We start from the raw sequence: 144,179 nt of genomic DNA, 5'->3' as shown, positions 1-144,179 counted from the left end.
AAAGCATGGAGCCTGACCAGACTGCGCAAATGCGCAGGCTGGTCTGGATCCATGCTGGTCGCAAACCCACTATGTTGGTTTTCTCATGGCACGGCTCAAATGCTCATGCTCAAATGGTACCCCGTGTTGATAAACGTTTTTCCCGTGGTGATAAACATCTACTGCTGTCACCCTTTCTGTTGAGTCACTATGTATTCCACATTGAAGTCATCGCAATATGTCAAAATTATTGCATACGTAACCAGTTAACAGAGCAAACTTATTTCTTGTCTAGAAGGGTACATCTTCCTTCAGATCAAACAATATGACTGTATTATGATCACTCGAACATATTCTTGCAATCTTTTTAACTTCAACGCACTTCCTGAAAATACTGGGAGTCATTCGTGAAATACGTATACTATGTTTATTTGGCATATACTATTTGCGATGATTTTCTCGAAGCAATAAATTCTTGTCTGAAAGCTATATGTAAATGTCCATATTTGCAAATAACATGAATAACTTAACTTTTTTACTGTATATTGTTCACTTATAGAATCTTGCATGCGTTACTTTTCATATTAAACTGATTAATTTAACGAGTTAAATAAAAAAAGATACCTACTTTATCATTTATCTCAACAAAATTAACTACTTTATCATTTATCTCAACAAAATTAATTAATTTTCCTATGGAAACACACATTGTATGCATTTTATCTCCTGCTAGCTTATAATTTCTTCTTTCGTACCTATAATAGACAAAGTCCATTCAACCAACGTCTTCTATACGTGAAACCACATCAACCTCACTATGTTGTATCACTAGTGAAATATTAAAACTAACTTTTATTTCACTACCATGATGTCCAACAATATATATACCTACTAACTTCTCGTTTGCAATACAGCGTCAAACGAACACAAAAACCTGTATTCAACTCGAATTTGATACGGAAAAATAACGGGTTCCTTTGCTTGTGACGTCAAATATGACATCAGGTATGATATAATGATGGCGTCTTGATGTTCTATGTGTCAAAACAAAAAGTTTTTGTAGTTGAAGAGTGTTTAGTCTTGTTTACCCAAATGTTCATGAAAGTTTGGCTAAGATAACACTACAGATGGGTACTCGTATATTTAATGTCACATTTCTAAAGACTTAGTGTCATTGAAAAGTGCATTTGTAAAGCTACAAAATGACACCTTGCATATGTAGTTGTACAAATCACAATGCCAAAGAGCTGGTCGTGTGATGGGGCTCTTCTGTTATATTGCAAAGAAAGTGCTTTGTGAAATGGTCCATCCTACCGTTTAGTAAAATTTCCTGGTCCCGCATTCGGGTCAAAAGCCACTACTTTCTATGTACATATGTTTTCACTATATATCAGAAATGTCCGTTTTTGGCCATATGTGTTGTGTGTACTGTTGCTTATCTCTTCAATGTCACATTTCTAATGCCTAGTGTCGATGGAAAGTGCATAAGCCTATGTACAACATGATATCTTTCATTTGTATTTCTAGGATCACAAGGCCCAGGAAAACCGCGTGTAGGTAAAAAAAAGGCACGGATGAAATTTAAGCTTGACAACTGAAAGAGGGAAGATCGATTGGGTACAATTTATCCGAAAGTTGGAGCAGCAGGGCCTCGGACACACGATCCTTGGTTTTACATTCTGGCGTCTTACTACTGGACCGCTTCATCCGCTCCTCAACACTCGTATGTATACACCCAACATCACTTTGACTCGACCAACGCCATGTTTATCAGTGATATTTGCGGGCTATTAGTCTTAAGAAGGGATGGGACTGATTTAACACAGTTGCTAGAGTATTCGAAACTAGTCTTAGTATATGCTAATACCGCAGTCTTCGACAAAAAATGGTTTTACGGGTCATGGCACTTAGCCAGTTATACAATTACATTTAAGGAGCTATTACCAATTTTCTTAGCTCTCGAAATCTGGGGTTCCTCCCTTAAGAATAGGTGTCTCACTTTACATTCTGATAACGAAGCAGTAGTCTACATCATTAACAAACAAAGTTCTAAAGAATCAGCTGTCATGACCCTGCTACGTCGTCTAGTTTTAACATGCATGCGAAACAATATCTTGGTTAAGGCCTGCCACATCGCGGGGAAAAGTAATGTTTTACCCGATCTTCTTTCCCGTTTACAGATCAACCAGTTCCATCATTTAGCACCCGACATGGAGGCACAGGCCACTGTTGTTCCAGACCATTTACTAAAACTGGACTGAACAAGTCAGTATATAGGATTCTACGGAATGGTTTAGCCCCTGCAACAAGGCTAAGTTACCGCAATGCGATTAAACAGTACAGGAGGTTTCATGATACATTTTACCCTCATCACAAGCTCTTCCCTGTGTCTGTTGACAGGTTGGCCCAATTTATAGCTGTTTCTCATGATATGGGCCTGAAACCTTCTACCATTACATCCATGACATCAGCACTTTCATATGTTCATAGGATTCATAAAATCCGACTAAGTCATTTGTGGTTAATAAGCTGATATACAGTTTAAGAAGGGCCCAACCAGCAGATAAACGCAAAGGTTTTACTCCTTCCTTACTTAAACAGTTGTTACATTCATTGAAGTCACAAAATTTGACCCGCCATAATAGGCTACTATTCTCAGCCATGTTTTCTTTGGCGTTTTTTGCGCTGCTGCGAGTAGGAGAATTTACTGTTACAGCAACTGGTTATTCAAATTTAGTACAGATGGAAAACATTACATTCCATAAGACCAAGGGTCGGGTTCAAAAGCTCGTAATCTCGATGCCGTTCTTCAAACATTCAAGGGGCAAACCTGCCTCGGTAACGGTCCGCACTTCTAAGGATAGGGATATCTGTCCAGTAAAAACATGTGGAAGTACTGCTCACTACAGGGTTTTACACCAGGTCCACTTTTCCGCTTTCAAGGCGGTAGTGCCGTTCAAGCTTCACATTTTAGATCTGTCCTGAGGCAATGTGTTGTCAGTTGTAACCTCAACCCTAGCCTATATACCACACATTCCTTTCGTATTGGCGGCGCAACGTTCTTTGCTCAGCATAACTTGCCCACAGCTGAAATCCAGAAAATAGGCCGATGGCATTCCAAGGCTTATCTTAAGTATATCCGTCCATAGGAGCCCATATGTCGTTGTAAGAGTCAAATCTCTGCAGTCATAATTAGTCCCATGTTTACCATTCTGCCCTCAGTATAATGAGGGTCATCCTATTTATACCTTATTTCCATTGTTTTTCATTTGCAGGATGGTCTGACTGAGGCAGCCATTTTCGTACCTACATTTATAACGGTCATATTAGAGTCTATAGGATTTCACAACATGACTCTTGGACACTCAGTTAGGGAATCTGTTTCCTTCATCAGCTTACAATTTTTAGTACCGGGTTGAACTGGCTTAGGCAGTCAACCCCGTAATGGACATTTCATATGTTCGGTGGACCGACTGAGGCGGCCATCAGTTACAGCGGGTAAGAGTTGTCAAGTTGTCTACTTATACCTATATATATATATATATATATATATATATATATATATTGTTTTTTACATTGGCGGGATGGTCTGACTGAGGCAGCCATTTTCGTTAATACATTTATAACGTTTGTCATATGTGAGTCTGGGTATGATTGAATAAATTTCCCGATTTTCAAACAAAATATCTACTATTTAACAAGGACAGGAAAACTGGAAGCCATCATAAATACGTTGTATATATCTTATCAGATACTTAATGCCTGTACGTTTGAGTTGAATGCACTTTTGTTATTTGTTTTAAGATGCAATAACTCTGACTGCCTTAATTCCAGCAACATTTGATAGAAACCATTATTCAAACGGTTTTATTCCTTAACCATTACTGACTTGCATTAAAAATAGTAAGCAGAACAATGCATCCAATTCATAAATCACAGCCATTTAGTACTGATGACTGGTTCAGGAATTTAACTTAAGCCTCACCCATTAACACTCTAAATTCATTTTAGGATAGAAAAATTAAATCAATGTATGGTTATCACAAATTGAATTTGTGAGATAAAAATCTCATTTGAAGATACGACACAAGTATCAAAAAAGTTTCAGGTCAGTAGTCTGTCTTGGAAATGTGTGACACTATCAGTAATAAAAATTAGTCTCCTGAGGAAAAGTTCCATGACTCGGCAAAATCTTCTCCATAGCAGATCATCAACACAAGTATCAAAAAAGTTTCAGGTCAGTAGTCTGTCTTGAAAATGTGTGACACTATCAGTAATAAAAATTAGTCCCCTGAGGAAAAGTTCCATGTCTCGGCAAAATCTTCTCCATAGCAGATCATCAATAATATCTGTTTATTTGTTGACGTTAAAAACTAAGAATATGCTTTGTTCAGACTGGTGATAGAGAGAATTTATATAAACTAATCACCACCACAATATACCAGACAAATTACGACAAAGCGCCTAGGAGTACAAACGAGCGTGCACATTCCACAACGAGTTCACTAACCCAACAAGACACAATATACCAGACGACAAAGCGCCCAGGAGTACAAACGAGCGTGCACATTCCACAACAAGTCCACTAACCCAATACAATTAAATTCGATGCTGCTTTATATGCACACCCGAATTGTTCTGCACATTCGTATTGATTCAACATTTGCATGTATACTCAAATCTCTGTTATCATGTCTCACAAATCAGTAGTGACATTTTAGTCTTTTTAACTGACTGGGACCAGAGAAGTTATATTTTCTCTCTCTGAAGGTTATATATAAGGAAAAAAGATTAAAGGAAATGCCTTTCTACTATTACATAGTTTAATTGTGTAAAATTACAACATAAAAATCTCAACCGGTTTCACCATTAATATGGATCTTCAGGAGAATGTCGTCGTCAGGCAACGACGTTATTAATAATGACGTCGCTTATGTAAATAATAATTCTAACACGACCCGATTCCTTTTCCTATTAAACAAAGAAGGCTGAAAATTGTGTGTTATTATACAACAATTCATTTCCCTGACGTCACAATTATTACGTCATTGCATCAAACGGCATAGCGCCGCGCTAGGAAAGAAGCAAGTAGAAAACAGCAAATAGAAAACAGCAAAATTTTATTAATATCTAATGGATGTTGTCAAGGATGTACTTTAAAATCTTTGGTAACGTGTTAGAATCGAAATAATATATCTCATTTCGTGATTTGCTCTTGAATAAAATAATTTTGTCGTACAGATGCGTATTATTATATCACTCGGGCTGCGCCCTCGTTATATAATTCTCTCATATCTGATCTCCATACAATGATTTTATTCAGCAACAAATCACAAAATGAGATGTATTATTTCTTAAACAATGTAATATTCTTATCATTGAAAAGAACATAAAATGTGAAATAATGCATAAATTGAGTTATTCCGCTAGTGTAGGCTCTGCAAATAATTAATAGAAGCAGTTAATATTTTTTTAACATTCAGAGATGGTGAAATATGTTTCCTTCACCTTCCGAAGGGTATTATCATTTTACTTGTGGCTTAACAAATGGAAATATGTAGAATTTTGGTGTACATCGTTTTGCATATCTTGCTATATGTCTGCTTACTGGAAGTATCGCTGTGTCTGCTTGCCTTATATGTTGTTGATTATGAAGTGTTACCCTGTTTCTTTAGATTGATGGGGTCACGTATTCTACATTCTTAATTTCGAAAGTTGCTTAAAACTTTACTTTAAAATATTTGCCGTTTTTAAATGCATATGTGTTCCCTTCTAAAATATGAGGGCATAATCCACAGTTTCCTCTATTCGGTATTCTTGTTTTTCGTCGTCAAATTTTGCGCGTGTTAGGTTTGATTGTATGGAAGATTATATAGGAAAACCTATCAATCTAAGATTTTAGACGGAAGTGAAAGATAAATATGTGTTTTCATCACACGCAGCAAGATATAAATCCATTTGATTGAATTTAAAAACGAATTCGCTTATAATAGCGATATATCAGCTAGTTTTTTCTGAGAGCATCAATGTAACCATTGACGTTACCTGATTTGAGCATCTATTAAAGATTATTTAGAAAGATATTTGCACAATAAACATTACATTTGTACTTGTCTAATGAGTCATAACACTTAAAATCTCATGAAATTTATTCCAGCATGGTTCATACGGATTAAAGGCGTACGCTAGAATTCCCTGCATATGAGATGGGCGAAATTTTCTCAATAACATAATTTCTTCAAACTTTGTGATCGAAAAAGAGTTATCTGTCCTTCAAAACGGCATTTTTCGAGAAAATATCGTTTTCAAGGGCAGATAACTCTTTTTCAATACTGGTGACTTATGACTTTTATTGCATATTTTTGTTTCTTAGATGATTGTCCTTCAATATCCAGTTTTCTCAATAATAGAATTTCTCCAAACTTTGTTATCGAAGAAGAGTTATCTGTCCTTCAAAACGGCATTTTTGGAGAAAATACTGTTTTCAAGGGCAGATAACTCTTTTTTCAATACTAGTTACTTATGACTTTTATTGCATATTTTTGTTTCTTAGATGATTGTCCTTCAATATCCAAAGTTTGAAGAAATTCTATTATTGGGAAAAATTTCGCGCCGAATTCTAGCGTACGTCTTTAAAATTAGGCATATTAAGTAAAATGCCTCTCGTTGATTTTATTTTCAATTATATCAGTACAAGGACAGATGAATGTAAGTGGCCAGACTTAAAGGTTTCACCAATTAGATCATACTTTTATACTTTTCCACCAGTCTTCAACAATAATCTCCATCGGCTGTAATATTGCCTTCCATTGTTACTTCTAGTATTGTGTGGAGCTATAATATTATTCATCATTGTTAGAGTTTCTTCGACGCTTTTACAATATATTGACGCGATATTCTCTACGGAAATGATTGATGATAAAGATACCCTTCGGCTTATACTCTGACTGGATAAATCACATTCATTTAACCCATTCTAAAAAGGTCTACTAAAATTCTTCAGTTTGTATACGTAAAAAATACACTGAACAGATGCAAAAATGGGTAATGCCAGGAATAGCGCGACAGTTTAAGAGAAAACAGTCAAATTCTAAACCGTTAATTCCAAAATTATTTCACCTTTCGTGAAATGAAAATGTATAGACATTCAACTAATCTCATTGGAAATAGCATTTCTTGATAATTATACTGAATTAAAAATGAGATGTCTTAAATTGTTTGTCATGTCGACTGGCACCTCTTTGAATTCTCATTGGCCGGTCATTCCGTATCCAGACGAAAGGTTTAAACGTACTTAGGAATATGAGGTAAGAATGAAGTTCTGTGAAAAAAAAAGGTATGAAAACAGTGAAGGTCTATGGAAAAAGATGAAAAGAAGGAAGTTCATTGAAAAAGTATAAAAAGATGGAAGTTCTATGAAAAAAGTATGAGAAGTTGTATGAAGAAAAGAAAGAGAGCAAGAGCTAAATCGGAATATTTAGAAATGATGGCTGGTCTTCACCATAGATAAATCATCGAAACAAGTATCTTGATTTTTAAGAAACCAAAACACAATGATTGATGGTGCCTATTTGAGAATCTCAGACGATCTCGATCAGTTCTTTTATACATTTATAAATCTTTAAATTGCCTTGCGAGTTTATGTGTCTACCACTTTTTTGTATTTTTGATTGGTTTTGTTGACAGGATTCCTCAAAAGTTAAAAGCATGTACCACTTCAAAATTTGTAATAATACTAAAAGCTAATAACTTTATATATTATATCAATATTTTTAATCACTTTCAAGTCGTCTTCCTGGAAAAAAAAGTCCATTTTAAAAGGCATGGTCGTGACCTAGTAGGGCTCGAACCAACAAACTCTGGGTTGAACGGCCGAGTTATTACCCATTGGACTACAGCTTCCCTTCTCAGTTCATTTTCATGATATTCTATGAAATACTAATTGGGTCCGCACCCTGGCCGCGTCATACCAAAACCGTGAAAAGTGGCACTAGAGCTTCATCGCTTGGCGCTAAGCATTAAGAGTGGTCAGCCCGTGTCAGTATAATGTCACAGGGTGGGGTATTATGTCACGAGTCTACAGCACGATATTGCAGTGAGTTAGTACTATAAAGTTGAGCATTGTGCTCAATGCTACAAATAAACACCATTATATGACTGATAAAAAAATGTTGAAAACGACGCACACAGGCACGCACGTACGCACGTACGCACGCACACACACATAAAATAAAACAAATAAACTCTTAAAAGCATTTTGTTTCTTGTTCCTGTATTTTTGTATGCTGATATATGTAGCCTTTCATTTCTGGTACGGTAGTGTGTTGTATGTGTTGTAGCAATTAAAACTTTTCTACAGTTATTGCTGAAATAGCAAGTTAGTAATGTCTAGTCTGGTACATTTCCCTTTATATCAAATTCATTCGTCAAAATTGGTCATACCAATATTACCAAGTCTCCCCGTACTTGGTTTCAGTGTTGTTATATTTTCTGGTCCATTGGGATCATGGAGTCCATTCAACATATGTATAATAGAGTTCCGCTTAAGCCGGTACTAGGGGGCGTGAGAGGTGTTGCACATTTCATTACCTCTCATGAACAGACTCAATCAAACCGAGTCTGCTATTTTTCTTCTTGGTTGCATTCTTTGCTTCCAAAGGATCTTTTTACAGATTTTATTAACTATCACAACAGCAATCTTTAAGTGCCGTGTGACAGCTGTAAAATGTCTCCCCGTACTTGGATTCAGTGTTGTTATATTTTCTGGTCCTTTGGGATCATGGAGTCCATTCAACATATGTATAATAGAGTTCCGCTTAAGCCGGTGCTAGGGGGCGTGAGAGGTGTTGCACATTTCATTACCTCTCATGAACAAACTCAATCAAACCGAGTCTGCTATTTTTCTTCTTGGTTGCATTCTTGCTTCCAAAGGATCTTTTTACAGATTTTTTAATGTCTAGCAGCTCTATACATCCACATTATGGGATGATAATACAGCTGTGCATGTTGCTATAGTTTTTTAAAGACGTAAATATTGCAGTAGTAGTGCCACACTTAAGACCAAATGTAAATAACTTCCATATGGAAAAATGTATATCTGATATAAAATTATGATGACTGCAAAGACAATTTACTAGCAATAAGATGCGTTATTTATTACAGTAATGATTTCTATTTTCTCTGTTGATGCACGTATAACCTTATTTATGTTCGATTTCAAGCATATATCTGGTCTTACCATATTTGTCGCTCTTTGTCATTACAAGGAGGTATAAAAATCATCTCAAAAATTAATATTTGATGGAAATTTTCGTAAAATATAAAACTGCACAGCATATTTTGACAATCTGAAGGACTTAGAAATGAAATTCGGCGTCTTCGTCTTTTGAAAGATAAAATCACTTTAATACATCTATACAACTGTTTATAATTGATTATCAATTTATTTCATTTACAAGAACAAAATATGCAACGTATTTTACAAATAACTGACAGCTGTCTTACTTCACTAGATAACTTAGACATCTAACCCTTATCATGCTGGACACTATCGCATCGATTCTGCCTTTGCGACCAGTGTAGATCATGATCAGCTTGCACATCCGTGCAGTCTAAGTCATGATCTACACTGTTCGGCATTCAGTCAGTATATTCTTTTAACCGTTAATACTACTGCCCAAACTGAAAGATGGAAAAGTTCATTATAGAAATTTAGCAGGACAAGGGCTAAGGCATTACGAATCATTTGACTGTCAGCGTTTTTTCTTAATACATATAATGATAATACTTTTTTTTTCGAACAGTTAAATACCTGCAATGTATTACATTTGTTTATTACATAAAATCAAACGTTTAGGCCAACACTTTTGTATTTTCTGGTTTACGGGAGATTTTTAAAAAAATTAGGTCGGGGGGGGGGGACAATAAAAATACAAATAAATAATCCCAACTTTGAGCAGTCGACCAAATAAATAAAAAAAAACATCCAAAAGGATACAATTTTTTTATTTTTTGTAAACCACAGGAAACGAAAGCTTGCAAGCTTAGATTGCATACACACTCACAAATGACCTATTCTGAACTGGTTTATATCTCATCATCTCAGTATACTGTTGTTTTCTTTATGTGTAGCTTGTATGAATAATGCCATTTTCAAAGTCACCAAGGATATGCACTATTTGTGTTTTTGTATGATCTATTTTGAAGTAAAAATAGACTTGTGGAAACATTTTTCATTATTAAATATACATATACCACAGTTGACAATATCATATCATAAGACGGCTGCATAATGTTTATTATTTAAACATGAAATAAACTGCTTTAAAATGGGTAAGCAATGACTACTTTAGGTCTGCATCCTGCATATATGCATATTGATTGGCTGGAGATGGAGTCTAAAAGACAGGCATTGTCATACTAGAAATGAAAAATTATGAATTGATAATTATTATGCACACTCAGTGGACACTGCTTTAAAATTAAATTGTTGGTTAATATTTCGTGGCTTGAATATTGTTTTATTATTTTTGCTGACTGTCATGCACCTATATTGTACGACAAGCAAAACAATCTGAATTTGGTTCAGCTAAAATGTGTACAAAATAACAACCTTATCGGCCGATGTTCAGAACATTATCGGAGATTTATAAGACCCTTCACTGAGATGGATTTGGAAATAATAAGTTATGAGTCCGAAAAAACATTTATTACTGGATATGTCATATAATGTTCCTCAGTGTCAAAGCACATGTGGCATATAGTGTCTGAATGTTTGTCCCAAACATACTTTCAAAGGTCTTCTTACAGATTTTGTTGGTATACTTTATTAAGTGAACATGACAATATATTGCTCGGAGTTTCAGGTTTCATAATTATCTTTTGAGTTATAGTACCTGGCTAGAAACTTGACTCTAGGAAATATTGGGATAATTTTATATATGGCCAATATCTCCACTGGATTAGATTGCCCGTCACAAATATTAAACAACCGTTAATCTGAGGGTCCAATTATTTTGACTAGTTTGAATCTTTTATCAATGATCATTGTCCAAGCATTTGCAGGACACGTCATTTTACATTGAAATTGCACTTGTTTGAACAGAACTATATGAAAATTGTGGTAATTAGTTAGTTTTTCTTCCTAACCCTCAAGACTTCAAAGTAAAAAAAAAATATGTTTAGCAAGTTGATACTCACTTTTGCTCTTCCATTTTGCCATTTCTTTGGTTTCTTTCCTTTTATCAATTGTGGTATTTTTCTGACAGTCCCACATGATCTGATCGTTGTCCAATTATAATATACAGACAACAAATCTTGTACATGTGATACGCCAGATTTTTCAACTCTGGACAGCTTTGATACTGATATTTTTCGTAGGTGATTACTCCTAATGTTGCGCTTTAGGTGCCGTAATTTCTACTCAAGATCCAATTTCTTACAAACACTTGTTATCTGCCAACTCATTCCAAAGTTATTGTCTGTAAACTTGTATATTTTTCCAGTTTAATTTCGCACAATTAACATTTATGCAGGCCGCCATTTTATGCGTCTACTGATCTAGATAAAAACCTCTACATACAGTTAAACTTTTATTTTTGCAGCAGCATTACGGACGGTCGGCGGTAAAATAAAAATAAAAGTACTGAAAATGTACTTTTATTTTATATTTGTTTTTGTCAAAAATGGGTCGGCGCTCCCGTAAACCAGAAAATTAAAAAATGCTGCCCTTAATTCAGTTTCAGCAATATACAGTCAGCAAGACAATGTTCAGAAAAGTATCAGGGGCTGTATCATTTGAATTAGGATTTGCTTTCATAGAGTTCGGCACGTTTTGATACCATCAAAAACAATCTCGACAACACACCTCAATAGCAAATATAAAACTCTAATAAATGTTGGTGCTTGTGATAAATAAAAATGTGAGGTTACTTGTAATTCAATGATTGTAAACTAACTAAAATTATGGAGCTAAAATACGTACTATATTCGATTTAAAGTAACCCATGGGCTTACATGTCCTTGGGATGGTGACGTTGTTGAGGGTTTTTTTAAGACGATAATTGTAGAAATGAAACTGTCTATCGATAAGACAGGTCATTATTAAAACTTACTGACAGAATTACAGACATGCACTGAAAACTGGTCAATAATCCGGTGCTAAGTTGGGGAGATGACAGGAGCTAGAAATCGTTTATTTACAAGTAATGACTGGTCACCATCACGGATAAATCATTTGAAAATGCCTTACGCTTAAAGAACCGCAACAAACATTGATAGATGGTGCCTATTTGAGAACCTCAGACAATATCTATACATCTTTAAATGAAGTGTAATCTGATACAAGCATTGATCAGATTCTACGAAACGTTTTGGTGATAAACCAAAAAATATTTGTTTACATGTTTCTATTTGCCGTCAGTCTTGTTATATTTTCTGGGCCTTCGGGGTCTTTAAGTTTACATGTATAGAAACTTTCGTTTAAACCGGTACTACGGCACTTGAGCTTTGTTGTATTCTATGCTAAACTATTTTATGCACACTGGATAGCCCTAATCATTTTTTTTTTCATGTTGTTCCTAAGTAAGTGATGATTACCTATTATAAAAGACTGTACTGTCAATCTGAAAGAAAAAATCAAGAACAAACTTAGTGGTCTGGCTGTAACAGCGTCTTGACTCCAAAGCTAGGGATTCGAGTTCCTGATTACTAACATTTGAGTAAGAGACCTGTGTGTGATTGCTTTACGTCTGGCACTATAACAGTCTTTTGGAGCAGGTTACCAGGGCAATTTCAAATAAGCTTAAATATCAACAAACAATCCGATAAAAATAAAAGTATGTTACAGTTATAAATATGTTCATATTGTCTTTATTGTAATGTTCACAAACTTTAAATAGCTAAATATGAAAATATGATATAATTTATTTTGTCACAAATTTTGACGATATGTTAGAATTCATTTTGTAAAATTGTAGACCACACCACAACATTCAATTTATGACGTCACTGTTGCCTTCTGGGTAACATTCTTCCAAGTTACTTTGGCTATATGAATTTTAATGTAACCATAAACCTCTATGTTTTGTTACGTCAATTTTTGTGCAACCATTTTACTTCCGCCTTCGTCTTTACTTGTGGCTTAAGGAGGCATCTAATACCATGTCTAGACTTAGACAAAACGAACTTGCATTATGATCATTGGCAATTTGTAATTATTTCCTCCAGACTTTTCTCACAGATTTCTTATTATACCTCAAGTAGAAACACGCAATGTAAAATGTCTATAGACAAAAGGGGGTTTATTTTGAATACTTCGTTTTGAATATCACCGGGCCTGTTGTTATTCGTTTCCAAAATCCCATGCAGACAAACGTTACAGTGATTTCAGCCGCACCATGAGAAAACCAACATAGTGCATTTGCGACCAGCATGGATCCAGACCAGCCTGCGCAGATGTACAGGCCGGTCTGGATCCATGCTGGTCGCAAATGCACTATGTTGGTTTTCTCATGGTGCGGTTCATTTATTGCAGCGACTGAGCAGACAGATTTTTAACAAAAACCTTAGAGTTATTCATTTCAAAAAGCGATACAATAAGTGCCACATAAATCTGATGAGTCCATCCTGTCTCGTTAAGAACAAAAAAAAACGACATTGCTATTTAAGATACTTAATGCTAACATTTTCGTTTGATAAATATCTCGGAACGTCATTTTCGGTGTACGAAAACAAATATTCTAACACGATCCGATTTGTTTTCTGATTAAATAAAGAAGGCTGAAAACTCTGTGTGTTATTATTCAACAAATCGAATTTTCTGACATCACAATTATTACGTCATAGCCTTAGACGGCTAGCGGCGCGCTGGAAAAGAAATCAACAGAGATCAGGCAAATATTTGATGGATATCGTAAAGGACGTACATAAATTACCTTGAAAACGTGTTAGAATCGAAATAATATATCTCAAACAGTGATTTGCTCGTGAATAAAATCATTGTTTGTCGTTTAGATGCGTATTATTAGATCTATATCACTCGGCCTGTACCCTCGTGATATAATTCCTCCAAACAGTGATTTTATTCAATGACAAATCACTGTTTGGGATATACTATTTCTTAAACACATGGCTGTTCGGTGATTTGGAACACTGTCAACCTTCAAAATAATGACAGTCAGGTTGACAATATTCTTTATCACCCTCGTTGGCCTATATGATTTACTTAAGTGGACTATGCAGCAACTAAACTGTTTTGAAATTATAATTTTCCTGTCGTCTCTTAATTGAGCATCATGATAATTTTGAATGCATGTAAATCTTTCAATCATGTAAGTTGTGCAAATGTTTTACAAAAAAAAAAAACTTGATTAGATCAAATTTATCATATGCGAAATACGTGTAAGGGATTTATCTGGTGTGATTACTTTTTACTTACACTGTCGCTATAACTTTGTTGAAGATTAATAGTGGTGTTTCATGTACTTTTTTTAACCTGTTTAAAATCTATTTAGCGTTTGCCATTAATCGCTCAAAACGGTGTCTCACTGTGTTCCTTTGAGTCGTTGTTAAATTATTAAAACGCTGTCTATGACTTTTGTGCACATTTTATGCATGAACGCAATCATAAATTCATGCTATCGGGTCCCGTTTTCTTGTTAGGTTGCGTTCTTAGAACGTGATTATCCCTATTTGGACTTTCCTATATAACCTTTACCCTGCTAAATTTCTAAAATGAACTGGTTCATCATTCAACTTCAGCAAAACCACTTCTTGTTCAAAGGGGTGTTCACTGAAAATTTACTGACTGAATAGTGAACAGTGCAGACCATGATCATGTGCAGGCTGATCTTGGTCTGCACTGGTCGTAAAGGCAGAATCACTTGCCACTAGTAGGCTAAAGGTTAACACTATATCCCATCTATTGTAAAACTGCATCAGCTGATTCCACCTCCAGAAAAGTAGAGCAGAAGCTATACTGGAACAAAGAATAAGGTATATTAAAAAATCCTCTTAATTATGGAAGCGAAAACGACAGACAAGCAACAGCAAACACAAAACACACAAAAAAATGAACAAATTTTTAATTATTTGATATGCAGACGCAACATCAAACACAAAACACACACAAAAAAAGAACAAAAATTTAATTATTTGATATGCAGACGTCGCATTTTAACGGACGTTTTATACCATCTAATTGTCTCTAACCCTTACATCTAACCAGAATTCAGCATGAAGGGCAAGGCATTGTCTCAACATTTTTGTTACAAGAATAAGTTTGGCTGGTTGAAAGAGATATTTTACCAGAATGTTTACTACGATAAAACTCCTAAGCTGTTGTCACTGGTAAATATTTATATTTTTTCACCAAATTGAATTTCTTTGTTGAAATGTAACTTTTTACATATTTGTTTAATTGGGAGCAGAAACAAATGACGTAATCAAAATATATGTACAACATTGTTGTTGAAAAGAACTTAACAGCTGTAGTATTGACAAATAAAACAATGCTGCATGCGTAAGGCAGGAAGACAGTGCTAAATGTTATCATTTTGAATGTAATATTTTTGAACTTTTACGCAATTTTCAATCAAAACTAATTTTAATTTGTTAATTTGTAACTACATTAGTAGCATTTTCAGAATGAGAAAGGTGGGATTATCATTCATTTTTCAGTTTGTATTATTTATGGCGTATATATTAATACAAGCCATATGTGTCGCTGTTAAATAACTGAAATACTGTTGAAAAACGGCGTTAAACCCAAAACAAAACAAGCCATATGTGAATATGCTAGGTCATAAATATGGCTTTCAATACCAAAAGTACATGGCTTACATGTCACACTCTAATCTATTCCTCTTGTAACGGAAATTCAGTGTAGTATCACCTAGAAGGACAGTCAGTCATTATCTTTAACAGACTATTTCAGATGCGATATTTACATATATAATACTTTTGTCGGCCGCTCAATCCAGGGGTAGTGGGTTCGAGCCCCACTGGGATCACGACCATGACTCCTCATATGACATCAGAACTGGTTTTTCCAGGAAACGGACTCGAGAGTGGTGACAATAAGTTTGAGACTTTCATTACAATTGAGCTAAAACAAATTAGTATAAACTAAACTAAACTAATACTTTTTCACTGTCGACAGCAATAATTTGAAAGAAATTCTGTAGTGTAATCATGACGTATTCCGGTGCTAGTCTCAATGTTGAAGTGTAATGTTATAATGAAATAATAAATAAATCTGTAAGAAGATCCTTCGGAAGCATCAAATGCAACCAAGCAAAATGATAGCACAATCGGTTTGACTGAGTCTGTTTATGAGAGGTTATGAATAGTGCAACACCCTTCTTGCCCCCTACCACCGGCTTAAACGGAGTTGTATTACACAGATATTGTATGGACTCTATGATCCCAAATGATCTGAAAATATAACAACACTGTTGATCTCATCAAGTATTTATTTTTAGTGGTCAATAAGTATGTAACTGTATTTAGAGGTTAATACACGACAGAGCCGGGCCGGGATTTGATAATCGGCCCGGAAAATGAATAATGGCCCGAGGGCCATTATGAATTTCGGGCCGATTATCACCTCCCGGCCAGGCTCTTGCGTGTATTAATCTCTTTAATACATATGTTTTGTTGCACTACCCAAGGAAGGTAGAAGTTACAACTCCTGTCGCTAGATTTCTATGGCTAAATAGTTTGGGGTACTTTTGTCTCAAAATTTGTGTTTGTGCGTAGCCGGAAGCAATTTGGGGTCGTAAGTGTGTGTACTACAGTAAACTTATTCTTGCACATTAAGACAAATTAGATCTACAGAATTTCTTGTCGGTCAGGAGACGTTCTATTTAGTCACAGCGAACAAAATTTGCAATTTTGATAATAGTAATATAGCACTTTAGGCAGAAACAATATCATGTCAATGGATGGACTTAAAGGTTTATAATCAAATAACATACTTCGCAGAAAAAAACTTTAAACATCATCCCAATTACGTTGCTTCCTAACCCTTTGAAGTCTAACGTCTTCCACATTTCCTGATACTACTTCTTGTTTTAGATGAAATTACCCTTGCCACGAAACACTGTCATGCATTACTTCAAGAGTTTCCAGACAGCCTGAAATGGCATGATTTCATTCAGAAAATGCTAAATGATTTATATACAGACGATTCTTGTTTGTGTTTTAATGTAAAACTGATACTCTTTCGACGAGAAGAGTGAACTGTGTAGGTCTTAACCTTTAGCCGGCTAAATTTCTAAAATGGAGTGGTCCACCATTCAATTTGGGCAGTACTATTTATTGTTCGAAGGGGTGTTCACTAAAGATATTACTGATGAATAGCGAACAGTGCAGACCATGATGTACAGGCTGATCTCGGTCTGTACTGGTCGCAAATGCAGAACCACTTGACGACAGCAGGCTAAAGGTTAAGTGCGACATGTCGTCATATTATGGTAAATGTATGTGCGAAGTTATTTGAATATCCATGCATACAAATGTTACACAGCACACAGGAAAACTGACCTTAAAGCTTTGGCATCTATGAATTTGACCTTTAAGGAAAGATATGAGCCTTAAACGTGACACGTTGTCTTGTTATCGTGTCTTGTACCAAGTTATTTCAAAACCAAACATAGCACAATTAAGTTATAGGCCGGACATGATTTTGTGCATTGACGCATGCATGTACCCACCCACACACGGACAGGGGAACCACTATATATATAAATATATATATATAATCCTCATATTTCGTACCTTTAATGGCGGGACATAAAATATGATATGTTAAACATGTTTCGAATTACGGAATGCCGTGCACGCTATAATGTAAGTCTACTTGGAAAAAAAATGGCAGTCTGTAACCTCTATCCTGTTTCCTGATATCATGTTCTATTGTCCCTGTCGACACGTTATTCAGCTTTTTTAAAGCATTTTCAAATTTTTCATAACATATCATAAACCTTTACAATGAATGAGTACTTGCTTGAAACAACAGATTCACTTATTTAACATTACAAAATTGTTTAAAAAGAGACACTATTGTGATCTTTCGTTTTAGACTATTACATGAGTAAAGCAAGACGAAACCCTGGAACTAATGATGTATTTGTTCTGCCTTACAAACAAAACAATCCATCAACATCCCTTGCACGTCTACTACATGTTAATTGTGTTTGCTCCAGACCGGTTATAAATTTTCAACTTATCTTTAATGCAACATACTCTTTAGAAAATTGACATCTTTTTACTTGTTTACTTCAGACATCGTCACATATATAATTAGACATTTTGTCGTTTCTGGTACACATTAATTTAGATTATTAAAACTGTCTTACTAGAGTTTACCATGTCCCCATTAATCTTGATTCTCCAGACATAATCATTCTTTAAGCATTCAAATATATCCCTGATGTAATCCTTAATCTTATTGAAAGTGTTTGCAGCACATTCACGTGACAAGTATATATGGTGCAAGTTATGGCAATGCATGCAGAAAAATTATGATGGGGAAATACTTTGCAACCACTGGCGGATTTCGCGCGCGTAAATGGATTCCTTCCAGTTACAAAAAGTGGCATTTTATAGACATTTTTTTTCAAAAAATTGTTTTATCTATGTCATGCACATTTTAGATGTCAGCTATACATCTATCTACTAGTTAGGGAAATAACGTATGAGAACTTTCAAAAAGGCTCTTCTGAAAAACAATCCTACAGTATCATCGATTAAAGCAGCTACACTTACATGCCTACAATATTATTTCGAGAAGTTTTTCCTGGGCCGCAAACTTACAAAATATAAATCATTTCAAATAAATCCATAGCTTTATATACAAAAAAATGAATTTTAATACCTTGTATTATCTCACACTTTTTATATGTGTTATGTCGCGGCGTCCCCTAGACATACATTGCTTTATGTATGATAATGATATTGTACTGTCCTCTCCTTAAAATCTGCTCTTGCAGTTTCCAAGAAAAGTGAATATGATTATATCTTGCTAAAACAATACGTAAATAAAGGCATCCAGTTCCTTGTCTAGACATTACATTTCCCTTTAGACCAAATGCAGCTGTTGTATGACCATTTGGCATGGGTAATTATTTACGCCATATTTGGGACTGTTCCTTATAGTCTTGGTGTCTATCGTGTAAGTAAGTGGTATGCTATCTTGGATTGAAGACATAGAAAGTCAGAATATTGTATGATACTTTGATTAAGACCGTACACAACAACTAGTCAGACATTTGTAGGCCCCCTCTCATCCTTCCCATCTCAGTCAATAAGTAAATGCCGTCCGTTCTCTTGGTTTCCTATTGATAACTGAAGGCCACTTCGGCGCAGGAATCTTACATTTGGTAAGAAGGTTGGTCGTGACCGGCAGATGGCTTTTATTGATTATTAGGTCGGTCACTAAAAGGTCATGATTATGGTGACATTGAACTGAAAATCGGATTCTGAACCCCTTTATGTATAGTCGTCAAACTTCACAGGATGGTAGCCTATTGTCAGTAGATGTCCTCTACTGTTTTTGTGTGTCAGTAGGTCAAATATCTAGGTCATAGTGACCATGAGATTGAAATTGACTTCTGATCTGTAACATAAGTATCCAATAGCCTACTACCTTCAGACTTCAAAGAATGGTCACCTGTGATCAGTAGATGACCCAAATTATTTTGGGGATCGGGTCAGTAGGTCAAAGTTCAAGGTCATAATGACCTTGAAACTGGAAACAGTTTCAGCTCAATTTTACCTATAGTTCACAAACTTCATAGGATAATTGCCTTTGATCACTGTGTTGGGTGTTGTAGATCAAATGGCAAGAACACAGTGATTCCGGGACTTTCCTAGGCCATCATGTGGGGATGGGCATTAATGTTTTACAAACAGTTCTTATTTTTGTATTTATAAAATAAGCCACTAAAATGTATTATTACACTGAACAAAATACTATCAAAATTTAATGTATATCATGTTTGATCTGTGGTTGTTGCACTTCTTCTTTTGCAGGAAAAGTCGGAAACGTTGCTTTAAATCCCAATTAACTTTATAGTGTGACTTAGTTTTATAGTTTTATGTTGTTGTTTTTTTTTTTGTTTTTTTTTTTGTCAATTTTCAAACTTTCTTTCCGTAAATTTCAATCTGAAATCAAATATATTTAATTTGGACAGACAGATTAAGTTCAGTTCTTCTCTTAATATAGCAGAGTGTTTAAGCCGACACATTACAGTTTATTTAGTCCTCGTTTATCTTCATTCTATAGGCTTAATTATCTTTATTATCTTTCAAACATTCAAAAATTTCACTGATGACATCTTAAATCTGGTTGAGAATTCCTGCACTTTTTGATGCTGCACAATATGTAATTATTGTCACTGCTTTCGTTGCAACTGTTCAACTTTAGAGAGACTTCTTGCAAACCATCTCAGAATCGCGATTCATGGATTTTAAAAAGTCCCAGTGTTGTTTATGACCGTTTTGTATTTAGTTGTGACAGTATACATATTGTTGTATGAACTAAAAATAAATTTATTGTATCAACTCTTAGATATCAGTGAGGAAATTTTTCAAAATACTTAATTTTTAAAACAGCTGATCTGAAGCCGGAATGCAGATAAAAACGTTTTAAAAGGAATTGGCATGGAGATACTGGTCAAAGTATAATATTTTCAAACCATATGAAAAAAAAAATGTATATGACGTATCAATACTTAAATCGATCTTTATGTACAGCATAAAGTCACATTTATACAGCATGCTTTACAGTGTTGAAAAGGTTTTTCTACATATTTTGCTAACAACACGTGTGTTTTATCAATATCTACTTCGTAGAACTCATCTTGGCTTGACTATTTATTTACCGACAAACGAAAATGAAACCAGGAAGCAGGCACCTGACAGGTATCAAAAGTTGTTGTTTATAACTATAGTAGTTATAATATGACATCTTCCAGTGGAATGAAGTAAAATAAATTACGCCACCCCTAAGGCCGCTGACAAGGTCGTTGTAACTGACGACCACGTGGCGTTACATTATGGTAAAACCATACTAAGTTTGACTCTGTCAAGACAGAATGAAGATCCGCCATTGAAAACGATCCTCTAAGCGTTTCTTTAATACAATATACATAAAGCATCAATCCGTTAAAAGAATATATTTTTATCTTTACAGAAAAGGGAGCACTGTAGAATACTTGTACCAAATAATTCCTTGAAATTCAAATTTCGCTTGGCCTTCGAATAATTAGTCATAGCTGGAAACAGTTATAACTACGCAGCGCAGTGTAAACAAATAAGAATGAATAAAACAAAACAAAATATTGAAACTTCAAGAAAGGTCCATATTTCTGCTTTGCGTTAATGGATTTATTTTCCTACTCAACACATTGTGTCTCTTAATGACAAAGATCAAAGTGAAATCAATCGAAAAAGTAACACTCATTGAACAAACTGAGTTGAAGTGCCAAGACTGGATATTTGAGAAAAACCTTTGACTAGCGTATCAAATTTGCTAAGGGGATTATGACTGTCTATGATTTTAGATGTATTTTTGTACTTTTCTATTATTATTTGACAGTTTCAGGTCTATGCATAATTGTATACATTACGATTTTGATACAATTTTTTATTACCTAGATCTGTAGACAATGTTAGGATTTGTTCAGTTATAAAAATACTGAAGTGAAAATCAGTTGTTTTGATATATTTCACATATTATGTCCACATAATATTTGATAGCCATTTACAAATGAATGACGTTTTTGTTTCTTGTGAGAAGAAATAATATTTACAAAACCAAAGCATATTTTGTGATTTTACATTTTTATTACATATGAAAATGGCATTATACTGCGTTGAGGTGTTTTGTCCACTTCGGAATTTAGAATTTTGTCAAACAGTATTATTTAAAGTGATTCATGCACTAAAATGACTTGAAATTTTCATTTGTAATAATTTTGTTAACAGTTAAGTTTACGACTCATAAATGTCACTGTTTGAAATCAATATGATCTGATAAGACGTGTTTGTTTTCATGTTATCTGAGTGGCGCTGTGATGGCGGTTTCATGCCACCCAGATATAGTAAACGGGAACAATCCCGATGTATTTAAGTAGTGTTAGTGAGTATGTGTAATTCACTCGGCATTCAATGCCTAATATCAGTCAATCCAGCATTGCTGTTCCCTTTTTCCTATTCAAGTACAACAGTGACTGACCAAAGCTGCCTTATCCGGAACAAAGCATAAATGAAATTTTATGTCCACATAACATAAATATTTTTACGCAGTTTGTAGGTACCTTCACTCGAGACGGGTGTTAATCCCCTCCCAAGCTATTCTATCTTTATACATGATTAACATAAACCAATCATTTTCCAGTATCGTGTCATGTGCTCCTTATAATCCAATCAAAACTCATTATTTTCATGCCTTCACGTTATCACGTTATCACGTTTTAAAAACCACCTCCTCCCTTCCCAACCTCCACTAAATAGTAAGTCGTACCTGATTTCCGGATAAGACTGCGCTATCGCCCATTTTCTCTTTCAATGTGACCGCATATTTGTTTTACTTTATGAAGTTGTGTCAAATTGTTTTTTCTTTCCCTAGTTTATTTAGTCATGTCTTTTGTTTAATATTCACCATATTCATAAGTTTTGCAAGGTTGTAAAAATCCGTTTTCTTTTTACATACTATATTTTATCATGTCTTTTGTTTAATTTCCATCATACTCATAAGTTTTACAAGGTTACAAAAACCTGTTTTTTCTTTGCGTAGTATATTTTGGCATGTCTCTTGTTTAATATTCATCATATTCATAACTTTTACAAGGTTATAAAAACCTATTTTTTTCTTAACATAGTATATTTTGTCATGTCTTTTGTTGAATATTCATCAGATGCATACGTCTAGTCTATTTTATGGCGGTTTCATGCCACCCAGATATAGTAAACGGTAACAATCCCGGTGTATTTTAGTACTGTACAACAGTGACTGACCAAAGCTACCTTATCCGGAACAAAGCATAAGTGTTAGATAAAGTTACTGTTTGAAATCAATATGATCTGATAAGACGTGTCTGTTTCCATGTTATAACGAAAGGCTACTAGTAATGCATGAACAAATTCTCGTTTAAATTTATTCATCATACAAAACATAAAAACTAAAGTTTTCATTTGAGATTGTGATACGTGTGTCATTTTGATTTCTTGTAGCCAACAAAACTGTTTTATTTTACTTATTCTAAATCCCAGATAAAAACATTCCAAAACGGGACAGTTATTATCCTTATCACAACAGTACAGAAATTATGCGTAACACTGATATTTCATAATTTTCTAAGATACCATGTAATGTAAGTTTCCGTTAAATATTTTTCAGCTAAACACAGAAATAATAACCAATGCATTGTTAATGTAATATAGAAGAAAACAAAATTCTATGCTTACATTATTGTCAAAATATAGATTTATATAAAAAAATTTGTCGTTGTTGCTTAAACGCCTATTTCTTACGTCGATATTTTTATGTCATCATGCATCCGAATTTCCGGAATAAATTTTTTTTGTGTGAAAAATACATTTTTCTGTATTGTGTAAAATTACCAGTAGCAGAAGTAATATATTTATACGTTGTAGTAAATCAAAGAAAGGCATCTGGTACCTTGTCTAGACACGGCCGACCGTTGATTTCCCTTTAGACTAAATGCAGCTGAGTTATGGTCATTGACTTGGGTAATTATTTCTGCCATGCCTGCGATGTTCCTGGCAGTATTGATGTTTCCTTTCTTTATATAAATGACCTATCTAATAAGACGGAACGACAAAACTTTAATTTGGCAAATAAATCAAGGGTCATTTGTAACAACTATTTGAGACGATATTCGTTTATTTGTTTTACACAAACAGAAGCAAATATATGACACAAGATAATACGAATGGTCTGTGTAAATTGTCTACCCAATACATTTTAGAGCCTTATAACTGGAGCACTTACCACCACAGAAAAAGTTCCATGAAAAGAAAACAGTGACCGTACAACCACATACACCGCATCGCTGGAAAGTCCCGTGGGCCGTTCTGAAACGAAAAGGGGCGATATTTTAGCAAACATACCACATCCTTTCAGCGATTGGTCATCAGTCAAAGTATTTAGGAAACTAGCCAAGATACAGGTCTGTGAGATACAGCATTAGAATGGGATTTTTGTGCTGCTTAGCCCGTGCTATTTCTGATCAAAATCTTTTACGTACAAACAACACTTACCTCGCGATTTGGGTCAAATTTTGCTCCTTGATCGCCATTTTTCGTGCTAAGCTAATCTAAAGTCAAGTTTTCTCCCACTGTATATCAGCTATGAAGATTACGGCATGTTGCTTTCTACGTACAAATTGCTTAATGAAACCCTGAAGCGGTGTATAGGTGATAGGTGGGGTCTCAGTTTGAACTTGTGGAAGGATAGTCAAACCCGCACTTAACCTACATGTACTGCAATGGACTACATAGAGATAAACGCCTTCCTCTTAAGATAAATTTAAATGATGGCATAATACCTGGTTTGTTAACATAAAATATCAAAAACAGTACTTCATTCAATAGGAAGAAGACCAATGGCAAAGTTTTAAAAATCAAAAAGTCTAAGAAGCGCATACGCATTTAGAATCTTAAGTTAATGTGAAGTGAATAGAGTTTAATATAATAAGTATGAAGATTTTATTGTGCGACTTCCTGTCCACATATTTTACACTTTACACGCGTCCTTTTACAAATTTACATTGTATATGACTCATAAAATCCTTCTGTTACAACCGAATAAAAGTGCTCTCTAAATTTAGAATGTGTTATTTAACGTGCCAACTTCCAACTAAATGCTATTCAATATGCCATCTTCCGACGACTGAATTCTATTCAATATTCCATCTTCCGACTGGATGTTTTAGTCCACATGCCATCTTCCAATTGAATGTAATTCGTTATGCCATATTCGGACTAAATGTTTGTCAATTAGTCATCTTCGCACTGAATGTAATTCAATATCCCATCCGAAAGGCGACAAACAATATCACTGTTACAGAAGCCAGACTTTTATGCAAAAAGATAGGGTTAGTTTTGCCAAAAATAATGGCTAAATTAGGACTAGATGCGGTCGGGCAACATGTCAACCCACCCTTTGACCATTTATAATGTTTATTTTCATCATCACTCAATGAAGTATATGTATGTTTCATGAAACTGTAGCATTGGTCCTCATAGAAACCAATAGAAGCAACTTCTGTAAATGAATCTTAAAGAATATCCACTTCAACAACTTCATTGTTTCATTATATGCATGACTTTGTGCAACACATTTTTTATGTTCAGACAGAAATTACAAAAAATACGGATAATTTAAAAAAAAGGGCTTTTTCTTAGGAATTTGGCCCTTTCTGATTGTTTTTCTTATAAATTTTAGGGAGGCCTAAAACATTAGGAGTTTTTAGAAATTTTAGGGCCACTTGAAAGCCTGAGAAGCCAACATGGCGTAATGTTAAGATAAACCAATCCTAATTATGTTTTTATATTCAAGTAAAATGAAGCAATCCACAAAGACTGTTAATGCAATAAACAAAACGCATCAACCGCGTAAAATGAGAAAATGATGTATTTTTCTTGTCTCTTCAGAAAAGATGATAGCTTGGGAAATACTTAATAATGAGACATAGAAATAGATTTTGTCCACGAAAACTTCTTATCGAATAACAAATAGGAATAAATGAGAGTAGCGCCTCTTTTGAGTGTTTTTAAATCGTATTAGTTAAAAAACAATGAGGCATCAGAGAGTTACCGAATTTGAAATTCCAGATTAAGTTGCGTAAGTAAGCTCCACTTTTCATTCTTGAAATACTGAAAGATGGCTGCTGTCTTCTAAACGGCAACATACTCTAAAATAGTTTGCATAAATACACTTAAAGATTACGCAAGAACCTTTTATCGGTGTCTCTAAGGTAAGGTTTCTCGCTCATGTTTTCGAAGAACGGTGTCCGGGATGAATAAAATAATTTGAAAGAAATCCTGTAGTGTAATCATAATGTATTCCAGTGCTAGTCTCAAGTTTGAAGTGTAATGTTCTAATGAAAATATGTAAGGAGATCCCTCGGAAGCATAAAATGCAACAAAAAAAAATAGCACACTGCGTTTATGTTTATCTGTTTATGAGAGGTAATGGATAATGCAACACCACTCATGCCCTCTAGCACCTGCTTAAACGGAATTCTATTACACAGCTATTGAACTGACACCATGATCCCAAAAGATCGGAAAATATTTTTTTTGTGGCCAGTAAGTATGTAACTGTATAATTATATAATACATATTTATTTTTGGCATCGGGTATATAACTGTAACGCTTTTTGCTTTTCTAATCTCTATATTTTTATACTGGTTACGTCTGTTTACTAGGTAGGTAAATTTATTTATTGCCATTGTGTATGGGATTGCTTTACTATGATGGAAATCCTTACATAGATGATATCTTTAAAATCTTTCACAGAGTGAATATCAGATGCAGTATTTAGTAAAATGTAAAACAAACACATTTTTTAAATCTTTTCTAAAATGTGTTTATTTTTCAAATACAGAAAAGTGCAAAATGTAATTCTAAACTAATTCAAAATCTAGTTTCATATTCTCTTATTGCTATCAGCAGTTGTATCAATTTACATTAATAATTCTTTGAGATGATTTAAACTTATTGTCCGGAATGAATATTTTTAATGTAATAATTAAGCGCAACGTTAAAAAAATATTCAAGAGTTAAGATGCTTGTGCGTAACATGTTCAACTTCTCTCATTTAATATTTCATTGAATCAAGTTACATTAAAGAACTTTCAGTCGAGATAATTATAAAATTGTCAAAGAAAGGATTATGATTGCGAAAAACATCTCCTATCGTTTATTTAATACCATCTACACCGAACAAAAATCTTAATACGATTTTCTATGACAATTTAACACATTTCCAAGTAAAAAAAAAACGTCTGTATAAAATATCAAATGCTGTAAAATGTCAAATTGATACTTGACGCATGCACGCTGGTTTTTGTTTCAAATTCAAATTTTCTTTTAGCAATGAAAAAGGTTTTTCTCGGGATACATTTTAAAAACGCTGAAGAAAACTATTACAACTAACGTAACGTCATATTCGTAGTAGTGTTATTATTATTAAGAAAGCAATGAACATGGTCGAAATGTGATGTGATCATCTCAGAACATTTATACTTGATAAAGGCGAATAAAGCCGAAACGTTGTATAAAACAGAGTTGTTTATTATTAATTATTACAACTACTTCAGTTTTCATGCCGACTTTGATAGCGGTTGTTTTGTTATTAGAAATGAAAATTCCTATGGTTTAGCGGAGTGCTTAGCAATTTTGTTCAATGTATCATAGTAAATTTAAATTATGTCTCAAAAAAACTTACTCAGATAGAGTCTTAATTTTTGTTCTTCTCAGTTCTTCTACTTGAAATCTATCATCGTTTTTGAAAACATCAAACTGCTTTGGGAGAAAATTATTATCATAAATGTTAAAAATATCTCGAAACAAAATAAGAATAAGTGGAGGTTATTCAAAAGTAATACTGATAAGAATTTTGTGTCTTATACCTATCACTTTTTATCATTACAATTTATTACTGGTTCAAGTTATTTCATTTTCATTTAATTGGTGCTAAAGGTATTGAAGGAAGGAGGGACGTGGCGTGGATGGGACAAACCACGTTCTATTTAGTCAAAGCGAACAACATTTGCAATCTTAATAATAGTAATATAACACGTTAGGCAGAAACAATATCACGTCAATGGATGGACTTAAAGGTTGAAGTTCATGATCAAATTACAGAGTTTCACAGAAAGATATCAAAACATCATCCCAATTACGTCGTTTCATATCCCTTTGAAGTGTGAGGTTTTCTACATTTCCTGTTATTATTTCTTGTTTTAGATGAAATTACCCTTGCCACGAAACATTGTCATTCATTACTTCAAGAGTTTCCAGACCGCCTGTAATTACATGATTTTCATTCAGAAAATGCTAAATGATTTATATACAGACGATACTTGTTTGTGTTTTAATGTAAAACTGATATACTTTCGACAGGAATAATGAAATGTGTGGGTCTTAACCTTTAGCCTGCTAAATTTCTAAAATGGACTGGTCCATCATTCAATTAGGACAGTACGATTTTTTGTTCGAAGGGGTGTTCACTAAAAATTTACTGATGAATAGCGAGCAGTGCAGACCATGTTCAGCCTGCACAGGATGATCTTGGTTTGCACTGGTCGCAAAGGCAGAACCACTTGCCGACAGCAGGCTAAAGGTTTAATGCGACATGTCGTCATGTTATGGTAAATGTACGTGCTGTGTTATTTGAATGTCCATGCCTACAAAAGTTACACAGCAGACAGGAAATATGACCTTAAAGCTTTGGCCTGTAAGTGTGACCTTGACCTTTAAGGAATTGATATTGGTCTTAAAAGTGACACGTTTTCTTGTTATCATGATCATTTGTGCCAAGTCATTTCAAAACCCAACATAGCACAACAAGGTTATAGGCCGGACATGATTTCGTGCATTCACGAACGCACGCGCACACACATGGACAAAAGAACGACTTTATATATATAATCCCCACATTTCCTACTTAATGGCGGGGCATAGAAATATGATAAGTTAAACATGTTTCGATTTACGGAATGCAGTGCACCTTATAATGTAAGTCTACAGTGGGGGGGATGGTAGTCACTAAGCTCTATCCTGTTTCCTGATGTCATGTTCTATTGTCCCTGTCGATACGGCAGTCAGCTTTTTAAAAGCATTTTCAAACTTTTCATAACATATCATAAACCTTTACCATGAACGTGTACTTGCTTAATACAACAGATTCACTTATTCAACATCATAAAATCGTTTAAAAAGAGACCAAACACTATTAGAACTGAGCTTTCGTTTTAAGTCTTCTTCAAGAACACTAGTACATGAGTAAAGCAACACGAAACACTGAAACTAATGTTGGTCATTAGATCCATTTGTCCTTCCATTCATCAACATCCCTTATACGTTTACTAAATGTTAATGGTGTCAGGGGTTATTTCGTATATCACCGTGGATGAAACTTTCTGTTACACCGTTAAAAGGGCAGGGACTGTCATTAGAAATTTGTTTCAGTGTATTGATACATAATACCCGGGAAGAATTATATCGATCAATTGTCCAGAAATTTTATCCCAAGCGACAGTGCGACAATGCGACATTGCGAGGTTTTACTAATTCTCGCAACTATGTATCATAAATTATGATTATTAATTTAAGTGGAATTTCAATTTCCCGATAGGAGAATTAAGAAAGGCATGCGAAAATTAAGACGATCATTATCGACTCAAAAACCTCGCGAGGGTTGTTAAATCTCGCATGTATATATGTTTTGGGACAAGGCAAGAATGCGAAAATTATCGCATTGTTGCGTGTTCGTTAGGCCAGAATTAAAGTGGCACGAACAGGATTTCTTAGTTTGCACAAGACCGGTTATAAATTTTCATTTCATCTTTAATGCAACATACTGTTTAGATAAATGGCATCTTTTTACTTGTTTACTTCCTGTCTTCAGCCATCGTTACATATATAATTAGAAACTTTGTCGTTTCTGGTACACATTAGATTGTTAAAGCTGTCTTACTAGAGTTTACCATGTCCCCGTTAATCTTGATTCTCCGGACATAATCATTCTTTAAGCTTTCAAATATATCCCTGATGTAATCCTTTATCTAATTGGAAGTGTTTGCAGCACATTCACGTGACAAGTATATATGGTGCAATTTATGGCATTGCATACAGAAAAACACTGGTGGCTTTCGCGCGTGTAAATGGATTCCTTCCAGTTACAAAAACTAGCACTTTGTGACTGTCTTCTTTATAGATTTCATTTTCAGACTCGTTTTATCTATTTTATACACATTTTAGATGTCAGTTATACATCTGTCTACTAGTTAGGGAAATAACATATGAGAACTTCCAAAACCAAAAAAGCTCTTCTGAAAAACAATCATACGGTATCATCGATTAAAGCAGCTACAATATTGTTTCGAGAAGTTTTTCTTGGACCGCAAACTTACAAAATATTGTTAATATACATCATAGACATAAATCCATAGCTTTATACACAAAATTGAATTTTGAAACCTAGTAACATCTCACACTTTGTGATATGTTTTATGTCGCGGCGTCCCCTGAACATACATTGTTTTATGTATGATAATGTTATTGTGCTGCCTTCCCCCTTAAGTGTGCTCATGCAATATCCAAAAGCATTGAATATAATTATATCTTGCTGAAGCAATACGCTAATAAAGGAGTCCAGTTCCTTGTCTAGACACTTAAATTTCCCTTTAGACCAAATGCAGCTGTTTTATAACCATTTGGCATGTGTAATTATTTACGCCATATTTGGAGCTGTTCCTTATAAGCCGGGTGTCTTCCGTGTACTTTGTACTTCTGTCAGTAAGTGATATGCTATCTTGGAATGGAAACATAGAAAGACAATATTGTATGATACTCTGATTAAGACCGTACACAATTACTGGTCAGACCGTATTTGTACGCCCCTCTCATCCCTCCCCTCTCAATAGGGTGGCATACAGTAAATGCACTGTCCGTCCGTCCGTCCATTCCCTTGGTTTCCTATTGATAGCTAAAGGCCACCTTATATTTGGTCGGAAGGTTGGTCGTGACCGGCAGATGGCCTTTATTGATTATAATGTTGGTCACTTAAAGGTCATGCTCGTGGTTACCTTAAACTGAAAATCGGTTCCTGATCGCTTTTGTCTACAGTCGTCAAACTTCACATGATGATAGCCTATTGTCAGTAGATGACCTCTACTGTTTTTGGGAGTCAGTAGGTCAAAGGTCTAGGTCACAGTGACCTTAAGATTGAATTCTGTAACATAAGAATCCTACTATCTTCAGACTTCAAAGAATGGTCCCCTGTGATCAGTAGATGACCCCAATTGTTTTGGGGATCGGTCAGTAGTTCTAAGTTCAAGGTCATAATGTCCTCGAAACTGAAAACAGTTTCAGCTCATTTTACCTACAGTTCACAAACTTCATAGGATAATTGCCTATGATCAGTAAACAACCCTGACCGTGTTGGGTTTTTTAAGGTCAACCATGGTTATTTCGGAACTGAAAATGGGACAGGCCATCATATGGGGATGGGTATTCATGTTTTACAAACATTATTTTTGTATTTATAAAATAAGCCATTTAAAAGTATTACTTCAATAAACAACATATCAAATTTAATGTATAACATATTTGATTTGTGATTGTTGCACTTCTGATTGCAGAAAAAAGGGAAACGTTGCTTTAAATCCCAATTAACGTTATAGTGCGTTATATATCAGTTTTCTTTAAAGCTTTTAACGAACTTTTATTCCGTAAATTTCAATCTGAAATAAAATAATTTCATTTGGAAACACAGCTGAAGTCCTGTTCTTTTCTCTAGGTAACAGCTAGAGTGTTTAGATCGCCACATTTAAGTTTCTTTAGTCCTCTTTTATCTTCATTCCATAGGCTTAATTATCTTTAAACATTCAAACATTTCCCGGATGACATCTTAAATCTTGTTGACAATTGATGCACGTTTTGATGCAGCACAATATGTAAATATTGTCACTGCTTTCATTGCAACTGAGACTCTTCCTGCAAACCATCTAAGAATCGCTTGCGTAATTCGTGGATTTTCAAGATGTGCTTCTATACCCGCTTATACTTAATTCTGACGGTATACATATGGTTGTATGAATTAGAAATAAATTTATCGTATCAACCCTTAGATATCAGTGGAGAAATTGTCTGAAAATACTAAAAAGTTGATCTGAAGCTGGAACGCAGATGACAACCTTTTAAAAGGAACTGGTGTGGAGATACTGGTAAAAATATTATATTTTTAAACCATATGAAAACAAATATGACGTTTAAACATTTAAATCGGTCTTTATGTACAGCATAAAGTCAAATTTGTACAGCGTGATTTGCAGTTTTGAACGTTTTTTTTACATATTTTGCTAATGTTCAACACGTGTGTTTTTATCTACTGCGTATAACTCATCTTGGCTGAATTATATTTATTTACCGGCAAACGAAATTGAAACCTGTATAGAGGTACCTGACTGGTATCAAAAGATGTTGCTTATTACTACAGTAGTTCTAATATGCCATCCTCCAATAGAATGAATAAAAAACCAAAAAGGGTCACCCCTAAGGCAGCAGACAAGGTTGTTGTAACTGACGACCACGTGACGTTATATTATGTAAGACCATACCAAGTTTGAGTCTGTCAAGACAAATTGAAGATTTGCCTCAAAGCGTTTGTTTAATACAATATAAATAAAACATCAATCCGGCAAAAGAATATATTTTTTCGTCTTTACAGAAAAGCGAACACTGTTAAGTACTAGTACCAAGTAATTAGAAATTCAAATTTCGCTGGGCCTTTGATTGATCAGTCATATCTGAAAACAGTTATAACTACGCAACGCAGTGTAAACAAATAGTGTTCAATGAATAAAGCAAAACAAAATCTTTAAATATTGAAATTTCAAAAAAGGTCCATTTCTCCTCTTTGCGTGAATGGACTTATTTTTCTACTCAACACATTGTGTTTATTAATGACAAAGATCAAAGTGAAATCAGTCGGTAAAGTAACAATCATTAAACAAACTGAGTTAAAGTGTCAAGACTAGACATTTTTCTTTTGAACAGAACAGAACAGTAATTTATTGAGTTAACTTGAACATGTACAGTTCATCGTTATAAGAACAAAATATACTAAACATGCATAGCAGTGCGAGAGTGAACAAAACAAAAGACATTTGAGAAAAGCCTTTGACTAGCCTATCAAATTTGCTAAGGGGATTATAACTGTCTAATAATTTAGGTGTATTTTTGTACTTTTTTATTATTTGATAGTTTCATTTCTATGTATAATTGTATACATAGCAATTTTGATGCAAATTTCTATTACCTAGGTCTTTAGACAAGGTTATGATGTGTTCAGCTATAAAAGATACTGAATCGGAAATCAGTCGTTTTGATATATTTCACGTATGTCCACATAATATTTTAATAGCCATTTACAATGAAAGACATGTTTTGTTTCTTGTGAGAATAAATCATATTTACAAAACCAAAGCATATATTTTTATTTTATATTTTTTACATATGAAAATAGCATTATGTTGCGTTGAGGTGTTTTGTCCACCTCGGAATTTTTCTGCCTTAATATTACATTGGGAGTGGCTTCGTCCGCCTTGATGATGGCAAGGGGGTGTGGGGGTGTTCTCTTACCTGAAGAAGCATCAAGTGTTTGTTCTCTCTGCTTATGCTTTATACATGGGAGGGACTTTCTTCGGGAGGAATTTGATCTAGTAATGACGAAAAGGTATTAAAAGTGTTCCACCTGAAAACCCAGTTGTATCAAGCCGGTTATAACAGACTTTGGAATCTTGAATAAACCGAACTGAAAATACAAAAGAAGACTTTCGTAATTTTTATAAATGATAAGACAGATGAATTAAACGTATTCAGAACTCATCAAATATAGAAACAAAGCATTTTGATATTGCAGGAAATAGAGATTCTGAACTTGTGCAATAATTATACACCCTCAGTTTGCTACTCAAATGATGCATGAAGCAGTACATGTGTAAATCTGACATCGGGCTTAACTTTAGTTCTAGTTAAATGCTACATTTTTGTATTTAACAAATTTTGACTTACCTTGGACGGACGTTTTATGTTACGTTGATAATGTATCTTGAAGAACCTCGCTTAGGGTGTACAATTCTTCATGTGAGGAATATAATCTGAAAAGTAGATCCCTCGGAAGCCCCGAGAACAAGGCAAACAGTGAAAATTGCAGACTCGGTTTGATTGAGTCTGTTCATGAGCAGTAATGTAAAATGCAACACTGCCCACGCCCCCTAGCACCGGCTTAAGCAGTATTCAATCTTCAAATCTACATAAGTTGAAATTAATGCTCCCGAAGGACCGGAAAATATAACAACTCTGAGACGAAGTCGGGGCAACTTTTTACAGAAGCCATCTAACTGACTTCCAAAAGACTGGTGATTCTACCCAGTCGCCAAATGGCCTTTACTGTGTCGGTGTGACTCTTAACCATACGAAAGAACGAAGTGTCAGAATTTTAACTCTACTATTTCAAAGTGATTCATGCACCAAAATGACTTGAAATTTTCATTTGTAATAATTTTGTCACCAGTTATGTTTTCTAATTAATAACTCACAAATGTTTGATAAATTTACTGTTTGCAATCAATATGATCTGATAAGTCATATTTGTTTTCATAATTATTATAACGAAAGGCTACAAGTAATGCATTAACATACACACGATTAAATTTATTCATCATACAAAACAAACAAACTATAGTGTTCATTTGAGGTTATGATATGTGTGTCATTTTGTTTTCTTGTAGCCAACTAGACTGTTTTATTTTACTTATTCGTAACACTGATATTTTATCATTTTCTAAGACACCATATGTAATGTGTGTTCAATGTCATAAGTTTCCGTTAAATATTTTATAGTTAAATTATAACCAATGTATTATGAATGTACGTAATACAGAATTAAACAATATGCTCACATTATTGTCAAAATATAGATTTATATGAAACATTTCTCGTTGTTGCTATAAGTTGCTAAAGCGCCTATTTCGTGAACTTAGCAAAACGCAAAATTGTCCTGATCGATATTTTTATGTCATCATGCCTCCGGGTTTCCGGAATAAACTGTTATTCTGTGTGAAAAGAAAGGAAATCTCTTTGCTGTCAGTAGCCACATATTTTACTGTATTGTGTAAAATTACCAGTAGCAGAAGTAATATAGAATATAGTTGTACGTAGTAAATCAATAAAAGTCATTTGGTACATTGTCTAGACACGGCCGACCGTTGATTTCCCTGTAGACTAAATGCAGTGTGTTATGGTCATTGACTTGGGTAATTATTTTTACCATGCCTGTGATGTTCCTGGCAGTATTGATATCTTCCTTCTTTAAATAAATGACATCCGAACGATAAACGCTTTAATTTGGCAAATTAATCAAGGGTCATTTGTAGCAACTATTTGAGACCATATTTGTTTATTTGTTCTACACAAACAAAAGCAAATATATGACTTTAAAACTGCAACTGGGCAATTTTGTGATCAACGTTTCACGTGTAGTTCTCAGAGCTGTGAAAACTATACAATCAACATTTTAAAAGGTGTTCGGACTGAATGTTTTTCAATGTACCATCTTCTCAATGAATGTAATTCAATATGCCATCCGAAAGGCGAAAAACAATATCATTGTTACAGAAGCCCACAAGGCATAATGTTAAGGTAAACCCATCCCAATTACGTTTTTTCAAGTAAAATGAATATTGCCTCTTAAAGCAATCCACACAGTGTCTTGTTAATGCAATAAAAAAAACACATCAGCCGTGTAAAAAGAGTAAATAATGTTTTTCTTGTCTCTACAGAAAAGCTGGTAGCTTGGGAAATACTTAATAATGAGACATAGAAATATATTTTGTCCACGAAAACTTCTTATCGAATAACAAAAAGCAATAAATGAGAGTACTGCCTCTTTTGAGTGTTTTTAAATCGTATTAGTTACAAAACAATGAGCATCAGAGAGATGCCAAATTTGAAATTCCAGATTAAGTTGCGTAAGTAAGCTCCTCTTTTCATTCTTGAAGGAAATACTGAAAGATGGCTTCTGTCTTCTAAACCTAAACGGCAATTTACTCTAAGATATTTTCCATAAATACACTTAAAGGTTACGCAGGAACCTTTTTCAGTGTCTCTAAGGTAAGTTTGTCGCACATTGTTTCGAAGAACGGTGTCCGGGTTGAATAAAAATCAGAAGAGAAGTACGAGGATTGTTCAAATATGAATGCATCTAAGCACATAAAAATGTATCCTTGATAGATTTCAATGAAAATTTTACTGGTCCCCTCGAAGTATTCACCTCCAACAGATATGCAAAGTTTCAGTCTTCTAATCCAATCCTTGAAGGCATTTTCATAGTCTTTTCTAGGTATACTATGAAGACACTGGAATATTGCAGAACCGAGGTGTTTGCGCTGCACAAATTTTCGACCAGAAAGGCTTTTTTGAGCCTTGGGAACAAAAAGAAGTCACACGGGGCAAGGTCAGACGAATAAGGAGGGTGAGGGAGCACAACAACCTTTTCTGCTTCAGAAAGTCTTGTACAATAGTCGCCTTGTGCGATGACGCATTGTCATGTAGCAATCTGACATTGGCCAAACCAGTTGCGGGTCTTCGATTTTTGAAATATTTCTTCAGTTTTCGAAGAACTTTAGTCTTGTAAAACTTCGCCTTTACGGATTTGCCTTTAGGTACAGCAACCGGAATAGCAGGACCCTGAGTTGTGAAAAATATGGCATACATTACCTTCTTGACACTCATGGTCCGCTTTGCAATGCATGGTCTTTTGCCAGACTTTATTGTCATTATTTTGTTCTGAATCTTTCGTTTGGGCTCAAAAAAGTGAACCCATGTCTCATCACCAGTGACGACATATGCGAAAGACCGTGCATTGTAATTTGAAAACTGTTTAAGCAACAATTTTGCGCATTGCACGCGTGCCTTTTTCTGCTCATCTGTCAACAGATGGGGAATCCATCTAGCACAGATCTTTCTCATTTTCAAATTACGTTTCAGAATTTCAGAATTGTATGAGCTGCTCCTAATGAGATGCCAACCATACTAGATATTTGCCTAGCGGTGTATCTTGCATCAGTAGCAACTATTTCTTTCACTCTAGCAACCATCTTGGCAGACGTTGCTGTTTTCGGCCGACGGCCATGTGGTGCATCTTCTGTTGAAACTAACCCACATTTGAACTTCTTAAACCAACGAATAACTGTCGAAAAAGACATTTCAATAGCCCATAAACAGAACATAATTTCATCAAAAATGTCTTTACACCCTATGCCAAGAATACAACGATTCTTAATATAGGACCGTATTTCAACGGCGTACGCTGACCTTCTTCCAACCATTTTTGTATTAGTGTACACGAGTAGGCAATGTTTAGCGAGCGATAGACACAGCTAAAGTGAACGTATTTTAATGGGTGTGGTATCAGTGTAAAGCTAACATGTTTATCTACCCAATAATCTTAATTTCCTCGTGATTTTCGCATCATTGAGCGAGATAACGTTCTAGATGCATTCATATTTGACCAATCCTCGTATTAATCTTGCTTAATGAAAGCAACTATTTTTAGACAAAAAAATACTGTAAAATTATCTAAAAACGAAACAGCAACGTGTGGTGGAGTAGCCAAAGCCCGTAATTTCTATTATTAATTTTGACGTTATTTTATGTTGTTTTATGGCGCAATACTTATAAAACGTCATGTTTACAACCTGTCAAGTGATTTCAACGAAATTAGACAGACTACCCACATGTCTTTATAAATGGTTAATGCTTGAATCACTTGCATTTAGAATTTACTCGCGTTTATGATTTTGCAACCAAATTGTGAAAGTTTATACCAAACTCGCGATATCACACAAAGCCGTCGCTACCATAGGAAACGACTAAGAAAAGTTATTAGAAAACAGTGCACAGGAAGAGTAGAAATAGCAAGTCACCACAGATAAGTTGCAGGAAAATTCTAGTATTTTATTCATTATTTGTAAAATATGCATGTCCATCAAAACCACATACCACATTCGAAACCAATAGATAAGACAATAATAAGAAAATAATGTTTTATGGAAGTGACAAGAATATTAATGTACATGGTATATCTGTCTGTCTCTGGTATTACAGCTTAATTTGGTGCACTTTTCTGCACACCTAACATTTAATATGAGACTTGTCTGAAATATTGTCTTGGAACAACGTGTCGACAGATGCACATGTTTGGGTTTGCATCATTGCACCTCATATTTTACCTTCATATAATCATATTAAATTAATCATAGCGTCAGACAAGTGTAAAACTTGTATCAATAGATCAAAAGATTAGCAGGTAGAGTCGCGACATTTTAAAAAATGATTTGATGCTTTTACGTAGATCGTCTTTAGTTGTAACAATTTACATTAATACTTCTTTGAGAGTATTTAAACGTATTGTCCGGAATGTTTCAATGTAATAATTAAGCGCAACGTTCAAAAATTATTCAAGAGTTAAAATGTTTTGCATAACAATTTCTCACATTGAATATTTCATTGAATCAAGTTACATTAAAGAAACATTAAAGAACTTTCAGTCGAGATAATTGTAAAATTGTCAAAGAAAGGATTACGATTGCGAAAAAACTTCTCCTCTCATTACATTCTACACTGAACATAATTGCTAATTATCACGATTTTCTACGACAATTAGATACATTTCCAAGTAAAAAAACCTTTGTTTAAAATATTAAATTCTGCAAATTATCAAAGTGATACTGTACTTGACGCATGCGCGTTGGATTTCATTTGCAGGTCAGCTTTTCTTTTAGCAACAAAAACAGCGTTTTTTCCGGGATACATTTTCAAATTTTCAAAACTCGGAAAAAAACCATTTCAACTTTTTCAGATTTCATGTCGACTTCGATAACGGTTGTTTTGTTATAAGAAGAACGAACTGGCCTATGAAAATTCAAAAAAGTCATAGTTCTTATGCTTAACATTTACTCAGTTAGAGTCTTAACTCTTGTTCTTATCAGTTCTTCTAATTGAAATCTATCATTGTTTTTGAAAACACCAAACTGCTTTGGTAGAAAATTATTATCATAAATGTTAAAATAATGTTGAAATAAACAACGGAATAAGTGACGTTATTCGAAAGTATTACTGATAAGAATTATGGGTCTTATTTCTATCACTTTTTATCATTGCAATTAATTACTGGGTTCAAGTTATTTTATTTTCCTTTAATTGTTGCCAAAGGTATTGATGGACGGAGGGACGTGGGATGGATGGGACAAACCACGTTCTATTTAGTCACAGCGAACAAAATTTGCAATCTTAATAATAGTAATAGAACACGTTAGGCAGAAACAATATTATGTCAATGGATGGACTTAAAGGTTGAAGTTTATAATCAAATTATAAACTTTCTCAGAAAAAATCATAATATCAACCCAATTACATTGTTTCCTACCCCTTTGAAGTGTATACCCTTGCCACGAAACATTGTCATTCATTACTTCAAGAGTTTCCAGACCGTCTGTAATGACATGATATTCATTCAGAAAATGCTAAATGATGTATATACAGACGATTCTTGTTTTAATGTAAGACTGATATTCTTTCGACGAGAAGAGTGAACTGTGTGGGTCTTAACCTTTAGCCTGCTAAATTTCTAAAATGGATTGGTCTACATTTCAATTTGGGCTGTACCATTTATTGTTCGAAGGGGTGTTCACTGAAAATTTACTGATGAATACCAAACAGTGCAGACGATGATTAGCTGATCTTGGTCTGCACTGGTCGCAAAGGCAGAACCATTCGCCGACAGCAGGCCAAATGTTAAATGCGACATGTCGTTATGTTATGGTGAATATATATGCTAAGTTATTTGAATATCCGTGGATACAAAGGTTACACAGCGCACAGGAAAACTGACACTAAAGCTTTGACCTTTAAGTGTAACCTTGACCTTTAAGGAATGATACGGGTCTTAAACGCTATAATGTAAGTCTACAGGGAAAAAATGGTAGTCTCTAATCTCTATATATCTGCTTCCTGATATCATGTTATATTGTCCCTGTCGACAGGTTATATTCAGCTTTTTTAAAGCATTTTCAAATTTTTCATAACATATCATAAACCTTTACAATGAATGAGTACTTCCTTAATACAACAGATTCACTTACACAACATCACAAAATCGTTTAAAAAGAGACCAAACACTATTCTGATGTTTCGATTTAGTCTTCTTGAAGAACACAAGTGCATGAGTAAAGCAACACGAAACACTGAAGCTAGTGTTGCATCTAATGATATATTTGTCCTGCCTTACAAATAAAACAATCCATCAACATCCCTTGCATGTCTACTACATGTTAGTTGTGTTTGCTCCAGACCGGATATAAATTTTCATCTTATCTTTAATGCAACATACTCTTTAGAAAATTGACATCTTTTTACTTGTTTACTTCCTGTCTTCAGACATCGTTACATATATAATTAGACATTTTGTCGTTTCTGGTACACATTAGATTGTTAAAACTGTCTTACTAGAGTTTACCATGTCCCCGTTAATCTTGATTCTCCAGACATAATCATTCTTTAAGCATTCAAATATATCCTTGATGTAATCCTTAATCTAATTGAAAGTGTTTGCAGCACATTTACGCGACAAGTATATATGGTGCAAATTATGGCATTGCATGCAAAAAAAATATGATGGGGAAATGCTTTGCAACCACGGGCAAATGGATTCCATCCAGTTACAAAACTTACACTTTGCGACTGTCTTCTTTATAGATTTATTTTTCAAAATTGTTGTATCTATATCATGCACTTTTAGGTGTCAGTTATGCAACTGTCGACTAGTAATGGAAATATCTCATGAGAACTTTAAAAAAACTTCTGAACAACAATCCTACAGTATCATCGCTTAAAGCAGCTACACTTTCATGCCTAAACTATTGTTTCGATAAGTTTTTCCTTGGCCGCAAACTTAAAAAATATTGTCAGTGTACACCATATCACATAAATCCATAGCTTTATACACAAAAATTGAATGTTAATACATGGTAAATCTCACACTTTGTGATATATTTTATGTCGCGGCGTCCCCAGAACATATATTGTGTTATGTATGATAATGTTTTGGTGCTGTCCTCTCCTTAAAGTTAGCTCTTGCAGCTTCCAAGAAAATTGAATATAATTATATCTTGCTAAAGCAAAACGTTAATAAAGGCATCCAGTTCCTTGTCTGGACACTTAAATTTCCCTTTAGACCAAATGCAGCTGTTTTATAACCATTTGGCATGGGTAATTATTTACGTCATATTTGGAGCTGTTCCGTACAGTCTGGGTGTCTGTCGTGTACTTCTGTCATTAAGTGATATGCTATCTTGGAATGGAAACATAGAAAGACAATATTATACAATATATAATTATATACGTCTAGCTTCTACTGATTATAAAAACATACCGTACGATTTGTTGTGAATTAACTGTTGTTGTACTTTTAGTAGTTCAACCGCCACCCTTGTTTAAGAGCAACATTTAAAAAACACGTTTTTTTTTCATCCTCAAGTAATAAGTAAGTAGACTCGCCCAGTTTAATCAATCTAGACGCATAATCTAACTATACGAGCGTCTATTTCACCCGATTTACATTCGGAACATTTTCACGCGTTTCGGACTTTATCGTATGTTTAACATGGGATTTTTGAACCGTCCAAAGATGTTGCAAATATTTGTCTCATTGTTTATTCTTTTTAATAAAACTGTTACTGCTTTCATTGTTTACCACTTTTTTCCACCCTTGCACGAAAAAACAGTAATGAGTTTGTACACTGTTCAGACAACTGTGCTCTGTTGAAATTTAACCAAACACAAGTTTACCTGCATAAACAGAAAGCATGATATGTCGCCATGCGCGGATCAAGAGGGGGGGGGGTACCGGGGGTCCGGACCCCCGCTGGAAAATCTTTTAAAAAGGAAAGAAGACAAGAAGGAAAGAAAATGTTTTTCGAAAAAGGCAACATTAGGACTGCATGTAAAGTATATGCGGCTGCTGCTACATACGACCCCGACATAATTCATATTATCTATCTAAAAGAAACTAAGAATTTTACCTTCAAGAAAGCTTGATTTTATCATTTTCCCAAATTTAACAAGTTAGTCCATAAAACTGTCCCAGAATGCAAAAAAATGAAGTGCTAAATTTCAAAATGTCCAGGGAGGGGGTGGAGGAAGAGGGGCAGGGGATCGGCCCCCCTCTGGGAAAATTGGCTGTGTCCGTGCATGGTCACTATACCTGTCCAGTACTGGACATTACGGTAAACGCTTCTTTCCTGCACAAATGACAATTTTGCAACTTCTGTCCGGTTTGTACAAATTTCTGGCCGCGATAAACCATTTGACTTGTATAATACTTTGATTAAGACCGTACATATCACTGGGTCAGTCCGTATTTGCATGCCCCCTCTAATCCCTCCCCTCTCTCAACAGGGTGGCATACAGTAATTGCGCTGTCCGTCCGTCCGTTCCCTTGGTTTCCTATTGATAACTGAAGGCCACTTCGGAGCAGGAACCTTCATTTGGTAGGAAGGCGGTCGTGACCGGCAGATGGCCTTTATTGATTATGAGGTCGGTCACTTAAAGGTCATGCTTGTGGTGACCTTTAATGGAACATCGGTTTCTGAACGCTTTTGTCTACAGTCATCAAACTTCGCAGGATGATGGCCTATTGTCAGTAGATGAACTCTATTGTTTTGGGAGTCAGTAGGTCAAAGGTCTAGTTCACAGTGACCTTGAGATTGAAATTGGCATCCGATCTGTAAAATAAGAACCAAATGGCCTACTACCTCCAGACTTCATAGGATGGTCGCCTGTGTTCAGTAGATGACCCCATTGTTTTGGGGATCGCGTCAGTAGGTCAAAATTTAAGGTCATCATTACCTTGAAACTGAAAACAGTTTCAGCTCAATTTTACCTTCAGTTCACAAACTTCAAAGGATAATTGCCTGTGACCAGTAAATGACATTGACTGTGTTGGATGCTGTAGGTCAAATGGCAAGAACACAGTGACTCCGGGACTGTAAATTGGCTAGGCCATCATGTGGGGATGGGCAGTTATGTTTTACAAATAGCTCTTATTTTGTATGTATAAAATAAGTCATGTAAAAGTATTACTGCAATGAACAAAATACTATCAAAATTCAATGTATATCATGTGATCTGTGGTTGTTGTACTTCTGTTTGCAGGAAAAATGGGAAACGTTGCTTTAAATCCCTATTTATAATTATTATAGTGTTAGTTTTATTGTTATTTGTCAATTTTCTTTGAAGCTTTTAACGAACTTTCTTTCCGTAAATTTCAATTTGAAATCAAATATATTTACTTTGGAAACACAGATTCAGTTCAGTGCTTCTCTTAAGACAGCAGAGTGTTTAGGTCGACACATTACAGTTTATTTAGTCCTCGTTTATCTTCATTCTATTAGCTTAATTATATTTTAAACATTCAAACATTTCCCTGATGACACCTTAAATCTGGTTGAGAATTCCTGCACGTTTTGATGCAGCACAATATGTAAATATTGTCACTGCTTCCATTACAATTGTTCAGCTTTATAGGGATTTCCCGCAAACCATCTAAGAATCGCTTGCGCGATTCATGAATTTTCAAGAAGTCCCAGTGTGGTATATACCCGTTCTGTACTTAACTGTGACAGTAAATTGTTGTATGAACTAAAAGTAAATTTATCGTATCAACCCTTAGATATCAGTGAATAACTGTCTCAAAATACTAAAAAGTTTATCTGAAGCTGGAACGCAGATGACAACCTTTTAAAAGGAACTTGCATGGAGATACTGGTCAAAATATGATATTTTCAAACCATATGAAAAAATATATAATTATGACGTATTAACACTTATATCGATCTTTATGTACAGCATAAAGTCAAATTTGTACAGCATGATTTACAGTTTTGAAAAAAAAATCTACATATTTTGCTAACAACACGTGTGTTTTCATCAATATCTGCTACGTAGAACTGATCTTGACTTAACTAATTATTTACTGACAAACGAAAGTGAAACCTGGAAACAGGCATCTGGCAGGTATCAAAGGATGTTGCTTATAACTATAGTAGTTCTGATATACCATCTTCCAGTGGAATGAAATAAAATAAAATAGGCCATCCCAAAGGCGACAGACAAGGCCGGTTTTACTGACGACCACGTGGCGTTGTATTGTGGTAAAACCATACCAAGTTTGACTCTGTCACGAAAAAAATGAAGATTAGCTCTTGAAAACGATCCTCTAAGCGTTTGTTTAATACAATATACATAAAACATCAATCCGGTAAAAGAATATAGTTTTGTCTTTACAGAAAAGCGAGCACTGTGAAATACTATTTCCAAGTAATGGGCCTTCGATTGGTCAGTCATGGAAACAGTTATAACTACGCAGTTCAGTGTAAACAAATAAGAATGAATAAAACAAGTCAAAAATAATAAAATTATTTTCTTTAAATATTTGAAATGTCAAGAAATGTCAATATCTCGATTTTGCGTTAATGGGCTTAATTTTCCTATTCTCTTAATGACAAAGATCACAGTGAAATCAATCGATAAAGTAACAGTCATTGAAAAAACTGAGTTGAAGTGTCAAGACTGAACATTTGAGGAAAACTTTTTACTAAGCCTATCAAATTTCCTAAGTGGATTATGACTGTCCAAGAATTTAGATGTATGTTTTTGTACTTTTCTATTATTATTTGACAGTTTCAGTTCTATGTATAATTGTTTACATTGCGATTTGATATAAATTTCTAGATCTGTAGACAAGGTTAGGATGTGTTCAGTTATAAAAGATACTGAAGAGAAAACCAGTTGTTTTGACATATTTAACATATGACCGCGTGATATTGTAGTAGCCATTTACAATGAAAGATGTTTTTGTTTCTATGAGAACAAACGATATTTACAAAACCAAAGCATATTTTTTACATTATTATTACATATGAAAATAGCAGTATATTACGTTGAGGTGTTTTGTCCACCTCGGAATTTAGAATTTTGTCTGCCTTGATATTGCATTGGGAGTGCCTTTGTCCGTAAAATTGTCCTGATCGATGTTTTTTTTTATGTCGACGTGCCTCCGGTTTTCCGAAATAAACTTTTTCTGTGTGAAAAAAAATCTCTTTGCTGTCAGTAGCCACTCATTCTACTGTATTATGTAAAATTACCAGTAGCAGAATTAATATATTTGTATGTTGTAGTAAATCAAAGAAAGGCATCTGGTACCTTGTCTAGACACGGACGACCGTTGATTTCCCTTTAGACTAAAGGCAGCTGAGTTATGGTCATTGCCTGGGGTAATTATTTCTACCATGCCTGCGATGTTCCCGGCAGTATTGATATCTCATTTCTTTAAATAAATGACATCCTATCTAGTAAGACGGAACAACAAAAATCTTGAACTTGTCAAATTAATCAAGGGTCATTTGTAGTAACTATTTGAGACGATATTTGTTTCCTTTTCTCTGTATGATATTCTCTAAAAGTATTTGTTGTACACAAACAAAATCAAATATAGGTGACTTTAAAACTGTATCTTGTGTAAATTATATGAGCTATTAAAATTAACACTTCATAACTATATTATATTCACTGAAACGGAAACAGAATATTATGCATTATTTTGGTTAGCAGTTTGCATTTCACAAACTGCAGACCAACTTGGTTAACACCTATGCGTGGAAGTTTGTAAAATGTTTCCTTGAACCTTTGCTTGGAAACAGAAAATCTGTGAAAGTCAATATGAGGATTAATAGACCTGGAAAAAAGTGGTATCTGCCAAGGATTTAGCCCGAGGTTACTTCTTTTGCAGCTCAGTCCAGGTTAGATATTTTTAGGATATCGTGAATGTCATAGTATAGCATGTGTAAGGGATATGATAGTACATATATTTATTGAAAGAGTGTCAAACGCCTGTGAAATCACTTCACGCCCTTGATCGATGTCGTCTTTTCCTTTTACTGGCCGAATCTGAAAGGCAACATGTTTCGTTATTAGGGTATGTCCACAGTTCGTGGGAGAGAGAACACAACACGTGATTCTACTCTTTACTATTTACTTTAACGACTGACTAGCACGGGAAGCGCTCTCAGAATATGTAGGGGCATTCACGCATGCGCATTTAACATAAACAAATGTAACACAACGCTTGTTTTGTTTTTAAATGCAACAACACAAAGGTGACTCGGGTACAAACTCAGGACTCTGCAGATGTTATAACATGAAAAAAATCCCTACAGTATAAACGCCATTCATTATTCACTCTATCAAACGAGGCATGTTGCTATCTATGAACAAACTGCTTTTTTGAAAATATTGGCATCACCTTATCACGGCATGTTACAGGTTGATAGGTGAAGTCTCAGTTTGAACTTAACCTGCATTCGCTCATTGACAAATAGACAGAACCAAAACGCCTCCCTGTATTATGTTACTGAAACCCACATGGCGGAATGTTAAGGCAAACCCATCCCAATTACGTTTTGTCAAGTAAAATGAATATTACCTCTTAAAGTAATCCTTAAAGCGTAAGTTTAATGCAATAAACAAAACATATCAACCGCGTAAAAAGAGAAACTAATGTATTTTTCTTGTCTCTACAGAAAAGCTGGTAGCTTGGGAAATACTTAATAATGAGACATAGAAATAGGTTTTGTCCTTGAAAACTTCTTGTCGAATAACAAAAAGGAATAAATGAGAGTAGTTCTTCTTTTGAGTGTTTCTAAATCCTATTAGTTACAAAACAATGAGACATCAGAGTGATACAAAAATGAGCCGTGCCATAGGAAAACCAACATAGTGGCTTTGCGACCAGCATGGATCCAGACCAGCCTGCGCATCCGCGCAGTCTGGTCAGGATCCATGCTGTTCGCTAACGGTTCCTCTAATTGCAGTAGACTTTGAAAGCGAACAGCATGGATCCTGAGGCTGGTCTGGATCCATGCTGGTCGCAAAGCCACTATGTTGGTTTTCTCATGGCACGGCTCAAATATGAAATTTCTGATTAAGCTGCTAAGTATGCTCCTCTTTTCATTCTTGAAGAAGATACTGAAAGATGGCTGCTGTCTTCTAAACGGCAACTTACTCTAAAGTTCTTTGCACAAGAACCTTATTCAGTGTCTCTAAGGTCAGGTTTGTCGCGCATTTCTTTCGGAGAACGGTGTCCGGGATGAATAAAAAATAAAAGAAATGTATTAATCATGCTTAATTAAAAAAAACCCACTATTTTAGTAAAAAAAAACAAAAAAAAAACACTGTACATTTATTTAAACGGAACAGCAACGTGTGGTGGTGTAACCGAAGCCCTTAATTTCTATAAATAATTTTGAAGCTATTTTGTGTTGTTTTATGGTGAAATACTCACAAAATGGCATGTTTACAACCTGTCATGCGAATTAGATAGACTACCCACCTCTTTATAAATATTTTTGCTTGAATCACTTGCATTTAGAATACACTCGCGTTTAGAAATCAAATTACCTTTATTATGATTTTACAACCAAAACCATGAAAGTTTATACCAAAATCGCGAAATTACTACCAAAGTATAAAAAGAAATTATGTATTTGTTGTTGTAGAAATCAGTGCCAAGGTAGAGGAGAAATCGCAAAAATAGCAGGTCACCACAGATAAGTTGCAGGAAAATCTCTAATATTCTATTAATTTTTTGTAAAATATGCATGTCCATCAAAACCACATAATAATCATTTGAGGCCAATTGATAAAACAGTAGTAAGAAAATAACATGTGTTTTGTTTTCGCTATATTTGCCTATAAACGCCTCTTAAATTTCAGAACCAGTAACTGTTTAAGTATTTATTTATTTCGTATTTCTTGTAATAAGCACTTCGCCTGACTCAGACCAAACATTCTGTACCACAGATGACATCAGGTTTGAGGTAATCTTTGGCTGCCTAGAACTCCGTACTGTTAGGCTAGATACTACTACAGTTGTCTATGTGCAGTCGTAGACTACAGGACTTTGTTGTTATGACATGGTAGGTTGTGTTGTTATGCCATGGCGGGTTGGGCATGTTGAAGAATCACTAACAATGCGGGATTGGCGACTAGATCAAGCAGATAAATTATGTCTGGGCAAGGCTTCTATGTTGGTTTTTTAATTGTTGGTAAAGCTATTGAGGTCTGTGGGGGCTAAAGCACGACTATGTCAAAGAGTCGATGGATGAATCAATTCGGGACAACGAGACATACATGTTGGTTGTACATAGATCAAGGAAGATCTAACGACAAGGAAGTTGATGAACATGCAGTCGGTGCCATCTTTGTCTTCGTCAGCGAAGGACACCGAAGCAGTCAGTCTGCTAAAGATAAGAAGGAAATTTGCAAGAGAAAATGAGAACAGAATATAATAGATAAAATATTATATTTCCCATTTATGAACTTTCTCTAGTACAATATGCAGATCTTGTGTAACTTACATTTCTAAAAATCAAATTCGGTGAATTTTTAATTCATGTATGTATTTTATGAAAGTGAAAACAATATCATTATACATGGGATATCTGTCTGTCTCTGGTAATACAGCTGAGTTTGGTGCACATTTCTGCACATCTAAGATATATTTTAGGCATTTAATATGAGACTTGTCTGAAATATTGTTCTGGAACAACGTGTCGAAGGATGCACATTTTTAAGTTTGTATTTATCGCTCCTCATATTTCAGCTTCATATAATCATATTAGATTAACCACAGCGTCAGACAAGTGTAAACTTGTATCAATATTTAGATCGAAAGATCAGCAGGTACAGTTGCGACATTTTAAAGGATGCTTTGATGCTTTGTATAGCTTTTTATATGCAGACCCACCGGTCAGCGAGAATACAAGTCCAAAGCAGTTGTAATGCTGAACACATTCAATATCATTGTTCTTGTGCATGAACAGTTCTTTGATCAATCGAACATGTATAAAACTTAAAACTTGACAACACACTACAAAATACGAGGGGAGTTCAGAAAATGTTGACACTGTCCATATAAAATTTCGAAAAACCTGTATTTAAGAATATTACTTACATCGGTCCCTCAAAATATTCACCATTAACAGAGACACACTGGGCGAGGCTTCTATGTTGTCTTTTCCTTCCAGGCTAGCCACAGAGCTGTCTTATGCAAACACGAATACACTGCGCTACCAGTGGTGCTTCTGGAATTGTAGCGACGCCCAACCAGTATCTTCTCAGCAAAGGAATGAGAAAATAACCACAGGACCTTAGGTCGGGCGAATATGGCGGGGCTGCAATTGCTTGACCTGTTGGTCTTGTAAATACTGCTGTACAATATTGCTCTCGTGTGCAGGTGCAGTGTTATGAATACTGCAAATGCCCCGTATTAAAACCAGTTTGTGGGCGAGGTTTCACGCAATGTTTTGTAACTGATTATAAAACCTTTTCCACTAACAGGTCATGTGCCGGGTGCGCTGGTTATTAGAACGACAGTGTATTTGGAGTAGAAGAAAATTGTGTAAAGAACCCGTTTGTAACTGTAAGTTTTTTTTCCGAAAACCGGTCGTTCTTGGCGTCTCCTAAGTCACTATTTGTTGTTTATCCGCCTTTGAGGTTCGAAATAATATACCTATGTCGTTTTCCCTGTCAGGAGTTCATTTATTCTCTTTCATCTGCATTTTTATAGATTTTTAGAAGTGCTTGCAACATTGCACCTTGAGGACTTTTCGCTCTTTGTGCAAAAGATTGGGTACCTACCTTACACACACCTCCAATGATTTCAAGTCCTTACAATTTTATTAACACTTACTGATGAAATGCTCACTGATGCAGCTATTTTGGAAACTGTATATCTCGAGTCTTCTGCATCAATGACTGCTAAAGAAGCAACGTTTTGAGAGGATGCTGACGTTTTAGGGCGCCTTAAACAAGGTAGGTTTTGAACTCAAGTTCCCCCCTTTTTTAATCTTACCCACCTATCAACAGTGTCTTTGGATTGGGAAGAATCACCGTAAACAGCTTTTAATTCTTGCAGAATCTACTTGGCTGGTATATTCAGAGAAAAACGCATCATTGTGTATAGGACCTAATTTCTTTCCTACATAGAGCTTCCATGCTGACGAAAGAATAACACTAGATTATACGGGTGTGCTGTGTTAAAACGCTTTTAACTCAGCTATATAACAAAACCAGTTGTGTTAAAATTTTCAATGTACATGGCTGTTGAAACCGCCTAGAAGTCCATGAAAAAAATCGTGCTTGTATCTGTAATGGAGTTTCTACGCCGGAAGTGCCTCAGTCTCAAAATTTTCTGAAGTCCCCTCGTAAAAGAAATACATCCATCCTTATAATTTAATCATTGAGTTGCCACTGTTTTTACTGGTAGCCCGCAAATCTTCTTTATGACTGTCTGAGTAATCCGGGAACCAAGTCAACTCGTCCCCTATAGTCAACTCGTCCCCGTTTGTTAAATTTCATTTTTACTTTGAAATCCTTTATTTACTCACTTTATTTTAGAAATAGTGATACTATCTTATCGCTTCTATTAATTAGATATAATTAAATCTTTAAAACCATTTGAGTATTATACGGGGAAAGGCGGGGGATAAATTAACTTGGAAAATAGCTGATGCGGTAAATGCAGTGTTACAGATTTATAATAATAATAATGTCAGAATAGTAACTGAGAAACCGACAGATACTGCCTCAGTAGCCTAGTGGTAGAGTGTCCGCTTTGAGTGCGGTAGGTCTGGGGTTCGATCCTCGGCCGCGTCATACCAAAGACGTGAAAATGATACTGGTAGCTCCCTTGCTTGGCACTCAGCATTGAAAGGGTAGTACCAGGAGGTAAAATAAGCACAGGTAGGTATCTGTTACTGGATACATAGTTTGTCGCACAAGAGCTTTGTAGCTCGTGTTATATGTTGGATTATATGCGACATTAAATAAAGCTTGAATTTACCTTTAGTTCTAATTAACCAAATAAAGATTAATTGTCTAGTGCTCAGTGTTTACAAAGAATTGATAAATACAGATGTATGTATTTATTCACAGTTAGGTACTGTAGGGATAGAGAACCATTTCTTTTCAAAAATCGTTCAGCGTGCTGCTATTATTCTCATGGATATTGTTGAAATGAAAATAAAAAGCCGAAGCTGTGTTTCTTAAATAGACTAGTGACAACGCTTTTGAATTTTACATTTAGATACATAGGTCACGGGCTTCGTTTCCATGGTAACATCAATTCAATTCAAGAAACCACAATTTTCTACTGAAATTTGAACAATTTTAGATCTTAGTTTTAGTATGTAAGTAACTAATTATCAATGGAACCTGAAAAATAGGTATTACAAATCAAACTGCTAGACTTTTTATTTGAAAATGGCCGTAACAAGTAACCTTTCACCCAACTATATTCCAAATAACATTGGTTGCCATCATCCATTTTCTTACATTCCGCATAACATTTCAATATAACTACATAAAAGAAGCAAAATATTGATTATTATTCAGAGCAAAAGACTCATAAAAAATATTTCAGCAAATAATGGTTATTTGAAAATAGTTAAAATAAAGAAAATGTACAGAATTACGTACTTTCAAGATAAAAGCTATTAATTTTGCGCGGTAACTGACACGTAACGTCATGACGTCAATGACGTCATTTTAAGGCAACATTGTTTTGAAGCGTTTCTGCGGCAATTTATTCATTATTTCTGCATTATTAAACCATAAAGCATCAGATCGAAGACAAATTCATGATTTGTTTTCAGAAGAATGAATATACAAACTCATTTAGTTTGTCGTAAACGTCGTCGTAAATCGTCACATTAGCTTCCGGTTGGACATGCGCACATACAAATATGAAGGTAACCTACCTCCTTAACTGCACCTATCATATTATTTTAGTGGCTGGGAACCATATCCAAGGGAGATAAATTCCGGAAATGAACAGAAAGCGCCACCACAAAAACAAAAATCTTGTTTGTTCTTGAAGAAAGTCTTTGGAGATATATTACGTATATTTCAGGTCAGCTTCTTATCCTTTAGTATCGAAAAAGGTTTGTTCTTTTCATTTGATTGTTTGAAATTACATTGATTTGTTACTGTATTTTGTAACCCCATTTTTGTCTTTGAAATGTTACTGTAATAATAAATTTTCGGATGTAGGATTTTATTCGGATAGTGTATGAATATTTAATGTTTTCAAATGTATATTTATGGTTATTATTGCTTGTGTAAAGGATTTACTTAGTGAGAAGTAATTATATTTACAGTTTTGTAGTATGAGAACTGAAAGAAGTAGGTTTCACGCCAGTAAACAAGTTTAAATTTCCCAGTGCTGTTTTTACCACTGACCAAGGGGTCAGGGTGTTGGCCACTCAATCCAGGGTCATGGGTTCAAGGCCCACTGGGGTCACGACCATGCCTTCCCATATGACACCAGTACTGGTCTTTCCAGGAAGTGGACTCGAGAGTGGTTCAAATAAGCTCCGATTCTAGGATTACGGAAGTCCCATATTCCTAGACAACCCTATGAGGATAGGCTAGGATTACGGAAGTATGTAAGAGGCATTAAATATATGTTATGACATGCATAACTCTTATTGTAAACTTACTTATTTCACATAAAATAGCGTCTTTTTTTCATGCCTACCCTGTTATCTTGTGTTATCGATCAGCCATTTTGGGTTTGTATAATCTTAAACAAACAGGCGAAATCGACATCCGTATACATACGTTTTTCTTTCCAAAACCATACTAAATATTTTATTTTTTTTTTTAAATTGGCAGACAAATGAAGAATTATATTCTTAATAATAGCTCAAAAGGATATAAAAAATTTCTATACTTTAAATGATTTGTTTTTGCCTGTCACTTAAATTTAGATTTCCGCGCATATAGAATCGGGCGAAATCAACACCCGAACACGTTTAACAGGGCAGGCATGAAAAAAAGAAGCTATTTTATGTGAAATAAGTAAGTTTACAACATCATGTATGCATGTCTTAACATATATTTGATGCCTCTTAAATACTTCTGTAATCCTAGCCTATCCTCATAGGGTTGTCTAGGAATACGGAACTTCCGTAATCCTAGAATTGGAGGCTAGGATTACGGTACCGTAATCGTAGCCACTGCCTTTTAAGTATAAATTACATTACCAGTACCGCTGACCAGTCCAATGTGTCCAGCTGTATTCCTTCTTCATGACTGTTTGTTATGTTCTTGTTATGATTGTTTATATGCAGATGCTCAGTCACTCATTAGTGTATACTGTTTCACATAGCCATATTTCCATGTATGTCAATTTAATTTCGTGAAAATAGGTAACTAGCATGTTTTAAACTTGTAAAAAGTTTGTGTGGCAGGGTGATAATTTAGTGTCCCAATACCTTTATTTTTATAATTGTGTGAGTGTCACAAATTGACATACGGGCCTTATTTTATCTGTAGTGTAAATGCAGCTATTGCATCATCTTTTTGTAAATTTTTGAGTTATTGAGGTAAATGTCAGATTTCACGCATAAAATACCTCTAATTTTTTCTGTATTTTATAACTTAAATTTCCATGTTAATTTCATTAAATTCGGTTCAGTAATAAGAAAGTTGATATTTTATAAACTTCAGTAATTCATGTTTTTATCCCCAAAACCACTATAATGGGCCTCAAATTGTCAATTTAAATCCGCGCCAAAGTAGTTAGATTCCCCGGCTATATCGTGAATCCCGTGGAAATACAAATAGTCAAGAGTTTACGCATAGGCCGTAAAGCCCATGAAATTTAGTATTTGGCAGGACATTACCCTTTAAATAGACTGGACTAGATATGCCTTGCGCACACCACCTTCCGACATTACAGACGAATCTATGCCTGATTAATTTTTCTTGCTAGAAATTTATGCTTGATCGAGGTAAGAAATTTATTTGTTAGATTTTTGTATGATTTTTGCATTACGATTTTTATTTGGTAAATTTTTGTGCATTCTACAGAATTCTGTAACATTTACTTTTCGGCATGTGATTTTGGCTAGTTTCGGTATGTCAGGGTAATTTATTAAATTTTTCAGACTTTTGTAAATTATTTAGAAAGAGGAATCTAAAAGGTTTCGTTTATATAAGATGTTAGATTTATACTGAAATTTGTATCGTGATAATTGTAAAGCACTGTTTCAAAAACTTATGTCAAACATTTTGTTAATTATGGAACGCCATTACTGCATTGTATTGTTATGTATAAATCTATATGGCAAGTCTAGTACCATGTATGTAATATATTATTGTAATTTGTAATTGTGTGCCAGTCTATTGCATATACATACAATGTCCGTTTTGTTGTATGACATTAGACATTATATTGATACAAATTATTGTATAACGTTTGATTTACATTGAATTTTGTTAATTTGTAGTTGTAAATAATAGCTGCAGTTTATCATATGTCCGTATCTATAATGTTTCATCATATACTTTTCATATCTTTTTCATACTTTAATTTTAGTCTTTTAAGTAAGTAATTTTTGTAATAATGGAAGTAATTAGTGACGTATTTTAATCATGTGATGTCTGAACTTAGTAGCACATATATTTGTATAAGTAGCACGTATTATTTATGGGAGCCTACGGAGGTATGGTGTACCCAAAGGAGCAGTTTTATGCCCTGACTTATTTGTTTTGCTATGGTACTTACCATATGTTATATATTTTAGCTTCTTCCGCCAGACGATTTTCCTGGTGATGTCATAACCCGGAAGTACAATGCCCGAGGTTCACTGGTCTTCACTCGCCTGGATGTGATATTCCCAGCGCAGAGCTTACGTCCCATGGTTGTGCCGTAAACCGCAAAGACGCTGATTTTTGTTATCCTCTGAAGTCAGCTCAGGGATGCAATCACCTACCACCATAGGGAGCCAATACGGAATCAACGTATTCACGGTTTAAAGGGACTTTATTTCAAGATACGTTTTGATATTGTTTGTGCTACTTAAAGTTCGCAATTAAATTAAAGAACTGTGACACATCACTTTAGAATGGAACTGTAAGATCTTTTGTATACGGAGATACTGAACTTTGATTTTTTTTTCGTTCTTATAATCAGTTTTTTTTTTCATATCATCTATGCATTGTTAATAATCATCTTATGTAAATAAATTTGTAAATATTGTAAAGGGTGCTGATTTGTTTTGATGGTTACTGTCGCCGGTACGGCCTTTCCTGTCACAGTGAGACCTCTTAAGTGATGTTATGTGTGACCTCCATTCCATTTCTTAGAGACAAAGAGATAGAGAGGTCACAGTTAGGCAGAATAGCTGGTCCAGCGAAGAGACTTTACCGAATAATCACTTCAGAAAGTACCGGTATATACCGTTTCGTAAAGAACTGGCTTCAATTTCGATATTTCCATAAAAGAAAAAACAAAGTTGTAACAAGATCCGTGGCAAAATAAAGCAGAAAATAAGCAAATATCATAATAACGCGATCAACATTGTTTACTGTGACCTGCTCTAAGTAACCTCCCTTGAATTAACATGGAGAGCTAGCCCCTCCTCTGACCTATGAGAATAGTTTCATATGCTAAATATTATTTGAAAAACTTCTTTTCCCGTCGTTTTAAACCATGTAAACCAATACTTAATTGCAAAATATATGACACTTTTTTGCTCTTTGTCATATTCTATCAAAACAAATAAAAAATGATTGAAATAAAATGTTACGAAGCTAAACTGTAACCTACGTAAACAAGTCTATCGGTTTTATATGTTATTGTTGGTTGTTTCAAGTGTTTTGAAGGTTATTGTTCAATGAAAAAAGTTTTGCACTTTAAAAACATTACAAGTCAACCTGGTCAAAGATTTGTCATGAGTGACAATGAGTCTGACTTGTTAAAGGGTTGTTTTGAAAGCTAATAAGTGTTCAATTTAACAGTTCTAGTCAGTGCTGAGCTTTAAAAACATTACTACAGTGCTAGATTTAAATTGAATAATGAGCGACATATCTGCTCTAGTTTTTTATTTTGGAAAACTCTAGTTTGTAAGAATGTATATTTATTTTTTTACTCTTTCATTGTTGTAATACAACATTCCATTCTCTCACTCACCTGTCCCTTAACTGAGGTGGTCGTTGGGGCATTAATGACGGCGTGTTGACCAACTTGCACCATTCCACTCGGTCCTCTGCTGCTCTTTGGGATACTGCGAAATCAAGCCTTGTCCATTCTTTAACATTATACGCCAAGCTTTTCTTTGGTCTTCCCTGTTTCCTTCCCCCATCTACTGTCCCTTCTAACATTCCATTAACAGACTTAAAATGTCATTAACAGACTTAAAATGTTTATAAATATATCACAGCAAATTTTCCTGTATAAACTACTTAAATAGATGTATTTAATACTAACCAAATCATTGCTTATGTGATGTACTACAAAGCATAGTCAGTATCATTAAAAATACCATATTGTTTCGTTGGTACCAGTATCGGTATCGGACCAGTTCATCCTTAACGATATCCAACCCTACGGGGTAGATATCTCCTTGCACCTGTTCACATCATATTTCCAAAGATTTAAGTCTCCTATTTAAAATTATGAGTAATATTTAACTCATTTGAAGTTTCTACTTGGATATTAATGCTTAATTATGTATTGTAGCCAGTAAGTCTGACCAGTATTTTATGACTTTTTTGGATTTTAATGTCTTTGTTTTCCTAACAGTAAAATGCAGATACAGGTGAGGCTTAGAGGGATGGCAGCTGTATATCAGATCATAAAATAAGCCATCCCGATAAGAAAGAATTCTCTGTAACAGATATCATATTCTTCTTAAATTTTATTTAATTAATACTTTAGATCCATTTCCTTTGATTGCTCTTCTCTCGATTTTTTTTTTGACCTTTCACTTAAGAACTAATGTGTAAAGCTGAAAACCAGCCTTGAAAGCTTTGACAAGATTATGCTGCTTTCACATTTCCACAATTTTTGTTAAGTCAGATCAGGTGTAATAACCAGCAGGTGTTGTAAATAACAGATGTTTGCATAAGATTACACATAGCAGTTTCTCCTGCTTTCATAGAAACAGAAAAAAATCTTTAATTTTATTTGTTTTTTGACAAAGACATTCTGTGCATGTTGCAGATATGCCTTTAGTTATTTCTGATGAAACACATTTTTACCTTATGTTCACATTTTCTTATGTACTTTATTGTATTTTATGAACTGTAACAAGTCTGTGTTACTAATCTTTCCAATTCGCTTTTCCAACAAATTAAATGGGAGGAATGTGCGATATCAATAATGATATTAATAAGACATTCTAGGGCAAAGAAACAAGTCCTTATTAATGCTGCCAATTGGCAAAATGAATTAAATTTGTCAACATCCCAAGAAAATCATTAATATACCTTCTGAACGTTTGGGATTTCATTGGTGGTTTATTGGTGCACCTTGATACAAAATTGTATCGGCGGATCAAGACCTGCTATTGAAAGAACATAAATGTTTTCATAATTTAAGCATTTTTGCTACAAAGCCATCTTAATGTTACATTCAGTATTTTTTACATGAACAAAACAGAACAGATACTATATTAAGACTAATACATAGTATATTGTCTATTCAAATAATTATTATGTAATGTCAGCATGAAAATAAACATGAAATAGACATGTACTGATATTACCAGTTTTGGTTAGTAGGAGTGGGGGCAATTTCCAGGTAATCTAGGGTTAAGAAATCATTTCATGATTTTGTGAAGTACCAGACTAAGATCGCAAAAGCTTTGTATATATTACTTTTTAAACTATTTTTTTCGTGGTTTTAATGATTCCATGATTATATACTTTACCAGGGCACTCTAGGTGTGTTTTTACAGCGTAAAGCACTGCAAAACCTTATTTTAACTACTTGATATCATATTATAGAAGTGTCATTTCTAACAATACTTGATAAGTTTATAAATTCTGAATTAGAAAATGTGTTTTAATGTAATTTCATATATTATAACATATACTGTCATTAACCGTGGTGCATTAAATGTATTGGTTCAACATATTTGACTTGCCCACTCAAGTCAGTAATGTCCGTGGTCAGATATTTAATAAGGTCGGGTAAATTTCAATAACCTCACCAAATATATATTTGTATAAAGCCAGGATTATCTCTTGAATTTGATAAGGCATGATATAGAATTTGTTAATACAGCAGAGGGTTCCTAAATCTTTTATTGTATGAAAGTATATTGTGAATAATGGACTTGTTTTGTTAACTTAAAGTATGTTTGTATTTGTATATTGTATCAAAAATTAATCACCCAGAAATAAGGCTTTTATAGTACTTTTATTTGATTTTGGAATATATTGACCATTTTCCTTGCAAAGTAATATTTTTGATATATGTATATAGAAGAAAATCTTTTATATTTAATTGTGACCATTAGGTACATAACATATGTCATTCTTATCAAGTAGAATGCAAAAGGACCCCAATACTGGACTGCCTTCTACTTAAACATCTTCTCTGAAACTAACCAGTCTGAGTATTATACTAAACTCAATGTTTGTTTGGTTGTTTTGCAACCTGGCATGTACATCTCCCAGATTCATTCAAATGGTTCAGCTTGGCTCCTTTTATGGACCACCCAAGCTAAAACAGAAAAAAAACAAAACCTTTAGCCTTTATCATGCTCGACACGATTGATTCTGCCTTGCGACCAGTGTAGATCTTGATCAGCCTGCACATCCATGCAGTCTGATTAAGATCTGCACTGTTCCCCATTCAGTCAGTATCTTTTTGGTAAACACCCCTTTTAAACAGTTAATGGTATTGTCCAAATTGAAAGATGGACAAGTTCATTATAAAACTCAAGCTTAGTAAGGGTTAATTCGACTTCACATGAACCATTTGAAAGATCTTTGCCAGACTTTGTCAGCAGCATCCTTGTATGGATCTCTCTCAGATTTGTTCAGATGATCTGCCCGACCCATTCTTGGGACCACCAGAGCTAAAAAGTAGGAAAAGCTTTAAACAGCTTCTCATGAACTGCATGGTGGATTCTCACCAAACTTGGACTGCATCAGTCTTGGATTGATTTTTCTCAAGTTTTTACAAATGTTCCCCTAGACTCCTTTCAGGGATAATCGAGTTATAAACAAAACAAAAAACACCCTTAAACATCTGAAGCAATTGATGGATCCTATCCTATTAAAGAAAATTGTTGCATTTAATGAGACAGTGTGTTATAACATATTTAAGACAAATGGTCAAGGTCAGATGAGTGTCTTTAGGGCCATGATGGCCTGCAAGTTTTCTTCATGTCTTTAATACTACTCTTGTGCAAGTGTTGTAAGTAAAAGTGTGGTTTCTTTGGAATACCAGCCTGCTAGTTGGAGCAGGTTATCCCATGATATCTTAACCCTTATCCTGCTAAATTTCTATAATGAACTTGTCCATCTTTCAATTTGGACAGTACCTTTAACTGTTAAAAGGGGTGCATACCAAAAAGATACTGACTGAGTGACTGAATGGCGAACAGTGCAAGTCATGATCAGACTGCACGGATGTGCAGGCTGATCATGATCTGCACTGGTCGCCAAGGCAGAATCATGATAAGGGTTAACATTTTTTTTTAAACAAGTAGAAGGTTGATGGTGTTTTGTGTTAATATTTCAGGATGCTAGACTGACATAATAGCTGTGTGCCACAGCAACAACTGACCACAGAAGTATGTCATGGCGGGGATCCACAGGACATCTGGACGCAAATGTTCCTGGTGAGTTGTATATTCCTTTTTCTTTTTTGTTGGGTTTAACATTGCACCAACACAATTATAGGTCATATGACGAATTTCAAGCTCTGATTGTGGAGGATAACTCCAGGTGCACCTCTGTGCATTATTTCATCACAAGCGGTCACCTGGGTAGAACCACTGACCTTCTGCAAGCCAGCTGGATAGCTTCCTCACATGAAGAATTCAATGCCCCGGGCAGGGCTCCAGATAAGATGCGTATTAGCGTAAATTACGCTTTGAAATAATGCATATACGCATGTCTGCTAAATTTTTAGCGTATAAAAACGTACATGAAATTACAGAAACACATGCATTGCAATGACTTTTTACTAGCGTAAACAAAATCTGAATCATCTGGATGCTTTACATAACAGAGCACGATTGGCATTCATTATGCCACATTGAACATACACAGGCATTGAATGGTACTCTATAAACCTAGGTTAAACTATATTATAACTCAGTTTGTGCGTAAATCAAATTGTTGGGAATTAATATTGATGGTAAGGTAGTGTATTTTAAAGCGATGTCGATTTAAAATATCAACTTCCGGTGTGGAGTAAACAACAACATGTCTCTTTCAAAGAATGTATGAAGTGAACAAACGTGCTATTCATTCTTTAAACCAACAAAAAAATGATTCCCAAAACATTGTTAAAGGTATATTGAATAATCTATTGGATTTGGCAGTGAGTGTGAAGCTAAAGCAAACCAATGGAGAAAAAGAAGCAAAAACTTGAATGCTGAATTGAAACTGAACCGCAAACAAATTCATGGGTGTTACACCCAATAAATATGTTATAAAACTCATTTCTGTTTTTTTTTCTCATTTAAAAATTTTCAGGAGTAAAAATACTCCTAGTCAATTTCAGATTTTACCATTTTACTCATTCGCAAGAATTATGATGAGTAAATACTCATTGTTCAAAAAAATTATCTGGAGCCCTGGCCCCGGGTAAGGCTCGAACCCACATCGGTGAGGGGCAAGTGATTGGAAGTCAGCGGCCATGGAGGCCCCCAAGTATATTCATCTGTAAGATGGCATTGGTACTGCCATATTCCATGAATGAGAGAATTTTTATGAGAGGAACTTACTGTGAAGCAAAGGTTAGGGGGTAGGTTGATAGTATTGATGAATGATCTGGTTTCTATCACCATTTGACCACAATTTTACCTCGGGTAACACTCTAGAGGTCATAGTTTAGGCTCAGTTTTGATGAGACTTTGTCAGAATGTTTGTCTTTTATGAAATGTAGGTAAAATTTGAAACTGAAACATTCTGGCTAATCAAAAACAAAGCCAGGAGAGAAAATCACAGGAAAATTTTATTAAAACTTTTAAACTTTTAAAATCCTTATCATTTTTGGGGTCAATAGGTCAAAGATAAAGGTCACAATAACCTGGAGACTGAAAATGGTTTCCAGACTCTTTTAAGTCATGAATTGTAACAGTTACGGCTCTCAAACTTCATACATAAACAAGTACATTGTACCACTAAAAGAATATCCCTATTGATTTTAGGGTCAATTGCTCAAAGGTCAAGGTTACACAGAGTTTACTTAATTTCTGGCTTTTTTTTGCGTTTCCGGGCTCTTGAGTCACAAGATATTAGCTTCAGCTCTAAAACTTATGGGTTTACTAAGCATCATTTGAAAAGGATCCCTAATCTTTTTGGGGTATGTAGGTCAAACGTCAAGGTCAGTGACCTGGAGACTGAAAATGGTTTCCAGACTCTGTATCATACAAAGGGATTAGTTTTACATTCAGTTCAGTTTCTTGATACTGTATCTTGGTTTCCACATCCCACACCCCTACACATACACCCTCCCCTAGGACCCCTACCACAGTAAATTTTATTTTTTTAGCTCACCTGAGCACAAAATGCTCATGGTGAGGTATTGTGATCACGCTGTGTCCGGCATCCGTCGTGCATGCGTGCGTCAAGTTGTCCGTCTGGCGTCAACAATTGTGTTTAAAAGACATCTCCTCCATAACCACTGAATGGATTTTGATGAAACTTGGCGTGGATGTTCCTTGGATGGTCCTGTACTAAAATTATTCAAACGGTTCCACTTGGTTGCACATAGGGGCCGCTCTTCTAAAAATAGAAAATTCTTCAAACGACATCTCCTTCTAAACCGATGGTCCAATTTTGAAAAAATTTCATACAAATGGTCTTTATGTCACCCTCTACCAAGATTGTTCAAATTATACCGATTTGTGAAAAAACATGGCCGCCAGAGGGCGTGGTCACTTTTCCCTATATGTATATAGTGGAAACTTTAAAAATCTTCTTGTGTGAAACTGCTGGCCCGATTTTAGAATAATTTTACACAAATGGTCCTTGTGTGACCCTCTACCAAGATTGTTCAAATTATTTTGATTCGTCAAAAAACATGGCCGCCAGAGGGCATGGTCACTTTTCCCTATATGTATATAGTGGAAACTTTAAAAATCCTTGTTTGAAACTGCTAGTTCGATTTTAAAATAATTTTACACAAATGGTTCTTGTGTGACCCTCTGCCAAGATTTTTCAAATTATTCCGATTTGTCAAAAAACGTGGCTGCCAGGGAGTGTGGTCACTTTTCCCTTTATGTATACCATTCTTGTCCAAATTATTGCCCTAAGGTAAAAAAATGGCCATGCCCTTGTGTCTGACATGTATTTACTATATGCTTTTATATTTAATATAGGCTAACATAGAAGAAACCTAACTCTGTACTTATACAAACACACTTTAAGCCTTGTAAACAGGTGAGCGCTTTAGGGTCAATGACCCTCTTGTTTACTGCCTTGTTCTAGCCTATTTGTGAACAGGCGTATTAATTTATGTCCCATTAGGTGGAGCTCTTGTAATCTTGATAAAGGTTTTATTATGCACCCCAAAAGCTTTATGGGGGAGGTGGTAGCATATACATGTATACTTTGCCATATAGACATGTTGAAACTGCTGTCATGTACTTTTGTACAGTGATTTTGTGATTGCCGACAGTATATTGTGGAAAGTGAATTTCGCTCATGATACCGGTTTATATATAAAAAAACCTGCAACTTTTTTACATGCTTAAGCTAGTAATGTTTCACATATTTCTTATCCAATGTGTTTACATGAATCATTGTTGCCGCACACTCGTCTTAGGTCATGAAAACACAAAATATAATGTTCACAAGCGTTTCTTAGGTTACAGTAGAAATAGATAATATTAAGATACGTTCGTATGTTAGCAGCTTTACTTGCCAAATTACATTCTCTGTTACTCACTCCTGTTTGCAAAAATTGGCGCACTTTTTGTTTCATGGATATATTTGGAGTTTCCTTTTGCTACTTAACTTTCCTTTTGGGTTGATGGCATTATGGCATTTTCATCATAAAATAATGATGGAGGTTTTTTAATGATGTCTCAATACTCTCATTGTAGCCCTAAGGATAGGATTTGTCAGGGAATTGTCTTCATGCAAAACACATCATATAAGTTATACACAAGTCAAACCTTATTTAAATTTTACTGCTTCTATTTCCATGGTGATAGACAGTTGATCTTCGAGGAATTCTGTATGGATTGATGGATTACATCAAAAGTTACTAGGTTAAGCTCTGTAGTTTATATGCTCAGAGTCAGATTGCAGAATTTAGGCATTGTCGCAAATCCACCAGCAGCATTTTTAGCTCACCTGTCACAAAGTGACAAGGTGAGCTTTTGTGATCGCGCGGTGTCCGTCGTCCGTGCGTGCGTGCGTGCGTCCGTCCGTAAACTTTTGCTTGTGACCACTCTAGAGGTCACATTTTTCATGGGATCTTTATGAAAGTTGGTCAGAATGTTCATCTTGATGATATCTAGGTCAAGTTTGAAACTGGGTCACGTGCCTTCAAAAACTAGGTCAGTAGGTCTAAAAATAGAAAAACCTTGTGACCTCTCTAAAGGCCATATATTTCACAAGATCTTCATGAAAATTGGTCAGAATGTTCACCTTGATGATATCTAGGTCAAGTTCGAAACTGGGTCACGTGCCATCAAAAACTAGGTCAGTAGGTCTAAAAATAGAAAAACCTTGTGACCTCTCTAGAGGCCATATATTTCACAAGATCTTCATGAAAATTGGTCAGAACGTTCATCTTGATGATATTTAGGTCAAGTTCGAAACTGGGTCATGTGCCATCAAAAACTAGGTCAGTAGGTCAAATAATAGAAAAACCTTGTGACCTCTCTAAAGGCCACATTTTTCATGGGATCTGTATGAAAGTTGGTCTGAATGTTCATCTTGATGATATCTGGGTCAAGCTTAAAACTGGGTCACGTGCGGTCAAAAACTAGGTCAGTAGGTCTAAAAATAGAAAAACCTTGTGACCTCTCTAGAGGCCATATATTTCATGAGATCTTCATGAAAATTGGTCAGAATGTTCACCTTGATGATATCTAGATCAAGTTCGAAAGTGGGTCACGTGCCTTCAAAAACTAGGTCAGTAGGTCAAATAATAGAAAAACCTTGTGACCTCTCTAAAGGCCATATTTTTCATGGGATCTGTATACAAGTTGGTCTGAATGTTCATTTTGATGATTTCTAGGTCAAGTTCGAAACAGGGCCATGTGCGGTCAAAAACTAGGTCAGTAGGTCTAAAATTATTAAAATCTTTTGACCTCTCTAGAGGCCACATTTTTCAATGGATCTTCATGAAAATTGATCTGAATGTTCACCTTGATGATATCTAGATCAGTTTCAAAACTGGGTCACATGCGGTCAAAAACTAGGCCAGTAGGTATAAAAATAGAAAAACCTTGTGACCTCTCTAGAGGCCATATTTTTCATGAGATCTTCATGAAAATTAGTGAGAATGTTCACCTTGATGATATCTAGGTAAAATTCAAAACAGGGTCACGTACCTTCGAAAACTAGGTCAAATAATAGAAAAACCTTGTGACCTCTCTAGAGACCATATTTTTCAATGGATCTTCTTTAAATTGGTCAGAGTTTTTATCTTGATAATTTCTAGGTCAAGTTCAAAACTGGGTCACATGAGCTCAAAAACTAGGTCACTTTGTCAAATAATAGAAAAAACGACGTCATACTCAAAACTGGTCATGTGGGAAGAGGTGAGCGATTCAGGACCATCATGGTCCTCTTGTTTGTTAAAAGTTTTTGCTTGTGACCACTGTAGAGGTCACATTTTTCAGGGATCTTTATGAAAGTTGGTCAGAATGTTCATCTTGATGATATCTAGGTCGAGTTCGAAACTGGGTCACGTGCCTTCAAAAACTAGGTCAGTAGGTCTAAAAATAGAAAAACCTTGTGACCTCTCTAGAGGCCATATATTTCACAAGATCTTCATGAAAATTGGTCAGAACGTTCACCTTGATGATATCTAGGTCAAGTTCGAAACTCAGTGACGTGCCGTCAAAAACTAGGTCAGTACGTCAAATAATAGAAAAACCTTGTGACCTCTCTAAAGGCCATATCTTTCATGGGATCTGTATGGAAGTTGGTCTGAACGTTCATCTTGATGATATCTAGGTCAAGTTCGAAACTGGGTCACGTGCTGTCAAAATCTAGGTCAGTAGGTATAAAAATAGAAAAACCTTGTGACCTCTCTAGAGGCCATATATTTCATGACATCTTCATGAAAATTGGTCAGAACGTTCACCTTGATGATATCTAGGTCAAGTTCGAAAGTGGGTCACATGCCTTCAAAAACTAGGTCAGTAGGTCAAATAATAGAAAAACCTTGTGACCTCTCTAGAGGCCATATTTTTCATGGGATCAGTATGAAAGTTAATCTGAATGAATGTTCATCTTGATGATATCTAGGTCAAGTTCGAAAGTGGGTCACGTGCCATCAAAAACTAGGTCAGTAGGTCAAATAATAGAAAAACCTTGTGACCTCCCTAAAGGCCATATTTTTCATGGGATCTGTATGAAAATTGGTCTGAATGTTCATCTTGATGATATCTAGGTCAGGTTCTTAACAGGGTCATGTGCGGTCAAAAAGTAGGTCAGTAGGTCTAAAAATAGAAAAACCTTGTGACCTCTCTAGAGACCATACTTGTGAATGGATCTCCATAAAAATTGGTCAGAATGTTCACCTTAATGATATCTAGGTCAAGTTTGAAACTGGGTCACGTGCCATAAAAAACTAGGTCAGAAGGTCAAATAATAAAAAAACCTTGTGACTTCTCTAGAGGCCATACTTTTCATGGGATCTGTATGAAAGTTGGTCTGAATGTTCATCTTGATGTTATCTAGGTCAAGTTTGAAACTGGGTCAACTGCAGTCAAAAACTAGGTCAGTAGGTCTAAAATTATTTAAATCTTTTGACCTCTCTAGAGGCCATATTTTTCAATGGATCTTCATGAAAATTGATCTGAATGTTCACCTTGATGATATCTAGATCAGTTTCGAAACTGGGTCACATGCGGTCAAAAACTAGGTCAGTAGGTATAAAAATAGAAAAACCTTGTGAACAGGTGTTGAAAGTTTCAAAGCTTTATCTCAAAAGACTTTGTCAAAATATGAACTGGTACGAAATATTAACCCAGAAGTCAAAAAGGGCCATAATTCAGCCTGAATCCTTGATGGAGTTATGTGCTCTTGCCTATAACTGGACATGGTGATGGTAAACAAGTGTTGAAAGTTTCAAAGCTTTATCTCAAAAGACTTTGTCTAAATAATTAGGGACTGGTACGAAAAACTTAACCATGATTTCTAAGTCAAAAGGGGCCATAATTCAGCCAAAATTCTTGATGGAGTTATGTGCTCTTGCCTATAACTGGCCATGATGATGGTAAACAAGTGTTGAAAGTTTCAAAGCTTTATCTCAAAAGACTTTGTCAAAATGTGGACTGGTACGAAAAACTTAACCAAGGTGTGACGCCGACGCCGTGGTGAGTAGGATAGCTCTACTTAGTCTTCGAATAGTCGAGCTAAAAAGCAAAAAAAAAAATACATTTGCTGTTAAAGGCACTGACCTCCAGATTTTGGCTAAAAAATGATCTTTCTTTCAAATTGAAGTTTGGTCATATGAACATTAGAATACGAGTTTTTGTTTCTAAACTATTTTAAAAATGCCAAATCAAGAAAAAAAGATGACCGTGTCGGGAATCGAACCCTGACCGCCGTGGCAATAAAACAATTTTCCGCTGCCGCTACCAATAATGCCATGGAGGATTAAGTGTTCAATGCGCATTGATTCATTGAATATAGATATTTATAATCGAGGCAGTTTACCTTTAGTAAAGCGTTACAAACGCTTTTCGATTTTCATTGTAAAAAGTAGTAAAAGCAACTAATTCTCATGACATAATGTATTTCCGTAACATTATAGTCTGTCAGTAATTCAGTTTCAAAGCATCCTTAAGAAATTTGCACTGATTGCCAGATAACTAAAAAAAATTATTTTTTTGTTGTCGAACAATCTGGAGGCCAGTCCCTTTAAAGACATAATAGGAAAGGAGGAATTTATTTGCAGATCTCAGATTTAAGCACAAGATGTGAACATTTATGTGACAAAAGTCTACACTTCAAGTGATTTGAATTTGCCAAATGATGCATTGATTGGAAGATGTCTGTGTTTCCTTATATATGGGGCTGTAAAAAAGCCATTTCATCTAGAAATAATGGAAGATTGCAATTTGTCTGTGGTTACAGATTTCTGTGATTTTCGCCAGGCATCCTGATTTATTATTCCAATGCATCTGTTAGATGTTCTATGTACAATATCTTTGGTTTTTAGTTCTTATCGGTTCGGATGATTATATCGTTCAGTGAATTCGATGCGTTTTATCAGATCTGCTTGATTTTTACTGTAAACATAAACATTTTCTGATACAGATCTATACCAGAAAAGTTTGTTCAAATATTAAAACGCTTTTACTTGGAAAGATTCCCTTGAAATAAAATCGTAATAAATTGATAAATGTTATGGTCTGCAACATCTTATCAAGATATTTTGATACTGCTTCTAAATAGATGTAAGCATTTATTAAGTTTATGATCAGTATATAAAGTCCCATTGTTTTCTGTTTTATTCCAAAATTGTTGGCTTACATTCAGATTACAGACTATTTTACGAGAAGCGCTATTTAAAATAGTATTCTCTGTGCCAGGCTGAAAATAAAACTGTTTGTGCTGAAAATACATTTTATTGATTTCATTTTGCCAATACTCACTTTTTATAGGGTTTTGAGCAAAATTATTTTTCGACTAAAATGTGTGGGTTAGTCATATGATAATTTAATTAAACTTTGAGGTTTGTACTTTTATAGTAGACAATTAAAGAAAACAAAAGACGAAAAGTTTTTCACAATCATGAATGCTGATTAATTGTCACAATGACTTGAACTCGTTTCCCCCTGCCCACCTCCCATAAACTATTTAAAGCAATTAAAGCTGGATGACCGCAGATGGGGTGAAAGAAGTTTTCTCTTAAAAGTGTAACTACATGTAGTAAGTTGCTTAAAATAAATTTGACATTATAAACAGCTTTATATAAAAAAAAATGGTGATTTTTAAAAAAAATTAATCACATACACAAATGTAACCTATAAAGGCTACCAAAAGAGACAAAAGTAAATGTCAAGTTGTAAAAAGGAGTGCAAAATGAAGAAATTTGTGTTTCTCAAAGATTTTTAAAAAAAATTCTTTGCTTTACTATGTAGATGTTCTATTATGTTTAATCCTCTTGATATTTGACACCATTGTAATATTTTATACATGTACAAATATTTGTAGATACAGATTGTATTGATTTTGAAATAATAGGTCAGGTATGAAAATGGTTTAATTGCTGCAGTATTTTTAGTAATGTTTAAAGAGGCAGTGACATACAGTTAATAAAAAATAAGGTTTTAAAAGCCTTAAAAATTCACAGATGTCTGTTTTGATTCTATCTAATGAAGTATTTTGGGCTACATTTAAATAAATAATTTTAAAATTGTGTTGCTGTGTAGAGCAGAAACTATATTGGGCAAACATGTATTTTTTCAGAGATTTGTATTTAATTCACAAATATATCCATTGGTCATTCCTTCTGTCATTCCTGTTTTTAGGCATATGGTCACAGATACATGTTTAAAAGCAAACACAAAAATATTGAACATCACAGTACAACAAGACTCATGCACAACTAAGCTTACTGTCTAAGGTCAAGGTCATAAATGGAGGCCAAAGGCGAAATAGCTTCATGTCAGCTCTATATCTGCTAAATCACTGAAAAGATTTTCATAAAACTAGCATCAGCTGTTTACATCGTCAGACAAACTGAAAATAGCATAACCAAGGTCACTCCTGAGGTCAAAGGTCAAGTGGTTTCATTGAGTTTCTGTTCTATATATATCGTCTAAACCATTTGATGGATTTTCATAAAACTAGCACCAGTAGTTTTTTTTACCTCCATGAAGACGAGTCCAAAGTGCATATAGCGTCCTGTATAAATGTGGCATATCAGGGGGTATAAAGCACTCACAGAGATAGCTCTAGTTTGTTGGTAAACTGAACACCATTAAAGGTATCTTTCAAAGATTTTACTATCGAAATTACATTAGACTTAAAAAGTAATGTATGGTGACATTGTTTATCTTGGTTCTTGCAAATTCAGGCAGAAAATAAAATCTTCCAGATACTGAACCAAATACTGTAACAGTAAAACCTGTCTTAAGCAGCCAGCCAAGGGAGTGGCAAAAAGTGGCTGCTTAATGCAGGTAATTTATAGGTAACCATAACCTCAAAAAACATGCTAATTCTTCTTCAGAAAAATAAATTAGAGAACTTAAATTTATATTTCAGACTATCAGAAGATGCTACAAGGCCGCTATCCATCTTCAGGTAAGCTTTTGTACAACTCTTGTCTACCAAATGTATGCTGTTTGCCAGTGGTTAAGGTGTTGGCCGCTTAACAAGGGGTCATGGCTTCTCGTACATTGTACATGTATGACACCAATATTGGTTTTTCCAGTAAGTGGACTCGAGTGGTTTAAATAAGCTTAAAACTTCCACCAAGCTATAAGAAGTAGTATAACTAACGACAAATTGGTAGATGCACATTTTGCAAGACTGTTCATTGAGCTATTGACACGGAACGTAATATTTCACCACACAAAAAATTTAGAAATATCCTTACATCATCAAACTAATATTTCACCTTATAAAAAATTCAGACATTTCCATACATCATATCTTTTTCTAAATATTTATCTTAAATAAATTGTGGCCTTAAATACCAGAATAATCATGTGATGCATTCTTGTTTTGTACTTTGTTTGGTTAGTCTTTAAGTTGAATTTAGATAATTCTTGGATAACTATCACTTGTTCAGTCCTAGTTCTAGAACTGAAGTAGGCAAAAATTCTGTTGAAAAGCTGCAAGCATAAAACATTGATATGATTGAATTATTTAAATGTGAAGTCTGTTCATGGAACATTTGATTTCAAAATTTTGACATTTATTTGACAGAAAGCATATTTAATAAGGCTCTGTAGAACAGATACGAAAATTAAATTTGTCACTTGTCAGATGATACCACTTAGGGGATTTCAAAATTTTAGGATATGAAATGTTTTTGACGAAGTTTTGATAGTTTCCCAGGCTTGAAAGACAAGTTTATTTTGTTGAAATGACTGTGTGTACTTACTGTCAGTTACAGTTTAAATAATTGTCATTGCTTCTATTAACTGGAAATTTATATTTTTGACTCTGTAGGATGGAGCAGCACGCAGCCTTCATTGCCCTCATACTCCAGCAGGTTTCCGGGAGCGTCAGGTCATTCGAGCCACTATATCAATCAGCGACACAACACCTCATCGTTGAGTCGACCAAACTCGCATAGCAGCTACTCCAATACTTACCAGCCTTCAAAGTATGGGCTAGCAGCCGATTCCAGTTACAATTCAACATTAGATTCTAATTTTAGAACCGTTCAAGCTGACAAATCCACTTCGAGACCAGAAAATGGCTATAATGACAGAAATTACGGGTTTGTCGGCCGCGAGTTTGACCTTGAACCCTATCGAAGCTCATCTCATAGAGGCACTGACTATTCCAGTGATTCCGGAAGAGGTCGTACCTCAAGGCAAACAATGGATTATTCTAGTGACAGTGGTATGAGTTTTAGACATCAGAGCCGTAAGTTAAGCGATTTTGAACTTGAGATTCCTAGTCCCGATACATCCCGTAATCATTCACGATCTCAAAACGATGAACTTTTTAACTCACCAACAAAAAGCCAGTTGCCGGCATCTGAATATCTCGGGTATAATGACAATCATGCAATATTTGAGGATCAAGGTAAACATGAACGCTTAGCAGATTATCGACATATATCAAAAAGTGAGCCAAATCTCGACAAATATCAGGGTATCGGAAACGGAAACAATGTACATAGCACAGATGAAGAGGAATTCAGTCCTCAACATGAGGATGAAGCAGAAACTGACGTCAACCATCATCTAGAGGAAGATGTAAGAGCAAACTTTGTGTCACCAGAAATATATCACGGAGAGATAGGTGATACAACATTAGCACATAGAGATACCAAGTTGCATTTAAAGAGAAATAAAGCTGGTGATCTGACCCAATGGCAGCAGAAACAGAGGAATTCACCAGCACCGGAACATAGCAGGCTTGTTCTGAAACCTTCATATCATAATGAGGTAACAACGTTTGATATAAAGTTTCCTATTGTAAAATACAGTAAAACAGCAATCGCTTGAAGTAACTAGGGTATTAGCAAAAAGGTTGAGTTTCCCAGGATTTTGAACAATCTAAGCATAAAAAAGTACTGTGAAATCACCAGGACACCATATGAATTTCTCAGGTCAGCTTTGGTGCTCGGCCCGTCGATGCTCAAATGGGCAATGTTTGATTTAGAAGTTTTAAGCTGTGTCGCAAGCTGTTCCAAAATCGTTACGAAGATTTATCATTAACCAGTTGTAAGATGTTCAAAATTGAATGTAATTTGGGAGATGGGCTGGTGGGGTATGTCAGACTTGTTTTGTGATATATTGAAATGAAACAAGTGCTGGATAAGTCTGGTTTTATTGTAGAAACAGCGTACTATATATATCTTTAAACTTCAGATAGTAAATTATAGCCTTAATTAATTTGAAAATGATGTTTGTAGTTTTTAGAATTATAGGAGACACATTGTAGGACTGTATAATTTGTTTTCTTTTATGACTTTTTTTATGCAATTCTTGCATGACAAAAATAAATGATTTATAGTGGCATGGCACATTCTTAAGAGTGTGTGTTTCATTATAATTAATGAAAAAGTCAAGCAAACACTGTAACGAAATTACCTTCTCTCTTCAGAAAAAAAAAACGTTAGTTTTGATCAAATTTGCTAGTTAGAAATTCCTTTGGAACTCTGTATCCCAAGTCTGTTTTTTTGAAATTGATAGTTATTTGGGTATAAAATTAACATGTCCCGGAAATTAAGAATCCTAAATTGGAAAATTGATACTTGCGTAAAAATGAAATTAATGGAGAATTTTTTCTTTTTTTAGAAACCATTACGAGATTATTCCCCCAGTATCCATGACAACCATCACTCATATGACAGCGATCGTCTTAGACCACATGACCCACATGACATGACATCACCCCGGCATCATGACATCACGGACATGAAATCACACAATCACCGTCATTCCAGTGAACAGTTAAACCATATTCAAAGTGCAGCAGATGCCATTATCAGGGACAAGGATGCAATAATTGATGAGTATGTACACCTTTGTTAGATTCTGTGAAATCATTGATTTTTGTGGGGGACTAGTTTTTATGCCCCACTTCGAAGAGGCATGAGTGTATTGCTTTGCACCTGTAAACGGTTTCTGCCTAATAACTTGAGAACCACTTGACCCAAAACCTTCAAACTTGATAACATAATTGGGCTTAATGAAGTAAAAAAACCCTTTTTTTGGAAAGGTCAGTAAGTTTAAAGGTTAAGGTCACAGGAACCACTTGACCCAGTATCTTCAAACCTGATAGTATGATTAGATCATAGTGATCGTGGGACTGAAAATGCGACAGCCTGTCATGGAGGGGGGTGGGGGGCATACATGTTTTACAAACAGCTCTTATCATGGTTGAGACAATCCACAGAATTTAACTGCAGCAACAAGTAAAAGTCCTAATCATTTTATGTCAAAATGTTCAAATCAGCAAATTAATATCCCCTTGAAATAGCCATTTTGGTCAAAACCATGAACTTTTGGACCCACGAAATTAAATGAATTCGCAGCATTCTGAAAAATATGTAAAATGATTGTTCTTCTGTCTGACTTTTATCCATCTCCATAAATGTCTTTGCAGGACCCATATATTAGAAAATGTCATAAGTGTTTTAGAACTTTCCTGTTTTAATGATTAGTACTCGGTCTTCATTGTTCTCCAGTCCAACACATTTGAGCAAAAATAACATAAACACATCTTTAAAAGTTATTTATTGGTTTCTCCCACAGGTTAACGGATGGAGGTTCACACTTACCACTGTTACCCCCATCTACAAAATGTGTAATTTATATAGATGTCCTTATTACGTCCTTAACCTTTAAGTATCCTAAAAAAGAAAGTAAAAATGTGTTTCTTTGTTAGGAATTTTCATTGATTAGTGTAATCATTATTCGCATTCCTTTTTATTTTAATACCAGCTTAATGAGAAACAAGTGGTAATTAAATCGCAAATTACCGTGCTTTAATTGGGAGTAAAAACTTGAATAGCAGTATGGTCTAAAAACTGTTATTGCGATTCTTTTCAGTTTTCCTTGGGGAATTGTTATATTGAGTAGCAAGGACTGAGGAAAATTTGTCATGAAAATTAATGATAGAACCTTGGGATTGTTTTTTTAGAAATTCATGAATGCTAATTTGCAATCTCGGGACAAACATCTGACGCTAGCAGGACTATTATTATCTGACAATATTCATTGTTCTCCTGTTGCGAAGTGATAAGGCTTTATTTTCAGAAAAGAGGAGAGGAAGGCGAGAATGCACGGTGAGCTGTTGGAGTAAGTTGAAGAGGGGCACGTGCAAATTTAGTTCATACTTTGCACACTGATACTGTCATGCAAAGAACATGTTTACTTAACAGTTGAAATTTATTTTCAGTTTTAATTTGTGTTTATAAGAGATTTTTTTGCCTCACTTGGAAGAAGTGGGGGTATATTGTTTTGGTCATGTCTGTTGTCTGTCTGTCTGTCTGTCCATTTGTTCATTCATCTGTCCATCCATCAGTAGACAATTTGATTTTTAATGATTAACTAAACAACGCTTTAGCCTGCAATGCTGAAACTTCATATACTGATTGCCTTTTGTTTTGGGGGTCAGTAGTCAAAGGTTAAGGTCAGAGTGACCTTGAGACTAAAAATAAAAACAGTTTCTTGTCAATAACTGGAGAGTGTGTAGGCCTATGGTGGTCAAACTTTATAGGACGATTGCATGTGGTCACTAGATGAACCCTACTGTTTTGGAGGTCAATGAGTCACAGTGACCTCGAAACTGGAAAATGTTCCCGATTAGTAATTGCGATTTTGGTTTAAGACTCTCATACATCATAGGATGATTGCTATGTTCTCAGGTTACACCATTGTTATAGTTTATGATCTTTTACCACAGAATGTCTGGGTCTGTGGCAATCAAACTTCATGGCATTAGTGGTTTTTGGTCAGCAGATGACTCATGTCACGGCATACTCCAGACTGAAAATTACACCTCAGTTATTTAAGACAGGCCATCATGATGGGGGAGTGTGTTTTACAAGCAGCTCTTAGTTCAGTTCTGATGGCCGTCTGGGAGAAACATTCTTGGTGTTGATTTATGTTTGTTACGTAGTTTTGTTGCGAAATTTGTTTTCGAGATGTCTTTTTAAGGTAAAAATAACATTTCTTGTATTTGTTTCCAGGATAACTGAACATTATAACTGACTGTAAAATGGCCATGAGAAGCAGTATTTCGTTTCTTGAACACTGTAAAAGCACATATTTTCGCGAGGTCAAAATTTCGCGAATTTGAAATTTTAAGTATTTTTGCGAGGTTTGATACTAGCGAAATTGTAAAAATGGTCACTTACTTGAAATTTGAATTATTAAACTTAAGGTGAATATTTATACGAGGATTTTTTTTTTTGCGAGATGTAGGGCCTCTTGAATATAATGAAAATTAAACCCTCGCAGAAATTTCTGTTTTTACAGTACATGTCTCTCAAAAATGTATTTTTCTCTTTATAAAATTCAGGCCCATGAAAATTACTTGGAAATTTTATGCAAAGGAAATGTAATGTAAATTGAAATATCTTGGAAAATTTTAAAAACAAGGCATTTACAAATAAAGCGAGAATTGAAATGAAATGTGTTTCAGTTTTTCAGGGAGAATAACATTGCAGGAATCTAAGCGTGAAAAGACTATGAAAATCATATTTTGACAGGATATTCAAAATGCATAAAGATATTTTTGAAAATTTAAATAATTATAATTATCCCCCTTGGGAGTTCTGTAGAATGATATATTACATGAATGGTGTTGCCTGGAAAGTAAAATCAAGTACAAACTATATCAAGAGTAATCAGACAGTAGGTAAAAAACAGTTCATAGACCATTACATACTGGTTGTTGTCATACAATTAATGAATGCAAAATATGACAAGAAACCTAACAAAAACATTAAGAATATAATAATGTTACTTGGCTCACAGTTACATTATTTGTCCCACAGATTGAAGGACCGTGTTGTTGGACAGGACGAGATGATAAAAGAATTGGAAAATAAATTACGCCGTAGCCTCATGTCAAGGGGAGGTAATACAGAAGATTCTGCTACATTCTCAAAAATGCAGGTATAAATATATTAAAGCATCAGTTTGGTGTAACAAAATTATTGTTTTGTATTGATAATTTCTGATCACAAGTTGTTAAAGACATACATTTATCTAATGTTTGTCTATTGATAACATGCTACATGGTAGTACATGAGTTGTAAAGATTTACTTATAAAGTATATGCAATTTACAATTAACAATATGTAAGTGTACAGTGCCTTCCATGTTAATCTGTTAAGAAGTTTGAGAAGTATTTTCAACTTACTGCCTCAACAGCTATTTTGAAGGACATATTTGTAATAATAGCTGGTTTGAGACCAAATAACACTTTCAGAATATTATTTCATTTATGATTTAACAATGATGGAAGACTACAGCAACAGCTTAAGTTTACTTTACAATGCTAATATTTAAGATAACACCTGTCTTTTCTCTTTTTTCAGGATCTAGAATTCAGAAATGCAGAATTGCGTTCTGAGCTTGCTAAACTAAAACTTCAGAAAGACACAGAAGTTGAAGATCTTGAAATCAAACTAGGGTATGTTTGAACAAGAAAATAGAGATAAAAGTTCAAAACATACAGAGCATTTACTTTTAAGCTCATGTACTATAATATCTTTATTTTGTTTGTAAAATTAATGGTAAGTAGATTAAATAAAAAAATCTTCAATGGCTGGAGAGTTCATACTGCTCATCCTTTTAAACAGGAAGACTCAAACAAATTGAGTCAGCTGTTGTTTTGCTTGGTTGTAGTCTGTGCTTCAAAAGGATCAACTAACAGATTTTATTATGTCTCCCCCAGGAGACATATTGTTTTTGCCCTGTCCGTCCTTCAGTCCGTCCGTACGTCACACTTCATTTCCGAGCAATAACTGGAGAACCATTTGACCTAGAACCTTCAAACTTCATAGGGTTGTAGGGCTGCTGGAGTAGACGACCCCTATAGTTTTTGGGGTCACTCCATCAAAGGTCAAGGTCACAGGGGCCTGAACATTGAAAACCATTTCCGATCAATAACTAGAGAACCACTTGACCCAGAATGTTGAAACTTCATAGGATGATTGTTCATGCAGAGTAAATGACCCTTATTGTTTTTGGGTCACTCCGTTAAAGGTCAAGGTCACAGGCTGAACCCGCATTTTCCTATTCCGATCAATAAAATGAGAATTCGTTCTGACTTGCCTAAATTGAAAAATTCAAAGACAGAATTGAACATCGAAATCACACACTGGTATGTTTGACAGGATTAGAATAAAGTCAAAGCAACAGGTTGCTTTTCAATAGTACAATCATTATTTGTTGAAATAATTGAGATAAACTTGAACAAACAATGGTGAACTTAAATATGCTACTTGTACAGAGCTCAAATGTCACTATTTTTTGTGAGTCTTGATCAAAGGTCAAGGTACAGACTTAAATGACTTGAAACCACAGGCAATATAAATTTTGACAGGAAATAAACTGACAATGCAAGTAGATGATCGCTACAATGAAACAGCCTAAACCCTCATCCTTGATTTCGCTGCACTGACCAGAAGTGCTATAACTTTATGAGAAGCGTTAAATTCATTACTGATCACGTACAGAAAACAATTTGATATAAACAGTGTAAATTACATTAAGTGACATTTCTGAATCATGTCTTGTAAATTTAGTCTTGTTTTAATTTCTTTACTGGTTCTGCATCTGTCAATTTAAAGGTACCTCCGTGGCTGAATGGTTCACATTGCCTCTGATAGATGTTACAGGAGTTCGGCTCATACCTAGGTGTTTTTCTTATAGGGTAGGGCCTAAATCTAGGCATGAGCCGAACCCCTGTGATAGATGTTGGTTAGAAACCTTTTTGATGCTTAAGAAGGTTCTGGTTCTACCCAAACAAAATAATGTCTGCAGGGGAATCTGGGGTCTTCGTCCACCATGTGAAGCTGGAAAGTCACCATATGACCTATATAAGTTTGATGTTAAAACCCAACAAAAACAATAAAATGACTTGTCTTTAGCATGCTATAGATTGGATAATATTTATGGCCCCACACATTTATGTGGGGGCATAATTATAGCTTTGCTGCTTTCCATACTTTCACAGATGAACAGGCTTGATGTGCAGATGACCATAAAGGAAGGAATTTTTTCTGTCAATAATTTTTTCTGCAGTTATGGCCTGTCGTTAGTTTTTGCTGTATAGAGGATGGCACAGTATGTTGAGGCATCAGTGTCCTATGGACACAATTTTAGTTCCATTTATTTTGTTTTTAAGAATCTACAATCAGCATTATATCTCAAATTATACCCAGCTATTAGGTGCAAAATCATAAGAACGCTTTTGACTTTCAAATTATGATGAAAAACCAATAATCTCCAGTATAAGTTTTCGATTTGTCTATTCTGATGCATGGATTGTTATATTTGCAGTTATTGGAGAGAGATGAGGAGGTGGGAGAATGGAAAAGGAAACATTTACAGCTCACTAACAACTATAAGGGTTTGAAGGAGAAATTAGGAGGTATGGAGAGGTACCTGGCAGATCTACCAACTCTCGAAGAATTCACCAAAAATGCTGAAGATATATCCTTTTGTTCTTCTGGATTTTTAACTGTTAAAAGGGGTGCAATCCAAAAAGATACTGACTAAATGGCAAACTGCAGATCATGATCAGACTGCAGTCTGATCATGATCTACACTGGTAGCAAAGGCAGAATGAATCGTGTCCAGCATGATAAGGGTTAAGAAGAATTTATTGCTATATTCACCATAAGTTTAATGCATCTAACCCTTCAAAATACAGAGTTGTATTTGAATGTAAAAACAGTACCATAGATCCATAGATACCCATGTATAATGAACACGCTTGTTTAATAGGCTACCCCCGCACCTCCCTTCGATTTTAGCCCATTGTAATTGTATTGAAATGCATTCAACAATGATTATTAACATTTTTGCAAATTCTAGACTAGGAAAGTTTTTCTGGTTACACATTCTTTGGTAGAGATATTAACATGTTTCATATATTATTAGCTCATCTAATTTTTTGAAAAAAAATGATGAGTTATTGTGCTCTTGTATTAAATTTGGAACAAGGGATAGTTCAAGAGAGATCCTGTATAATTTGGGTTGTTATATATCTTAACTGTGTTAACCTTGCCACATGTAATGAAGAGAATGAACTGAAGTCTGCCCAGGTAGCTGAACTCGAAGAGAAGTTGAAAGATACAACACAACAGCTATCTGAGAGAGATTCCACCATACATGAACTAGAAGGTAACATTTGAGCCTCACCATGAGAAAACCAAGATAGTGCATTTGCGATCAGCATGGATCCAGACCAGCCTGTGCATCTGTACAGTCTTGTCAGGATCCGTACTGTTCGCTTTCAAAGCCTATTGCAGTTAGAGAAACCGTAAGCAAACAGCATGGATCCAGACCAGACTGCGTGGATGCATAGGCTGGTCTCGATCCATGCTGGTCGAAAATGCTCTATGCTGGTTTTCTCATGGCATGGCTCATTTGGGTTTATGTTGTAAAATTCAGCTGAAACTCAATATTTCTAACTTGCTTATCTCAAAGTTCCAGTCATCTCAAAGACATTTTCAAGTCCCGCCCCGAAAACATGTGCACAAAATAACATTTTTAGTCAAATTTTGATTAGCTCGAAGCAAAATGTTCGATATTTAAAAATCAAGATACTGAGTTTTAACAGTGCGATAACATACATTTCTTATTTGACTTCATGGGGTAAAAATATTGAATTTTAAAGATGTAAGCTTCAGTGTCTCTTTTATTGTGAAGTTGAAATTGATGCTTAGACTGCTATACATGTAAGATTTCAGGAAGAAATATCGCTTCTCTGGCAGCATCATTTTGCATCTACTGACATCATTCACCAGGAAAAAGAAACAACTGTTTACTGTATTATTTTTTTTTCAGCACAAGAAATTTCAGAGAATTACCCATCAAAGTGCAGGAGGAGAAAAAAAGCTTTTTGTCTGGCACAAAATATTACTCACAGTTCTGTACTCATTGACACTATGTACAAAAGCATTTAAGTACTTGATAAATGTTTACCTCAGCTATGCTTTAGATGGTAAAAAGTGCTCACACTTGAATTCTAAAATATTTAACACTTGCCCTGCTAAATTTCTAAAATGGACTGGTCCATCATTCAGTTTGGGCAATACCACTTATTGATTAAATGGATGTCCACTGAAAATTTACTGACTGAATAGCGAACAGTGCAGACCATGATGATCTTGGACTGCACTGGTTGCATAGGCAGAATCACTTGCTGCCAGCAGGCTAAGGGTTAATCAGACTTTCATTTAATTTGACAATAATGTTCAGTATCTAATTCTGATTAAATGATCCATTAATATTAAAGGTCAAAACAGATGTATTTCATGCAGGTTTAAATTTTCATTTATCTTCAGGGAAACAGCAGCAGTTAGCCCACAAGATGAGAGAACTGACTGTAGAGATAAAGAGGATCAAATCCGAGGGAGAGGGAAAAGCTCTCGCTGAGGCTCAGGACGAGCTCGCAGACACCAGGGAAACCAAAGACAGAGCTATACATGATCTAGAAAAGGCTAAAAAGGTTTGTTCTACTTTCATCAATGTTGTTTTATTGTGTGAACACCCTAGTTGCACATAAGTCTTGTCCTAGATTTTAGATTCCAAAATTTTAGAAAATGTTTTTGTTATTTTTAAGCACTGTATTAGACTTATTTTACTAGCTAGAATGAAAAGTCATGTTGAAAAACTTATAGTTTCTAAATCTAGTTCCTGGTGACACAAAATTTGGACTTTCACTTCAGTTATTTAGTTGTTCTGAATAGAATCCAGTATACTCATACGCAAAAAATTAACATTAAGTATTACCAGTATTTGGTGTTAAGTGTATTGAGAAAATATTTAAAACCAAGGGCGGGGCGTATGTTCTCCGTGACTATTTGATAAACGACATTGTGTCTGAAATCATTAGTCCTCCACCTCTGACTCATGTGGGGAAGTTGGCAGTTACTTGCGGAGAACAGGTTTGTACTGGTACAGTATCCAGGAACACTGGTTAGGTTAACTGCCCGCCGTTACATGACTGAAATGTTGAAAAACGGCGTAAAACCCAAAAACAAACAAAAAACAAAATTTAAAACCAAATGTTGTTCTCAAGATTTTTGCATGAAAAGTCCATTACAGTTGTTGATGTTTTCTGTGATCTTAATTTAGAATTCTGTACTTTGTATTGCATGTAACTAGGATATTGAAGTAAGTGTAGCTTATGTATAAACATTCACCTTATAAAATGTTAAAGCAGAAAGTTTTGTTAAAACAGTCAAACCTTTGCTTAAAGACAACCTCCAAATAAAGGCAACTATGATAAAACCTGCTTATAAAAGCCTTCTTTTTTTCATTTCCAATTTTGCCATAGTGCAAATTTACCTCGGACCATTTATCAACAAAAAACACTTTTTTCTTTTTCTAAGAGTTGTCTTTATAAACAGGTTTAACTGTGTTTTAATTGTTGCTATTTTCATTGAGTTTACCAGTTTTAAACTTTTATTAGCTTACCTGTCATATAGTGACAAGGTGAGCTTTTGTGATCACCCGTCTGTGCATCCGTGCGTGCGTGCATCAACAATTTCTTTTCTGCACGATAGTGGTTTCATTTATGATTTTATTAGTCCCCTACTGGTTGAAAACCAGTTTCGGGGACTATAGGAATGCGCTTTTCCGTCATTCTGTCATTCCGTCCGTCCGCAATTTCGTGTCCAGTCCATAACTCTTTTATCCATGAAGGGATTTTAATATTACTTGGCACAAATGTTCCCCAAGATGAGACGACATGTCATGCGCAAAACCCGGACCCCTAGCTTAAAGGTCAAGGTCACAGTTGGAGGTCAAAGGTCAACAGGGCTTTTTTCCTGTCCGGTCCATAACTCTCCTATCCATGAAGGGATTTTAAAATCACATGGCACAATTGTACCTCATAATAAGATGATGTGTCATGCACAACTTTCAGACCCCTAGCTCAAAGGTCAAGGTCACACTTAGCAGTCAAATGTTAACATGGCATGAACAGGGTCTGTTTCGTGTCCGGTCCATAACTCTTTCATCCATTAAGGGATTTTAATATTACTTGGCAAAAATGTTTCCCATGATGAGGCGATGTGTCGTGCACAAAACCCGCACCCCTAGCTCAAAGGTCAAGGTCACAATTTGAGATCAAAGGTCAACAGGGCTTTTTTCCTGTCCAGTCCATAACTCTCCCATCTATGAAGGGATTTTAATATCAGTTGGCATATAGTACCTCATAATAAGACGATGTGTCGTGTACAACTTTCAGACCCCTAGCTCAAAGGTCAAGGTCACACTTAGCAGTCAAATGTTAACATGGCATGAACAGGGTCTGTTTCCTGTCTGGTCTATAACTCTGTCATCCATGAAGGGATTTTGATATTACTTGGCACAAATGTTCCCCATTATGAGGCAACATGTCATGCGCAAAACCCGGACCCCTAGCTCAAAGGTCAAGGTAACAATTGGAGGCCAAAGGTCAATAGGGTTTTTTTCCTGTCTGGTCCAGAACTTCGTCATCCATCAAAGGATTACAATATTACTTGGCATAAATGTTCCCCATGATGAGACGACGTGTCATGCGCAACACCCAGAACCCTAGCTTTAAGGTCTAGGTCATACTTTGAGATCAAAGGTCATTAAGATTTTTTTCCTGTCCGGTCTATAACTTTGTCATGCAAAACAGGATTTAAATATCAGTTGGCACAAACATTTCCCTGTTGTGCGCAAAGCCCCGGCTCTAGGTCTAAGGTCAAGGTCATACTTAGATCTCAAAGATCAAATTCAAGAATGACTTTGTCTGGAGCATTTCTTCTTTATGCATTGAGGGATTGTAATGTAACTTGGCACAAATGTTCACCACCATGAGACGAATTGTCGCACGCCAGAACCAGGTCCCTAGGTCTAAGGTCAAGGTCATACTAAGAGGTTAAAGGTCAAATTCAAGAATGAGTTTGTCCGGAGCATTTCTTCTTCATGCATGGAGGGATTTTGATGTAACTTGGTAGAAATGTTCACCACTAGGAGGCACACTTTTTTTAGATATATGTCCCTTTGTTGTTACTATAAATAGATTATATTGTAACTTTTTTATTACTGGGAAAAATTGAGACCACTTTTCTGTGGTACAACATGCACGGTACATCCAAATTTTAGGTGTATTTTGATCTATCTCTACCTGGTAAAGAGTTTCTTGTCGACTTAAATTTTATAGATTTTTTTTTTTTTTTTTTTTAGGGTTGATTTCACTTTGTTGTTACTATAAATAACTTTTATGATAATTTTTTGTATAATCGACCAAAAAAAAATCCAAATGAAAACAACTGTACGTTTTTATATATGCAAATTTTAATCCAAGTGCTTTGTTATATTATATTGTATATATAGTACAATATTGTTTATACATCATTGACAGATATCAGTTCATTATGTTATACTGCAGTAGAGAAAATTAGGTGCCTTCCAGTAGGGGACTTTGTATTGCATGGCAATACTTCATTTACTTGTTTTAACCAAACTTGCACACAACTTGTATCACCATAAGATCTTGATTCCTTTCTTGAACTGGCCAGATCCCATTATGGGTTTCAGAGTTATGGCCCCTGAAAGGGCCAAAATTAGCTATTTTGACCTTGTCTGCACAATAGCTGCTTTATTTATGATTTGATTTTTACCAAACTGGCACACAACTTGTATCACCATAAGATCTTGGTTCCTTTCTTGAACTGGCCAGATTCCATTATGGGTTCCAGAGTTATGGCCCCTGAAATGGCCAGAATTTGATATTTTGACCTTGTCTGCACAATAGCAGCTTTATTTATGATTTTTAGCTCACCTGTCACGAAGTGACAAGGTGAGCTTTTGTGATCGCGCAGCATCCGTCGTGCGTCCGTCCGTGCGTAAACATTTCCTTGTGACATCTCCAGAGGTCACAGTTTTCATGGGATCTTTATGGAAATGGGTCAGAATGTTCATCTTGGTAAATTCTAGGTCAAGTTCGAAACTGGGTCACGTGCGGCCAAAAAGTAGGTCAGTAGGTCTAAAAATAGTAATTGTGACCACTCTAGAGGCCATAATTTTCAATGGATCTTCATGAAACATGGTCAGAATGTTCACCTTGATGATATCTAGGTCAAGTTCGAAACTGGGTCACGTGCCGTCAAAACTAGGTCAGTAGGTCTAATAATAGAAAAACCTTGTGACCTCTCTAAAGGCCATATTTTTCATGGGATCTGTATGAAAGATGGTCTGAATGTTCATCTTGATGATATCTAGATCAAGTTTGAAACTGGGTCACGTGCGGTCAAAACTAGGTCAGTACGTCTAAAAATAGAAAAACCTTGTGACCTCTCTAGAGGCCATATATTTCATGAGATCTTCATTAAAATTGGTCAAAATGTTTACCTTGATGATATCTAGGTCAGGTTTGAAAGTGGGTCACGTGCCATCAAAAACTAGGTCAGTAGGTCAAATAATAGTAAACCCTTGTGACCTCTCTAGAGGCCATATTTTTCATGGGATCTGTATAAAAGTTGGTCTGAATGTTCATCTTGATGATATCTAGGTCAAGTTCGAAAGTGGGTCACGTGCCATCAAAAACTAGGTCAGTAGGTCAAATAATAGAAAAACCTTGTGACCTCTCTAAAGGCCATATTTTTCATGGGATCTGTATGAAAGTTGGTCTGAATGTTCATCTTGATGATAACTAGGTCAAGTTCGAAACAGGGACATGTGCGATCCAAAACTAGGTCAGTAGGTCTAAAAATAGAAAAACCTTGTGACCTCTCTAGAGGCCATACTTGTTAATGGATCTCCATAAAAATTGGTCAGAATGTTCATCTTGATGATATCTAGGTCAAGTTCAAAAGTGGGTCACGTGCCATCAAAATGTAGGTCAGTAGGTCATATAATGAAAAAACGTGACCTCTCTAGAGGCCATATTTTTCATGGGATCTGTATGAAAGTTGGTCTGAATGTTTATCTTGATGATATATAGGTCAGGTTTGAAACTGGGTCAACTGCGATCAAAAACTAGGTCAGTAGGTCTTGAAATAGAAAAACCTTGTGACCTCTCTAGAGGCCATACCCTTGAATGGATCTTCATGAAAATTGGTCAGAATGTTCACCTTGATGATATCTAGGTCAAGTTTGAAACTGGGCACCGTAAAAAACTAGGTCAGTTGGTGCAAATAATAAAAAAACCTTGTGACCTCTCTAGAGGCCATACTTTTCATGGGATCTGTATGAAAGTTGGTCTGAATGTTCATCTTGATGATATCTAGATCAAGTTTGAAACTGGGTCAACTGCAGTCAAAAACTAGGTCAGTAGGTCTAAAATTATTAAAATATTTTGACCTCTCTAGAGGCCATAATTTTCAATGGATCTTCATGAAAATTGATCTGAATGTTCACCTTGATGATATCTAGGTCAGTTTCAAAACTGGGTCACGTGCGGTCAAAAACTAGGCCAGTAGGTATAAAAATAGAAAAACCTTGTGAAATCTCTAGAGGCCATATTTTTCATGAGATCTTCATGAAAATTAGTGAGAATGTTGACCTTTATGATATCTAGGTAATAATCAAAACAGGGTCACATACCTTCGAAAACTAGGTCAATAGGTCAAATAATAGAAAAACCTTGTGACCTCTCTAGAGACCATATTTTTCAATGAATCTTCATGAAAATTGGTCAGAATTTTTATCTTGATAATATCTAGGTCAAGTTCAAAACTGGGTCACATGAGCTCAAAAACTTGGTCACTATGTGAAATAATAGAAAAAACGACGTCATACTCAAAACTGGGTCATGTGGGAAGAGGTGAGCGATTCAGGACCATCATTGTCCTCTTGTATTTTAACGAAACTTGCACACAGCTTGTATCACCATAAGATCTTGGTTCCTTTCTTGAACTGGCAAGATTCCTTTATGGGTTCTAGAGTTATGGCTTCCGGAAAGGGCCAAAATTAGCTATTTTGACCTTGTCTGCACAATAGCAGCTTCATTTATGATTTGAATTTAATCAAACTTGCACAAAACTTGTGTCACCATAAGATCTCAGTTCGTTTCTTGAACCGGCTAGATCCCATAATGGGTTCCAGAGTTATGGCCCCTGAAAGGGCCAAAATAAGCTATTTTGACCTTGTCTGCACAAAAGCAGCTTCATTTATGATTTGAATTTAACCAAACTTGCACACAACTTGTATCACCACAAGGTCTTGGTTCCTTTCTTGAACTGGCCAAATTCCATCATGGGTTCCAGAGTTATGGCCCCTTAAAGGTCAAAAATTGGCTATTTTGGCTTTTGCAGCCATATAGAGACTTCATTTATGGTTTTATTTGATACAAACTTCCAAAATATCTTCAACAACAATAAATCTTAGATTCCATGACAAATCAGATCCAATCGTAGGTTCCAGAGTTATTTTATATCTGATTACCTCCCCTGATTGTAATCAAAATGGATTTATATCAGTAAGTACTTACAGGACTTATTTGAAATTTCATAATTGTCATTAGTTGGACTGAGACAAGCAGGGTAGATAACTATGGACTGATTTTATGTCAGATTACCTCCCTTTATTTCAGATTAAAATGGGTATATCTCCGTAACTAATGAAGATACTGATCTGAAATTTCATTTATGTAGGGCTGTCATCGATAGAAACGATATCGATGTATCAACGATTTTTTTTTGTCGATCGATTATCGATTCCCATTTTCAAAAATCGATATTTTACAGGGAGAAAAAACTACCAAAATAAACACTCAGACCCTAAAAAACAACTAAAGTTCACAAAGTTGTAAATTTGGATGAATGCAAAAAAGGAGTGAAGGCAAAATAAAAATGAAAGATGTTATTAATTTTTAGCTCGACTATTCAAAGAATAAGTAGAGCTATCCTACTCACCACGGCGTCGGTGTCGGTGTCAGTGTCGGCGTCGGCGTCACACCTTGGTTAAGTTTTTCGTACCAGTCCACATTTTGACAAAGTCTTTTGAGATAAAGCTTTGAAACTTTCAACACTTGTTTACCATCATCATGGCCAGTTATAGGCAAGAGCACATAACTCCATCAAGGATTTTGGCTGAATTATGGCACCTTTTGACTTAGAAATCATGGTTAAGTTTTTCGTACCAGTTCATATTTTGACAAAGTCTTTTAAGATAAAGCTTTGAAACTTTCAACACTTGTTACCATCACCATGGCCAGTTATAGGCAAGAGTACATAACTCCATCAGGATTTTGGTGACTTATGGCCCTTTCGACTTAGAATCTTGGTTAAGTTTTTCGTACCAGTTCATATTTGATAAAGTCTTTTAAGATAAAGCTTTGAAACTTTCACACTTGTTTACCATCACCATGGCCAGTTATAGGCAAGAGTACGTAACTCCATCAGGATTTTGGCTGAATTATGGCCCCTTTCGACTTAGAAATCTTGGTTAAGTTTTTCGTACCAGTTATTTTAGACAAAGTCTTTTGAGATAAAGCTTTGAACTTTCAACACTTGTTTACCATCACCATGTCCAGTTATACGCAAGAGCAATAACTCCATCAAGGATTTTGGCTGAATTATGGCCCTTTTTGACTTAGAAATCTGGGTTAATATTTCGTACCAGTTCATATTTTGACAAAGTCTTTTGAGATAAAGCTTTGAAACTTTCAACACCTGTTTACCATCACCATGTTCAGTTATAGGCAAGAGTACATAACTCCATCAAGATTTTGGCTGAATTATGGCCCTTTTTTGACTTAGAAATCTTGGTTAAGTTTTTCGTACCAGTTCATATTTTTTGTAAAGTGTTTGACATATGCTTTTAAACTTTTATCACTTGTTTAGTATAATAGTCTCAATCTGTAGGAAAGAGAACATAACTCTGTAATCTATTTTGGCTGAATTATGGCCCTTTTTGGACTTTGAAATTGGTTCTGTTTTCATACAAGTCCATGTTTTGTCAAAACTATTTGACATATGGCTTTTAAAACTTTGAACACTTGTTTATCATTATGATTTCCATCTGTAGGCAAGAGTATGATATTATGGCCCTTTTGACTTTGAAATTGGCTCAATATATTGCCATTTAGTGCAAGACTTATCGAAATCAAAGTAATACAGGAAAATTGTTTGTCTAATCTATTTATTTCTTTTGTCTGAATATCCGTGGAAATATTTTGACCCCATTCTTCAATCAATTCTTCGAATAGTCGAGCGCGCTGTCATCAGACAGCTCTTGTTATGTATTTCTTTTATTTCATAAATACAAATACAACACAATCAAACAGAAATAAGGAAAGTAGACAATAAAACTTAAAATAACATTTACAGGAAGGTATATAGTATTATATGAACAAATAGGTCGTTAATCTAACTTGATAATCAATATATCGATGTATCGTCGATATTTGTCTTCTGATATATCGGTATCGTCGATACGCCTAAGACCCAATCAATGACAGCCCTACATTTATGTCAACAGATTTATTTGGCAGACCCTTCTTTTGTTCACTTACAATTTTGTTTTTTTAATTACTTCCCTTTTACTTTACTATAAATAGCTTAGTTTTAGTAACTTTTTGTACCCCCCCCCCCCGACAACAAAGTTGTAAGGGGGGGTATACTGGTTTCAGGTTGTCTGGCCGTCTGTCCGTAGACGCAATCTTGTGCGCACCATCTCTCCTTATCCCCTTGACAGAATTTAATGAAACTTCACACAAGTCATCAGTACCAACAGTAGTTGTGCATGGGGCATGTTAGGTTCTTTTAGAAAAAAAATTGGCAGAGTTATGGGACTTTGTTTTTTTGTTACTATACTATATACATAGACACAATCTTGTGCGCACCATCAATTTCATCCCCTTGACACAATTTAATGAAACTTCACACAAGTGATCAGTACCAACAGTAGTTGTGCATGGGGCATGTTAGGTTCTTTTAGAAAAAAAATTGGCAGAGTTATGGGACTTTGTTTTTTTGTTACTATACTATATACATAGACACAATCTTGTGCGCACCATCTCTCCTCATCCCCTTGACACAATTTAATGAAACTTCACACAAGTGATCAGTAACAACAGTAGTTGTGCATGGGGCATGTTAGGTTCTTTCAGAAAAAAAAATTGCAGAGTTATGGGACTTTGTTTTTTTGTTACTATACTATATACATAGACACAATCTTGTGCGCACCATCTCTCCTCATCCCCTTGACACAATTTAATGAAACTTCACACAAGTGATCAGTAACAACAGCAGTTGTGCATGGGGTATGTTAGGTTCTTTCAGCGACAAAAATTGCAGAGTTATGGGACTTTGTTTCTTGTTACCATACTATGTACATATAGTCTGCATATGCAATCTTGTGCGTGCCTAATCTACCAAACCCTTACACACAATTTAATGAAACTTCACACAAGTGATCAGTACCAACCGTAGTTGTGCATGGTGCATGTTACATTCTTTTATATAAATATTCTGCATAGTTATGGGACTTTGTTTTTTGTTACTATACTGTATACATACAGTCTATATACATACAGTCCACATAATTATGCAATCTTGTGTGCGTCAAATTGCAATGTACTGTGTCAGTGCATGCGGGGGGTACATTCATCACCTTTAGTGATAGCTCTAGTTTATTATTGGCCTTAGGGAAAAACCGAGACCACTTTTCTGTGGTACAACATGGATGGTACCTCCAATTTTTAGGTGCATTTTGACATATCTGTACCTTGTAAGAATTGTTTTTTCTTTTTGGTTAAATTTCTTCCCTTTGTTGTTCCTCTCCTTTGGACTTAAATACTTTTACTGAGGACCTTCTTGTCCTCAAGTGCAATGATAACAGGTGAGCGATATAGGGCCATCATGGCCCTCTTGTTGAATTATTTTTTCCCTTTCTTTGATTTGTAATCTTTAATTGAAATATTACACCTTTGAACAATAATACAAAAATTAGGGTAAGGGTTACTTCACAAAATTGTCTGCTTTAACAATATTTCTTATATTCAACAATAAAAGATATTAATGATTTATATATTATTATAGCTACTGTTTAATATTTATAGTTAGAAAGAATTTAGTCAACTAAATGTCCCAAGATGATAAAATGTACCCAGGAATAAAGAAATGTACAAATACATATTCTCTGTATCTTCAAAATATGCCTTGAATTTTGTATTGAGTAACATAATCTAATAAGACCCTTTCATTATTGAATTTACACAATTGTCAATCATCAAATGCAAAACAATAATACATCATCGTGTTAAAATGCAGTTTTCTATAAATGTAGGTCTGAATTTATCTAGATAATCCCATGGGTTTAAGATATTCAGAAAGTTAGTACAAGTTACTTACAATGTTTAAAAGCATGCAGTTGTACAGTAGAAAATCTGTATTGTAGTCACAAGGCATATAAAAGAATTTTAGCCTTAAAGCAAAAGTATGAAATCAGATTATAAACATTTATGATTTTGTAATACTCTACAGGTATTTTGATTTGTTATGAAAATTATGAAAGTTTGAAGATAATCTGTGGATAAGTACCTTTAAGCTGGCAGAGATAATTCTTGTGCACAAATGGCATGCATATAAATACCAGTGTGTGAAGTAATCAAGAGAAAAGATACACAGGTCTATCAAAAAAGTAACAGTATAGTAACAGTCTAAAATTAACCCGCCCGCTTAGCTCAATAGGGAGAGCACAGATCTCCAGATCGCAGGGTCAGTAGATTGATCCTTGGGTGGGCTGTATGTTCTCCGTGACGATTTGATTACAATGTAAACCCATTTGTCTGAAATCATTCTTCATCCACCTCTGATACATGTGAGGAAGTTGGCAGTTACTTGCAGAGAACAGGTTTGTACTGGTACAGAACCATGAACACTGGTTAGGTTAACTGCCCACCGTTACATAACTGAAATACTGTTGAAAAATGGCGTTAAACCCAAGACAAACAAACAAAATTGCTTCAGACATTATGCATATAGCTGAAATATTGTGTTAACAAATTTATATGACAGTTTTTATGGCCCCCACATCAAAAAGGGTTTTATACCTCACTTTGAAGGTTAGAGTGCTTCATGTAGGGAAGCCATCTAGCTGGCTTACACAATGTCAGTGGTTCTATTCTAGTGAAAGAATGTCCACAGAGGCACCTGGGGACATCTACCATAAAAAACTGGGAATTTGCCATATGACATAATCTGCTTCAGTGTGTTTTTAAACAGAGGAAAAAAATGGAAATCCATGAATGTTTGGCTCCAAGAAAAAACCGATTTGAACCAAAATCATAAAATTTGATGTCAATAAAGTGATATGAGTTTACGGTATTCAGTATTTATATAGAGATAACATGAAAAGAGTTACAGAGTACCTTGTACAAATGTAACAAGTTATTGACTGATTTGAACTATTTATCAAATATCAAGTTTCAAATTGTTTTTTTTTTCAGCTGTCTTCTATGAAATATAGTGATGATTTGATCTTGTTTTGGCCTGAGTACTGTATATTTAGTGTTACTTCTTGCAAACTTCTGTCTACCGTACCTGAAGCAGAATATATTCAATAACGTACATTCAGATCCATCATAAGCAATAGGAGTAAAAAGAATAGAGCGCGTCTTTTTGAGGTGAGATTGGTAATATTTGGAATTTTTTTGTCTGGTAAGATTAGAAGATAATGGAAGTTAGTGGAAATAAAGTGCTGGGTTTCAGTTATTCCATAACCTGTCTGGTCTGGGTAATATTAGACAATATATCATTGGACAGACAATAAATTCCTCAGACATTTCTTTTTGTTACTGGAGAATAAACAAACTTACAAAGGCATTATGAATTAGCAAGATAATGCTGAAAGAGTTACTGTGTAACATTAAACGCCTGTGAAACAGGATTATTGGAACACCTGGGGCAAGCAGACGGGCAGTGTGGGGCATACACTTAAAGTATTCAACGTTTTTTAATTTGGCATTTCTTATCGGAACATTTCACCAGCATTGGTCAGATTATTTATTTGCATTACATCTCAACTGAAGTCCATTACCAGCCATATTGTCCCTGTTAGTCTGGTGTTATTGCACTTGAATTACACAGAATTGTAAAAATTTTGGGTTTTTTTTCTCGAATTTGAGTATTTCTTATTCACTTTTCATAATGTTCAGAATGTTTATGGGCATTATATCTTGGCCAGGTCTGATAAGCAGCTGGTGTGTGTCACTCTTGAGTTAATTGTTCATGTCACTCTTGAGTTAATTCTTCGTGTCACTCTTGAGTTAATTGTTACTTCTTCGTGTCACTCTTAAGTTAATTGTTCATGTCACTCTTGAGTTAATTCTTCGTGTCACTCTTAAGTTAATTGTTCATGTCACTCTTGAGTTAATTCTTCGTGTCACTCTTGAGTTAATTGTTCATGTCACTCTTGAGTTAATTCTTCGTGTCAATCTTGAGTTAATTGTTCGTGTCACTCTTGAGTTAATTCTTCGTGTCACTCTTGAGTTAATTCTTCGTGTCACTCTTGAGTTAATTGTTCATGTCACTCTTGAGTTAATTCTTCGTGTCACTCTTGAGTTAATTCTTCGTGTCACTCTTGAGTTAATTGTTCATGTCACTCTTGAGTTAATTCTTCGTGTCACTCTTGAGTTAATTGTTCATGTCACTCTTGAGTTAATTCTTCGTGTCACTCTTGAGTTAATTGTTCATGTCACTCTTGAGTTACAGAATAAATCAAAATTGAACAAAAATTAACAATTTTTCTGCTCAATAAGAATTTTAAAAGTCAAAAGTAATTTACTGTGGCAGTCATATATTGTGACAGTTTAGTACTCTTGATGTAACTATATTTTTTAACCTTTACCCTGCTAAATGTCTAAAATAGACTGGTTCATCATTCAATTTGGGCAATACCATTTATTATTCGAAGCGGTGTTCACTGTAAATTTACTGACTGAATAGCATACAGTGCAGACCATGGTCAGCATGGATGTGCAGGCTAATCTTGGTCTGCACTGTTTGCAAAGGCAGAATCACTTGCTGCCAGCAGGCTAAAGGTTAAGTGATTTTACTGCTGATATTGCTGTAAAGCCAACTTACAAGTTGCCAGTATATAATAACCCTTTCCATGCTCCTCATAACTTTCACAATTAAGCAAGTTGTGAGTATATATTCAAGTATAATATGAGCCGCGCCATGAGAAAACCAACATAGTGGCTTTGTGACCATCATGGATCCAGACCAGCCTGCGCATCCGCGCAGTCTGGTCAGGATCCATGCTGTTCGCTAACAGTTTCTCTAATTGCAATAGACATTGAAAGGGAACAGCATCGATCCTGGCCAGACTGCACAGATGCCCAGGCTGGTCTGGATCCATGCTGATTGCAAAGCCACTATGTTGGTTTTCTCATGGCACGGCTCATATAATCTTCACAGATACTATGTATTCTTGTTATTAACATACTGGAAATTTTATTTTGATGATGCTCACGTCATTGATGATTCCTATAGCAGATCATTGGGTTTCCAACCTCTAACTGCAGAATGTCTAAGCCTGTGTCACTCAAACTTAGTAGGCCTGTGGTCAGTAAATGACACCTATTGTATTTTGGGGTCAGTAGGTCAACAGTCAAGGTTACAGCGACCTGGAAACTGAGGACAATTCAAGTCAACAACTGAAGAAACTTTGCACCTATGACTGTCAAATTTTGTAAGATCATAACATTATGTAGTCATTGATCAACAGATGGCCCCTACTATTTTAGAGGCCATAAGACCATAGAGGACTGAGATCTATGGTCTCAGAAACCTAGAGACTGAAAATGACATCCCCAGTTATCTCAGACAGGCTGTTGTGCCACTGGAGTGATGTTCTTTACAAATTGCTATTGATAGAGGAGCATCAGTGACTGGATGGTTAAGGTCATCGACTTTGAATCACTTGTGCAATCCAGTGTGGGTTCGAACCTAACTTGGGGTGTAGAATTCTTCATATTTTGAGAAAGCCATCTGGCTAGCTTGTGGGAGGTTATTAGCCTATTGTTTCTTAAAAAATTAGCTATAACTTTGAAGCTTTGAGAACTTAAAATAATAAATGAGAACATCTAGGCTGTAGGTCAAGAACCATAACTCTGACTTGGATTTTGTTATTATTATGGCCCTTTTTGTACTTGCTTGGGCAAAAGTTTGTTTTCAGCCACTTTTCTTAGATACTGCAAGAGCTATAGCTTTGAAATTATGTATTTCTTTGTCACCACTAGTTAAGAAGACAAAGATTTATAACTCCTTTCTTGCATATTGCTTAATATCAAGCATTTACAGATGATTGTTGGCACCTAGTGGCAGACAGTGCTCTTGTAATAAATAATGCTATTTAACACTTAGTATCTTTTATACTAACCACAATGGATATCTTTTCATGTTGTGTAAGTGCCACTATTAGGCTATTATTATGTTTTGAGCTATACTAACAAAAATCTGTCTTGCCATTTTACAGTTTTCGTTATATTTCAGTGATTAAGTTTTAGAAAGTTTTATTTTATGTGTCTGCTGACTGAGATAATGACATACTATTTGTCAAAATTATTCATGTTTGAAAGAGTAAATATATAATTTTATATATTTTCAAAATAACGCTAAATGTCAAGAAAATTTGCTATAATTTCAGTGGGATTTATCTATAAATTCCTAATACATCAGGAAGTCTCAGTTTTTGTCTCACCATAGTATAAATGATGAGATTTACTGCTGTACAATCTGACTAAAATACATATCCTGTTACGCTAGGCTTAGGATCTGAACACGAGCTATTGATAGCCTCGTTCTGACGACCCTTAGGCTAGCCAGTCAAATGCTTACAACATTCTGCAAGGTTAAAAAAGCCTTGGTTTTTGATATCTACAATTTTTATGTCATAAGAGGTCAGATAGCTGATTAGCTCAGTCGGTAGGGCACTTGCTCTGTTAGCAAGGGGTTCCGGGTTCGAACCTTGGACTGACTGCAAATTTTTCTTACTCTTTGGCATTCAAACAAGTTGTCTGATTGGTTCAAATAAAAATAGATTTGCGAAAATAAAAATAGCAATATTGGAAATCCAAAATATACAGAAGACCAATGTGAATGGGTCGTTCTCAGATCTTCGTTTAGAAGATCAAGTACTTTAGTCAGGTTGACTGCTGTACAGCCTTTAGGGGAGTTTAACTTCTTGTTGACATTGCACCATCTATTACAATACTATAGTGTTCACTTATTGAATTATTAACCTCAGGCAATAGTTTTGACTGTTGAACAGCAAGCCATTCAGGAAGTGTTTTATGACATGACATCAGAAATTAATTTTCACAATTTTATTTTATTTTTTATTTATAAGCTCAGAAAACATGTTACATATAGACTGATGATATAGCATGTCAGGGATCAGCCTAGACTTCTGGAACAGGGAGAAGTTTTGCCAGTTCAGGTCTATTTTTCGGGAGAAGTTAGTAGCCTGAGCATAAGTCTCTCACGAACACAGTATAAGTTTTATGTAAAACCACTTCTCCGACAGTCAAATCACTTGCCCCTCATCGATGTGGGTTCGAGCCTTAGTCGGTTACAACTTAATTTCCAGTAAAGCATTAAATTTAGAATGTTAACATAATATGTGGTCATAAAATTATTTCAAGAAAATAGGAGTATTAAAAGCCCCTGAAAAATACTTTCTATACAGTGTAAATGCAGTATAATCATGATATATTTTCTGTACACAGTTACTGGAAGTTAACCACCGGCGTCTCCGTCAGCTTGAAGCAAAGCACCAGACAGAGATACGACAAGTGCAGGAGAGGTTGGCACAGGAAGAGGAATCTGTTGTGGCACTGCGGGAGGAAATACGTCTCAAGGAAGAGCAAGTTGCCAAGCTGAAAAGATCTATAAAAGATGTTGGTTTCCTTATTCGTACTTCTACTATATATTAAAAGCTTAACTTTGTCAGATCCAAGAAGAGGTTTCAAAGTGAACTTTAACTTTGTCAGGAGAAGATTATGTTCAAGTTTTATCTCCCATGCTAATCAGTATTGTCGAAGGAATTCACATTAAAATAAATCGTTTACATCTTGCCTAATGCACAAAAATCTCACCCATTTTCCTATATTAAATGTACAACATACTTAAAATATCAAGTAGATTCTACCCATATAAATGAAATGAACATAAATTTTCATTTTATCGTAACTTTATTTCATGATTTTCTTACAGTTTGCGAACAAGAATCAGGATCTAATGGATGAAACTCTAGTGTTGAGAGAGCAGCTGAAACAGTTTGAGCAGACGTCAGAGGACGAGAACCAGAAGTTGCAGAGACGGTTTGTACGAGAGATGAGTTTCTGCTTCTCTGAGTTACAATCACTGGTACAGATCTGTGTGCAGCAAGCAGAAGGGAAAGACCCAAATATTTCACTACTGTTAGGAACTAGGGGTATGTTTAATGTAGTGTTTTAAATCTATATAAAGCCAAACATCAGTTACATATATAAGTAATTTCACATGAAGAATATTAGTTGTTTTAGGTTTTTGTAGGATTGTGTGTGGCAGTTTAGGTTATTAGAGGATATGAAATTTTGTATAACTTTTGATTTTATTCCTATCATGAAATGAGCCGTGCCATGAGAAAACCAACATAGTGGGTATGCGACCAGCATGGATCCAGACCAGCCTGCGCATCCGCGCAGTCTGGTCAGGCTCCATGCTGTTCGCTTTTAAAGCCTATTGGAATTGGAGAAACTATTAGCGAACAGCATGGATCCTGACCAGACTGCGCGGATGCGCAGGCTGGTCTGGATCCTTGCTGGTCGCATACCCACTATGTTGGTTTTCTCATGGCACGGCTCAAATAGTCATACCTACAGCAGTAAAGTTAACTGAACATCTTTGTGTTTTCAGCATCACTAGATGAGGAAGGAGCAACAGGATGCGTTGGCGGGGACGAGCAATCGCTGAAACACTGGTTCTCTAAACTGAAGGAACTAAGATCTGAGGTAGAGAAAGTACGCAACATGATGTGTAACAAATATGCCAAAGAGATGGGGGATAATCTCAACTGTGCTACACAGTAACATCATGTGTACTTTATATGCCAGAGATACCAACATAATCTTAACTGTGCTACACAGTAACATTTATTGTAATATCTATGCCAGGGACATCAGCATAATCTCACCTGTGTTACACAGTAACAGGGTGTGTAACAAATATGCCAAAGATGCTGGCATAATCTTAACTATGCTACACAGTAACATAATTAGTAAAAGCCAAAGATTGTAGTATCGCAATTATGTTACAAAGTAACATGACGTTTAACAAATTGGCCTTAAATGTTGTTGAAAATCTCGTCTCATATGCATTGAACAAATTTGCATAGTATGTAGAAAACATGATGAATACAAACAAAAAAGAGCCACTCATGTGTTTCACTGCTGCTTCAAATGCATAAACAGTTGTACATAATTTAATTATAACGCTGCAAGTACAGTCTGTCCTTAATGGTGTAAATATATAATTAAAGTGTTAAAGATATTAGAAAAAGCTATTACAATGCAGAAATTTAGAGGAAGAAATATGTTAGCTCTTTTATCATAGAATGTCAGAATTTGAATTCTGTATAAACATATGTACATCAAGAAATATTTAAAATCTTCAATTGAAATACATGTATACATATGAAACTATTATTCAGGGTCAGCAATTTTCTAAGTCATTTTATGGCCTAAGTAACTTTGCAGTTTTTTTGTCTGGAACATGCATATCGTGTGTAAGAGTGGTATATTTTTTTATACAAGTTTAAAAATGGAATTGGCCTATTTTGTAAGAAGATACGACAACTTTGTTACAGAACATAACTTCTGTATTTGCTTCCTTATTTTTGTACAGATTTCAAGGAGGAGTTAACCTTTAGCCTGCTGGCAGCAAGTGATTCTGCCTTTGCGACCAGTGCAGACCAAGGTCAGCCTGCACCTCTGTGCAGGCTGATCGTGGTCTGCTCTGCTCGCTATTCAGTTAGTAAATTTTCAGTGAACATCCCTTCAAATGATAAATGGTACTGCCCAATTTAAATAATAGACCAGTCCATTTTAGAAATTTAGCAGGCTAAAGGTTAAGAGAGCAGTCTCAGAATGCCATCTTGCCATTTGTCAGTTTGAGAAAAACTTTGCTCAAAAATAGTGTGGAGATTTTAGACTGAACTCCAAATTCAGCTGTTTGTTAGCTTTGGATCCAGGATTCAGTCATAAAATTTGATTGGAGACCAGTCAAGAAACTCTAATATCTGATTGGTTGATTCTGAGTACAATTTTGAAATTGACCAATGAAAGCATTGCATTCTGAGACTGGTTTTTCATCTAAGTTTTGTAACCTCAGACACTCAGAAGTGGAATGTCTCGCTGAGGCAACAAAATGTTGTATTAATTGTGAATCCACTAAAATGCATTTTTTTCTCATTTTGAAGTATTCTTCTGCAAGAATCTAAGCATCTATATAAGTGCAGTAGGATATTTCGAAATTGCAATATTTTATATCTTCATAGTCATTCCTCCATTTATTGTAGTTGATATTGAGAAATCCTGTGCCAAATATTTATGATTTATACCTCTAATGGATTAATACAGAGTAATATTTATTTGAACATTCTCTTTAAACATCATTTTGTATTTATGTTGCAATTATTATCTTACAAACTCTAGCCATAAAACAATAATAAGTGAATTTTAGTTATAAACTTTAAACATTTTTTAAAATCTGAATAAGCAAATGGTTATACTTCCAGAAGTACACACAATTACTTTTTGGTTTTTAGAAAAATGGTAATTTCATGTAATAACTTTTGAAACCAGATTTTTTTATTATTTAATCTTTGTGTTTCAAGCCAGTAACATTTGCAAATCTTCTTAAAGGGGCATGCCACCTTTGTCACTTTTTTCTCTGGAAATTTAGAAAAGTGCTAGCATTAGCTGGTAATACTAAAATAGAAGGAAATTTAGCTGTAATTTGCATAATGGTCATATTACATCTTACGTAATAAAGACTTTAAAATGTTAGATTTTAAGCCACTTTTAAAATGTTTTAAAATTTTAATGTTCATCTGGTTGCTTGCCCCTTTAAAAGTAATGTAGCTTTAATGCGTCTGCTGTTCAGTAATAGATTTGATGGAGACACATTATCTAAATGCAAGCAAACGTTTTAATTTAAAATCTTATAAAATTTTTGATGTTTACTTAGACAAAGTTAATGTGTTTTTCCATTTTATCCAATTGCAAAAATAACAGTTTACTGAATTCTATGTACTTTCATTTGGCATATCCTGTATCTATCCGCCTAAATTGTAAGAACATTAAAATGTTACGTTTCTTTCTTATATGTTTATCAAAGGAAAGTAATTTACCGTATATACTCGCGTATAAGGCGCCCTCGCTTATAAGACGCATCCTGATATTGGACTATCGATCGGGGAGGTTTTGCACTGACCCTCGTATAAGACGCAGTCATATTTTTATACAAACTACATCAGAAATTTGTAGAGATGCATTATTTTCCCCAACATTCTATGATTTGCAATAGAAAATAGCAGAAAATGGACAATTTTATTGTAAAAATGCAGAATTTAAATGAATTAGTAACAGCGGAAAAAGGTTAAAGAAAGGCCGAAATTTTGACAATATTCGCCGATTTTATTTTTAAAAGAACTTGCAGACTTGTTTTATATTATGTTAAATAAAATAAATTATTTTAAAATCAATTTCGTGTGTAAAAATGCAATGTAGTAACTTCAAAACGGCGGAAAATTGACGATTTTCGCCGATTTTATTTTTGAAGAAACTTGAAAATCTGTTTCATAATATGTAGAATAAAATAAAGTATTCTAAAATCCACTTTCATTGGTAATAATATGCACAAAATATCTCCGAAACGGGAGAAATTACGTCTAGAAATGTGACGATATTCGCCCATTTTACTCATAATGCTTAGAAACGCTGAATGTTTGGCCATGTTTCCATAACAGTAACACAGAATGTTTAGGAAAATAATGTATTTCTTGCAATTATTCAAGGATACGCAATTTTTAAATTGCTTTCAAAGGATCTCCAATACATGTTTAGGATTTTTCATTCAAGCATGCGCTGCATACAATGAGAAAATTAATGAGGATAAAATATCCTCACCAATTTTCCCAAAGTAATTAACGCAAGTTCAAAAAAGCAAACAAACAAACAAAGCATATTACATATTTTAATTTTATGTGACATACAGTAACTAATAATGCATTAATTTATCACATATTTCAAACACAAAAAAAAAACTGACAATAACGTATCGATTGATTACTGATAAGATAGCAAAAAAGGTGGCGAGATTAGGATACATGTACTTTTATGGCAGTAAATCTGACACATTTGTCAATCAAATATGGATATGCCCACTTTGAAATGTTATCCAATCATATTCCAGTTCCGAGTAGCTAGACATCCCTACTGTACCTTCATTTGACTAGAGGGCAGAATTAAAATAATTGCAGCCGACTATTCTATGAAGCCGCCAATTAACATCAATCAGTGTTTATGATACATCTATTTCTATACATGTGTTTATTTAACAGTTTGCACCTTCAGATGATTTATAATGGGTGCGTTTTAACAGTTTACACTTGCAACAATTATAGGTACCGTATCATATGCAATTGGGATAATTAACTTTTAATAACTCTGTTTGCGGGCGGTGAAAAAGTATTTTCTTTGCTCAATTATATCAGTCATTTCCAATTTAAGTAAAGCTAATTCGTCAGATTTACTGAAAGAATTTTTGATTTTAAAAGAAAAAAAATACATTTGTAAATAAAAAATACTTCAGATATTAAACTACCAAATCGTAAAGTAAGTAAATAATAGATCGTTATTGAGGACCGAAACACGGCGCTTGTCCGTTTAGATTTTAATACCGATATGCAATGGCTGACGAAAAACGTAAGTAGCGGGTTGCAGACTCGGAAAAAAATACATTTATAAATAAAATATACTTTTGATATTAATCTATCAAATCGTAAAATAGGTAAATAATAAATCTTTATAGCGGACCGAAATACGGTACGTGTCCGTAAAGTTTTTAGCACTGCTATGCGCAATGGCTGCCGAAAAACGAAAGTACATGTCTGCAGACGCGGAAATGAGATGTCCTGAGCTGTAAACTCGGGACTTTTTTTAAATTTTCACTTAATTTTCTTGTAGTATGCGCTTATAAGACGCATACCCTTCTAGGAAACGAAGATATGATCCCCAAAACTGCGTCTTATACGCGAATATAGACGGTATGTAGAAAAAAAGAGATTACCAAGTTATGATCAAAGATAATATAAAAAGAAATATATGCGTCTCTTGTGCAGTACACTATTAAATTTTCATACTCAAGCTGAGTTTTTGAGATAATGATTGCAGCCAGTTTCTTTGTTTATTATTTTGAAATTATGACAGTTTTCTTCTTTATTATGTTGTATTATGTAATAGTTGTTTGCTCATTATGTCGTAGAACATATATTTTCTGGATCTAAGAATGTATCTTACTCATTTTATGTGGGTTCTGTAGTAATACTTTTGTATGCTTGCCAACAGACTTACAAAATTGAACTTTCATGTTTATGCTCATACAAAAGCATTGTGTTATTATACATAACACATTTCTAGTTCACTGTCTGATTCTGTGTCATTTTTAAGCACTGTTGAATGATTACATAATTATTATATGTGTAATTTCTTAACATAATTTTGTGCTTTAATTTATTCAGAAGAAATATAATTTCATAGCACAACATAGTGTTAATAAATTTTTGAAAGATTTACTGCCATCATGCAGCACCAATGTAGATCTTTAAGTGACCTTAAACGTGTGTAGAATTCTCTGAGAGAGAAAAAAGTTGCAAGCAACATTGTTTTTAGAAATGCATAAAACATACGACATTCAGACATATTTACTGAATATCTGCATTAAAATACTTCGCATTGGTTTTTATTTTTGTCTCTTGGTGACGAGTCACTTAAGTTACAACAAACAGTTTTTATGAAAGTACATTAACACATGTCTATAAATGCCAGTAATTCATACATATTCAGTAATATGTCTGGCAGAATGTTATATATAGCGGACTAAAAAGCACCTTACTAACAAAATGTTGCCATCAGAAGTGCCATACCGTCCCAGTATTGATTGAAACACAGCAATATTGATCCTACTAATGTGTCTCTAAATCTTGTAACTTCTCGTCGCAGATATCGCAAATACTTGCAAATTTACTGCATTCAAAATAATATCTTCACTTCTCCTAATGGAAGTTGCTTGTTAGTTTTTACAATTTTTATTGATGTCAGAATCTTATCGAAGAGGCAGCTATATTTTGATGTCTTTAAAATGTTTTTTTTTTACACTGGTAAGAGCCGCTGTCTGTATCAGATAGGGCTGATTTATTTTCTTTTTTGCATAACAATCTGGGAATTTCAAATTAATTTATTCATTGAATGGGTTTTGAATGTAAATATTTGAAAGAAGATTTCTTTTCAAAGAACAGCTGAGCTCGTAAAATGTTGATTCTGATGCATAGGGCAATTTTGTTTTAATCTGATAAGTTTGATTTATTTTCCTCTTTATATAATTGTGCTGCATAATTAATCAAAGAGATATAATGTTGATTATTTTGTATAAGTACTTTTTTGATGAACTGCAAGAATGACCAGTTTTGCTGGTATATGTTTTCTGTTTTCTTATATTTTTTTTGTAGAATATAGATTTATGTGTATATAGTTGTAAATAGTAACTCTAATCTGTGATAAAAAGATCTCAATGTTTATACAACCTGTCTCATTTATTAGCTCATCTGAACCGAAGTTTCAGGGTGAACTATTGATATAGGTGGATGGTCGGTCATCCAGTTTTATCACAATTTTGACCATAACTTTATGAAACTTACTCAGCAAAATCTAGAACAAGTTATACGAGCTGAAAAACTAAGTAAAGTCATAGAAAAACTCTTGCCAGCACTATAGAGGCTACAGTATCTGATATTCATGAAACCTGGTTTATAAAATTTAGTTCATGTTCAAAAAACTAGGTTGCTAGATCAGATCATAGGAACTCCTTATGAACGTTTTAGAAAAGCGCATTTTATTTTGTTCTCCATGGAACCTATTAAGAATATTTGTCTTTTTTATGATATCTAGCTAAAGTTTGAAACTGGATATAAAAAAAACACATTTTTTCTGGATCTTATGAAAGTTTCAGACCATCTAGTTTTGTACTTTGCACAGTTGTTACCTTTCATGATGTGTACAGCATACCATAAAATGGTGAAGGTCAGGTGGGCAACTTAAGGATAACATGCCCCTCTTTGTTCTTGAACATTCTCTTGTAATAATATTTTCAGATATAACACTACAATGTTTGGACAGTTTTAGCCAAAGAATCATTTCATATTGTGATAAATTATAACTTCATGCCAGTTCATCATATTCAGTGATTGTCTAGTAGTTCATACTTAGTCACAAGTTACCTCCACATGAATACTCTTTTTCTATTACAAACACCAAAGGTCAAAATCTATGACAAGTCATCCTGTCTGAGTCCAAATGGACTGTATGGCAGAGTGTAATTTGACTGTAATCCCTTTCTTAACCATGTCATAATATCTTTTTTATTTCATTTACAATCTTTAATACAGGATTTCCAGTGAATCAATATATTTGCATGGAAAATTATCAAATTTACTCAAAAATTGATTAAAGCCGTCTGAAAAACATGACATAGATTTATGATCTGACCTAGCTCATTTGACTGAAGTGGTCAGGTGTCAGAAATATGCACAGAATGTTCAACCACTTTGATCCAGACAGAATGATAAAGGTTTGAAGTGTGAATTGAGAACAGAAAAGTGATACTGGTTTTATTCAGTAGATTGTCAATTATATGACATAGTATAAAGCTAGATTACACTTTTCCAGTACAGGTTTGTAAAAATGCACAACACATTTTTCCCCCTAACTTAATCAAAACATTGTTTAGTTACATTTTGTATTTCTGCAATGTATTATTTATATATTCCATCTCGTGCTTTGACAGTTACTATGTAATACAATTTGATAGATCTGAAATTCAATACTTCGTACAAGTCGTGTAAATAAAAAGGAGAGTTTTCATCGTGTTTTTGTTTCTTTATTTCACTTTCATAAATGCCATTTGATTTAAAAACTAATTTGTTCTGCTCAAAATCCAGTGTAGATTTATCAAAGATGTGACAGGAATTGTATCGAATGTGCATTTGGGGACAGATATATGCACATATTGTGTATTTCCATGCAAATGATCAGCTGAAAAAACAACTAGTGCAAAGCAAAGATTCTCATTTTTATTTTTCAGTGACAGCAAAGCAAAATCAGTGAAAATGGAGATGACCCCCCCAACACCACAAATGCCACTGCAGGTAACGCTTCAGGCTTGTACAGGCCCCTGGATAGAACCAATTGATAGTCCACCAAAAATATGAAAAATTAATGTGAAATCATTTTATTGTGTGGGAATGAAAGTTTGTGGTTTGAGCAAAAATGGCTACTTTATGGAAATATGAAATCATGGACTTCAACTTTCAGGCATACTAGCCCTTACTCTGCTAAATGTCTATAATGAACTTGTCCATCTTTCAATTTGGTTAGTACCATTAACAAACTGGGTGCATACCAAAACAAGAGCACCACCTTGTGGGTGCAGACACTCCTCTGATTTTTTTGTCTCTGTATAATAGAAATGTCCTACTCATGGTTTTCTAAGTCCAAAAAGGGCCATAATTCTTGCAAAAAGCAAGATTGAGGTATGTTTCTTGCTATACAGAGTCAGCTTACGATGGTGAACAACTGTTGCAAGTTTCAAAGTAATAGCTTTGATAGTTTAGGAGAAAAGTTTACCTAAACATAAAACTTAACCAATAAATCTGATATTTTCTAAGTCCAAAAGAGGCCATAATTCTTTCAAAAAGCAGGACGGAGTTATGTTAACTGCTGTACGGGTCAGCTACTGATGGTGAATAAGTGTCGCAAGTTTTAAAGCAATAGCTTTGATAGTTTAGGAGAAAAGCTGACTTAAACACAAATCTTAACCAAGAAATAAGATTTTCTAAGTCCAAAAGAGGCCATAATTCTTGCAAAAAGCAGGACGGAGTTATGTTTCTTGCTGTACAGGGTCAGCTACTGATGGTGAACAAGTGTCGCAAGTTTCAAAGCAATACCTATGATAGTTTAGGAGAAAAGCTGGCCTAAACATGAAACTTAACCAGGCAACGCCGACACTGACGCCGACGCCAATCAAGTGATGACAATAACTTATCTTTTTTTTTTTTAAAAAATCAAATGAGCTAATGATACCGAGTGAATAGCGAACAGTGTAGATCATGATCAGACTGCACGGATGTGCAGGCTGATCATGATCTACACTGGTCGCAAAGGCAGAATCAATTGTGTTCAGCATGATACGAGTTAAAACTGAGAATCTGACTTGTTTGTTAGGATTTAATTCGGTGGATTGATGAAATAACCGAAAAATAGTCGAGCATAAATACAGATTTTTTCACAGTACATTCATTTAACAAATATGAAATTAATAACTTTAAACTAAACATCTGACAAAATACTTTGCTTCATGACGGTTTGAAAACATGCCATTCCAACTATAATGTCTCTAAAATATCATGTTTGCAGTATAACGTCATTTTTCATTTCAATTTCTGGTCACTTTTAAATGGTGTAACAAATCTGTAACGTAATTCAAATAATACTATTTCAACAGTTATACAGCATGATACACAGCCTTCATCTAATTTTAAAGAGGTCATAATTTTCCCACAGCTGCATCAGACAAACCCTGTCGTTAACAAAATTACTCTATATAATGCATGTAATATTTTTCAACGAAACCTTAGCACGGCACCAAAACCCTCGTACATAGTTCGATGTTTCAGTCCATTAAGTTTCTTAAATGTTAAAATATCATTTTAGTGGTGACGGATCTACTTCTATACTGTTGATAACAATCACAGACTGTGGCTGCTGATACACTGAAAATACAGAAAATAGCAGTATGTAGAACACAGCTGAACTTCACTCTGTGTGAAAATACAGAAACTAGCAGTATGTAGAACACAGCTGAACTTCACTCTGTGTGAAAATACAGAAACTAGCAGTATGTAGAACACAGCTGAACTTCACTCTGTGTGAAAATACAGAAAATAGCAGTATGTAGAACACAGCTGAACTTCACTCTGTGAATATACAGAAAATAGCAGTATGTAGAACACAGCTGAACTTCACTCTATTAAATTATATCCTTTCAACAGAGTAATGTAAATATAATCTCATGACTGGTTTATGTGAAATGGTACTTGCTTTGATTTGGTTTACATGAAATGATATCTGTCTTTATTTGGTTCACATGAAGTGGTATCAGTTTTTAGTTCACCTGAACATAAAGTGCACAAGATGAGCTATTTTGATCCCTGTGTCAATCGTCTGTGGTTGTCATGACTTTGTGTAGTCAAAAATTTGACTGTTAACAGAGATTACAATTTTAGTACCATCTTAATGAAACCTGGTCAGAATATTACACTCAACAGAATCTCAGATAAGTTCCTTACTGGGTCAAATGGGGTCAAAAACTAGGTTACAAGGCCAATAACTAGGAAAGCCTTATTAACACTATTGTGTTTTTATGCAAACTTCGTCAGAATGTTTGTCTCTGTAAAACTAGGACAAGTTCAAAACTGGGTTACTGTTGATCAAGAACTAGGTCACAAAGTCAAATCATAGAAAAACCTTGTTAATACTGTAGAGGTCATATTTTCTGTTTGGTCTTTTTAAAACTTGTCAGAAGGTTTGTCTCTGAGATCTAGGTCAAGTTCAAACTGGGTTATGTGAGGTCAAAAACTAGGTCACTGGGTCATACCAGAAACTCTAAAGGCCACATTTTCTGTTTGACTTTGTGCTCAAGTGAGCTAAAAAGGTGCATAACTCAAAATATTAATATACAGAGATGATGTACACCATATTTGGATAGAATTTCTATTAGAAACCATAGGAGATAAGTACACGAGGTACAGATGTAGTTGTAATAAGTCAAACTCAAAAATAACAATTCGCCACGAAAGGCCTGAAAATACGTGCATGTCAACTTCATGCTGATGGAGTATATTATGTTTCATTTGAATTGAGCAGAAACTGTAGGAGGAGTTGAGTACACAAGGTACAGAATGTAGATGTATATGGCAAAGTCCAGACAAGAGGACCATGATGGTCCTGAATCGCTCACCTCTTCCCACATGACCCAGTTTTGAGTATGACGTCGTTTTTTCTATTATTTGACATAGTGACCTAGTGTTTGAGCTCATGTGTCCCAGTTTTGAACTTGACCTAGATATTATCAAGATAAAAATTCTGACCAATTTTCATGAAGATCCATTGAAAAATATGGTCTCTAGAGAGGTCACAAGGTTTTTCTATTATTTGACCTAGTGACCTAGTTTTCGAAGGTACGTGACCCTGTTTTGAACTTTACCTAGATATTATCAAGGTGAACATTCTCACTAAAGATCTCATGAAAAATATGGCCTAGTTTTTGACCGAACGTGACCCAGTTTCGAAACTGACCTAGATATCATCAAGGTGAACATTCAGATCAATTTTCATGAAGATCCATTGAAAAATATGGCCTCTATAGAGGTCAAAAGATTTTAATAATTTTAGACCTACTGACCTAGTTTTTGACCGCAGTTGACCCAGTTTCAAACTTGACCTAGATATCATCAAGATGAACATTCAGACCAACTTTCATACAGATCCCATGAAAAGTATGGCCTCTAGAGAGGTCACAAGGTTTTTATATTATTTGACCTACTGACCTAGTTTTTTAAGGCACGTGACCCAGTTTCAAACTTGACCTAGATATCATCAAGGTGAACATTCTGACCAATTTTTATGGAGATCCATTCTCAAGTATGGCCTCTAGAGAGGTCACAAGGTTTTTCTTTTTTTAGATCTACTGACCTAGTTTTTGACCGCACGTGACCTAGATATCATCAAGGTGAACATTCAGACCAACTTTCATACAGATCCCATGAAAAATATGGCCTCTAGAGAGGTCACAAGGTTTTTCTATTATTTGACCTACTGACCTAGTTTTTGAGGGCACGTGACCCACTTTTGAATATGACCTAGATATCATCAAGATGAACATTCTGACCAATTTTTATGAAGATCTCATGAAATATATGGCCTCTAGAGAGGTCACAAGGTTTTTCTATTTTTAGACCTACTGACCTAGTTTTTGATGGCACGTGACCCAGTTTCAAACTTGACCAAGATATCATCAAGGTGAACGTTCTGACCAATTTTCATGAAGATCTTGTGTAATATATGGCCTCTAGAGAGGTCACAAGGTTTTTCTATTTTTAGACCTACTGACCTATTTTTTTGACCGCACGTGACCCAGTTTCGAACTTGACCTAGATATCATCAAGATGAACATTCTGAACAACTTTCATAAAGATCCCATGAAAAATGTGACCTCTAGAGTGGTCACAAGCAAAAGTTTACGGACGCACGGACGGACGATGGACAACGGACACCGCGCGATCACAAAAGCTCACCTTGTCACTTTGTGACAGGTGAGCTAAAAATGGGAGATGGACAGAATGTTGAACGAACAGTTCAAATAGATTCCAGTCTTTTGCACCAGGGGGCATAAATCAGCATCCAAAATAGTTGCTGTGGTCTAGGTTATTTTCAAAATTTAACACAGAAATGACATCCACTGTCTTACATTTTCAAATCACATCACATGAATGATTGTTTTACAATGTGTTCGTTACTGTAAAAGCTCATATTTTCACTGTGTCAAAATTTCATGAATTTGAAATTTTGTGTATGTTCACGAGGTTTAATATTCACAAAATCGTAACTTGAATTTGAATTATTCTTCTGGTGAATATTTACGAGAGGATTAATTTTCACAAGATGTAGGGCCTAGCGAATGTAACGAAAATTAAACCCTCATGAAAATTTCTGCTTTTACAGTACTTACATTTTAGTGTGCGCTTTCGTTTCATTTTGGTATAATGGAGTCTTATATGTGACAGCGTCTTCTCAATTACTGTTGCTTCAACTCGTACAATGTCACGACTGAAATTTATTATAAGAACACAATCATGCACACCTATATATAAGGGTAAGTATAAGTTTACAATTATTCAATTTAAGCTTCCACTGTTTGTGAACTAAATGGATGGATTATTATTCAGTAAACAACATGCAACAAAGCCAAAGTTAAAACAAGAGATCACAGAGTGATCTTGGCGCCCACCAATGTGCCATTTTTGAGTGTTCCAAATTTCAAGACTTATTGACTAGCTCAATGTCAAATTTCATTTCCGTACACAACACTGTGCATGTGATTTAAATTCGAAAGCTGCAGCTTGAGAAATGTGAAAGTAGGTCACTAGATCAATTTCAAGGACAAAGTTCTTTGTACACAAAACTATGCATGTGCATCAAGTTTAAAGGCTGTAGCTTGAGAAATTTGAAAGTAGGTCACTAGGTCAATGTCAAGGTCAAAGTTCAATTTGGTACACAAAACTATGCAAGTGGTGCAAATTTGAAGCCTGTTCCTTCAAAAATGTGAAAGTAGGTCACTAGGTCAATGTCAAGGTCAAAGTTTGTTTCGGTACATAATCCTATGCATGTGGTCTAAATTTGAAGCCTGTAGCTACAGAAATGTGAAAGTAGGTCACTAGGTCAATCTTAAGGTCAAAATTCATTTCGGTACACAAAATTATGCAAGTGGTCCAAATTTGAAGGCAGTAGCTTGAGAAATGTGAAAGTAGGTCACTAGGTCAAAATCAAGGTCAAATTTTTTTTCAGAATACAGAACTATGCATGTGGTCTAAATTTGAAGCTTGTACCTTCAAAAATGTGAAAGTAGGTCACTAGGTCAATGTAAAGGTCAAAGTTTGTTTCGGTACATAAAACCATGCATGTGGTCCAAATTTGAAGGCTGTACCTTGAGAAATGTGAAAGTAGGTCATTGGGTCAAAATCAAGGTCAAATTTCATTTCGGAACACAAAACTATGCATGTGGTCCAAATTTAAAGCCTGTACCTTCAAAAATGTGAAAGTAGGTCACTAGGTCAATGTCAAGGTCAAAGTTTTTTCGATACACAAAACTATGCATGTGGTCAAAATTTGAAGGCTGTAGCTTGAGAAATGTGGAAGTAGGTCACTAGGTCAAAATCAAGGTCAAATGTCATTTCCGAACACGAAACTATGCATGTGGTCCAAATTTGAAGCCTGTACCTACAAAAAATGTGAAAGTAGGTCGCTTGGTCAATGTCAAGGTCAAAGTGTTTTCTGGTGCACAAAACTATGCATGTGGTCCAAATCTGAAGGCTGTATAGCTTGAGAAAATGTGAAAGTAGGTCACTAGGTCAAAATCAAGGTCAAATTTCATTTCGAAACCAAAATTATGCATGTGGTTCAAATTTGAAGACTGTACCTTCAAAAATGTGAAAGTAGGTCACTAGGTCAATGTCAAGGTCAAAGTTTTTATCGGTACACAAAACTATGCAGGTGGTCCAAATTTGAAGGCTGTAGCTTGACAAATGTGAAAGTAGGTCACTAGGTCAAAATCAATGTCAAATTTCATTTTGAAACACGGAACTATGCATATGGTCCAAATTTGACGCCTGTACCTTCAAAAATGTGAAAGTAGGTCACTAGGTCAAAATCAAGGTCAAATTTTTTTTCCGGTGCACAAAACTATGCATGTGGTCCAAATTTGAAGACTGTAGCTAAAGAAATGTGAAAGTAGGTCACTAGGTCAAAATCAAGGTCAACTCATGTCAAGGTTCATCTTGCCACTAAAAAATATACATGTGGTCCAAGTTTGAATGTTGTAGTTATTGACAAGAAGATTTTAAAAGCTTTTCCCTATATAAGTTTATATGAAGCATGTGACCCCCGGGGCGAGGCCATATTTGACCCTAGGGGGATAATTTGAACAAACTTGGTAGAGAACCACTAGATGATGCTACATTACAAATATCAAAGCCCTAGGCTTTGTGGTTTGGACAAGAAGATTTTCAAAGTTTTTCCGTATATAAATCTATGTAAATTATAGAAATAAACAAAGGGCCATAACTCACTCATAAATTGTTGAACCAGTCTGATTTTCAGGGGGACACAACTAGGGTACCAATACATCATTCTGACAAAGTTTGGTCAAAATCCCCCCAGTAGTTTCTGAGGAGATGTGATAACGAGAAATTGTTAATGGACGGATGGACTGACAGACTGACGGACCACAGACACAGAGTGATTTTAATAGCCCACCATCTGATGATGGTGGGCTAAAACTATGCCTCTATAAACTAAAACAAAAATACTGTCTGCTTAAACTGAGGATTACAATAAATTGAATTATTGCAGAAATTTTCGTATTAAAATTATCGCAAAAAAAAGAACTACTCAATACAGTTGATATATGATATGAAATGATTAGGCCTGGGACGATTTCAAAACTTTGAAACCGGTTAATCATTTGTTTGAAATCGAAACGAACCGGTTAATCGGCCGCCATATTTGAAATGCTGTTTTCCTGACAACCATATAAAGGTAATTTCAGCAGCTGACTTTATTAGAAACTTACAGACTTTATCATTTGGAAGCAGTGTGATCATTAATAAGTCATATGTTGGTGTATTTCATTTTAGATATATCACGACAGGCAAATCCGAGATTATTGATTACGTTCAACTTGATGTGTTTTAGTGGAAATATACTGCTGGTCTATGTGGTGGTCAAAGAAATATATAAAGATAAAGTACAATTTTTGATGTTTATTATTTGAGAGCAAACAGCGGTTTTGCAAAATTGAAACCGGTTTCACCTAGTGATCGAATCTGATTTGATTAACCGTGTAATCGTCCCAGTCCTAGATATGATAAACTTACTTTAAAATAGGTCTTCCAAACAATGTGAAATCTTTGCCACCAACTAACATCACCTGAAAAAAAACTCAGTATCAAGTCATTTGGGTTGTACGAGGATCATATCATATGGGAAAGAAAGTTAAGCAGGTATTGTCTCATGAAATACATCTATGCTTTATTGTTACCATTTTGCTCAATATAAAATAAAAAGAAATAGAAAACACCAACTTTGCAAAATCATGATCATATCACTCCCATGAAAATGTATGAAATAATGTCTATTTCAAATAATTTATGTAAGTTTTCAAAACAAGAAGAAATGTTTTACCTTTTCCAGTCTGATTTTATCTCCAATCTGTGGTGGGAAGAAACCATTAACAATGACAACATCTTCAGTAGTTACTTTCCTCTGCTGGCCTCCTAAATGTACAACTGCAAACAATCTTCCCAGGTTCTCTCCCTTTGCTGCTTCTTCAACTTTAGTTGTCAACTCTAAAATAAATGACATTATAGACTCTGTTAAGGTGGAGTCAAAATGAACAAGCAAACAACAAAACCTTAAATGTGATAATGAAATAAAACATTGTAATTCAATGTCACAAGTCAATATCAAGAAGAAGCAATTATTATACATGAGGAAGCAACGTCATGTTTACAAAGCAATAATGCAGAACCCAAATGAGCTTGTTTTTTGTTAGTTTGATGGGTTTAACGTTGCACTGACACAGTTATAAGTCATATGGCGACTTTCCAGCTATAATGATGGAGGAAGACTCCAGGTGCCCCTTCGTGCATTATTTCATCACAAGCGGGCACCTGGGTACAACTACCAACCTTCCGTAAGCCAGAATGAAGAATTCAGCGCCCTGAGAGAGGCTCGAACCCACATCGGTGAGGGTCAAGTGGTTTGAACCAAGCGACCTTAACCACTCAGCCATGGGAGACCCCCAAATGAGTGGCTAATTATCTGCATAACTATCATCAAGTATTACAAACCAAAGTGGACAGCCTTCCAAAGTGCCCACACTTTAATTCAAACTGATCACAGACAAACTCCCTAGATGCAATCTATATAAAGCTCTACATAGCTGCATCTGCCTCACCCCAGTCATTGGTTGAAAGCTTTATGGCTTGTACACTATCAGTATATTTAAAAGACTATGAACTACCACAGAGTAAACAATAATTTTTCTTCACAATAATTTTACTAACTATTTTTAACTAAATAAAAGTTATTTGTTGAACTTGTAACTGGCAATAAACAGATATCTTCAAGTCAGCGCAAAAATGCTATAAATGTAAATGTGGCTATTCATTTTTTACCCCTTACCCTTCTAAATTTCTATAATGAACTTGTCCATCTTTCAATCTGGACAGTACCACTAACTGTTAAAATGGGTGCATACCAAAAAGATACTGACTGAATTGCGAACAGTGAAGATCATGATCAGTCTGCACGGATGTGCACTGGTTGCAATGGCAGAATCAGTCGTGTCTAGCATAATAAAGGTTAAAGAAAATATAAATGAGCCACGCCATGAGAAAACCAACATAGTGCGTTTGCGACCAGCATGGATCCAGACCAGCCTGCGCATACGCGCAGTCTGGTCAGGATCCATGCTGTTCGCTATTGGTTTCTCTCATTGCAATAGGCTTTGAAAGTGAACAGCATGGATCCTGACCAGACTGCGTGGATGCGCAGGCTGGTCTGGATCAATGCTGGTCGCAAAGCCACTATGTTGATTATCTCATGGGGCGGCTCAAATATACCTGGTCCCTGATGTCCAAGATCTGGTACATGGTTTAAATCTAGGTGTGTCTTTTCCTCTGGCCTAAAATTATAATAAGCATAACATAATACTGCAAATACAAATTCTAAATGTTTCCATGCCATCTAGTTTTTCAAAAAATAGTTCTTTATTTTCAAAACACACTGTTGCAATACATCAAAATAGGTAAAATTATGTGCTTTGTTTTTTTTACTCCCCAAATTACATATTACTACAGTGAAACCTGTATATAAGGACTGTATTTGGGAGAGCCAACAAGTGGTCCTTGTTTTACAGGTGGCCTTTATTCCCAGATTAAAATTCCTACAAATCATAAGGTCATAAATGCCACCAAATATAGTATTTCCAGGGTCAGTGTCATTTCAACAGTATACTAGTTATTAGTGTGAAACAATTAAAGTCAAGTGTAACATCATTCTCATGTACCAGAGATTTACCATGGTTCCCTAATTTTAACCTCTAATGGATAAGTATGGTGCAATTTGTAACAGTGCCTAATAATTTAATAAAACAATGAAATAAGTTGACAAAGTAACAGATGTAACATATCATAACTTACAGCAAATAATATTCAGGATCTTGTTCAAATGGATCTGGGTACACTTTTCTTATATGTCTTTTCTGTTGAACACATAGCGACTGTACACGGACTAGTCCATCACACGTTGTATGCAGGTATTTTGGTGAGGTATGACTGAACACTGCTGTTGTTGTTTTACAAGTGTGTTGACCGGTCACACTTGCAGCTGGTACCAAGCTCTGTAGACCTATAAATCACATTATATGTGCTTCAGAATAATATTCAGTAGTCATAGCTTCTACTCCATCTAAAAAGCTTATCGCATGTACTGACATACTGAATTAAAACATATGAACAGTAAGAAACACAACATTTATGACTAGCAATGTTTATGTCATCACAACATTCTCATGTTGACATGATATTTAGCCCCATGTATGCATCTAGAAATAGTGCTTTTACATTTGATCAAATATTTTACTTAATAGCATGTTTTAAACTTTATTAAACAAAAATTTCACATAGCAGAAACTACTAAATTTCTGATGGAACTGTATCAGGTAAGATAAAGGAGACAAGATAAACTTGTTTTGATGATTCGATCGTTGTGAAAACAAAAGAAAACTTCCAAAATCGGCAAGACTGTAGTGTGAATAAGAAAAAATCGGCACAAACATCGTGGGGTCCTTGGGCCAATTCGTTTCGCTTTTGCGGCGTACGCCGTGTGCAACCGGATAGGCGTTCGTTTGGCTTCCTGGCACTGCCCAGGTCTATCCGGCGTACACCGATGAGCGTCAGTCTTGCGAGATAGGCAAAGTGGCAAATCATACATTTTCGCTATGTAAAATTGAGTAACCATTTGTGTTAGTACAAGTAAATGTAGAAACATACTGCGAGAACTTTTTGCTAACTTATTTGGAACATGCCACAACAGAAAATCATAATAAATTGGAATTTTTTTTGTATTTGCAGCTCATGTGGTCGGCATACACCGAAACATTCGTGTATTAATAAACCGGCGAGAATTTTTTTCTTGCCGCTCACGTGACCGGCGTGCCCTGGGTTGAGTGAAATGAACTGACCCCTTGTTTTTAACTGTTGGCTGTTACCTAGATCTATACATAGAGCTCTGAATTCAGCTACCCATATCGGGCCTCAGTCCGAAATCCTTGCATGGAGTTGCATTGCGCATTCTAAATTCTCCTTCTTATATTGACATTTTTTGACAGGAGTGGCCTTTGACGTCAAACGGCAGCATGTCAATACATGCGATCAGCTATTTAGACGGCATAGAGGCTATGACTAGCTGTTACCCACCAAGCAATGACCTTACACATATCTATGCCCCAAGAAGTAGAAAAGACATCTACATCTACATCTACATCTTTCACCCAACCGTCGATTTCCGACTATCACTGGGCGGCGCTGTCAGAGAAACAGTTGTTAAAGAACTGATATGTTACAATGTTAAAAGAATAAAAGCTAAAAAAGACAGTATGCTACAGTTAAAATGGGACAGAGGCAACAGAATTACATACTGACCACCGCCAGCCTCTCTCTAAAGATACTGAGACTGGGGCTAGATTTAACATGAGTTGGTAGGGAGTTCCAGAGTCGGATGGTCCTAGGGAAGTAGGAGTTAGAAAAGTACTGAGTGTGAGACATGGGGATTAAGTAATTTAGGTTTCTAGTTGGAATAAGATGAGATTGGTCGACTGCAACTGTCTGGGTCCTTATTTTATAAAACATTACTAATGAATTGTGTAACCTTCTATATTGGAGTGTATTCCATTCTAAGGTTTTCAGCATATGTGTAACACTACTGGTGTAACTGTAGTCATACATGACGTACCTAGCAGCTGACCTTTGGACATTTTCGACTTTGCTAGTGAGGGTTTTTTGCCAAGGATGCCAGACGCTTGAACAGTACTCAAGTTGAGGGCGGACATAGGTGTTATAGGCAGCAATTTTGACCTTTTTATTATCAGTTTTGACATTTCGTTGTATGAAGCGAAGAGTGGAAGTTGCTTTGGAAGTGATACTGTCAATGTGTTTGGACCAGTTTAGATCTTTGGAAATGGTTATGCCTAAGTATTTAGCTGCCTCACAAGTTTTTAACTCTATGTTGTGAAGTTTGTAGGGGTAGACTACAGGATTTTTCTTTCTAAAAATTCTAAGGACTTCACACTTGTCCGGGTTGAACTCCATGGACCATGTCTTCTCCCAGGTTTCTAAGCTAATCAGGTCTTGTTGCAGAGATATACTATCTGAAATGGAGTTGATGGTAAGGTATATTATGGTGTCATCTGCAAACATTCTTGCGTTACATTTGACGGAATCTGGTAAGTCATTGATATATACCAGGAAGAGACATGGCCCAAGAACAGACCCCTGGGGAACTCCAGACAGTACAGGAAGTTCACTGGAAAAATGACCATCAACAGCGACTTTCTGGGAGCGGTTGGACAGGAAAGATTTGACCCATTTGGTAATTTGTGGGTTGACACCAAGGCTTGTAGTTTATAAATTAGTCTAATGTGATCGACCTTGTCAAACGCCTTGGAGAAGTCCATGACAATAACATCTGTTTGTTGACCCTGTTCAGTGTTATTGTAAAGTTCCTGAGTGAAATTAATGAGCTGAGTCTCACAACTGTGACCTGATCTAAAGCCGTGCTGGAACTGGCTAAGTAGCTTATGCTTGTCAAAATAGGTCATAAGATTGGAAACAACAATGTGTTCAAGGAGTTTGGAAGCAATGCAAGTTTAGGACTAAAATAATCGCAGTAAAATTTTAACTGTCTTTAATTTTATAAAGTCGGCTAATACCTACCACTATATAACTCTTTCGCCTGGTGAAAATTACGCAAAACTAGCCTAAAATTGGTCAAAATCATGCTTATTTTTCATCTGCGTCCCCAGGCGCTTCAAACGCTTGTGAGTGCGTTTTATTTCGTAATCGTGCGAATCACGGACTTCCGTAAACAAACACACGTGCAGGATTTGACAGCTAATTAAAAGTAAGTTTTCTGGATCAAGTTAATGTCAATCAAATTAAAGTCATCAGAAAATTTGGCCAAATTCCTTTGAGTAATTTATCAGAACTTAAATTATATTGATCTGTGATTTTTTTTCGTACAAGTTTAGTCATTGACAAAATTTCACACAGATTGTGCAGTCTGTGCATGGTTATGAAAATACCTGTCTTTACAACAGATAGCCATTACTTTCATTTTAGGTCATCAAAATGACCTTTTCATCTATTTTTTTCCTTACCTGATTGGCTTAGTCAAAATAATTTAACGGTTAGACAAGCTTACTGTCGCTGAGTGGCTGCTTTTTAAATTTCTGACTTTTGCAGCCATTTGACCGTCATAAGATAAAACAAACTGTATACGTCGAATTAGTTCGACTAATTCAATGGTCAGATTGTTTTATATTTGTGACAGGCAATCTTACAGTCAAAACTTAGAAGGACCAAAATAAAGAAGATAAATCACAGTACACAGTCATGTAAAGTTAGTGGTTTTATCGTTTGCGCATAGGCTGTGTAGACACGCGGTAAACGTTAATCGTGTTCAGTACATAACATCATACATCGGTTTAAATCATCAGAAAACTCTTTTGGAAATTATTTCATAATTTTTACATTTATAAATTAATGAGAAATTGAATCCCCATTTGATACATGTACGTTTTATTTGGATTTATCTCATATTCATGACCTAATCAGCATTTAAACCTATAGCATGCCTAAAGCGTCTGCAGCAACGAAAATTTCATTGGAAATTTTCTCCACTATTTTGGTATTTCAAGTGTTTGACGCGAGTGGAGATATTACGTACCACATAAATAATAACTCAGTATTTCCTAGGATTGCGGCAAATTTGTTGGCCAACAGATTGGCTGCAATTTTCAACTATTCAATGATTTTGAAAGTAAAATATTCCACTAAATCGTAGTAAATGTAAAATGTTTTTCTACTACAAACTGCATTTTCAAAGTTGCAGTTTTATAGGAGTTGCTTATAGTCTTCAAGCAAATACTCGATATGCCTTTTCATAGCGAACAAATTTATAAAATTTTAACTTCTTATAAGTCTTCACTAAATTTGTATAAAAATAATATAAGGTATGATTACTTTATTATAATTGTAATAAGACAAGTTCAAAATAATAGTACTAACCTTATCATGTATGTCAGGTGTAACAAACTGAAAAGTGTGTTGTAACTTTTACCTCCTTTATGATATGATGTTAGATATTTTTGATTGACAGTTCTTGTTTTATTTCTTTTGTTTTGTGTATTAAGATTTTTAGTAATTTTTTTTTTACGTTATTAGAAGATAAAATTATGGAATCTGCACAGTATGATCAGATGGAAGATTGTGAAGATGATGATTTTGATGATGGTGATGATGATGCTTGGTTAGAAGATGATGAGGCTGAGTTGGTGCCTACCCACTGCCTGTTCTGCAGTAGCAAGTTTGAATCTCCAGATGAAGTGTTCATACATTGTACCACAGCACATGACTTCGATATCAAGAATGCTTGTAATATGTGGGATTTAGACTGCTTTGGATATATTAAGATGGTGAATTTCATTCGAAGCAAGGTAAACAATGGTAAAGTGTTAAAAATTACTGTTTTGCAATTATCTTACATTTGTACCTTTACGTGTGCAACACAAAAAAATAGTTACAGTCACAGAATCTCATTAGCATATTTATGAATGTTCATGGCTTAAAATTGAATTTTTGAATATATGCTTTAAAGTCTGCTTCTCAACTTTTATCCTTGCTCATTTGGCATACTGTATCAGGAAGGCTTATTTCATGATTTGCCATCCCACTTACAGACATTAACCAGTCAAAAACTTCTCACACTGTCCGAAACGTCTTAACATTTGACTACTGAACTTGATGGTATAACTATATATATTCATATAAAAGCAAATCAGACTTTTGATTTAAGAATGACAGTTTTATTTATCAATTTCATGTTGAAATTGTTTGCGGCAAAAATCTAAGGTACAAAGTTATTTGCTCAATGATAGGATAAGTTATCAATTTCAGAAACCTGCTGTATCAGTATTAAAAAGAAAAGATAACTCAAGCAAGCCTCCATGGGATTCAGATGAATTCATGCAGCCAGTTGACCCCGAAGATCCATTGCTGCAGTATGGTAAGAAAGCAAGTTATTTGGTGTGTTTGAAGCCAGATCTTTCAAATTAACTTTATTTTTGTACAAGTTTTTTTTATATAATATTGAATAAAACACAGACCTGAAATCCAACAAGGAATGTAGATTTTGCAGAAAAAAATATGTTTAATTGCACTAAACACTGTGTTAAATATATTACAAAGGTTTCGTTTCAATGTTAGTGGCATAATATTTGAATAAAAGCATCAATTGATATTGACGCTGGCACATAATATACTCTTTTTGTATTATACATTTGTAATTTTAGACATTGAAGACATTGAGAGCATTGATACCGAATGCAGCAAAAACAGTAATAATAAATGTTCAAAACAAAATGAGCATCCTGAAGGATCTACATTACAAAGCAATGGGGATGAAGGACACATGGTTACCATGACATCAACACAACATGAGGCACTGTTGCTAAGGTTACAGAGGTCAGAAGAAAGAGCAAGACAGTGTGAGGAGAACCTGCAGAGGGCTCTTACAGATATGGAAAATATAAAGTGAGATGATCACTTTTAACTTTTATTAACGTTTGGTTACAGTAAAACAGTTACTAGTAATTGTTGTGTAATGTTTCAACTACAATAAATTTTAGCTTCTACTATTTTTCTTGCTACATTATTGAAGAAAGGATCAAAGAAAGTTTATAAATTATACATTATATGCATGTACATTTAGGGGTTTGTACTCATTTTCAGGTGTTATATTTAATCTTATTATATAGGCACGATTTACAGTATGTTAGTGGCTCTTAATCTTAACCAGTGCTCTTGGATTAACTTTTAGCCTGCTGGTGGCAAGTGATTTTGCCTTTGCAATCTGTGCAGACCAAGATCAGCCTGCACATCCATGCAGACTGATCATGGTCTGCACTGTTCACTATTCAGTCAGTAAATTTTCAGTGAACACAGCTTCGAATAATAAGTGATACTGCCCAAACAGAATGATGGAAAAGCCCCTTTCAGAAATTTAGCAAGGTAAAGGTTAAGAATCAGTTCTTACTGGTTATCCACAAATACCTGACAGCTTCCCCTTATAGGTGGAGGAAGAATATGAACTTAGACTGTCATGGAGAAAATTTTGACATGTATTTTGGTTAAATTATGCACCCTTTTGGACTTAGAAAATCCTGGATAAAGTTTTGCATGCAAGTTACTATCTCAAAATCTAATGCAGATATTGAATTGAAACTTAACATGTTTCTTCAGGTTTATAAAACTAGGTTGTAGCATCAAGTCCCATAACTCTGACATGTATTTTGTGCAGGTTCTGTACCAGTTCTGTTCTCCTAACCTAAACAGTGTTCACAGGTTCTGTACCAGTTCTGTTCTCCTAACCTAAACAGTGTTCACAGGTTCTGTACCGGTTCTGTTCTCCTAACCTAAACAGTGTTCACAGGTTCTGCACCAGTTCTGCTGTCCTAACCTAACGAGTGTTCACAGGTTCTATACCAGTTCTGTTCTCCTAACCGAAACAGTGTTCACAGGTTCTACACAAGTTCTGTTCTCCTAACCTAAACAGTGTTCACAGGTTCTGTGCCATTTCTGCTCTCCTAAAAGGTGTTCACAGGTTCTGTACCAGTTCTGTTCTCCTAACCTAAACATTGTTCACAGGTTTTGTACCAGTTCTGTTCTCCTAACCTAAACAGTGTTCACAGGGTCAATACCAGTTCTTTTCTCCAAAAGTAACAAACAACTTTTCCATATGAATAAGAAGTGGGTTGTGAATGACTTCAGACATTGTTTTTTGTCAGATCTTCATAATGGAACATTTGCCTCAACAAGGGATTTAACTTAGGACCTGTCAGTTTATAGTTTTGAGCTAAGTGGACAGACTCAAAGGTAAAAAATGTAGCATTATTGAGTGTTTGGAGGGGTTAGGTTCATAGTTTTTAAATTTGCCATATCTACATGAAAAGGTATATTTTACAGACAGGTGACAAGAGATCTGATGTTATCACAGCCAAGTAATGTGGCATCATCCTCGGGCGATGTTGACAGACAGGCAGATGATAGCGTAGAAGAAGATGACCCGTATTTCAGCTCTTATGGACATTTTAGCATACATGAGGAGATGCTCAAAGTTTGTAATATTGTATCTTAGCCCTTATCCTGCTTAATTTCTATAATGAACTTATCCATCTTTCAATTTGGACAGTACCATGAACTACCAAAAGGATACTGACGGAATGGCGAACAGTGCAGATCTTGATCAGACTGCACAAATGTGCAGGCTGATCATGATCTATACTGGTCACAAAGGATCATTCATGTCCAGCTTGATAAGGGTTAGTTTCTACCAAATGCAGAACTTAATATGTATTTAATTTGCAGTGAAAGTTTAAATGTGTCCAAAGTGTACAAAATTGTCCATTTTATTTAGCTCAGTAATAAATATTGTTGACTATTATTAGGTTTATAATAGCAGTACTTTGATAGTGAAACCAGTAAGCTTTCAGAATTTTTTTTATAATGAAGTTAAATTAAATCAATGGAAACAAAATTTGACCTACCATCAATAATGCTTGTGATCCTTGTTATATTTGACATAAAAAATTGTTTGTTTCCGGTACCCTGACATACCCAAAATTTTTGGCCTGATTGTAAATGTTTTTATGGCTTTGGAGAATTTTTTTTTTTCAACTTAACAAAATGTTGCAAAACTGCATTTTTTTTATGCTTTAAACATGGTCAAATCAACTTACTGATGCACTAAAGGCATAACCCCCCTTATTTGTATTCATTTTTGACACAAAAATAATTTCCAAAAAGTCCCACTTGATAAAAGAATTCAAAAAAAAAAAATTACTGACCTACCTACCCTACTTTTTTGAGCATGTTACCTAAAACAAACAATTATAATTTTTTTTAAAGCCTTTATGATAAATATAATATTTCAGGATAAAGTGAGAACAGAGAGTTACAGGGACTTTATGTATGGTAACCCAGAGGTGTTTAAAGACAAGATAGTTCTAGATGTAGGATGTGGCACAGGAATTCTCTCCATGTTTGCCGTGCAGGCTGGTGCACAGCACGTGTATGCTGTAGATATGGCAGAAATCATTTATCAGGCAATGGACATAGCAAGGTAAATGTTATATATGATATACCTACAGAATATTTTGTAAAAAATATAGCCATGTATTTCACGAATAAAAAGGAAATGACGGATATCATAATCTGTATTACACTAGGCGGGAAATGTTCTGTATCTTGCTTATTTCTTGACTACTTACATTAACCTTTACCCTGCTAAATTTCTAAAATGGACTGGTCTATAATTCAATTTGGGCAGTACCATTTACTATTTGAAGGGGTGATCATTGAAAATTTACTGTCTGAATAGCGAACAGTGCAGATAATGATCAGTCTGCACAGATGTGCAGGCTGATCTTGGTCTGCACTGGTCGCAAAGGCAGAATCACTTCGAGTCTTGCCGCCAGCAGGCTAAAGGTTAATATTCATGACCTGGTATTAAATAAAAAAGGTCTTTACTTCAGAGGAATTTATAGACATTTTGGTTAAAATAAAAACAAAAAAATATGTACAGGTATGTAATAAAAAGACCATTTTAACAGTAGCTTGAGCTGGGAAATATTTGACCTTTATTCCAGACCTGATCATACGCGATGCTTGTATGCATTGTGTGATCAATGCCTGGCAAAATCTACTGGAACACTACATCCCAGATTAAACTGTTGTTATTCGGTCTCATTATCAGATGCTTAATTTAGCTGGAATATTTTTTTTTGCATAGTTGTCATACTTAAAAACTCCGGCTTGACTTGAATCTATTCAATGTTTGCTATGACAAGGTACCACAATCAACTTCCAATTTTGCTTCATGCATATAAATTCTATGTAGTTAACTTTACCCTGCTAAACTTCTAAAATGGACTGGCCCATCATTCAATTTGGGCAGTACCACTTCTTATTCAAGGGTTTTCACTGGAAATTTACTGACTGAACAGCGAACAGTGCAGACCAAGGGGTTTTCACTGAAAATTTACTGGCTGAACAGCAGACAGTGCAGACCATGATCAGCCTGCATGGATGTGCAGGCTGATCTTGGTCTGCACTGGTCGCAATAGCAGAATCACTTGCTGTCAGCAGGCTAAATGTTAAATGTTAAAAAACTTTTACTGCATATTTAGTGCGAAACACTACTTTTGATTTTGAGATTTATCACATGTACGGTACATCTAATGAGATTCTTCCTATTACAGAGAGAACAAATTGTCAGACAAGATTACATTTATAAAAGGAAAACTTGAAGATATCAAATTACCTGTAGAAAAGGTAAGCTGATGGTCTTAAAGGAAGGTACTGTAAAAGCACATATTTTCGCTAGGTCAAAATTTCGCAAATTTGAAACTTTGAGTATGTTCACAAGGTTTAATATTCGCGAAATTGTAAAAATGGTAGCATAGTTGAATTAGAATTATACTAATTGTGAAAATATTTACGCGAGGCTTTATTTTCGCGAAATGTAGGACCTCGCAAATATAGCGAAAATTAAACCCTCATGAAAATTTCTGCTTTTACAGTATCTCAAAATCAAAATATTCACCAGTACCTTATATCATTGGTGTGTAGTTAATTGATACTGATAATCATTAAACGTTGAATCTTACAATTTGTATTATAAAGTGTGCTTAATGAGTGCTTCTGGGACTCTGGGGCCTCCATGGCTGAGCGGTTATAGTGACTGACCAAGTCACTTGCTCATCACTTCTGTTGGTTCAGAACCTTGCTTTTGGTGTAGAATTCTTTCATGTTATGAAGTCCTCCTTCTGGGTTACAGAAGGTCTGTGGTTCTGCCTATGTGCCGGCTCATGCCAGAAACAATGTACATAGGGGCACCTGGGGTCTTGCTTTACCATCAAAAGCTGTAAAGTTGGCATATAACCTACAATTTGAGGGCTTTGAGCGAAACTGTTCTGTCTGCTTCTATTTCTGTATATGGATAGAATTGTTTCACTCTAAGCTCCCAACAATGTTAAAAAACAAAGAGCTTCCTGGATTTTACTAAACAGAACTTGTGCCTTAATAATTGAAGGAAATCAAACACTCTGTCCCCTCAAAACTGTACTTATACCAAAAATGAATCATTTCTTGAAAAGAATGCAAAAAGCATATTGCTGTAAAATCAGTAAAATTTTAATGTTATAGAAAGTAAGTTGAATTTCCTACATGTGGTTATTAATATTAAAAAAAGCATTTCTTGAAAATTATATAAATTATATTTATTTTATTTCATTTTAAGCAATAAAGTGCATATGATACAAAAATATGTTGCAAATCTTGCAGGTTGATATAATTATCTCAGAATGGATGGGGTATTTTCTGCTGTTTGAATCCATGTTAGACTCAGTGTTGTTTGCCAGGGCTAAATATCTTAAAGCTGATGGTGCAGGTATGTTTGTTTTTGTGTGAGCTTAACCTTTAGCCCGCTGGCAGAAATATTTCTGCCTTAGCGACCAGTGCAGATCAAGATCAGCCTGCACATCCGTGCAGGCTGATGATGATCTGCACTGTTCACTATTCAGTCAGTGAATTTTCAGCAAACACCCCTTCGAATAATAAATGGTATTGCCCAAACTGATTGATGGACCAGTCCATTTTAGAAATTTAGCAGGGTAAGGGTTAATGTGTTAAAGTATCTTACCACCAGATGGTTGTCATACCCAGAATAATGGTGTTAACTATGTTGACTTTTACTCTATTGATTTGAAACCTTATTTTGAATGCAAAATGCTTTTCATCTGCTTTAAAAGTCAATACAATCAGTAGGTTAAATTGGAATAATTCCATTTTAACATACTGATTATAATGACTTTTAAAGCAGATGAAAGGAATGTTCCATATTCTGAATAAAATACACACACTTTAAGCTGTGCATCCAACCTGTGAGAATACAACTAAAAGATGTAAGTATGTCAGAAACCTGGACATTGTTGGTACAGCTGTGCTTCGTTTGTTTGTACCTTACGGGACTGGAAAAAATTGAGTTATTGACAGTTAGTCATCGAGTAATATACTTTGAATAGGGATTTGGCCAGGACCTTGTGATAAGTTTGAACGAGGGGTGGTGTTCGAAATATCTGAGTTCGAGCTAACAAAGTTTAACTGTACCTTGTAAGTAAACAAAAGTTAAATTTCTTTGCATGTTTATGCACAGATTATGACATGCGCAATATGATTTATTTCTGGTGGTATTTCAGTATACCCTGACAGATGCAACATAAGCATTGCTGCTATAAGTGATCTTGACCTTTACAATAAACATGTGACCTACTGGGATGATGTTTATGGATTCAGAATGACTTGTATGAAATCTTGTGTAGTAAGAGAAGCCAGTGTGGAAGTTGTAAATAAAGACAATGTGGTGTCAGATGCATGTGTTATCAAGGTAAACTTTGATTTTCTTATCCATTTCAAGGAACGAAAACTTAAATTTTGTGTTATTATGAGGACAAGGTGTGGCGTCACTAAATCAAAGGTTACAGTTCATAACTGATTGCAAAGATAAAGTTTTTATATAAAGCAACTCTGCATCAGGGCCAATATATGGTTTTTTATGGGTATGGTAAAAATCAGTTGTAAATACACCTGTTCGAAAACATGGTTTGTATGTCATGATGATGTCTTATCGTCTGTCTCATTTACTTGATGCATAATAAATATTGAGCTGAATGTTTTGGAAAGGTCTGTACAAAGGATCTTAAGATCAGTTTATAACTTTTGTTTCAGATTGATAATTGTTTCAGTCAGATTATTTTAAGTTGAATGTGGTAAAATTTTCCCCTTTCCACACCTTTTTTTAGCTTGCATTGACAAAAATCATCATTGTTTTTGTGGTAACACCAGACATTGTTGTCCTGTGTACACTTTGGGTTTGATAATAAAATGCTTTTTCTGTATAGCCTAACATTGTGACCTTGACCTGGGATTTTGAAGTTGCTCTAAACAGTGTCTTGTTATTGATGCCCACACCAATACATTAATATCACTTCGTTATTTTGAAGACCACTTCTATAGCTCTGTGGTAGAGTCTTTGCTTTGAGTGTGGGAGGACATGTGTTCGCTCCCATGCCACATCATACCAAAGATGTGAAAAATGGTTCTGTTCACATTTCTTAGCAAATTTGTATTTCATTGCAACTAAATAAACCTCATGCATGCTTTCCTAATGATGATACCAAATGTCTGACATAGATTCCGTAACTTGTTTTCATTTTGAGAAATTATGCCCCTTTTTGTACTTGGTAATTTTTTCAATGGAATTCTATTCGTGATTGTCAGCAACTTCACATCTCAGTTACTAGGTATCACAACTAAGTAAACTTCACTTTTTTGCCAGTATGATACCAAATGAATGATATAGGCCCCAAAACTCTTGCTTTCATTTTAATGAAATTATCCCCCTTTTAGTACTTCCTTCCTTTTTTCAACAATATTCTGTTTGCGATTGTCAGGGAGTTAGTGTCTCAATAACTGCATATCACAAGTAAATAAAACTTCACACACTTTTTTCCATGAAAATAGCAACTGAATCACATTACTTGTCCCATCCCCTCCCACCCTCTTATTACTGCTCCCTCCTTTACCAAAATGAAAAAATTTTACCTTTAGTTTGTCATGTTTCTTGACATTGTCTCCTAGTATCCCATCACCCCCTTTCTCCACAAGAAAACTTACTTTTGATTTTAGTTTATTGTGTTTCTTGATATTGTCTGTTTCCTCTAAGGATTCCATCTGTCTCCCTCCTCCCCCAGCCCACATACCACCCCGTCCCCCCCTACCCGCCCCCCCCCCCACTCCTCCACACACACTCACATTTTTATGCGCCCCTTTGAAGAAGGAGGGGTATATTGTTTTGCAGATGTCGGTCGGTATGTAGACCAATCCGTTTCCAGATGATAACTCAAGAACGCTAGGGCCTAGGATCATGAAAGTTGGTAGGGAGGTTGGTCATAACTAGCAGATGACCCCTATTGATTTTGAGATCAGTAGGTCAAGGTCACAGTGACCCAGAACAGATAAACGGTTTCCAGATGATACCTCAAGAATGCTTGGGCCTAGGATCATGAAAGTTGATAGGAAGGTTATTCATGAACAGCAGATGACCCCTATTGATTTTAAGATCAGTAGGTCAAAGGTCAAGGTAACAGTGACCCGGAACAGTTAAACGGGTTTCCGGATGATAACTCAAAAATGCTTAGGCCTAGGATCATGAAAGTTGATATAGCGGTTATTCATGACCAGCAGATGACCCCTATTGATTTTGATGTCAGTTGGTCAAAGGTCAAGGTCACAGTGACTCAGAACAGTTAAACAGTTACCAGACAATAACTCAAGAACGCTTGGGCCTAGGATCATGAAAATTGATAGGGAAGTTGGTCATGATGAGCAGATGGCCCCTATTGATTTTGAGACCAGGGATCAAGGTCACAGTGACCCAGAACAGTTAAACCGTTTCCGTACGATAACTTGAGAATACGTAGGCCTAGGATTGTGAAAATTGATAGGGAGGTTAATAATGACTAGCAGATGACCCCTATTGATTTTGAGGCCAATAGGTCAAAGGTCAAGGTCACATTGACACAGAACAATAGAACTTTTGTGTACAGTGACCAAATAATTTCTGTTCCTTGTGCAATTACTGAATGCATCAAGGGGGGCATTTCGTGTTCTATGAGCTCTTGTTTAACTGTAAGTTTCTTTTGTATCAGATGGTGGGCTATTCAACTCACTCTGCATCCATGGTCCGTCCGTCCATCTGTTAACAATTTCTTGTTATCTCATGTCCTCAGAAACTACTGGGAGGATTTTGACCAAATTTTGTCAGAATTATTATTGTTATTATTATTATTATTAGTATTATTTACCAGATTTTTATAGCGCTCTTTTCATTTATAAAATAAACGTTCAAAAACGCTGTACAAACTACATATCACATAATGATATGGACATACAATACAACACAAAAAATATATCAACAATAAAAGGTATTTTGCCTGAATCAGGTTTTACTCTACATTTTAATTGTACTAGATATTTTAAAGAACAATAAACAATAGGAAATAATTTCCATTGCAAAGCTTGTTTTTCAGAATGATGTATTGGTACCCTAGTTGTGTCCCCCGTGAAAATCAGACTGGTTCAACAATGTTTTAATGAGTTATGGCCCTTTGTTTATTTTGATTTCTAATATAATTTTATATCCAGTGGCCCTCCAAGTAGTTAATTGGTTTTTTGTGGCCATACCTGTAGAAGGGTCATAAAGTCTGCAGACACTAATGAGATAAATTAATGATTCAAGTTGTTCATTATTTTCCTATTACACCTCAGCAGTGAATGGTCTACCCTAGTAGATTGACGATTAATTTGTTTAGTACTCAAATTTCTGGGTTTAATTATTAGTTATAATATAAGTAATTATATGTGCATTCTTTGTTTCCATAATAAGAAAAAAATAATGATTGCATATAACTCATTAATGGTGCCATCTCTGTTGTTTAGGGTATAGGTTTAATTGTTAGTTGTAATATAAGGACTTAAATTCGAGCTAGTCTTGAAATTTGGAACATTCAAAAATGACTCAATGGGCGCCAAGAACACACTGTGATCTCTTGTTTCTTAATAATGTCCTGTAGTCTTCAGTTTTAAAAGACATGCAGAAAGGATTATTTTACAAAAATGAAGACATTTTCAAGTTAAAATTCTTTCAGGAAAATTTGGAAATCAACGTTCTTGCTTGTATTTCAGGACATTGATATATGCACATGCGGTTTAGAAGATTTACAGTTTACAGCAAGTTTTTCTCTTCAAGTGAACAGAACAGGGGATGTTACAGCACTCATTGGATTCTTCGACATCTTCTTTGATTTAAATTGTTCCAAAAAGGTACTGAAAGACAATAATTCATCTCTGTTTGAAAAACTTGCCACAGTAAATCTGAAAGATGGCAATTCATTGTACTTGTACTGAAGTACATGACCCTAAAATGGCTAAATATATAAATTTTGTATATAGAGCTGCATTCTCAAATGTCAAAAGAAATTACACTTGCGAATTCATTTGCCATTCATTCTGTATTTAAGTTTTAAATAGTTGCAGAAACAAGGTCAGCACTGGTAAAAACAATAGGTGACTATTGAAAAGCTGATTTCTGTTTAAAACAAAATTACTGTATCATGTGATAATGAAAATAATGTTTCGTTTTTATTTCAGATTGAGTTTTCAACAAGCCCCAACAGCACACCCACACATTGGAAACAGACAGTGTTCCTCCTAGATAAACCTTTGCCGTGTAAACAAGGTAAAATTTTGTTTTCTGTTTACTTTATCTGAGCCAATATGAGAATATCAGGACCAGTATGAAAAATGTAGGTCAGTATGAGAAAACAGGGCGAATACAGAGTTAAAGAATTTTGATTTGTTACTATTGAAAGGGCCAATAAGGAGTTGAAGAATAAAAGTATCATTAATCAGGTGATTTTATATTGGCTTTGTAATTTTTCCGCTGAACAGTCTTATCGGCCATTGGCCTTTGGCAGGTCTACTCAGACAAATAACAGGGCCAGTATGAAACCATTTGATTGATACAATTATAGTGTAGAATAAAAAGATTTTAGCTGTATTTTACATCATAATTATAGATTTTCAACTTATTGTTTAAAATGTTTCATCTGTTTTACAGGAGGCATATGCCTTTAAGACCTGTATCAGTTAATATCATTCAAAACATAAGATGTAGTTTGGGTTTAAGGTAGTTTGCATACTTGAAACAAATTTTGTTTTAAGGTGTAGAATGTTATGAAAACATATTGTTTCAAAGTATGGTTTTATGTGAAGGAAATTCAGCCACTAAAGAAATAGTGTTGTGTGCTTGGTTTTTAATTATAAACTGGTATTCTTATGTTACTGCTTATTTTATTTTATAAGTTTGAATCATGTTATATCAGAACCTATCTATTGTCAAACTTAACCTTAAGAAAGACAGTAGCACTGATAACAGGTTCCTGCACAAATTTATTGTACTGGTATAGCAGATACAAGGTGATATTTACGAAAGAACGTAAGTGCCAGGTGTATGTTATTTATTAACTCGAAATTTTGAGCTGCGTATCTCGAAATTTCGAATCAAAATTTCGAGTTGGTATCTCGAAATTTCAAGTTACTAAGTCAAAATTTCGAGTTACAAAGTAGAAATTTCAAGTTAATAAATAACATACACCTGGCACTAATGCTCTTCTGTAAATATTCTAGGTTTTTGGATAACTGATATTATGCCTTCACTTTCGGTTAATCAAACATGCAGAACTGCAACAGTAATTATATGTGCATGAAAAAAACGCCAACATGAAATCTCCCCTTTTGGAAGTACGCACGTATTAAGTGTACAATATTCTGACTAAAGGTTAGGGTTAGGTTTAGCATAGGTGTATTAGTGTACATTCAATGCGTGCATACATTCAATGCCTGATAATTGCCGGACCATGAAAAAATCCTTACTAAATTTATCACTTTACTGTGTTTCTAACCGATTCAATATTTGAACCACAACTTGTCCTTGGGACAAATATGCAGATTATAAATTCTTATGTGTCCTCAAAGTTGTGTTAGCTGAATGACCAGTTGTGTTTTCTTTTATAGGTGATGTCTTGGAAGGAAAATTGACTTGTAGGAAGAACAGAAAAGACACTAGATCACTCATCATCAATGTTATTTTAAATGATAAAAATTTGACATATTATATGGAATAAAATTTTAGGACTGAAATCTAAGTTGTTGCTTAGTAAATAGTCAAAATGTTTTAAGCTTCCTGTCCTCCAGTATTTCCATACTTGTTCCATACATTTGGATTTATTATTCCCTCAGATACAAAGTGTATGGGTGCTATATTGTAGTCGCATTAAATGTTTGTTGGTCTTAGCTGTTGCTATGTTTGTTTGTCAGTCTGTCCTGTCTGCTTCATATCTTCTTAACAACTGGGATTTTTTTTCATAAAACTGGCGGCAGTTATTAACCTAATCATGGCAATGTAAAGGGCACACTACTGGAGTTGCTAGGTCTAAAGTCAAGGTTACACATGAAGGTTAACTGTCAAATAGTTCAACTTTATGTCCGTTCCTTATCTTTTAAACCGCTAGGCAGATTTTCATAAAACTAACACACCATGACGACATGCAGAGCACACAGCCAGTCACTATGTCCAAGATAAAGGTCGTGTTTGTAAGGTCAAAGGTCAAATAAATACTTGTGTCCACTCCGTATTGTTTGAAGTGCTAGGAAGCTGTTCCTCAAACAAGCATCAATTATTTACCTCATAAAGACGACGTTCAAACACAACCGAGGTCAATAGGTCCAAGGTCGAGATCACACTTGAAGGTCAAATATCAAATAGCTTACCAGTAACTTGGTGTCCACTCAACATCATTTAAAGTGCTTGAAAGATTTTCATGAAACTAGTATCAGTTGCTTACCTTATCAAGGCTCCTTACAGATTATATGACACAGGTTGCAAGTCAGAGGTCAAGGTCACACTTTCATGTCAAAGATCAAATAGCTTAAGTTTGTATCCACTCCATATCGTCTAAACCACTAGAATGAATTTCATAAGTTTAGCTTCCAATTATTAACTTAGCCCAGCGCAAAACTCGGGCTTTTTGTTCACAAAGTATTTTCGGCCTATGCTGAGTTTGGTAATTAAACATATATCTGTCATTTATTCCAGAGTGCAAGTTTACAATCAAATGTATAATTAATGACTTATTTTCAAGAAACTATTCAGTATTGATGGTCTGTCTAAATTTGCATTTAATCTTGAAGCTCTAGTAAATTTGATGTCAAAATTTCAATATCGAACTGGGCTGAAACCAAAATAGGTTTTAGGAACATGGGTCCAAGTCACTAGGATCATAGTGGAGGTCACACTTCAAGGTTAAAAGTCGTTATCATAACAATTTAGTTCCCCAGTATCAACGCGGCGTCTGGGGGTATTAATTGCCTTTAGTGAGGCTCTAGTTTCTTTTTATATAATATTACTGTCGGGTTAGCAAATGAGGATTTTTGTAGCCATCTTCTGTGTATCATCTGTCATATTAATCTATAAAGAAAGATGTATGCAAGTTCAGCTTCTCACGGTCATGCGTTGAGTGATAAATAAATCCAGAGAATTTGTTACGGAACAATAAGTTTGCTTTGCAATGATGTTATGATATTATCATTTGAATAAACCCAACTCGTTGTTCCGTATGGAAGTACTTTTTAATTGACAGACGAGATTTAGTCGTATAATGAACCCCTAATATCTCCAATAGATACGTATCCACTTCATTATTTATTATTCATGCTGTTTTGTAAGTTGAGCACATTATTTATTCATGGAATAACTACTGAGTTTGTTAAACCATGCGTTAGAACGAGTTTCGTTCTTGTCTACTTTACTAAATGGGTACTGTAAAAGAATTTAAGTTAAATTTGTTTTATACTTATTTAGAGTACGTGCACAATGGAGCCGTTGATATTCGTGTTAAAGGTTCATTATTATACAATTTAAAGTCAAACACGCAGCAGCTATATACAGCGTCGCAAATAATACTGAGAAGTGGCCAGGTCGTGACTGTGTCAGAAGTAACCAGTTGTGACAAAAGTGGCCGGACTGTGTCAGAAGTGGCCGGACTGTGTCAGAAGTAGCCAGTTGTGACAAAAGTGACTGGTCTGTGTCAGAAGCTTTGCCTCATGATTTGCCTCATCGTACATTTGTCTGTAGTTGCGGATCTAGGATTTTGGTTTACAAGGGGCGTGAAATTTCGAGCGGGTTCCGGGGATATACAACCCTAAGAAAAATCGTTCGCAAAAACATGTATATCTCATATGATTCCAGCAGACGTATGTTTGACAAACATGGAGCCTAAATATTTGGCACAATGTCATCGTTAAAATTTGTGAATTAAAAAAGAACAATTTGATGGAAAACATAGTTTTTAAAATCGATTGTTCATTATATTTCCAACGTTGCCATATCTAAATTATAGAAGTATATTTGTTAGGCACATTTCCTTCATCTGCAAAACATGTGTATATTCCTTCTATTTGCTGCCGTTGTATTGGACAGCGTAAAACACGAGTTCATTGCACGAGTTTATTGCTGCGTGTAAGTGCGACAAAAAGAATGGTCATTTTTAAAGGGCATACAGGTACTTCGGTGTGCACTTTCATACAAATATTTTCTAATAAAATAATCATTATCTGGATAACTGACATTGCAAATGGAGATAACCACTTACTTTTTACAGCATGGTGTTTGAATGAAATCTAGCAAAACAAATAAGAAGAGCGGGAACAGGTCATGACTTGCATCCGTACGTCAGCATCTACAAGGTACAATTACCTTGAGCATCTACAAGGTACAATTGCTAACACTAACACACCTACACGAGGCGCTAACATATTAAGAATAAGAGACACCATCGTCCACTTGAAAGACGTAATTTAAGAATTAATGTGTCTAAGATTATAATTATAGAATTTCGCTTCAAACCGATTTAATGCATATTTAATATTTTGTGGTATTCTCGTAACTTTTTTTCACTGCAATATCCTTCAATATGTTAAGTATTTCGTGAAAATATCTTTATATCTGAAAATGTGATGCATGATAAACAAAACTGAAAGGAAGGTTTTAACGAAAACAGCCAATCGCGTGTCTGATAAAAATGACTGTCAATAGGCATGTTTGAAGGTTTGCAGAAAAAAAAGTTCTGGAATTTCTAGTTACACAGGGTATAGAGCAATTAAAACATTATCATGATTATGAATGTGACAGTTGATCATGACTTTTAAACTAAAATGTGGGCGTATTGACAAATTTTACTTATTTACAACTGCGAAAAAATAGTTAACGTATTTACATAATTGCACGCCTTGGCGCGCAAAATGTTATAAAACCAAATTCATTACTGCTTTACAAATGTTTAGATACATAATTGATAAGGTGTGACAATATTCGAGCGAGGAAGTATATAGATAGACTGCCGTTTTTTTTTCTGAATCGTTATCACTAAAGGAATTCAGTCAATACCGTGTATTGACTAATGCGCGAATGAAAGCGAAGGGAGTAAAAACAAACATTGATTGATCACTAGATTTTATGAAACAAATAGTTTATTGAGTAAAAATGATGTTCACGTGTGTACTAAGGATAAATACTGGATTACTTTTGTTATTTGTGTACAGTGTTACTACCTTGAAAACGTTTGAAGTTGTTACGAATCTCGGAAATGTCACAGGTTCAATAGAAGAAGCCGTTATAAGCGGAGCAGACGATAATTTTACAGTGTTACAATACGTGCAGTATCTCGGAATACCTTATGCAGAACCTCCGGTCGGTGACCTACGTTTCAGGAAACCTGTCCGAAAAAATCCATGGAACGGAACGCATAACGGCACAGTGTACGGACCCATGTGTCACCAAGGTAAAGGACGAGTTCCCACTGGTCCAATAGCTATTATTGACACCACAATGTCTGAGGATTGTTTAACACTGGACATATATGCACCTGTTGCGACCACAACTGGTGGTGGTTCTTATGCTGTCATAGTCTTCCTGTACGGGGCGACGGGTGGATCAAAGGGATTCATACCGGACGCAATAAGTGCTTATGGTGACGTAGTAGTGGTTGTTGTGAATTCCAGAACACATCTGTTTGGTTATTTTAGTACAGGCGACACAGAAGCTCCGGGAAATTATGGACTTTGGGATCAAATGATGGCAATTCATTGGGTAAAAGATCGTATCGGTAACTTTGGTGGTGACAGTGATAAAATTTCTCTTGTTGGATTTTCTATGGGAGGATCAAACGCAATTTTGCAAATGTTAAATCCAGAAAATAAAGGTTTAATTAAACGAGTTATTGCCCTTGCAGGGACTCCTTTTCCAACCTATAAAACAAGCTCTTTTCTGCGGAAACCAACCGGGGCTGACTTTGTTGAACGCGTGGGTTGCAGACGAGAAGCGTCAAAAGAGACTGTTTTGTGTCTGCGACGAAAGTCAATAAATGAAATAAATGACGCACTTGCCGCGTTGCCATACTCTATATCATTCACGCCAGTCATAGATGGAGATTTTATTCGTGGTGACCCACAGCTGGTGTTAACTAGTAACGACACATCTTTCTCGGAATCTAGGGAAACTTTTGGCTCAGTGGACTTAATGCTGGGCCTGGCAAATAAAGAGGGCGGTGCCCATATCGCCCTGATGTGGTCAGATCTATTAAACCAGGAAGTAAATACGTTTGAAATAAATGGTACATCGTTTGAAAGGGTCGTAGTGCCAACTGCAATGGACATCGTTTTTGGTGAAAATATTTCGCAGGAGGTTTTGCAAAATGTTGTTTTTCAGTATAGTGACTTGTTAGATCCTAAAAATAAGATGAAAATTAGAAACAGTGTAGTAGATTTGTCGACAGATATCGATGTGGCAACGCCTATTGTAAAAACTGCCAATTTTCATTCCAAAAGTAGCGCTCAAAGTACTTATTTATATCAATTTTCTGCGAATCTGAGTCTTGATACTCCGTCGACGCCATCTTGGCTAGATGGCGCTAATCATGGCGATGACGTCGACTTCCTGTTTGGATTCAGTAAGCGTTACCTGGATGCTTGGACACATACAAAAGGGTTTGTTCCAACAGCGTCCGAAATTCAAACAGCTCAACAATGGAGGACCCTTCTTACAAATTTCGTGAAATCGAGGTAAGAACGTCAGTAATTTTTTTATTGCTTCCAGAAATTTTGACTGATCAAAATACTCCACATGACTGAATTTAACTAGAAGTGCGTTTACTTAAATAAGAGCACTTTATTAAATTCATATGATATATGGTTCAAGACTTTAGGCGCTCTAGTTTAATCGGTCATTGAAGCAAGTCCTTTGATATTCCCTTAAAATGTCATTACATAACATTTCCTTTAAGAAAAGACGTTAATGTTATTTGTAATGTCATGCCTTATGAACGTACATAACATGTGCTATATTCTGATTTGTATATCTTTCCCTTTCGTTTTAATTAATGTCATTTTAACGAAAATATATGTAGTAGTAGTAATTTGTTTTGAGAAATTCGTACAAAGATTAATGATATATATTTATTGCATTTCCAGGGACCCTGCGACACCCATTGCCTTACCAACTGGTGTCCCTGTTTGGCCACCATATGACGATGTTTCCTCTTCTTATTTGGACATATCACATGATCACACTTCAGCCAGTCAGCATTTCCGCCAACCATTTATGACATTCTGGACAAAAATTATACCTTCGTTTCTGCAAGTAACCGAGGAAAAGACGTGCAGTTCCGTTTGCAATATGAGCAAGGAAAAAGGAGCACTTTTTCATGTAAACATGCATGTTGCAGAAAACATTATTTTGAGCTTATCTATTGTGTCGGGATGTTTGTTACTGGCCGTTCTGCTGATATGTGCTTTGTCAGTGGCCAGGGAAAAGAGGGGAGATTACAGTTTGAAATGAAACGATAGTGCTTCAGAATTATAAAAGTGTGTGCACTATATATAAGCGTCTTTAATGGCTTGTGTGCTGCATAAGTAATCAACATTACTCTAATACTACTGTAACTATCAGGATTAGAAAATTACTTTATCAAACGATGATTTTGATAGTAAAGCTAGTGGAACCTTATGATTTATATAGAAATTATCTATCTTGTTGCTTGCTGTAAGAATTTCTAAAAAAAAATCATTGTTACAAGAATCAGATATCACAAAAAAAAAATACAGGAACTTGTTACTCTGTAATTCTTATCAATATGTTTTTTTCAAGATTCTATAAAATATTTTTTATAAGTTAATATTGTTTTAAGGTTCGAATTTTCTAAGAATAAGGGGGCTATTGCATTCGCCCCGGCGGCATGCGTGTTGGTTAAAGTTTTTATGAAGTCAAATATATTCTACATTACTTCCAATATTCAACTGAAACTTGCTGTACTTGCTAACAGTTGCAATGTGTTCATTAGTGTGACAAGTTGTTTAACACTACCTGCTGCCCCGTATTACCTTAGACATTTAGGTTAAAGTTTTTAAAAAGCCCAGTGTCTTTTTCTTTACTTAAAAAGAAGTATAACTCAAGAAATACTGCAGATAGAGTTACGCATCTGGTTATATTAATGTACATTGTCACTCTGACCAAGTACGGCACGTTCCAGTTGATTATTTGAAGTAACGAAGAAGCCATAAAAAGTACAGTACTGTGTTTTAACCAGTGCAGATGCTACCTTAAAACTTCACAGTCATCTTACAGATAATAACAGAAGATTACAGCATCAAGTCCCATAACTCTGATACGAATTTTAACAAAACTATCTCCCTTCTTGGACTTAGAAAATCGACTCGGTCGAAGTTTTGCATACAAATTGCTTTATCCAAAGTCGATGCAGAAATTGTATTTCAACTTTATGCAAGTTATAAAACATAGATAAAACATGGTAAAATTGACAGAGTTATGCCCCTTTTTGAATTTCGAAAATGCAAGTTAAAGTTTTGCATGAAAAGTACTACATATGTCTCTAAAACTATTAAATACAGATACTTGGTAGAAATTTCACACAGATGTTGGTTGCATTTGAACAAGTTTACAGTATCAAGTGCCATTACTCTTGCATGAATTTGGACAATATACCTATTCTAAGACAGAAAATCAATTTGAGCCGTGCCATGAGAAAACCAACATAGTGGGTTTGCGACCAGCATGGATCCAGACCAGCCTGCGCATCCGCGCAGTCTGGTCAGGATCCATACTGTTCGCTTTCAAAGCCTATTGGAATTAGAGAAACTGTTAGCGAACAGCATGGATCCTGACCAGACTGCGCGGATGCGCAGGCTGGTCTGGATCCATGCTGGTCGCAAACCCAATATGTTGGTTTTCTCATGGCACGGCTCATTTTATTTTCAGTCCTTCGAACGGTGGAGCGTGCTGTCATGAGACAGACCTTGTTAAATTCGTTTTTTGAATGGCTGAAATGTACAAAGGAAAAACATCAAAATGGATTTTTGATAATTGATTCAAAACTATTTGACATAGTGTGAAAGCTAAAAAGTTCAAATACAAATTAATGTAATAAAGCACTGTAACAGAAAAGGCAGATGGACATAGTAATTCAATCTTTAAGAAAGGTTGTGTTTTGAATAGGCAAAAGTTAAAAAACCAAGAATTGACCTCTATAGACGCATTGATTTACTATTCGGTCATTTTCATCGTGATCATTCTTGTCAAATTTACCTTCCGCCATTAAATTCTGACAGTACGAAAAACATTTATAAGGATTTATTCGTTCACAATCATATAAAATGTTAAGATTTATGATAATGATAAGAGAATCAATAATTATCGTAACGAGCTCGATATTTTCTGTTGTCATTAATGACAAAAATCGCCAGCCGGCGTAAATGGCTTATAACTATAGAAATATTTCAAATTGTTTTAAAACATTTCAAAATTGATAATCGTGCTGCAGCGTCAGCTCATGATTTAGTACATATATGATGAAAAACTGAATATGTATATCTGTATTTAAATATTTATTGTTATTTGTATATAGTAGTGTGGTAGTTTGTATAAATTATGCTACACATTTGTATATAAAAATATACTTGTTTATTATGACACTATTAGATAAGTAGAAACCTGGTCAATAGTGAATTCTTTTTATCTGCCTCTACTGAACCATTAGTTGTATAACAAAGAGCTAATTCTTTTAAATGGTAAGCAATGTTATATCGAATGTCGCCCTTTGAATGAAGTATAATGTAGTGGAAATGCCATACCTTGACAACTTAAAAAGTGAACGGTATTAAGCGATAAAATAATATAACGATTTTAGCGTAAATTCTTTGAGTCTGTCGGATTAAATGTTTAAAAGATGGAAAAGTGTCCACTTTGTTTTGGAACATTCCAAAAACCAAAGATTTTACCATGTTTGGATTCCATGTGTTTTGCATGCTTGGATGAGTACGTGATTAAGAATAAACGCAGCACGGGAACGTTTCCATGTCCTGTTTGCAATATCGAGCTACCCGTGCCAGACGGAGGAATTACAAACTTTGATGACAATCAACATATCAGAGGAGAGCAAATGCTTGAGACTGTTGCTAACGTGAAACCACCGTGTGAGGTGAGTTGAAATAATTTATTCTGTTGTTGATAAACTCTCCTCTGCAACAGTTGAAGCAAGCTCTGCCCCTCTGCCCCCTAACAACCTCCATAAAACAACTCGTTTGCAGTTTAACAAGAGCACCGCTGACGCTCATCTGATTTTTTTGTATAATAGAAATATTGTCCTACCCATGATTTTCTAAGTCTAAAAAGGGTCATCATTCTTGCAAAAAGCAGGATAGAGTTATGTTTCTTCATGTACAGCGTCCGCTTATGATGGTGAAAACCTGTTGCAAGTTTTAAAGCAATAGCTTCGATAGTTTAGGAGAAGGCTGACTCAACCAAGAAAACTGATTTTCTAAGTCCAAAAGGGGCAATAATTATTGCAAAAAGCAGGATGGAGGTATGCTTCTTGATGTACAGGGTCAGCTTAAAACAAGTGTTGCAAGTTTTAAAGCAATAGCTTTGATAGTTTAGGAGAAATGCTGACCTAAACATAAAACTTAACCAAGAAAACTGATTTTCTAAGTCCAAAAGGGGCAATAAATCTTGCAAAAAGCAGGATGGAGTTATGTTTCTTCCTGTACAGGATCATCTTATGATAGTGAACAAATGTTGCAAGTTTCAAAGCAATAGCTTTGATAGTTTATGAGAAAAGCTGACCTAAACATAAAACTTAACCAGGCAACGCCGACGCCGACACCGATCAAGTGATGACAATAACTCATCATTTTTTTTCCAAAAAAATCAGATGAGCTAAAACACTATTTAGCTGTAAAATTGGCGATGCTATAACAGGCAAAAATAAAAAAAGTCTGAAAGTCTATATTGATATCTCCATTCTCAATAGATTTATATAGGGGCCTCCGTGGCCGAGTGGTTAAGGTCACTGACTTTAAATCACTTGACCCTCATCGATATGGGTTCGAGCCTCACTCGGGGCGTTGAAGGAAGCCATCCGGCTGGCTTACGGAAGGTCGGTGGTTCTACCCAGGTGCCCGCTCGTGATGAAATAATGCACGGAAGGGCACCTTTGGTCTTCCTCCACCGTCGCCATATGACCTATGACCCACAACTGTGGCGGTGCAACATAAAAACTAAAAACAATAAAAAAAGAGATTTATATAGGAAAATCCTAGCAGTCAAAAGTCTGAAATCAGGACCAGTCCTGAAAAATACCAGAAAAAAATGCATTTTTGTTCTGTACAAATCTGAATTGCTTGATCAGTTGCCACTGAAACAAGTAGTAGTAGATTCGAACCTTCCATCCTACCCCCGTGGCGGCGATCGCACCCTATTAATATCACTTTACATTTTGTACATATACACTTAGTATAAACTTTTTTAGGTTTGTGATGAAAAGCAAGACGCTGCACAGCGATGTATAGACTGTGAACAGAACTTCTGTAACCACTGTAGTAAAGCGCATCTCCGTCTTACTATCGCAAAGACCCACACCCTTGTCAACTTGGACGGTGCGGAAGGCAGACGATATCTCGTTTCAACAGGTTTGATCATTATACATGTTCTCTGTTACATTTTGACTGGTGTATATGACTTACGGAAGCACATTTTTTTTGCATGAAGGAAACTAGCAGAAGTCTTATAACTTTCTCATATTGCTTTTAAATTAAAGCCTAATTTGCACTGGTCATTGGACATTGCATTTTTCCATAAATATGCGTAGTTTTAACACAGTGTTGTTTCCTATTGTTAGGTTACTGTGACAAGCACAAGAACGAGGAGTTGACATTCTACTGTCGCACGTGCCAGATACCTGTTTGTATGAGGTGTCGTCTGACGGTGCACGAGGATCATACAACGGAAGATCTCGTTGATTTTGCAGTGCGAACGAGAAAGGATTTGAAAGTCGCCTTGGACGAAAATAAAGGTTACCGATTCAATATGCTAAACGAAATCGAAGAACTTCGCGTTTACAAAGAAAAAATGGCAGAGAAGAAAAACATCACAAAGAAATCTATTATGCAGAGACGACAGCAATTTCATAAAGCTATTGACAATGTTTGCGACGATATGTTAGAAAGGCTTGAAACGAAAGTATCAGAAGAACAACAAATTGTGGACGAAGACAAGGACCTGATTGAACAAAATATGCTGACCCTCTCTCATAAAATTGCAACAGCAAACCAGATGGTGGATTTTGGATCGGATATAGAAGTTGTGAGAAATCGTTTTGATATTCTTGGTAGTTTGGCCTTGGCAAAGAAAGATGTTCCGCTAAGTATGACTGGCATTAAGTTAAACGTAGACTTTGCGTGCCAGAAACAGGCTGAATTGAGCTTGAAATACCTAATTGGTCGTCTGTCAACAGACATTGTGCCACCGACATATATATGTGTGTCTGAAGTGTCGACATTTCGTGTAGAGAACACATCAGATGTCATAAACTCCATTTGTCCCTCACCAGACGGTAACTGCTGGATTGCGTGCGGATGGAAATCTGAAATCATACTGTTTGACCGATTTGGAAAAAGGACCAGGATGAAGAAAGTTGGTCGAGATGTTGACTGCCTTTCCATCGATACTGACGGAAACTCGTACGTTTCATGCCGAGACGAACATTCGGTTAAACGTTTTGACAGGAACTTCCGGCGTAGAATGGCGACATTGAACATAGAATGTCCACGGGGTATAGCGACCACTAACGATAATAAGCTGGTAATATGTGTAAATAATACAACCACTTACTTTGATTATGAACCAAGTCACCAAAACAAAGTTCTAAAACTTGGACCGGACGGGGATGAATCTAAAGAACTCAAAAACCCATCGCTGTATTTCATGTATCCGATACGAGTAGCAGTAAATATTAACGATGAGTTGTGCGTTTCGGATAATTTGAAACATGCGGTAATGTTTCTACGTCCAAACGGAGAACTGAAATCGATGTATGCCGGAAATACAAAAACAAGTGAAATAGTTTTAGTGAAATCTCCAACTAGAACTAACTTGACAACAGCCAAAACTGCGACGTCAACGCCCCGCCCTGGAGCAGTAAGTTTCAAGTTACCAGAGAGCAGAAAAGAGCAAGATGGACCATTGGAAGGAACACCAAAATCAATTATGGACAGAGCTCATACACCTGTCAACAGCCCAAAGACGGTTCAGGCATCGGAGAAAGCACTGGCACCGATCAATCTAAGTTACGAGAGCACTTTTGATTCCAGCGTAACATTGGAGAGTTCCTCCAAACAAATCGTAAGCCCAGAGAAGCAAGTGCCGGCATACGTAAAGGCGCTGACAGGAATGACCGGTGGTACGGATTCGGCAAGTGTAACAGATGTGGACTCCGAAAACGAATTCATCCAGTACATGCCTCCATTTGATCCAAGGGGAATAACTTGCGATAAATACGGTCATGTTATTGTAGCTGACTATAGTAGCAATATGATTCATCTGTTGGACAAACACGGTCGATTTCTAATGTACCTGTTGACGGAGAATGATGGTATATTTGGACCTACCTCAGTTGCTGTTGATAACTCCGGCTTACTCTGGGTAGGGGGCGGCGATGCTACGGTCAAAATTTACAGATATATTAACTTAGAAGAAGCAGGTTATTAAATTATTCAAAAGAAATGATAAATAATTTTGTGATATTTTATGTTTGCTCCATGAAAGTTTATTGGTTAACATGGAAACCTTCTAATATGGTATAACGGACTTGCTTCGTTTTACGATTTACGCGTAGATTTCTACTGTTTTTGCTAGCAGTTTGGCACTAACATTTTAAGATATACTTCAATATATTGACAGTTTAGAGGAATGTGTTGACTAACAGGAGTGGCGCTCGGTCAAAATGTGGTATTTATTTACGTGTTGTACTATGTAGACTTTTTCGTGCATATAACCACATGTTTATAGAATAAAAAATAATGAACTGGAAAAAGAAAAAAATAAGATCAAGTGGGAAATAAGCTACCCCTTTCTTTTACTAATTACAAACATCACCATCACGGGCGGTGTCTACCCTTTAACAGTTGGACCCTACGCTTTTCCCCCGATTGTGTCTCACGGAACAGGCGGAGGACTTAGGTAATTCTTTAATACCAAAAGGACTGAGCCATTTTGATTTGTCTTCTGGCCGGTTTCGCCAGGCCCTTAATGGTGTTCCCTGTTTTTCTCTGTCTTCTGCTAAGGCATTGATTGCATCCGTTTGTGTGTGTGTGTTTAGCTCACCTGTCACGTAGTTTTGTGATCACACTACGTCCGTCGTCCGTCCGTCCGTTCACAATTTCCTTGTGAACACGATAGAGACCACATTTTGTACTTGATTTTAATCAAACTTGCACTCAACTTGTATGGCCATAATATCTCGTTACCTTTTGAAAACTGGCCAGATCCCATCATGGGTTCCAGAGTTATGGCCCCTTAAAGGGCCAAAATTTGCAATTTTTGGCTTGTGAACATGATAGAGACCACGTTTTGCAATCAACTTTAATCAAACTTGCACACAACTTGTTATGGCATAATAGCTCGGTTTCTTTCGAAAACTGGCCAGATCCCATCATGGGTTTCAGAGTTATAGCCCCTTAAAGGTAAAAAATTTGCTATTTTGGCTTTTGCAGCCATATAGAGACTTCATTTATGGTTTAATTTGATACAAACTTGCAAAATATCTTCAACAACAATAAATCTTGGATTCAATGATGAATCTGTCAGATCCAGTCATAGGTTCTGGAGTTATTTATATATGATTGCCTCCCCTGATTTTAATCAAAAATGGATTTATATCAGTAAGTACTTATCACACTGGCCATAGCTTTATCAGATCAAGTGGTTCCAACGTTGTTTGAATGGTGAATTTTACGCCGATCAGATGGAGAAATATGGCCGATACTACAAATTTCCGGTATTGTAAGTATGATTTGAAGGAATTTCTACCCATTAAATAACGAATCAAATGAAAACGATGGGTGCACCTGGAGCGCAAATGTGTCTATGTTTTAGCACATGTGTCCATTTAGCTGAGATTTGTGCCGCTTATTCAAACACTTCTGTACAG

The 144,179-nt window shown here is 35.3% G+C and overlaps 4 protein-coding genes across 5 annotated transcripts; 3 read left to right on the top strand and 1 right to left on the bottom strand.

The window, feature by feature from the left end:
* The first annotated feature begins 51,724 nt into the window (after positions 1 to 51,724).
* LOC123551523 (interaptin-like) lies at positions 51,725 to 98,837 on the top strand. Its single transcript, XM_053542152.1, has 14 exons — positions 51,725 to 51,861; positions 59,463 to 59,562; positions 69,356 to 69,394; positions 70,268 to 71,217; positions 72,073 to 72,290; positions 73,537 to 73,578; positions 75,282 to 75,402; positions 75,828 to 75,926; positions 77,797 to 77,949; positions 78,522 to 78,642; positions 79,809 to 79,972; positions 95,180 to 95,350; positions 95,667 to 95,886; positions 96,351 to 98,837. The coding sequence occupies exons 2-14, from the start codon at positions 59,517 to 59,519 to the stop codon at positions 96,521 to 96,523; spliced, it is 2,517 nt and encodes an 838-aa protein (XP_053398127.1). The 5' UTR covers positions 51,725 to 51,861; positions 59,463 to 59,516; the 3' UTR covers positions 96,524 to 98,837.
* A 6,144-nt stretch (positions 98,838 to 104,981) lies between these two features.
* Positions 104,982 to 116,739, bottom strand: LOC123551522 (39S ribosomal protein L21, mitochondrial-like). Its single transcript, XM_045340514.2, has 7 exons — positions 116,602 to 116,739; positions 113,809 to 114,016; positions 113,230 to 113,291; positions 111,788 to 111,951; positions 111,481 to 111,533; positions 108,558 to 108,655; positions 104,982 to 105,540 (listed from the first exon to the last, which is right to left on the bottom strand). The coding sequence occupies exons 1-7, from the start codon at positions 116,663 to 116,665 to the stop codon at positions 105,473 to 105,475; spliced, it is 717 nt and encodes a 238-aa protein (XP_045196449.2). The 5' UTR covers positions 116,666 to 116,739; the 3' UTR covers positions 104,982 to 105,472.
* Positions 116,721 to 130,764, top strand: LOC123551521 (protein arginine N-methyltransferase 3-like). The gene is made up of 12 exons (XM_045340513.2): positions 116,721 to 116,788; positions 118,111 to 118,382; positions 118,843 to 118,951; positions 119,238 to 119,478; positions 120,910 to 121,060; positions 121,878 to 122,065; positions 123,204 to 123,276; positions 124,288 to 124,393; positions 125,202 to 125,389; positions 128,749 to 128,886; positions 129,214 to 129,301; positions 130,639 to 130,764. Exons 2-12 carry the CDS (start codon positions 118,122 to 118,124, stop codon positions 130,746 to 130,748), a joined length of 1,653 nt encoding a protein of 550 aa, XP_045196448.2. The 5' UTR covers positions 116,721 to 116,788; positions 118,111 to 118,121; the 3' UTR covers positions 130,749 to 130,764.
* Positions 130,765 to 133,542: 2,778 nt separating this feature from the next.
* On the top strand, positions 133,543 to 143,091 carry LOC123551519 (tripartite motif-containing protein 45-like). Of its 2 annotated transcripts, none has more exons than XM_045340508.2 (3): positions 133,543 to 134,770; positions 140,502 to 140,661; positions 140,871 to 143,091. In XM_045340508.2, the coding sequence occupies exons 1-3, from the start codon at positions 134,165 to 134,167 to the stop codon at positions 142,736 to 142,738; spliced, it is 2,634 nt and encodes an 877-aa protein (XP_045196443.2). In that variant the 5' UTR covers positions 133,543 to 134,164; the 3' UTR covers positions 142,739 to 143,091. The 2 variants fall into 2 exon arrangements, with proteins under 2 accessions (XP_045196443.2, XP_045196444.2); XM_045340509.2 differs by lacking the exon at positions 133,543 to 134,770 and adding an exon at positions 136,520 to 139,172.
* The last annotated feature ends 1,088 nt before the right edge of the window (positions 143,092 to 144,179 follow it).

This window comes from Mercenaria mercenaria, chromosome 4 (assembly GCF_021730395.1).
Source record: "Mercenaria mercenaria strain notata chromosome 4, MADL_Memer_1, whole genome shotgun sequence".
NCBI lineage: Eukaryota > Metazoa > Mollusca > Bivalvia > Venerida > Veneridae > Mercenaria > Mercenaria mercenaria.
Note: the sequence above shows the minus strand (reverse complement) of the source record. Positions and strands in the feature narration are given on the sequence as shown.

Bases quoted from the DNA above. Each gene is read 5' to 3' on its own strand.
- LOC123551522 (XM_045340514.2), bottom strand. From the start codon at position 116,665: ATGATTTTGACCAATTTTAGGCTAGTTTTGCGTAATTTTCACCAGGCG. The intron at 111,952-113,229 runs GTATATTTGAGC...CATTTATTTTAG, and splicing joins TCTTGGACATCAGGGACCAG to AGTTGACAACTAAAGTTGAA. The intron at 105,541-108,557 runs GTAAGTACTGTA...CTGTATTTTCAG, and splicing joins ACGAAAGCGCACACTAAAAT to TGTATCAGCAGCCACAGTCT.
- LOC123551521 (XM_045340513.2), top strand. From the start codon at position 118,122: ATGGAATCTGCACAGTATGATCAGATGGAAGATTGTGAAGATGATGAT. The intron at 121,061-121,877 runs GTTTGTAATATT...ATAATATTTCAG, and splicing joins TACATGAGGAGATGCTCAAA to GATAAAGTGAGAACAGAGAG. The intron at 125,390-128,748 runs GTAAACTTTGAT...CTTGTATTTCAG, and splicing joins CAGATGCATGTGTTATCAAG to GACATTGATATATGCACATG.
- LOC123551519 (XM_045340508.2), top strand. From the start codon at position 134,165: ATGATGTTCACGTGTGTACTAAGGATAAATACTGGATTACTTTTGTTA. The intron at 134,771-140,501 runs GTAAAAGATCGT...AAACTTTTTTAG, and splicing joins AAATGATGGCAATTCATTGG to GTTTGTGATGAAAAGCAAGA. The intron at 140,662-140,870 runs GTTTGATCATTA...TCCTATTGTTAG, and splicing joins ACGATATCTCGTTTCAACAG to GTTACTGTGACAAGCACAAG.
- LOC123551523 (XM_053542152.1), top strand. From the start codon at position 59,517: ATGTCATGGCGGGGATCCACAGGACATCTGGACGCAAATGTTCCTG. The intron at 71,218-72,072 runs GTAACAACGTTT...TTCTTTTTTTAG, and splicing joins AACCTTCATATCATAATGAG to AAACCATTACGAGATTATTC. The intron at 75,927-77,796 runs GTTTGAACAAGA...TTATATTTGCAG, and splicing joins TTGAAATCAAACTAGGGTAT to TTATTGGAGAGAGATGAGGA.